This window comes from Pseudorasbora parva, chromosome 2, assembly GCF_024679245.1.
Source record: "Pseudorasbora parva isolate DD20220531a chromosome 2, ASM2467924v1, whole genome shotgun sequence".
Classification (NCBI taxonomy): domain Eukaryota; kingdom Metazoa; phylum Chordata; class Actinopteri; order Cypriniformes; family Gobionidae; genus Pseudorasbora; species Pseudorasbora parva.
Window position 1 is genome coordinate 42711960 of NC_090173.1, and position 144179 is coordinate 42856138.

General features: G+C 38.4%; 1 protein-coding gene across 1 annotated transcript; it reads left to right on the plus strand.

The window, feature by feature from the left end:
* The first annotated feature begins 7963 nt into the window (after positions 1-7963).
* Positions 7964-92038, plus strand: baiap3 (BAI1 associated protein 3). The gene is made up of 34 exons (XM_067420585.1): positions 7964-8263; positions 25618-25779; positions 59159-59246; positions 65998-66075; positions 66180-66287; positions 68727-68786; positions 69333-69399; positions 71839-72052; positions 72149-72193; positions 72278-72355; positions 72491-72596; positions 72689-72796; positions 74436-74528; positions 74613-74716; positions 74926-75043; positions 76597-76721; positions 77108-77198; positions 78467-78523; positions 78688-78785; positions 79235-79286; positions 79404-79555; positions 80243-80366; positions 82680-82823; positions 82973-83071; positions 83357-83572; positions 85506-85574; positions 85684-85763; positions 85953-86061; positions 87431-87502; positions 87583-87666; positions 88328-88448; positions 89760-89883; positions 89972-90177; positions 91287-92038. The coding sequence occupies exons 2-34, from the start codon at positions 25631-25633 to the stop codon at positions 91388-91390; spliced, it is 3543 nt and encodes a 1180-aa protein (XP_067276686.1). The 5' UTR covers positions 7964-8263; positions 25618-25630; the 3' UTR covers positions 91391-92038.
* Positions 92039-144179: the final 52141 nt, after the last annotated feature.

Genomic DNA, 144179 nt, shown 5'->3' on the forward strand with positions numbered 1-144179 from the left:
GTGTCTGTTTGTATGGCGCACTACTCAGTAGAAATACATTTTGACGTACTATTCTTGGTTAACATGATATAAATATTAAAAATCAAGCAGAGAGCACATGACACAAGTTTCCCAACATTATTCTTATATTATGAAACAAAGAAACATGTTATGCCGACGCATTGCATAATTGAAAGGCGAGTGCGCATGCATTTATATAGGCTACTGTGAACCCACCGGTAAAATGATGTTCGTTCAAATCCAGCTCAGACATGACATAAATCTGTAGCTTACTATACTTGTTGTAGCCATTAAACAATGTTTTTTTTTCTTCATGTTTAAATATTATAATATTATTTTTAGATTTCATCTGATTATGATAGGCTATAAGTGCAAAGATGCGAGTGGGTCAGAAATGATTTTGGTGGTTATATTTAGTTTAATATTAAGTTTTGTTTTGTAAAAAGCCTTTCTTTCGTTTTGTACAAATTGTCGCTTAATTTTAATAAAGGGTTATTCGGTTAATTGCATGTATTTAATTAATAAGAAATAAATAAGTAGACTAGGTCGCGGAAGCCATCGCTTTCATCATGAACCGAAGCGCGTCTCAAACTGAAACTCAGCAGGCTTGCCTCACAGACATGAGGAATATGTAGGCCTAGCCTAATATGTGTAGAAACGAAAAGATTTAAATAAGCACATGGTGCAGTGTTCAGAACTCACGGTAAACAACCAGCTTGATACAGATGATCACGGCGATGGGCATGAGCGGGATGTTAAAGTTTAAGGGATTTTTTTTTTTTTTTTACCTTCTACTGAATATGATCGGGTGCCAGCATTTTAAACAGCACTTATTCACACACGTAATTTTGTGAATAAGTAATTTTGTCGTTTTCTCTAATGATTTCAAAAACATCTTGTAGTGCTTACCTGCTTGTAGTTATCAGTAGCTATACTGTTATATTCTATTATATGATTTTGTCATTTCACACGGTGGCCAATTTAAATGTTACCAACTAAATGAGATATACTGAGTTTATAATTAAATTTATTAATTGCGTTTAATTATTGCATCTAAAGATTTTTCACGTGAATAAAGGCAAATAGATTTGCACACTTTGTTTAATCACTGGTCTAGTCTGTTAAACTTGTCAGAAGTTCTCGTTTCTAATCTGCCCTCGTGGTCTATTTTTTCTCTCATCAAAACCGAATACCATCAGTGGTTTTACATCAAGAGCAGGAACAGTTTTTGTGCGTTTTGTTTCGCGATCTGACCGGAACAAACAGAAAGTCTCTGCAACGGCGTTAAGCGTTAGATTAAAGCGCTCGTCTGTGTGAAGACTGCATGAGCCGCGTTTGCTGCATTGAACTGCATTGTTTGTATTAGTTAGGTTAATCCGTGAAGCAAGATGTTTTAAAAAAAGTGGTAGGGACATGTCCCACCTGTCCCACCCGCAAATTACGCCTATAAGTTAAAAAATTGGTTGATTGACGCCAATCGGACGTTCATGTTTTTTTTTCCGTCTATTTGAAAGTTCGGCTAATAAACATGGTCATTTTTTTTTAAGTTACATAAACTGCTTTCAGGAGTTTTTGACCGGCATATCATCAAAATGTCCGGCACCATTTTTTTCTAGCGGAAACTCTGGGATCAACGTGACGGTGAGTAATGAATGACAGGATTTTCAGTTTTGGGTGACCTACCCTTTAAGTGGGGCGTTTTCCCACTCTATATTAAAGACATAAATGGGAGATTATTTATAATAAACATGCTGAAACAAAAAAAATCTATACATTAAGATAATGGTGCACAATCAAAATTAAAGATGCTAACGCATAAGAAAGATAACGCATCCTCTGGTGTTATTGATGTCTACCGGAAGTTAAGTTTGGGCCACAAAAGCGCGCATGCGCAGTAGCGTTTGTTTATGTTGTTACCGTTGAAACCGTCTATAGAAAAAAAGTACATTTAAGTTAATTCTTCATCTCTGATTTTTGTTTTTATTTGAAATAAGACTACTCTGATATTATTTTAATCTGTTATTTAACAGTTATATAGTAATATATAGTATTAGTTATTTAATCCTGATCTAACAGCAGAAGACAGGAGCCGGGGGTTAAATTCAGTTGCACAGATGGGGCATGACAGAGACTATAAACTATGATATTGTATTCTTATGAATTCTTTTGAGAGACCATGGGGAAAAAAGTGAATAAAGACTGAGAGTCAATGTTCATAAATACTTATTATTATTATTATTATTAATTAACTATGTTGTGTAGATGTGTTTTGAGGTGTATTTATTGTCAAACTCAAAAAGGTGTTTATTTTTAAAGATGAAAAAATATCATAATTTTATTTGAAAAAGTGAAAAATTGTAGGCTATATATCGACAAAATATTTGAATTTGTCTTTATTTATTTATTTATTTATTTATTTATTTATTTATTTATTCATTTATTTATTTTTAATTGAAATTGAAATTTCCAACCAATTTCACCCCCACCAGAACTCCTTTTGGCGCATACATTCAGCGCACTCATACAATTGATATGCATTCACATGTGATCGTGTTGGTAATCCAGCGCCGTTATGGAGGAAACAGGCAACAGAGACTGGTTAATTACAATTGAATTACCTCTAAATGTTGAATTTTACTTATAATAATTGTTAAACAATCTTAAATGTAGGCTATATATATATATATATATATATATATATATATATATATATATATATATATATATATATATATATATATATATAAGTATAAAAATATACTATAGCCTACTGAAAAATATGATAATATAAAGGAATTATCACGCAACTCGTAGTTGTGTGAAGTATTTTAAAGAAATTTAGAGAATTTACATTAATCCGTAAATATTAATTACCTATACGCCTATGAAGTAAATAAATAAACAAAAAAGATAGTAAAAATGAAAAACACAAAAACGATTTGCTATGCAAATTAAACCCAACATCTGTTCTGTCCTACCTTTGTTTTTAACCCAGTTTATTTTTTTTAGTTATTGAGGCTTGTGTTTGTGATGTCGGGGTTCACAAAATCTGTTAAAGTTCTTTCTGTCTTACCTTAAAGAAATGAAAACCTGCTTCTGCTGCAGAGCAGTCAAAAAATGTAATTGCAATTATTTCACCCAGCTGTGACTATAAGTGTGATCTCTTTATTTTTTATTGTAAACTTTAGCTCTTTTTTTTCTCTCTCTCTCTGAGGTGGAAAAGGCTTCTTCAAGAACTTTCTAGCTGATGTTGTTCAAAGAGGCTCCATCATGATCACTTGGGACGTCACTGAAGAACACAAAAGGGGACGTTTGTGGGATGACGATTCGACCCATGAAAGCTTTGAGTGCAAGTGATGAGGGAAGCTTGAAAGAAATATTTCCATTTGATCCTTTCAAACTGTGATGTATTTTAATACAAAACAGTACGCAGCACCACAAGTGGGCTGGTGGAACCTCTAGAGCTTCAAAGGAGCCATCAATTGCGACGGCTGGCTATTTATAAAGTGCAGGCCCTAATTCTCCATGTTACAAGCACTCAGCGTTTGCAGGAACAAAAAACAGTAGCATCCTGTTTAAATCTAATTCCCTCTGAACCAACCACTTAGCACGCACTCGAAAAGAAAGCAACCTGCATGCGGTAGTCCAGTGGAGCTCATTACATGGGTTATTGCTCAATAACATTACTCTTAATTATGTTTTTCACGACTTTTAACGTTCTATTTGTCGTGGGAAATATGTTTCAGTGCTAATGCATCTATAAATGACTAAATTGGGCATGTAGCCACTCAGCAGTGGAGCCAAATGTATCATAATAGAATGAGCTATAGGGTGTGACAAGTTTTTCTGTGCTTTAGCAGTTTTTTTCCCCCCTTTAACACACTATGCTAGTAAGGTACACATATAAAGTGTGCTTGTTACAGAAAAAAAACTGCATTACAGCTACAGCTATTTTAGTAACACTGTATTTTGATGTTACACTTTAGACATTCTACTTAATAAGTCCAACTAGCTATCAACTAACTAAGTGTTAGTAGACTGTCTGCAATATTAACCCAAACCCAACCTAATGACAGGAAGTTGACATGTAGCTGTAAAGTTAATGTGTCTAAAGTGGACTATCAAAATAATGTGATCATTTTTTAACCATCATAATACAGACAAACCAAAATGTATTCAGACACCTTCAAACATTTCTCACAATTTATTCGCTATAAGTTTAGAAGAAAAAAATATGACAAGAACTCAGACTGTGTCAGAAAAAAAAAAATCATCTTGATAATGTCAGATAACTTTGATAGAAATCAACCAATCAGCTGTGAGCTGTTCAATTTAAGTACACTATTATATAATACCAATTTAGGTCAACCGATCACCAAGCAATGCTTCATTTTGTTTAGTCTGTGGTATAAAAGGTCATTATACATTTACCATGAATTTTGTCTTATGTAATAATAATGTACACTGTTAGAAATTATATGTTCAATAAATTATGACAACATGGGTTTTTACACTGTTTTATCTCATCAAGATAAGTTAAGAAATGTTATACAACATGCAGCTCATTTTTTTAAAGTCAGTTTAACACAATTTAATTTGAAATGACAAACACCCAAGTTAATTGTGCCTAAAAAGTTCAGGCTGTAACTTTTTTTTTTTTTTTACAGTGTAGTTTTATTTATAGAGTGTCTTTCCCAAGCTGTACAAGGAAACAATGCACATAGCATCAAACATAGGCATCATTATAATAGGCCTGCATACATATCCACATCCAACAATAAACAGAGGAGGGTTGGAAATAGATTTTTTGTTTTGTTTGTAGCTTCTATCTAACTGCTTGTTCAAAACAGTAACATGGCTGTACTTTAATTGTTTATCATTGAAAAGCTGTGATTTTAAAACCTATAAGAATTTTGATGCTGATAATCCTAATCTATTCCACCATTCAAGCCAGGTACTACGATTTCAGCACAGTTGGGAAATCAACTAAAGTAAATAACCGTTGGATACAGCATCCCCACCTTCTTGTTTGCAGGCAAAGCCATTTAGAGCGCCTTCCAGCCATTTAGAAATCCTTTGCTGAGAAGAGATGCCCGGCTGGTGCTTTGTTTTATTGGCTCTGCTAAAGAATAATTTCAGTACTGAGAGGCACCTCACCCCAGCAGCTACGTAATTAATGTGTCCGAGCCTATTTATAGTAGCGAGGAAAGGCAGTGGAGACGTGGGTGGTAGATGGGTGAGGGGTGCGGATGGTGGTGAGGTATAAGGAACGAGCCGGAGGGGTGGTGGTGGTGTGTGTGTTGGGGGGTGGGGGGGGTGGCACTCTTTACGTTGCCTCTCGGTCCTTAGTCGTGAAATCTGAGACTCTTCTATGTGAATGACAAATAGTCAAACGCTCTAAGACAGCGTCTGGTGTAGCAAAGAAATACACAAATTGAATAAAGCCTGAAAACATCAGATCTTTAGAGGATTTTCAGATTCCCACTTTTACCTCTTCTGCTCACACACACACACACACACACACACACACACACACACACACACACACACACACACACACACACACACACACACACACACACACGTTGGTCTATGTGGTTTACAGGGACTCTCCATAGGCGTAATGGTTTTTATACCGTACAAACCGTATTTTCTATCCCCTTACACTGCCCCTGCCCCTAAACCTACCCATCACAGGAAACATTCTGCATTTTTACTTTCTCAAAAAAACATCATTTAGTATGTTTTTAAGGCCATTTGAATTATGAGGACATTTGATATGTCCTCATAAACCACATTTATAGTGTAATACCAGTGTAATACCCATGTAGTTATACAAATTTGTGTCCTCATAAACCACATAAACAGGCTCACACACACACACACACACACACACACACACACACACACACACACACACACACACACACACACACACACACAGTGTTTCCATGTTTTATGGGGACTTTCCACAGGTTTAATGGTTTTTATACTGTACAAACCATATTTTCTATCCCCTTACACTGCCCCTGTCCCTAAACTTACCCATCACACGAAACATTCTGCATTTTTACTTTCTCAAAAATAAAAAATAAACTCATCCTGTATGATTTATAAGCATTGTGAAAAATAGGGACATGGCCAATGTCCTCATATTTCACCCTCTCCTTGTAATACCTGTCATACCCATGTCATTATACACATTTGTGTCCAAAAGGTTCTTTATAAAAGAAAAGGGTTCTTTAGATTATGAAAAGGTTCATCACACAAGCAAAGCGCTTAACAGGTCTTTGGGGTCACTCGTAAAAAATAAAGGTTCCAAGGTTTTTTTTTTTTTTACAACAATACAACAGAAGAACCATTTTGGTTTCCCAAAATAACAAAATATATTTTTTCTTAGTGTGAAGAACATTTCATAATTCTAAAGAATCATTTTCCGCTTTAAAGAAACTTTTGTTGAATGGAAATGTTCCAGATGTTGAACAGAACCATCAATGCCAACAAAGAACCGTTATTCATATGGCATTGCTCTGAAAACTTTATTTTTACAAGTCTAAATATTAATTTTGTGTCAAATGTTTGTTTCTCCTAAAACGGATGATTAGAAATAAAACAGACAATTGTTGACATGGTAAGAGCAAAGAGCTATAAAATGAATTTGGTTAGCATAGCTCAGAACATTTCGATTAGAAGAAATTGACATTTGAGTTCAGCTGGAGAGCTGATGTCTGATGATTAGCATCTTAACAAATCAGAGCAGAGTTTGGGACATTGTTTTTAAAGGAGATGTGTTCAGGTCTTTTTCCGAGGATAAAAAATGAGTAGAAGATTACACTAATGTCTCTATTCCCTCTCCATTGAATCTGATTGCTGTAGGAGAAACAACTGAGATATCAAGGAGGTCTTTGACCCCTGGTCTTCTCCACAAAAATGCCGATAACTGAATCGCCTGGGGTTCTGCTCGAGTCTAAAAGCTCCTGTGTGAGACTTTAAACAAAATGAACAACTGGCATTTGACAAAGATTGCGTTTTAATTTCCTATTTTTACTTGCTGGATTAGTCTGTTGAGTGTGACATTGATGTTGACACTAATCTATAGGTTATCTAATTTAGTTTCCCATGTTGAATCAATAACCAGCCAGCCTATATATTAATCAATCAAAAGTGGGCCATTTTGAAATAACACCCAATTTACAGCCTGTCACGTGTGCACATTTAAATGAAACCTGGAGACGAAACTAAAGAATAAGAAACAAGTGAAGGTGATTTTCCTCTTCGTCCTGTGCTTTCTTCCCTTGCTCCGAGCCCTAAAAACATCATGTTTCATCATATTCTCACACACATGGGCATGATCACAAGGCTCTCACACGTTTGGTCTGTGACAGTATGAGTCACCGCACTGTTTGGGAGCTCGGGTCCATGCTTCTGTTTTACTCATACTAATAAACGTCTCAGATACTGTCTGCAGGGTAGCACCTCCTCCTACTGGTTTGTCTAATTGGAACAAAATAGAGGAGACCTACATAAATGCCAAGTCTTGGCTGTGGCTTTCTCTCTGTGAGCTTTGAAAAACAAGGTTTTATGGAGGTTTTGTGAAATTTGCCTTAGTTATGCAATGGCACAGTATGCAAACCCCACAGTTAAGGGCGAGTCAATTATTGGGCTGATTTATTAAATTGTAGGCTGTCCAAATTGTGATATTCATCTGTTTGGCAGGCAACAATCAAGCAACCATTAAAGAGAATCTATTATTTTCTAGGCTTTAAAAAAAATAAGCAGCTGACTTGCTCTACAAACATTCACACTTTCTGTACGTTTTTACCTGCTGTTTATGGTTTTGTATATAGGACTCTGATGAGCATTTCTTTTATTTCATGTTATAGTACCTTCTCTACACATACAGATGAAATGGGCTTTTGTTCTGTAATGGTATAAAAGACGGCAAAGCTGTCCTTTCTTGGCAAAGCGGCTGACAGCCCCTCAGCAACAGCTCGAGGCATGCAAAGTAGTCTTGCACTTCCCTTTACCATATACGGATTATGCCGGTGCGCACGAAAGCAGACGGAAACGTCTAGGAGAAATTAAAACGTTTTCCTGTCATCAGATGAGGACAAATTAACGTATATTGCTTAACAATAACATCTCCCGTCTTAAAGAGATATACCACCAACCAGTTGCGTAGATTTCGATGGGAGAAGAAAAGTCTGAGAGGCACAGAAACAGTCGCGCGCGCATCGCACAGCAGTGAATGAGAAATCCACAGGTGAGGTGCATTTATTATGGATTCATACCTGCATTGTATACTGCCTGTATCATAGCCATTCATTTAAAATGGGGAATTATAGTCTAATAAGCATCAGCGTGAAGTGTTACTAGCTTATTCTAGATTTTCTGTGAGTACAAGTCAGTGTATTGCTTTATAGCCTACCTACCTTACGTTGTTACTGGATTTCTCTATTAAACTAAATCACATTATTTGTATTTTAGTTTGCCTGGTGGCTTTTTGTGAGTTTGAATTGCGTTTTAGTTGTGTAAAGAATTTGTTTTAAGATTTTTCAACATTTTATATAGGTTGCATCCTTTTTTTGTGTGTGTGTGTGTGCTGTGTTCAGATCTGTGTAGTTCAACACCTGTAGCTGGCTCTCAACAGATGCGATAGTATAGAAGTAGATATCACAGAGCTCTCTTTTTTGTCTAGTTTTACTGAGAATAAAAAAAAAAAATTACCTGAACAGAAACTCCACCATCATTTAGCTTCTGTCATATGCATGCAAAGAGCAGTCATTACACCAAAGTAGACTTCGTGATCATGTTTTTTTTTTTTTTTTTTGGTGTGTTAGTTGATGCAGTGTTTCATATCATGTTTAAATGTCAAGATTGTAAAATATAATCATTTAAATGGTATAAAAGCATTTTTTGTTGTTGTCCAAATTAGACATTTTAAATGTGTGTGGGTTTCAGCTTCTAAGTAGAAATAATGCAGTACCAATTGAAAGATGTTTGTCTTAGAGTGCCAATAAAAATTAGTACCTTTAACAATTTTCATTTAAATGCGTATTTTGTTTTACCCCTCAGTAATGTGATGGTGCAATGATGCACAAGGGAGTTTGTTTCCAAGACAACAACACATATAGACAGAAGATAAGGTTGACAACCCAAGAAGCAAATTAGAAATCAATTGTATACCATTCATTTAAATACAGTGCAAAAACTGTTCAGTTCAATGCAAAACAAAACTATTTGTTTTTATGCAAATTAAATGCCAAATTTGACCTAAACAACTTAAAGGGATAGTTCACCAAAAAATAAAAAAATAGCCCATGATTTACTCACCCTCAAACCATATGACAACCTCTTTTCAGAAGAATATCAGAGTTATATTAAAAATGTCCTGACTAATCAAAGCTTTATACTGTTAGAGAATGGCAGCCCACAATTTGAAGCCCGAAAAAAGTGCATCCATCCCTCATAAATATACTCCACACAGCTCCTGGGGGTGAATACATGTCTTCTGAAGTTAATTGATGGGTTTTTGTAAGAAAAATATTCATATTTAACACATGATAAAGTAAAATATCTATTTAACTTAAGCAGTAAAAGTAACGCCTCTTGCAGTTCAAAACGCTGTGACCGACATCATCATCAGGCCTTTTTCCATAATTTGAATACAGAAGGCGTTGTGCCGGAAGCTAGATATTTTACTTTAATATATGTTATATATGGATATTTTTCTTACAAAAACCCATCAATTCACTTTAGAAGGTCTAAATTAACCCACCAGAGCCACATGGATTACTTTTATAATCAATGGATTCCCTTTTTTGGGCTTCAAATTTTGGGCTGAGTTTATTCTTAAAAGTGTTAAAAATAACAACATTGATGATCTTAGTGAAATGAATTAGAGTCGAAAAATGATTTAGATAGATTAAAATGCAGATTTTATATGATTTTAATAAAGGTTTATCTTTTGTATTTTTGTAAACTAATAAATGGTAAAGAATACAGAAATATCGTATACAAGATTGAGGTATCAAGATGGAAAATACTTCTTTTTCTTTTTCCATAAAGAAGCAAGCGCTCACACATGAGCTTGTCCCAGTGTAATTGAATGTGAAAGCTCGGGCAGACTTCCCTTTGGTCTCTGATTGACAGTTTAAATCTGTGCTGTTCTTAATGGGGGCTTGAGCAGACGTGTGAGCAGAGCTTCCTGCCACAGGTGAAAGACAGCTCTCTCCATTCTCTCATCTGTCTTTCAGTGAGTTGCTGTGAACGTCTCAGTACAGCTAAAGAAAGACGAGTAATTGTTTTACTTTTTTGTAGCGAATATGTATTTTAACGTGCTGCAGTCAGATGCAGTTTTGGCGTTTAAGTGCTCCTTTGATTTGAAGTTAAACTGTATTTTATTAGAGCTGTTGGCTTGTAAAAGTCTATCCACTTTTTTCTATCCCTCTCTAAAATCATGATAGCTCATCATCATTTACCCTTTATTTTACCCAATAATCAGCTGCTCCACTTTAGAGTAACAGCTTACTGCCTAATTTAAAAAGGCCTCTTAGAATTTGCTGCTGATTTAAAAATATATTCCAGTCTTATTCTAACAGTGGCCTGTTAAAACCATTGGAAATGTACCTTGTGATGCTTATTTCATATGATTTTATGCTGTGAATTGGACTGCATAGCCTGACAACTGGAACATTTTTGTATTAAATTGTATTGGTTCATCCCTAAAAACTATCATGTCATTCCAAATCTATAATTGCTGCAGATTCTTCACTTCCTTATGATGAGAATTCATAGCAATATTTGATTATCCTGATAATGTCCAATAAAATGCACAATACACCCAATTGTTCGCAGTCTATTCCATAAAGCTTTGTGTGAAGAACAAACTGAAATTTAAGTAATTACCGGTATTCTCAAAGAGTCAGTGGCGTTAAATCCGAGAACCACAAAACTATAGTTTTGAAGTATAGTTCATATTTTATGTTTGGAGATTAACAGCGGTCAAACTTTTTATTCTAATAAAGAAATAGTCATACAGGTTTAGAATGACATGAGGGTTAAAAAATATTTTTTTTTTGGCTGATGGACTATCTTTTTAAAGGAAAGAGTTTAACAGTTGAGTTTTATCGTTTTTGAATCCATTCAGCCGATCTCTGTATCTGGCGGTAGCACTTTTAGCATAGCTTAGCATACATCATTGAATTGGATTAGAACATTAGCATTACTCTCAAAATTGACCAAAGACTTTATTTTTTCAAAGATAATATTTTTCCTATTAAAACTTGACTTCTGTAGTTACATTGTGTACTAAGTCCAACGGAAAATGAAAAGTTTCGATTTTTAGGCCGATATAGATATAAACTATTCTCTCATTCCTGGTATTACGCAGCGCCTGAAAGTAGTTCTCAGATAGGTAACTTCCAATGCGACCGACACTAAGTTTGTGTAGTTGCAGAAAATGCTTGCAGAGTTGCTGCCGGCAAATTATGTAATGGATTTACTGTGTGATTAGCCATGGTCCTGTGTGTCGTGAAGGACTGTGATAGTAAGTCAAAGGTGTATTCTACCATCGTGTTTCACAGAATACCAACGAAGAACAAGGAACGAAAGAATCAGTGGTTATGATCTAAAAAAATAAAAATGTTTTGGTTGGTCTTAGTACACAATGTAAACTATAGAAGTGTAAAGTTTTATATAGGAAAAATATTGAAAGTCATTGGTCATTTTTTTAGCGCGATGCTAATGGTCTAATTCAATTCAATGATGTATGCTAAGCTAAGCTAAAAGTGCTACGGCCAGATACCGAGATCAGCTGATTCTACTGTTTAACTCTAAGGGACTTGGAAAATGAGCCTATTTTTTAAAATGTGGAGTGTTCCTTTAACACTCCATAACAAATTTCTTGAAGAAAGCCTGTTAAACTAGCCTGACAAGCCAGACCCACATCAAGATGTTTGGTCTGGAAACTCACCATAGACAGGGCTCAATCTGAGGGGCGGGATAAACGGTTGTCTTTCAATCTCCCTCTGCATGCGATAGGATAGGGCTACACCAACCAGAGCAACGAAGGTGAAGCAGAGCTCGCTGGCTGATTAAACATTCACCGTATCCGGTCGGCAAAACTCTGAACACATCTTCCCTTTTTAAGAATGACTTCAGTGCCATTCTTTGTTCTTTTCTCAGAGGAAAGCTTAACTCCAAGTCTTCCAGAGTCACGGTCAAAGCTGATTCGAAAGACCGCCGTTCGCCAGTTTCTGTGTTTACTAGAAGCACGCAAACGCAACTCGGCCATCGTCATTATGGCCCCGCCCGCCGACTCTATACACGATGTGATTGGGCTGTCCAGATTTTGAGGAACACAGCTCAGAAGGGTATTGAGAGTTCCTAGACGACACTTGCGGGCAAATTAAATTTGCTGCCTCTAGGGTGCGTCTAGATTTCTAGGCTACTGTTAAACTGCTCTTTAACTCTTTCCCTGCCAACTTTTTTTTTTTTTTTTTTTTTTTTTTGCCAGCCGCCAGGGTTTTTGACTATTTTCACCAAAATGTAATAGTTCATAGAATATTTTGTTTTGTGAATATCTGAGTGGCAATATATCAAAAGAAAGAACTGACCCTCTTCTTAAAAAAAATAAAAAATTGCATCCATTTTTTATCAGCACTTGAATGGGTAAGTTTCATAAAAAAAGCTATATTTTGAACTAAAAGCTGAGAAAATCACGTTTTTGTGAAAGACTTTTTCCAGATTAGATTCAGAGCAATGATCAAACACAGATGGAGGAGATTGAGTCAATCAACACTCCTAATGCTTGCACAGTCCTGTAACTCAACCTGGGTCCACATTTCATTTACTAACATTAGGCAATTTTGATATCATATGATGTTTAATGAGAGTTCGGTTCGTTTGGATGATGGGAACGAACTTCCGAACTCGGATGCGCACCCTTGAACCGTATCCGTGTCCGCTTAAAAAGGTGGTCTGGGGTTCGGTTCATGTGAACTTCAGTATGGTTCGTTGCTGATGTGAACACAATCGTGAAAATAAACCACTATTAATGATATATGATTTGATGAAAATGTGTTTTGTGAGTGTTTCACTCATTTACCTGACGAGCATTACTGACATACTACAAGCAGAGAGCTGTAGATCTCATTTCTGCTCGTCTTCGGCGTTTTTTTAAACAAAAATATAAGTGACAGGGAGCAGTGCAATGCATTTCGTAGTCTTCACACTCGCCATCGTTACTAAACAACGGGGTAAACAGCTGCTGCTTTGATGATGCAAACCCCGGTTCGGACCCAAATAATATAATATGAACACTGTCCAGCGGGGGCAGGGGGAGAGGTTGGAGCAATAGAACTCGGGTTTTGTCCAGGCAATCGAACCAAGTATGAAAGCACCCTTAGTTAATGACCTATCAGCCTGTGCCATCTAGAGTTTCATGACAGAACTGTTTAATTAGACAATGGTGGACATTTTTTCAAGATATAACATAGTCTTGGAAAATGATGACATCTTGGGCAAATACTAGACTAACTATACTGATTTTCAAGACAGTTGGACAAAAGGTTTCATAGCCATTTACAAATAGATACAAATGAAATATTGTGTAATAAAATAAAAAATAAAAAAAATTAAAAGGTAATATTTTACAAAAAAATGTCAGTCCTTATGCTTATGCTTTAAGGGTCATGAAACCCATAGACAGTAAAAGAAATGGACAGAGCTATCCCATTGACTTCAACGGCAGAAAAATGAGGCCAATCAGAGGCACTCACTTCCTGATGGCTGAGCGAACTGCGCAGGCTCAGACTGAGCTTGACGACGTAGTTGTGACGTGAGCAACCTGTTGGACAGCTGTAGGTCTTCTAGTAGTTGTGGAAAGTGAAATCTGAATCACGTTGTTTAAATATTTTCTCCCGTTGCTTTTGGCTCACTATGGGCTTCTCCCCATTCTTCCCCCTTGACTTTATCAGACTTTATGTCTCCACGTCCCCCTGACTGTCTCATAGACAGAACAAGATTGCCTCTGAGCGTCTCCTCAGGTCTATACGGTAATTTCTCAACTGTACGACAGAGTCGCGTTGGTTATGACGCAATCGTTAGCCTATTTTTACAAAAACAGCTTCTGTGGGGCGATAGTAAGATACAAGGTAATGGAGCCTTTTATGCATTGTCGTGTTTCTTTATAAATAAACAATAGACAAATGGAGTCTTTAAACGCCTCAGATGTAAAGTTATTCACTGTCAAAGGGACTCAAAAATTAATGGGAGTCAATGGGATGCTAACAGCAGGTGATGGCTTGGTTAGCAATGGCCGCCCCTATGGGTGGAACGCTTTCTGAGTGCTAGATTACCCTCTTGATAAAACCCCCTGTTTAGCACAAAGACTGTAACAAAATATGGACGTAGTGTCCGTGACATCACCCATAGGTTTCCGATAAGCCGTTCTGAAGCTTAAAGTAGGGGCGAGCTGGGCGTTGCCATCTTGAGAGTGAGTCATCGCGTGTCACTCCCTCATAACAGAAGATGGGCAAATAGGCGGGATGTGCGCGGAGCTGAGGTGACGCAATGACTATAGACGGCAGATAAATGGCTATCCACTTGTAACCACGCCCTTAATTATGCAGAACTTTAAGGCTTTCTATAACGTAAACGAATGAGTTATAAAAAAAATTCACCCCCCTCACAGTTGTCATGAAGATCAAAATTAGTCTTATAGGCTAAAACCACAATTTGCACCAGGCTGTAACCATGTTTTTTTCTGCTTTAAAGTTGAGAGTTTTAACATGGGGCCCAATGAGATTCTGCTCCCTTCTGGAGCCTGTCCCTAGTGGCCAGTTGAGGAATTACAGTTTACATTACTTCCGTATTGGCTTCAAGAGAGATCGCGGGAGGTTGCCGTTTGGTTTAGCAGCAGTCAGTTCTCAGCAGTTTTGAAAAATGCTATAAGAGTGGGCGTGGTTTAGCTGTGGAGAAGAAGGGGGTGAGGGGAGAGTGACAGCACAACAACTGCATTTCGCTCTCATTAAAAACAACAAAGCTTCCCACAAATGTATACTGCAAATTACCATTAAGTTACACGCAACACAATATACACATGGATTTGTAAGCTCACCGTTACACATATTATATATAATAGACTTATTTTATAACACACTTTTCATTATGAAGAATCTCAAAGTGCAACAATGGAAAAAGAGATTTTTTTTTCCAAAAATGAATAAAATGTAAAAATAAAGACTAATACAAACAATCAACACATAAGCCTTTCTGTACAGAAAAGTCTTCAGTTCAGCTTTAAACTTTAAACTGAATATATATATCCTGTAAAAGCTTCACAATTAAATGCATAGCAATTTGCAATTTGTTCTCTGCATCAAAAAAATCAAAAATATAAATGAACACGCTGTTGTATAACTTTGATAACTTTTTGTGGAGCTTGATATGCCATTTGGTTGGTGAAGAGTGGTTCATAGTGTGTTTGAATCGCTTTCGCGTTGTAGTCTCAGGATCTATTGAAGAGAACATAGGTAACAGAAACACTCATACAATGCAGAAAAATTGGATTAATGGATCTCGTTTTCGATTCATTAATGCATCTCTCACTTACTATGCAATCTCACTGTTAAGAAACAGTCAGAGGAATATGCCTGATGTCATGACATGACGCATATCAATGCGTGATGTCATGATTAATTAAATTGTTAGTTCACCCAAAAATGAAATATATGTAATAAACTCCTCTCCCTAATGTCGTTCCACACTCGTAAGACCGCCGTTCATTTTCAGACACAGTTTAAGATATTTTATATGCAGTCCGAGAGTGTATGGAAGTGTATGCACTCTATACTGTCCATGTCCAGAAAGGGAATAAAAACATCATCAGAGTAGTCCATATGTGACATCAGTTAATTAGAATCTCTTGAAGCACTGAAAATACATTTTGGTCCAAAAATAACAAAAACTATGACTTTATTCAGCATTGTCTTCTCTTCTGGGTTTGTTTTCAAACCTCAAATAAAGTAGCCTAGAAATCTAGACGCGCCCTAGCGGCAGCAAATTTAATCTGCCCGCAAGTGTCATCTGGGAACTCTCAATACCCTTTTGAGCTGTATTTGCCTAACTCTTGCCGGGCCAATCACATCGTGTATAGAGTCGGTGGGTGGGGCCATAATGACGGCAGCCGAGTTGTGTTTGCGTGCTTCTAGTAAACACAGAAACTGGGGAACGGCGGCAGTCTTTCGAATCAGCTTTGCCGCGACTCTGGAAGACTTGGAGTTAAGCTTTTCTCTGAGAAAAGAACAAAGAACGACACTGAAGTCATTCTTAAAAAGGGAAGATGTGTTCGGAGTTTAGCCGACCGGATACGGTGAATGTTTAATCTGTCAACATGCTCTGTTTCACCTTCGTTGCTCTGGTTGGTTGTAGCGCTATCCTATCGCATGCAGAGGGAGTTTGAAAGACAACCGTTTATCCCGCCCCTCGGATTGAGCCCTGTCTATGGTGAGTTTCCAGACTAAACATCTTGATGGTGGTCTGGCTTGTCGGTCTACAAATAAAGATTAAAATGGTTATGAATCAGCATATTGATTCATGATTCAGATCACCAATGTCAAGTGATTTCAGCAGTTTGACACGCGATCCGGATCATGAATTCATTTTTGGGTGAACTAACTCTTTAAACACATGCTTTCATGAATAAAGCAACATGACTTCTCATAGGAGAAAAACACGTATAGTCTCATGAATAATTATGAGACACCGATGAGTCATTGTCGCGCTATAGTTCGAGAAAACGTCACAGCCTACGATGCCATAAAGTAGAATTTAAACCAGGAAGTTGAAAAAAGCAAAAAGCTTTAAAATGAACTATTTTTCTCCCGGATTCAACACTAGACGGTATCAATGTCTTCCATGATGTTCAACACACATACTTGTGTTAAAATCTCAGGAATTTTGGTTTAGTGTTTCATGACCCTTTAAGAATATTGAAGTGTTACCTCAGCAACAATGTCAAACTCTATTGAAATCAATTCTGTGCGTCGTCTCCTATGCACAGTGCTATTTGTGTCGCTGCCTATAGCTAAAGACAAGGACTCAAACATATTGATTGATTTAAGATGATGGCTAGTTTACAGCAAGAAGTCGAAGATCGCAGTGCAGGTCGTCTGCTGAAGTTCATCTAGAGAGCAGACGTGTGAGATGACAGCATGATGTTTGTTGACATGTCAAGAATCAGCTGTCCCGTTTGTATGTGATCAAAATCTTGTGAGAATGTATTGGAGAATATATCCTTGTGGAGAAGGTCCAGGGAGAACAAAAGTCTCAGTCGTAATTGAAGCACCTAATCAGGAAACACTTGTATACACCACCATGTCAGGAGTCTTTTAGTGCCCGCAGGGAGACAATTTCAGTCTTGCAGTGTTCTTGTAGCACTTTGGTGGAGAGTTTTTAAAATCATTTGTGGTGCCATGATGGTTATAGTATGCTGCCTTAGAGGCAAGTTTCCAATGTAGGCAACAAAGTAGCTCACTAGGTTTAGGAATAGGGCTAATATTTATATCCAGTTACACAACACACGTCTTTACCTATACCTCCTGATTTATGGATAGTTATGCATGGTAGCATAACTTATATAATACAGAAGATGAATAATGATTGGTTGGATATATAGTTCACGAGTTCACACTTACATCAATTAAATAGAGTAAAGATTATGCGTATTTGGCATGCTGTCCAGGGGAGGGCTCCGGGCTCTGATTTTTGCCCGAACCCAGAGTATCCACAACTTTCCCGAACTCTGACCTTTCCCATGATCACTATGGCAACGTAGAACACGCCGGTAACGAACTTCCGGTTTACATTGGTCTGTACTGTTATCAGCTAAACGCTTGGTTGTATTATCAGGATTCAGGAGTAGACTTTTACAACAACGCTTCAGGCAAAATGATCACATGTCCCAGATGGTCGCATGGATCTGACTATCTTACTAATATCTGTAGTATTAAGCGATTCACCTGAGTTATGCGGTGCACACATTTTGCCACTGTGTGGTAGGCCAGCTTGGCTGTTCCTATGATCCACGCAAGAGTTACCTTCCGTCAATGCGCCTGTAAATCGATTTTATTTTATTATAAATAAAGGTTTATTTGTTTCTAGTTATTTATTTTGTTAGATATTTCCACTTAATTATTATTTTCATAATTTTATTTTCCCGCGACTCGCACACAATGTGCGTCTCAATCGGCTCCCTAGTTCAGTTGTCAGGGCACTGATCAGGGAGTCAGCCCATTGACTTATGCCCTGATCAGTGCCCTGACTAGTGAACTAGGGAGCCGATTGAGACGCAGGGAATATCTTGCCGCCCGCATCCGCATTCACCCATCAAATATTATCCCGCGTCGCACTCAGTTGTGCTGGGTCCCGCTGGAGTGCAGGTCTATATTTGGAAGGTAACGCTGAGAGGTCTTGATACACATTAAATCTGTAAATTATTGAAAACAATAAACATACCCCTTGCAAAAAAGTATACAGTTGTACTGCAGTATTTTAAATAGGTTAAACTAATATATTATATAAACTAAATAATTAAATTAATTGTTAATTTCTATTACAATATATACTTAAATTAAGTTCGTCCGTCTATTTTCATGTTGATTAAAAAAAAAGTCTACTGACAATGTCTGACATGATTTCAACAATTACAAATATTAAAATATAAATATTACTTCTACATCACAATTCTTGAGTTTATTTGAAGCTCGTTGTGCATTGAATGGAGTGCGTAGGGTGTAGAAACATGTCAAACGGGTCCGTTTATGTTGCATGGTTTATGGAAGCAAGTAGGTTTCGGAGGTGTGAGACTCTCAGGCGCTCGGCGGCGCTCAGCGCTCATTAACCCCGGCGAGAGCAGCCTTAACTCGGCTCGTCCTTCTGACGACTGCCGCTGCCTGGCAGAAGCCCCTCCCGTGACGCAAATTTGCGTCCGTTGTGTAGTGAATGAAGCGAATAGAGGCAAAATGTTCACGCGTCCAAGTTTGCGCGAATTGCGCTATTTATTCGCGTCACTCTCGTCTGGTGTGAACGCAGAATAACTGTTACGTGTGCTAGACCGGAACTGAGATACCGTCAACCGGAAGTATCGAGTGTCATGGCGACGCCCAGTAAGACTTGCAGGAAAGTTGTGGATAAGTTTATTAAATTGAAGTGAGGAGATGGGGTGGTGGAGGGATGCTAAAATAAAAATGTTCAACGAGAGGAGGTAAATCTGTTGTATAAATACATCTCTTATCATTGCTTAGATTGATTAGCTTACCATGCGCCACTTGTGTTTAATTGGGTTTAAAGATCTGACGTGCTCTCCTTGTTAATTAGGTTTGATTATCTGACGGCTCCGTTGTTTAATTATCTGTATGTGCTCCTCCCGAAATTAGTTAATAAAACTTCACTTAGTGAATGATGTGACATTGGAGCCTTCTAGGTACAGCTATGCTAAGAGTTCCACATGGTGAGTGTAAACGCATGTAAACATCTCAAATTCATCTTGGACAGAAACAGGACTGTAGCTATTCTTATTTAGTTTCATTTCAGAGAGAGCAATAAGTCTTAGAGTCAGATCGATCCCAATTGTGAAGCGTCTCTGTGGTACTATGCTTCATGTTAACGTTGATCAACACTGCAGATTGGCTCTGTGAAAATGGCCTAGTGGGGAATAAGCTGGCATAGATCCCCTGATTGCCCCATACACCTTTATCACAGCCTGGAGGATTATTGGTCTTATCGGCTCCTAGATCGTAATGATATGATCTCCGGTTCCTCCCCAGTGCTACCTGCCCTGAATTACTGTCTCCTAATCTTTTTTTGGGACCCCCACAGCCCAGCAGTAGTAAGTATCATTCGCAACGAACAAGGTATATGTTCCTTCTGTTCTTTTTGTCAATTTGCAATATGTTTATTGTATAAATCAGTGGTGTGCAGGAATGCTCTGTAATGAGGCAAAGTCCTCACAGTTTTTTTCTTTTTTTTTTCTTCATAGATCAAATTTGAAATCATGTCCCAGTTCCACTTAATGTTGTCACTTTTTCCCTGGTTAAATAAACTACATCAAAAAACTGAAACAAAATATAAGTCTCTCTCTGTAACCTCTGTAATTCTAAAGTACATCTCAAGTTAGTGATTTTACAGATTTTATTTTTTATTCCAAAATAATAACTAAAGACAGTAACAATATAAAAGTGTATATTACTTGTGAACTAATGTTCAGCTTTTTTTTTTAATAGTTAACTTATTTTTATCAGTCATCTAGCTTGGTAAACACTTGTTTCAGACACAAAGATATAACTTTCATTTTCCCAAGCTGATCGCTCACTAAATAAACCCCACAGTCATCATGTTGTCAGGCCAATTCAAGTTTCATTTTGACATGACATAAAGTGGTGATATCCAAGTGGGTGAGTTGTTTACTTAGCCACTTTTTAATTAGTCCTCTCATTTATGCCAACATTTCGTTTAACCAGACTGATTTGCAAAAAACAAACAAAAAATAAATAAAAACAAGAGGCTGGATTTATCGCATGAAACAATCAGAGAGATGGAGGCATTGCTTGTTTCATATGATTTCTCCCTATTCATTTTCAGTACCCTCCACCAAACCCACCGCACGCCTTAGGGTGTCTTGTCAGTGTTGCCAAGTCCAGTGGGCAGTTACTAGCATGACATGGTCATACTCAATTCTAGTCAGAATATGAGTCTGAAACTGCTCCATTGGGCTGTGATTATGAGGCGTGTTTCAACCGAACCAGGAAAGACCTCAATTGGATAGACCTACAACCTACAAGCGACTATTATGTGATATATATAGACCCATGAGTGCGAATTTTAGCAGGCAACCTTGCTAAAAGCAGGCAACCTTGCCCCCCCCCAAGCTCTCCGTTTAGGATTCGAGCAAATATAATCCAAGCCCCTTTGATGACGTGCATGATTACGTTACTGTTGATCATCTGTCCGTCATCGTCTAAAGCCCACCCTGATGATTTCATTGGTCCGAACAGTTTCTGTTCGGAGATAATCACTCCTCTAAGGTTGTGGGTTGTGGGTGGGGCTGAGTTTGGCTGGCATCCAGGCTAGATATTTTGAGGATGCACTACTTCTCTTGCCTCCTTGGAGAAAGGGCTGTTGTCTTCCATTTTGCCAAATAGTTTGTAAAACTTCAACTCCCATAATGCACTAGGTATGTTGTTGTCCTTGGCCACTCCCACCAGTAGGTTATGGATATGCTTAGCAGAGTCAAATACCAAACTGCTTTAGTAGGAAATACCCCTTAGCAAACTTATAGTCATAATTGGTGTTGACGTATTGTTCCCAGGTGCAATAATTCAAAGAGTAAACGTTTAGTGCAAATTATTTACTTGCGGTTTCCAGTGAAGGACCCAGTAGGCAGTGGCTAAAGGCAAAGAATTGTAAAAATGAGAGAGTGCCATGACCGAAAATCTGAAAAACCTCCATGTTTGTAGTCAACATTTCAAATTAGATGACTACGAATACAACGTTTTATGCCAAATGGACTCAGGGTATTCCACAAACACACACAAATAAAGATGACACGTTTGGGGAAAGAATTGTGGACCTGGTTTGATTGGATTCATTTCTGGATATATACACAGTTAAAATATTAAATAGATGAGTATATCATTTTATTATTGAAGTGAAAAAATGGGCACCCTCACAGGTAACCTTTTACCCCACCATTCAGAGCTTCATAATGAGAAGGACACTTGACATTTCTCCAATTTATGAAAGACTAGAGACACGGTTACGGGCCGTCTCTCAGTGCTTATCAAGAAAGACTTCATTCATTGTGTGAGAAGAGAGCAGTGATTGCATCAATGACAATCACAGGGCCTGCCATCATAAATGATTATGAAAACAGTGTTCCTGCTGGATTAGTGGGCAGAGAGTTATAGAATAAATAGAAAATATATCAAAGATCTTGCAGATGTTCCCACCACATTTATGTTGAAATAGCTCAAAAGTAATGCAATACAGAAATGTATTTGCTATCTGATGACACCAGAAGCATGCAACATGGTCTATTTAGTGAGTCATATATGTCCAGCAGAGGCTCACATCTCACATAATACATACTGACCTGGAAAACCTCATTGTAGTCTGAAAGGTCTTCCTTGGATGGCATATCTTGTCAGAAAGAATTTGCCACAGATAAATGAAGCTTGAGGAATAGGCACTGGCGAGATTTGTGTTTCAGACTGGCGAAAGCATTATACAGCAGCCCGGTCTCATTTCGCTCGACAAAGATCAGAAGGTTAACGCACCTCTATGAATGAGAATGAAAATCCATATGACAAAGGAGCCGTTCAGGCTTTGTATACGAATGAGAGTGGGAATCTATGGAAACAAAGATTATGAAATCAATAAAACAATTTGGTAGCAATTGGCAAATTGAAATCAATACATTTAAAGCTAAGGAGAGAAGCATATCAGCAATATTGCTTATCAGCTGGGGGCGCTCTTAACTTTTACTAGTGAGTTTAGGAATAGAAGATTAGAATTTCCCCCCACAATTCTCTGGTCGCTGTTGCCAGCTTTAATGCCCCAACAAAAGATAATATAAGCAAAACAAGAGCGTGATTTCGCAGCTTTTGTTGAATCCTGTGTACCTGCATTGGTGGTTCCTTGTGCTCCACCGTTACCATAGAGACCCCTCTGTCCCCAGCGGAGACGGCTTTGACTGCCAGGCTTACCGTCTCTCTATTGAGCAGCAGTGTCATTCACGTGGCCCAAGAGCTTTTGCGAAGGACAGAGGCTCAGCAGGGACGACCTGGTGAGAAGGAGCCGATGTTCCTGCTCTCGGCTATGGCAACGCTCCCTTAGCAGCTGTTGTCTTGTGTTTGGTAGCATGTCAGTTCTCGCCTTTCATGGGAGCTGATGCCTGAGACGGAGTGACATTCAATTCAGGTGACGGAGTGCGTAATTGAAATGAGTTCACCTGGGAAGCAGCTGCTCGGTGGTCTGGTGCTAATTGCCACCAGTAAGAGCTGAGAATTCAGGTGAATGCACTGCGGTCCCCTTCAATGCACATAACACTCGATTCCAGCACAGCGACTGGTGGAATCTGCGCTGTGGAGGGAGTTGAGAAAGGTGCTGGGAGTCAGATAGACTACTTTGCGTTGTCTCGTCTTTTGACATTTCTTAATGCCCTTCTGGTCAGATTAAAGGAGGGCAAAAAGCAAACACATCCTTTCCTTGTGTCTTGCAGGATTAATCAAGCTGAGAGAAACCAGATCAAAGGCTGGAATACAGTACACTATATACCACATTTGCCCTAATTTGAAGTCTGGACAAGTTGAAGTTAGTTATTGAAAGTCAGAGCCAGTTTGTAGATTTGTGACATATATTTATTTATTTATTTTATTTTTTTACAGAAAATCATGTGTATGATGGGACAACAACTCTAAATTTGTAGTTTTTATACTATAATTCCATACAGTCAGAGGATTTAAAAACATGTTTGATAATTTGAGCTGGTTTTAGAACACTTCTTATAGTACAGATGACATAGCTAAAAGGTTCATATCTGTTCCGATTTTAAAAGTGCACAAAAATCCCTCTAAGGCCTCGTCCACACGAAGCCAGAGCTTTCCCAATCCAATTCCACCCCCCCCCCCCCCCCCGTTTCAAGAAATATCTGCGTCCACACGAGATTACCGAAACTGACTAAAAACAATGTAGTTTGCATGCCAGGCCAGTGTGTGGCGCTGTAATTCTGCCATAGAAATAAACTAAAAATGAGAGTTGTGGCTAGAAGGGGAATAGCAGTGGTCTGAGGTGAGGCAAAACCTGACAATAAAATAACAATAAAAACATTTGCTACTTAACGGATGTGTTTTTTTTAATGCCTACCTAACCCTAACCCAAATCATACCCTTACAATAATGCAGATACGTTAATTAAATGACGTGATATTGATGTGCGCATGCCCAGTGCCCGTAGTTGTATCCCTTAACTCTTCACCGTGCTGGACGTAGTGTGATGACATCACTGTTTCAGAAAATATACGGATTCGCTGTACACACGAAAACGGAAGATGGCCGTTTTTAGATTTATCCACTTTGGGACCCGGTTTCAAAAAACATCGGATTCATGCTGCCAAAATGCCGGATCCGTGTGGACGAAACGCTGATACGGTACAAAATTTATACGTATACAGCTAAACACATCTCTGTGTGGACGGGGCATAAAATAAGACAAAAGACCAGTCTGACCAGGATGGGATACCAGCAACCATCTTAGGCCCAGTCAGGTGATAATGCCACTGGAGGGCCACTCTCCTGCAAAGTTTAGCTCCTACCCCAAATAAACACACCGGAACCAGCTAATCAAGGTATTCAGGAATATGTACGAAGGTGGTCCGCCAGGAGCAGGATTGAAATTTTTTAGGCTAAAATGTGTTTTTTTAATTTTTTTACTTCCAGCTGGGTTGGATTCAAAACAACCCTGCAAATGGCCTGAACTAGCTAAATTGGTAATCAGTTTAAATGACCAGTTTGTTGCATCATATTAACCTGTACAAGGTGTTTGAGGCACCATCATACTGTTTTGGCTTGTCATATTCAAGACGTAGTCAAGCTGCAATAATCAGCATATAGTATGTTGCAATATAAACTGGTCCAAACTGGTCTATGGTTTAAAATATGGTTCGAAATCTTCCAAAAAAAAGTATCCTTACACCAAAACCTGACAATACGATGTAGTATGAAGTAATGCAACAGGGACACGCTGGATTTCCAAGTAAACATAGAGTCATTACATAGAAAACAACTGATATGACAGTGGGCTTCAGAACTCCTCCTCGTAACATTTAGAGATTTGACAAAGGCAAACTGTCATGAGCTGAAAGAACTGTTTGTACATTTGCATTTGACATCTCAATCAAAATTATTCTCCTTCGTTCATTCTGTCAGTCTCTCACGTTGCTTACAGTTTCCCCCGCCCCCTTTGATTCTTTCTCTGAATAGAGCCGTTGCTTTCCCCAAAGATGTGATTGAATGTGGTTCACTAGTTAATCATATACCAAGCGAGTCTTTATCCAGAAGTGGCTTTTCTCCACTCTCAGGCTCCTCAGGTTAAGGGGCCTAGAGTTTAAGCCTGTGGATCCAGTTACAACAGAATTAAGAGCCTCTGCCGAACTCTCATAGTCTCCATCTGCACCACATCTGAGCTGACAGGTGAAAAATTTGTTGCCGTCTTGACATGGAGAGTAATTGCAGGCTTCGCTTCTCACACAGATGACCGCTTTCTGTGGCTGAAGACAAATGGGCCTGACACGTATGTCAATTAACACTGGACAGCAGCCGCATGCGCCCTATGCAAAGTGTGTTTATAACTGGATTACGAGAGGGAGGAATGATGCCTGTAATTACTCATCGTGCCTGTTGTGAGCATAGCCAATGCTAGGCCCGAGAGGTGGACCCTGGGTTAATTGTTTCCCCGCTCACGCCTTTCTGAGAAGTGCTCTCTGATAATGTCCCCATTCTGTCACCTTTTACACCTCTCCCACGGCGTAGCTGATGCAGTCTGTGGTATTTTTTGCAGACAGTGAACGAGCATGTCGACACTGCTGGATCTGAAGAGCAGTGTGCTCAGGCAGGTGCAGAGGAGCCAGTCCCTGAGGACCAGGAGGGAGCCACCGGCCAGTACCAACGCTGGAGGGAGTCCCCCAGCGCTCGCACGACGCTCTGGCACCATCGTACACAGGCGAGTTTGTAACATGAGAGCGCATTCTTCAAAGCTAAAGCTCCTGTTAAAAAACTAAAAGGCTTTTAAAACTTGACACAGCTTTACACACTTCTTTGTAATTTACTTTAGAATGTAAAAAGTGAAGTGGAATTGAGCCTAGGATAGAAAACCACTGCTTTAATACACCAATACAAAGATATATTTTTTTCTAAAAAAAGAGAATAGTTCTAATCTCAAAAGAACATTAATTAAATTCATTTTGTATATAGCTTTTTACAACATACAGTTCCAAAGCAGCTTCACAACTAATATTGCCTTACAAACCTTGAAGAAAGCAACTGAATATGTTAAAGTAAATAGGGAAGAAAGCCTGGAAAGATCCAAGATTGTGAAAACCCACCTCTTCACACTGGCGCATGCGTACAACATTGGCAACACATTTATACAAAGCATACATGTACAGATTGGAATTAAAACAAATGTTATACAATCTAATAACACAACACAACATATAGTAACTATTATATTATATTATATTATATTATATTATATTATATTATATTATATTATATTATATTATATTATATTATATTATATTATATTATATTATATTATATTATATTATTCAATTAAATTATAACTCACAAATAACCAGCCAGGCTTTTGAAGAGCATACACATTTTATAATTGCAAGCAACAGAAAAGTATTGTTTGTTGATTCATTTACTTTCCCAACCAGCATTTAGATACTGAGGAAGTGGCTGCAGTTTATAAAAATGTCTTTGTGGTTTTCATCCATGATCATCCTGTCAAGTGTGGATTTACCTGGTGTGTAAAAAAAGGCGATTCAAAAAGGATGAGCACTTCAAAATATCCTACCTTAAAAAATACGGTCTCAAAAAATACAGGAAAGAAATTGCAACCATAAAGTTCAATTTCATAGTTGCTTAACCATTATTTTTTTTGTTTGTGTGTGTGTGTTAGAGATGAAAGTGTTAGTTCACCCAAAAAGAAAAAAAATTCTGTCTTTAATTACTTACCCTCATGTCATTCCAAACCTTTAAGACTTTCGTTCCTCTTTGAAACACAAATAATGATCTTTTTGATGAAATCTAAGAGCTTTCAGTCCTATCTATTGACAGCTATGCAACTTTGGCACTTAAAAAAGTTAATAAAGAGACTGTAAAACGAATCCATATGAATTGAGCGGTTTAGACCAAATTTTCTGAAGTGACTCAATTGCTTTAAATGATGAACAGATTTAATTTGGTTTATATTCACATTTAAACAGTGAAAACAACAACAACAACAACAACAACAACAACAACAACAAAACAGAAGCTCAACCAATCCTTCTTGACTCAAAAGAACAATCCTCATTGGTTCTTGCAGAAGCTCAAACGTGATGCGTAATATGGGAATTAACCTCATTGGTTTTTGAGAAAGCTCAAACGTGATTCGTAACACGAGAATGAACCTCATTGGTTCTCACAGAAGCTCAAAAGTGCTGCGTAACGTAAGAATGAACCTCATTGGTTGTTGAGGAAGCTCAAATGTGCTGCGTAACGTGAGAATGAACCTCATTGGTTGTTGAGGAAGCTCAAACGTGCTACGTAACGTGAGAATGAACCTCATTGGTTGTTGAGGAAGCTCAAACGTGATGCGTAACGTGAGAATGAACCTCATTGGTTCTTGAGGAAGCTCAAACGGGATTCGTATCAAGAGAATGAACCTCATTGGTTCTTGTGGAAGCTCAAACATGATGGGTAACACAAGAGAACGAACCTCATTGGTTCTTGTGGAAGCTCAAATGTGATGCGTAATTACGAGAATGAACCACATTGGTTCTTGGAGAAACTGAAACGTGATGCGTAATGCGAGAATAAACGTCATTGGTTCTTACAGAAGCTCAAACGTGATGCGTAATGCGAGAATGAACCTCATTGGTTATTGCAGAATCTCAAACGTGATGCGTAATGCGAGAATGAACCTCATTGGTTATTGCAGAAGCTCCAATGTGATGCGTAATGCGAGAATTAACCTCATTGGTTCTTGAGGACAATCAAATGTGATGCATAACACGAATATGGACCTCATTGGTTCTTACAGAAGCTCCAATATGATGCGTAATGCAAGAATGAACCTCATTGGTTATTGAAGAAACTCCAATGTGATGCGTAATGCGAGAATGAACCTCATTGGTTATTGCAGAAGCTCCAGTGTGATGCGTAATGCGAGAATTAACCTCATTGGTTCTTGAGGACAATCAAATGTGATGCATAACACGAATATGGACCTCATTGGTTCTTACAGAAGCTCCAATATGATGCGTAATGCAAGAATGAACCTCATTGGTTATTGCAGAAACTCCAATGTGATGCGTAATGCGAGAATGAACCTCATTGGTTATTGCAGAAACTCCAATGTGATGCGTAATGCGAGAATGAACCTCATTGGTTATTGCAGAAGCTCCAATGTGATGCGTAATGCGAGAATTAACCTCATTGGTTATTGCAGAAGCTCCAATGCTTCCTTTTACCATAACTGATCTATGAGTTGAATGTTTATATTTGTGTACATGCCTAATTTAAAAATTTTTAATCACATAAAGCGAACATGTCTCTTTAGAAAAACGAACTGGTCCTTCAAATCAACACAAACTGAGGCTATTTTTCCATGTTCTTAATGTTTAGAGTTTTATATTGATCTATTCACTTCCCTCAGATCTTAACAGATGGTGGGATGTCTGATGTCCATGAAGAGGCTAGTGACTCATTTAGCTCTTGAACGCCTACTATCATTTATAGTACTTTTATGCTTTGAGAATGACTCGATCTCGACACCCCTATCACATTTCAAATTTAGTGGTGTTAATAATTCAGAACAAGAAGGCCTTTGTGTGGATCATGCAACAATTACCTTTCTGGCTCAGTGCAGTCACACAAGGCTCTTTCTTATCCACTCAGGCCAGGATTTTTTTAAGATAATTTCCAGGCAGCAAAGATAAAAGTGGTTTGGTCTCTGTGGTTAGACCAGAACGATAATGCAAGTCAGTTTGATCCTTACGAAAAGACAAAGAACATCCTAATACCAGAGGCTATAAATATAACACGTCTAAAATGTTTTCCAGCACTTCTCCTCCATTACTACAAGAACAGAACATTTTCTACCCTATCTGCACATGTTTACCGCTCTAAATACCCGTAGACATCACTTTGAGCTAGGAGTGGGCGATCTGACGTTTTGATATTTGGAAGACTTTTCAAGTGAATAGTAGAGATTGTGATCTTTTATGTCCTCATTATAATGTTAAACTACAGCAAAGACATCCTACTATATTTGGCTGTGCTGACAACACGGCCTCACTCCTATTATTCACATATTGATGCTTGGTCAGGACCCCTCGGCGTCAATATTTTACTGTACAGGTCGTTTTCTGACGCACTGGGTACTCCATTTGATTTCAGTTGTTTGCCCAATGCGTCAGATCAAGACACATTTAATTCCTTGCATTTGTAAAAGCAGACTACTTAATAGGCTACTTTTATATATTGGAGCAACTAACCCAACTCACACCCTCAATCTACTCTTCTCAACAATATAAAACACGTAACAGGTTTCCCTTTCTGAGCACTTCTCAGAAAAGCATGAGCAACAAAAAAAAGTACAGTCACTGTTATTTATTGCAAAACTGACCAAAACAATATACAAGTAACTCATGTTGCATTTTAAGTCCTCTGAGTCTGAAGTCATACGATATCTTAAAGCAGCACTAGGTAACTTTTCAACCTTCATAATATATTTTCAAGACTCTTGTGATGATAAATCGACTTACAATAGGTTGAATGACACGTCTGCCATAGCCTGATGGGGTCTGTATCGTTTTTAATCGTACTTTTAAACTTCGGGTTTCGGGTAGTAACCCGAGAACAAAAAGAACTACAAAATTCGACTGCTTTACGGCATATACGTCACTTCCACCAACACACACACTTCCTTAAATTCGGACGTGCGAGCCCAACTTTGTTCGTTGGATAATAGTCATGTCCGAAGCAGCAGAGACAAATAAGAAAGAAAAGGTTTTGTTGGAGGAAAGCAATAAGAGGAAATGAAAAATGATGGGATTAAAGGCAGGACGAGGATCAACATTGGACCAGGGTTTGCTCGTCGGCGTGAGCTGAAGGAGGCGTGCCCGACCGATGCTGTCCTGCTTGTTATGGTGATTACCTACCACTCAAACATTGAATTGAAGTATCATATAGATTCTGTAAAACGGTAACCAATAGACTACTATAATGACGCTGGCTTGTAAACGTGACCATCGTGATTATTTGGCGTTTGAAAAAAATAAAAGCCATGAAATTATATTCATATGACATGCTGAAACATCTGCCACTGACTGTAACGTTACCTGGGATGAAGACATTTCACACGCGACGCCAGAAGAACTCCTCTTGCAGTTTTCAGGGGAACTGTTAGTGCTGTACCGACCCGCGGGGCGCTTTTATGAAGTTATTTGGCCCGCACCGCACCACTGTATATATTTTTACAACCCGCCGCGCACCCGCGACCATTAAATAGACATACGGGGTCCGCGGGTTATGGGATGGCATCCCCTGTTGTAGGATGACAGCTCTTACGACAGTAGTTGAGGACATTATTTTTTCCAAACTGTAGGGGGACCCCGAGAGCAAAAGTAGCCAAGTGGGGCTTTAATGTAAAGAACAGAGTTGATCTTAATGTTTTAATCACTGAAATTATCCTACCCGCCGCTCAGTGAACACACACACACACTCTGATCGGTCAGTAATATCTCATTCAAATGATATATACGACTCTTTAGCATGATGCGATCGGTCATGAGACACACGAGAGCCAATGCTGTCAAAGCTGACATTATGTTTCCTCGGTGGCAATTTTTGAAATGTGTTCATGATCATCGGCAGATAGACTTCTGATCTCTTTTAGGCATTTTCTTTACTCAAATCAATTGTTTGGCCTCAGAACACTTGGAATATTTATACTTTTTGAATAAATTGTGCATGCAGTCCTATCTGCCTGTTATATCCTGTGTTTTATATCATATAATACACAAATGGGTAGGCTTCGGGATTGGGTTGGGTAACGTTTTTAAAATTACCTTTGTCTCAATAAAACTGAACGAAACTTTATAAAACTGAACTCAACTTTTTCAGAAACTATCAAAAATATGCCATTACAAAAGAAGAAAAACACATTGAAAATGAAAAAAATGAACTCAGTCGAAAAAATGTAACAGGATATTCAGTATGCTTTATTTTTTGTGAATGTTTTTCAAAGATTTGTTTTCGCAAATCGCGGATGGTGAATGCAATGCCAAAGATTTCGCTTACGTTTCTCAGTTTTTCGTTTGCTCTTTTGACACAAACCTCTCGTGTGGGCGGGCTTAACAGTGATCTACTTTGATTGAATAAAGAGTTTTTGATGGACAGCTAGGTCCTCTCTGACCTGTGCATATTGGAAGGATCTCGCTGTGCTTTGTATTAGGCTAGTTCGTGAAGATGAGCTCTCAGGAGAGACATGGAGCGGCGGCGGCTTCATCTTCATCATCTTCTTCACCCGCTTGTTCTTCAATAAGTTTGTGTTAGGCTATTGAAGTAACCAATAATATCGATAAAAGTTGTATCCATGTACAGTGTGCAAAAGTTTGTTGCGGGTTATTGATATAGGCGTAATTTGCGGGTGGGACATTTCCCCACCACTTTTTGAAACATTGAAACATCTTGTTGCACGGATGAACCTAACTAATACAAACAAAACATCTCTGGTTAACTAGAAGAGCATCATTTCATTAGTTTGTTATATAAGAGGTGATCTGGCGGCCATTGTCGCTGTTATCAGTGGCTCGTGCATGTGAGAGGCTTTCTCCGGTGATTGATTTGTTCCGGTGAAATCATGAAATAAAATGCATAAAAAAAAATCGTCCCTGCTCTTGATATACAACCAATGATGATAAACATGAGGTTTATATTAGCTAATAAATGAACTATTTAATAGATTTTTGGACATCTTAACCCCCCCCCCACACACACACACACACACACACACACACACACACTCTCACACTCACACACACACTCACATATCCCACCCACTTTTTAAAACAAAGTTACGCCACTGTTGATATACATAAAACGTTTTTTAAATAATTCATGTGTCAAATTAAGCCAGAACTGTTGCACACTGTATGGATACAACTTGTAGGCCTATCAATATTATTGGTTACTTCAATAACACAAACTTATTGCTGCCTTGAAGAAGCGGGTGAAGAATGATGAAGATGAAGCCGCCGCCACTCCATATGTCTCTCCTGAGAGCTCATCTTTACAAAGTAATACATTACAAAGCACCGCAAGATCCTTCCAATATGCGCAGGTCAGAGAGGACCTGTCCATCAAAAGCTCTTTATCCAATCAGAGTAGATCACTGTTAAGCCCACCCCCACAAGAGGTTTGTGTCAAAAGAGCAAACGAAAAACTGAGACACGTAAGCGATAACAATGTGACAATGTGAAGAGATAATTTTTTCTTTTTTCCCAAATCACAAACAGGACCATACATAAAAATCCTTAAAATCAATAATTTATTCTATTAGGCAAACTCTATTAGATATTCTGGTCAACTATGTTATGGACAAAATAAGTATTTGTTCATAGCTTGGAAAAATACCAACAATTTAAGTACGCACCTGACTGACAGATTATATATCCACTTACCAAAATCAAATAAAAATATAATCATTAACACTTCTACCTCAATATTTTGAGGTATAATATCTCTCTATTTTCACAAAAATGGTCATAACATTTTCTCAAGCAAGTCAAATTTGTATATGTTGTTTTGGAATAAAAAAGGGGGGGGGGGGGGGTGAAATGCTGTTTCATGCATACTGAGCTTTTTACACTGTTAAAGACTTGGATTCCCATCCTAAACATAGACAAAGTTTCAAAAACTAATGTTGGACGTTTGATGGAGAATTTCTGTATCAAAAACAGATTTTTTTTTTTTTCGGTTTCTCACAAGTTTCGGCGAGTTTTTTTCGAGTATGGGTCTACTTGACGTTAATAGATCGGAAGGTCCCTGTATGGGCCGTACGGGCTCTTCTCCCGGTAGGGTGCGCGCGCGCGTGACTTGAGCGAGAGAGGAAATGCACGGCCGTAAACACTCTCTCAGGTGCAGATCCAGTCCTCCGTGAAGACTTATGTGGTGCGCCGCGCTCCAATTTATTCCTATGGGTGACGTCGAGCGACTTCAACACTTCAGCACAGCATTCCGGGAAGGCAGCGCTGCATTTGAACTGATTTGAACGCAGAAATGACAGGAAGCTTCACAACATCGCTTCAGTCGCGTCTCAAAGTGGATTTACACGCCACTGCTGTCACAGGACTTCACCAAATCATACCAAAGAAGTGTTTTTTTGAGGAGCGGTCCCAGCGATAAAGGTTCGGTCCTGCTTTGGAAGCAGCCAGTGAGTAAAACTGCTTCAAATGTCTCTGCTGTTGTCGCGTGAGTAAACATCAGTAAACGACACGATCGCGTGCTTCGTCATTCAAATGAGCTAACGGTTACTCCATTGTTGTTCTATATAACGTTACACTAGTCTGAATCTGACGTGCAAAACCGTTTTGCTTGCTACTGCTAAGGTCTAGTCGCATACAATAGTCCATAAACCGAATCATGTCCTCATACACTGCGAGTAAAGACACACAAATGTGGAGAGGCCACTAAATACAGTACATACCACAGAGACGGACGTCCTGATGTTGCCGTTTCTCCTGTTCAATTTATTTATGCCTCAGATTTGATTCTGGATCATATCTGTATTAGCTGAGATCGATAGCCATGAGTTTCTCCACGCTTGAGGACGTCACCGCTTTGCTCTCGTCATTCTTTAGCTCCGCCCACACGATACGCCTCCAGCCGCTCGGTTTTTTCCGGAAAGACTCGGTACAGCCCATATTTCTTTTCTAAATATAATAAAACTAAAGACTTTTCGGAGATATGAAGGATACAATACTACTCTATAGGTACTCAAGATTGACATGAGATTGACTAAAACTGAGTGTTTCACCCCCCCTTTAATGTATTCTTAAAGTATTCTTAAAGTAAGTATAAAGTATTCTTAAAGTATTCTTAAAGTAAGTATAAAGTATTCTTAAAGTATTCTTAAAGTATTCTTTGGCCTTAAGGGCTATCCCTCATCAGCCCCTGGTTAACTTGTGTATAAATACCCCAGTGTTTGCTCATGTTTAGGTCTAGTCTTGTCTTGTCTTTTGATGGCTGTTTTGTGTTTTGTTCTGTCTGGTTCATGGTTTCTGTTATCTGCTTTTGGATTCTCTCGCTTTGCTTCTCTGAGTTTCACCACACTTAAAAGTTTGCTACTGTCCACTATGTTAACTTTTCTGGGTAACAGAGTTGACTGTAACTTAGTTGATTTTTTTTTTTTTTAGCATTTTGGACTTATACTCAACATTAAAGAGCCCAGATCCACTGAGATGTATGTTTAGAAATATATTTTTATAAACATAAATATTTAGCAAAATTTTGGTGGTAAAATTTGCAGCAGTAATACTTATGTAACGTTGTGGACAGTCAATTAATCCACTCTTGACACAGGCTTGCTTTTTAAACTAATATTATGGAAAAGAGAGAGGACCCAACTTTTAGTCTTTCATCCCTCTGCTTCATGATGAAATTACATCACACTATGCAAATTATGTGAGATTGGGACAATCCATTTCTTTTTGAAGGGGGTTTTCCTATAGTGGGTAACTTAATTGCAGTGGTTTTTCGGACACACATAAAATAAGGTATATCAGAATAAACGCTTATCTTTTCTGAAGAGCACAACCTAATTTCTTGATTATCTAATCTAAGTGAAGGTAAAACTATAAAATGTAATGTATGTTTGAGATCATTTCATGCTTAAATGAAGAGTAGAATGAGCAACTTTACAAAATCGGTCAGCTGAAAACTAGGGTTCTATGTGAGATGATCCAAATTTTTGAACAAAAGATATGGGTTTTTCCACATGTAGTAGTGGGACTGGGAAAAATAAAATTTTGTACTATGAAAATAAACTCTTGGGGTTTATATTTATGGAAAAATATATAAAAAATATACATCACGGATATGAGATGTCCCTCATGTCCATTCATGATTATTGAATGACCCCTAAACTGAACATCCAATTCAGTCAAATCATGTAACATGACCGTCGTAAAATGCAGTCTACTGCGGGACATGCTTTGTTTTAAAAATAGTTATGAAAAGCGCATTAAACAAAAATAGACTGATCCCCGCACACTTTGTGTGTTTACAGCAAGTGAAGTATGGGGTTTCAAGTGCATCCCATAATTGGTCAAATATACACAAAAATATATACACATAAAGACAGTCAGTTATGTCATATGCGAATAAACAGCTGGGAAAGAAATCAGATGCATGTCATTATATTAGATCCCAACACATTCTCAGACCCAACTCGTCACATATGGACGCTTGACCAGGACCCCTTGTCGTCACTTTTCAACGAACTGGGCGTACCTTTATCATCAATTTTCGACGCGCTGGGTGCTCCATTCATTTCAATGAGAAACCTTTGGCGTCATACACAGACGCACTGGGAATGGGAATATTATCGTCATGGTGAAAATTATTTTTTGATTTATTTATTGAAATTATTTATTGGTTTATAATTTTGCCATTGAGATGTTGGGGTGTGCTTCGCAATTAAATCAGCAAGCATAATTTCATTTACATTTATTTTATTTACGCTATTTAGACACATTTTAACATGTAACCCAACCCCATCCCATCCCTAAACCTACCCATTCGTGTGAACATGATATAAAACACTAGCCTGACGTGGTCATACTCAATTCTAGTCAGAATATGCTCCATTGGGCTGTGATTATGGGGCGTGTTTCAACCGAACTAGGAAAGACATCAACTGGACAGACCTACAACCAATCAGAGCAACGAAGGGACGCATAACGTTACTTGTCAAATGTCAACAGAGCTCAACTGCACTGTGATGCCAAGTCCGCGTTTTTTCCGCGGGTTCTTTTCTATGTCTGCGGGTTGAAGCGACTATTATGTGATATATAGACCCTGGAGTGCTAATTTTAGCAGGCAACCTTGCCACAATAACGTATGTTTTACCCCCCAAACGCCATTTTTTCACCGGAGAACCCCCCTAGTAGTTGCCACGTTTTGTTGTAAAAACTTGGCAACCCTGTCTGCACGCGCGCTGAAATCAGGCTGGAATACACGATCTTTGCCAGAGTTGTAAAATAATGTAATGATACACAGCGTACTTACCCAACATGATCATCATTTCTGAGAGAAATTGTGATGGTGAATGCATATACAAACAAGCTCTCCGTTTAGGATTCAAACAAATATAATCCAAGCCCCTTTGATGACGTGCATGATTACGTTACAGTTTATCATCTGTCCGTCATCGTCTAAAGCCCGCCCTTGATGATTTCATTGGTCCGAACAGTTTCTGTTCGGGGATAATCACTCCTCTATGGAGCAAGGCCAGACCGAATTGTCCGACCTAAAAATTTTGTGGGCGGGGCTAAGTTTGGCTGGCATCCAGGCTAATATGGATGGTAAATGGACTGCATTTATATAGTGCTTTTATCCAAAGCGCTTTACATTTTTGCCTCACATTCACCCATTCATACACCGACGGCGATGTCAGCCATGTAAGACGCCATCCAGCTCGTCGGAAGCAGCTGGGGTTAGGTGTCTTGCTCATGGACACTTCGACACTTGGTAAGGTGGAACCGGGGATTGAACCACCAACCTTCTGGTTTGTAGACAACCTACATGAACCACTGAGCCACTGCCGCCCCGGTAATAAAACACAGGATATAACATACGACTGCATCCACGAGTTATTCAAAAAAGTTAAATAATCCAAGTTTTCCAAAGCCAAACGATTGATGTGCATGAAGAAAATCCCCAAAAGCGATCAGCATCTCCATCCACCGAAGATCATGAACAAACACATCAAATTTCAAATATTCCCGCCCCTTACTTCAGATTTCATAGTGAAATTGCATTGGCTCTCGTATGTCTTGTGACCAATTGCATCATTACGTCAGCATTGATTGTAAAATGTTCTTGGCTCTCCTGTGTCTTGTGACCGATTGCGTCATGTTTAAGAGTCTTTTGAATTATTTGAATGAGATATGAATGAGTTCATTCACGGGGCAGCGGGATCATCATTTCAGCGATTAAAACATCAAGATCAACTCTGTTCTTCACATGAAGATATCGTATGACTTCAGAAGACTTGGAATGCAACATGAGCTAATACTTTTATACCGTTTTGGTCAGATTTTGCAATAAATACTTGTGACTGTACATTTATTTGCCTGGTATGTGTTTTATATTGTTAAGATGGGTAGGTTTAGGGTAGGAGTTGGGTTAGTTGCTCCAAATATATAAAAGTAGCCTTTAAATATTAATAAAATCATGTCTGCTTTTACAAACGTAAAGAATTAAATGCGTCTGTGTATGACGCCAAAGGTTTCTCATTGAAATGAATGGAGCACCCAGCGTGACAAAAATTGACGATAAAGGTACGCCCAGTTCGTTGAAAAGTGACGACAAGGAGTCCTGGTCAAGCGTCCATATGTGACGAGTTGGGTCTGAGAATGTGTTGTAGATCCATGCATTCAGTCTTAAAGCCTAATGAAAATATCCGCTGCTCTCTGTGTCATTAATGTTAAACGAAAGACAATATCGCTCAATGCTCTTGACTGAATAAATGTAGAAGCTTTAATAAGATACTAATATATATTTTGATACAGTGAAGACCGTGCTGTGTTTTAACTTAGGGTTAAATTGTTAAATTATCCGAATATATAAAAGTCATCCAGTCTGGATATTCTCGATAGTACATCTTAAAATTGGGAAGATCGTGATTCAGAATGTGGTTGTTTGTTATAAGATTGTGATATGAAATTTTGGGAAGATCGCCCAGCCCCCATTTGTGTCCTGAGTCACATGACCATTCAATGCTATATGAAGTTAAGTCCACAAACATGTATGCAGTCAATGGATACACTGCTGTAGGTAAACAAAGTTGATTGTTTTTCATCTGTCCTCTCTGTCTGTTTTGATTCCTTTTTGACTGATTTCAAAGCCAAACGTAATGATGGGCATATGAACCTTGAAGTTTCTATAGCAACCAAACACGGCTGTTTATCGCAGCTGCTCCGAAAATATGAGCTGCTTTATTTTTAATGACTGCACCTCTTCGGTCTCGGAGGGAAAACACCTGTTACGTGCAGAACTGAACTAAATCATTGTTTTGCATTTGATTTGATGTACCCTTCTTTGCTAATATTATTTATACATTACGTGAGGGTGATTGGTTTCATTGCTGGCCAGATGTATCTAGCAGAGTTCAATAAACACAGTCCATCCATTGTTTTCCTAACTAGCAGCTGGACTAAACAGGATTCAGTCAGCATCAAATGAGACTGCGCAGTGCGTTGCCTCGAGCTATAGGACTGCCATCATTAGCTTTGCAGGAAGCTGTTTGTCTCCTTCATTAACACCAAAGAGAAGAAATACCTGTAACCCAGATACTCACTCATTAATATTATGCAAATGATGCAAAGCTGTGCAGGGTGTCCGTTCCTTATTCACATCACAGGTGGCCCTGAATACAGCCTCTGAAGATCTATGGCAACGTTTGAAAAACGATTAGGTGGAATAAGATCCAAATGTCAGACACAGATGCTTGAGAGAGTTTTATTTGACTATATTCAAAAAGCCTCTTTTATAAGATTTCTGAGCTGTACTGTTACCTGTTGCTTATGTTTATGTAAATAATGTAATGCAATTGTGCTTATATTATACATACAAATTGTAAAATATATAAATAATTTGGCATTATTTAGATAATTTTTATATCAAAACTATATTTAAGCGCTGTACATCCTTTTAGCAACACCAGAAAACCCAAATGGCTGCATAATACAATACAAATGGCATAATAAAATATTGTTATATTGGTTAAATCAGACAGTTTGTTCAGACAGTTTTTTTTCTCGGTAGTACCTAATCACACACACTAATGTGAGTTGATCATTACAGCTCATTTTATTCTGCATTGTCAAGCCAACCGCAGACCGCAGCTCACCACAACATAGAGAGGGCAATTTATCATTATTTTAAAAAGAGGAGGAGGTTGGGGTTTCTCTACCATACCCCTTTTATTGAATCACATCATCACATGTGTTTCATGACGAAATGTTAATGTTTTTGTTCTTCTATATAAGTGAGTATGTCCTTCATGTTTGCTCTGAAGCATGACCAAAATACAAATGTTTTGCTTTGGGTATGGTTACCGTTAACAAAGTGGCACTCTACAAAGTAACACGTTACTGTAATTCCACTACTTTTTCTGGTAACGAGCACATCACTTTTAAAAAAATCAAATAACACAATTACAATTACTGAAATGTAATGAGTTTGTTACTCTTTTTTGTTAATAAAGAACGCTTTTAGACAAGCTCATTCTCGCTGTAAAAACAAAAACAAAACAAAAATGTCTCCAATTGAAAAATGTATATTAACTGATCACATCTAAATTTTTCAGTTGGCCGAACTGAAATTCTGTGAATTGATGCAATTAAATTCACAGAAATTCAATTCAGCCAACTGAAAAATTTAGATGATCAGTCACATGAAAATTTTCAATTGGAGACCTGAATTTTTTTTACAGTGTAATAACGTTGCCACTGTGGAGACGCCAAACAAAGCCAAAATACTTTGTACACATTCAGAAAACAGTGGCTAAGCTTTAGTTACAACCCTGTTCCTAAATATTCGACTGTGTGCTGCACAATTTCTAGCACTTGGGAGAGCACAGATTAGTTGTACGTCTTTGTAGTTTCTGCTATGATAAATGCAAACTTACCAATCTGATACCTTCTGGTCCAGTCGCGCTGGCAACATTGATCGATCATCCGGATCAGATTCAGGCTCGAATTAATAAGGTAGAGCCGACATTAGCTTCTGTCAATATTGCTTTGCTTTGGGAGCTGACGGTCCAACTATGTTAAGTAGCGTGACATTTCTGTCATATGCATTAGGTATTCGGGCCAATAACAATGCACTGGATCGCTGACCAATCAGAACACACCGCGCTGAGCTCATTTCAGACCGATGAGCTTTGAGAGATGAGACTTGTTAGCTTATTTAAATGTTTGTTGAGAATCGAATCTCTTATCTCTCTTTAGCTTTGCCTTTTGAGGCATGTTTGTTAAACCATTTTGTTAAGCTTTTGTTAAATCACATATTCAGTTATATGCAGCACCTCAGTGCACCTTTGTTTTCTTTTTTAATTAGTGTTAATACCGTAGGCCAATCACTTTTATTTCATTGGGCATATTGTGGTAAAAATGACTAAGACAGTTGCTGTTTTGTTTCAATTATTAAAAGGGACTTTTGTACAAGTGCTTAATTTGAAGGCCTGTTGCCCTGTTGATTAAATGAGTCTAAAAATTATGTTTGTGTTTGACTGTTCAGTACTATTTATATTGACATTTAAAAAAGCAGACAAAAAGTGTTTTGCTCAAAGATGCTATAGCTCAATATTAGTTTTTTAGGCTTTTTTTCTCTCTCCTTAATTGTGTGCTAGTGTCAGGTTTAAAGTACAAAGATGGCAAAGACGAAGGCAGGTTAAGAGTTTTCAAGATAGTAACATGGTTTATTCACACACACACACACACACACACACACACACACACACACACACACACACACACACACACACACACACACACACACACACACACATGTTTGTTTTTGTGAATTGTGGGGACATTCCATAGGCGTAATGGTTTTTATACTGTACAAACCATATTGTCTATCCCCTTACACTGCCCCTGCCCCTAAACCTACCCATCACAGGAGACATTCTGCATTTTTACTTTTTCAAAAAAACTCCTCCTGTGTGATTTATAAGCATTTTGAAAAGTGGGGACATGGGGTAATGTCCTGAAATGTCACCATTTTCTGTAATACCTGTGTCATACACATGTTATTATACACATTTTTGTCCTGATATGTCACAAAAACAAGCACACACACACACACACACATCCATACACGTCTATATTACCAAGAGGGGACTATCACTCTACACTATCCAAGAGGGGACCTGTGTTTCTAGTCATTTTGAAGAAACAAAAATCACATACAAAATTTTCTTTTAAGGTCCTTATTCATAATATAACTTCAAATAAGCATTTTTTTATTTTTTTAAAAATATGCCAAGAGGGGACCTGAGCGATGTCTACCTATCCAACAGGGGACCTCCATAGACTCTAATGGAGCTGTGTGCGTTTGTGTGTGACCGATGTCTACCTATCCAACAGGGGACCTCCATTAGTCTGCAGTGGAGCTGTGTGTGAATGTGAAGTGAGCTGGCAGTCAAGTCTGTCTTCATTTTATATATATATATATATATATATGCATTTGGCATATATATATGCCATCTCCACCATTACATGTCTTTACAAATAAATAACATAAATGCAGTTAAGCTTCGTACAGACTATATAATGTGTCAAGTAATAATATGTCTTTTTATAATAACTGTGTTCTTTTGAATGTACTGAGAAGTATTTATTTGTAACCTAAAATATACTTTAATACTTTAATTTATTTTTAAATAGATTTATTACACAGTCGCAATAAAGTTACAAGATGTAACATCAAGTAACACACTACACTTAGTTAGTCCACAAGTCTTCTTGTGCTTTAGTATGTTAGTCAACACATTAAAATAAGTTAACTTGTTTACACAGGCATCTGGTATCACAATAGGCACACACACACACACACACAAACACAATATACCTTAGACATAATACCTAATACATTACAGAAAAGTCATTTCTTTAAGAAATTCATTCTCTGTTGTGTCTTCATAATTACAGTATATGATCAGTCCACATCTCTCATTTAAGATTATTGTCAGGTACACCAATGTATTTACATTATTGAATATTACAGGTCATTATTGAATAGTGATTACGTTACACACACACTGACTCAGGTCCCCTGTTAGATAGTAAATCACGATGCCTGTGTGTTTGCTGTGACATTTCTTATCATCACAAACACACTGTAAAGATTTAGAGTTTTTACAGCAATACCTGAGTTTAAAGGGTTAAATCAAGCAGAAATAGCTCTCTAATGTATTAATTGCAGGTCATTATTGAATAGTGAATATGTTACACACACACACACTGACTCAGGTCCCCTGTTAGATAGTAAATCACGACACCTGTGTGTTTGCTGTGACATTTCTTATCATCACAAACACACTGTAAAGATTTAGAGTTTTTACAGCAATACCTGAGTTTAAAGGGTTAAATCAAGCAGAAATAGCTCTCTGATGTATTAAATGCAGGTCATTATTGAATAGTGATTACGTTACACACACACTGACTCAGGTCCCCTGTTAGATAGTAAATCACGACGCCTGTGTGTTTGCTGTGACATTTCTTATCATCACAAACACACTGTAAAGATTTAGAGTTTTTACAGCAATAACTGAGTTTAAAGGGTTAAAACAAGCAGAAATAGCTCTCTAATGTATTAATTGCAGGTCATTATTGAATAGTGAATATGTTACACACACACACTGACTCAGGTCCCCTGTAAGATAGTAAATCATGATGCCTGTGTGTTTGCTGTGACATTTCTTATCATCACAAACACACTGTAAAGATTTAGAGTTTTTACAGCAATACCTGAGTTTAAAGGGTTAAATCAAGCAGAAATAGCTCTCTAATGTATTAATTGCCGGTCATTATTGAATAGTGAATATGTTACACACACACTGACTCAGGTCCCCTGTTAGATAGTAAATCACGACGCCTGTGTGTTTGCTGTGACATTTCTTATCATCACAAACACACTGTAAAGATTTAGAGTTTTTACAGCAATACCTGAGTTTAAAGGGTTAAATCAAGCAGAAATAGCTCTCTAATGTATTAATTGCCGGTCATTATTGAATAGTGACTACGTTACACACACACTCACTCAGGTCCCCTGTTAGATAGTAAATCACGATGCCTGTGTGTTTGCTGTGACATTTCTTATCATCACAAACACACTGTAAAGATTTAGAGTTTTTACAGCAATACCTGAGTTTAAAGGGTTAAATCAAGCAGAAATAGCTCTCTAATGTATTAATTGCAGGTCATTATTGAATAGTGAATATGTTACACACACACACACTGACTCAGGTCCCCTGTTAGATAGTAAATCACGACGCCTGTGTGTTTGCTGTGACATTTCTTATCATCACAAACACACTGTAAAGATTTAGAGTTTTTACAGCAATAACTGAGTTTAAAGGGTTAAATCAAGCAGAAATAGCTCTCTAATGTATTAATTGCCGGTCATTATTGAATAGTGAATATGTTACACACACACTGACTCAGGTCCCCTGTTAGATAGTAAATCACGACGCCTGTGTGTTTGCTGTGACATTTCTTATCATCACAAACACACTGTCAAGATTTAGAGTTTTTACAGCAATACCTGAGCTTAAAGGGTTAAATCAAGCAGAGATAGCTCTCTAATGTATTAAATGCAGGTAATTATTGAATAGTGACTACGTTACACACACACTGACTCAGGTCCCCTGTTAGATAGTAAATCACGACGCCTGTGTGTTTGCTGTGACATTTCTTGCTGTCATAAACACACTGCAAAGATTTAGAGTTTTTACAGCAATAGCTGAGTTTAAAGAGTTAAATCAAGCAGAGATAGCTCTCTAATGTATTCATGGCAGGTCATTATTGAATAGTGATTGTTACACACACACTGACTCAGGTCCCCTGTTAGATAGTAAATCACGACGCCTGTGTGTTTGCTGTGACATTTCTTATCATCACAAACACACTGTAAAGATTTAGAGTTTTTACAGCAATAACTGAGTTTAAAGGGTTAAATCAAGCAGAAATAGCTCTCTGATGTATTAATTGCAGGTCATTATTGAATAGTGATTACGTTACACACACACACTGACTCAGGTCCCCTGTTAGATAGTAAATCACGACGCCTGTGTGTTTGCTGTGACATTTCTTATAATCACAAACACACTGCAAAGATTTAGAGTTTTTACAGCAATAACTGAGTTTAAAGGGTTAAATCAAGCAGAAATAGCTCTCTGATGTATTAATTGCAGGTCATTATTGAATAGTGATTACGTTACACACACACACTGACTCAGGTCCCCTGTTAGATAGTAAATCACGACGCCTGTGTGTTTGCTGTGACATTTCTTATCATCATAAACACACTGCAAAGATTTAGAGTTTTTACAGCAATAACTGAGTTTAAAGGGTTAAATCAAGCAGAAATAGCTCTCTGATGTATTAATTTCAGGTCATTATTGAATAGTGATTACAATACACACACACACACTGACTCAGGTCCCCTGTTAGATAGTAAATCACGACGCCTGTGTGTTTGCTGTGACATTTCTTATCATCACAAACACACTGCAAAGATTTAGAGTTTTTACAGCAATATCTGAGTTTAAAGGGTTAAATCAAGCAGAAATAGCTCTCTAATGTATTAATTGCAGGTCATTATTGAATAGTGATTATGTTACACACACACTCACTCAGGTCCCCTGTTAGATAGTAAATCACGACGCCTGTGTGTTTGCTGTGACATTTCTTATCATCACAAACACACTGCAAAGATTTAGAGTTTTAACAGCAATAACTGAGTTTAAAGGGTTAAATCAAGCAGAAATAGCTCTCTAATGTATTAATTGCAGGTCATTATTGAATAGTGAATATGTTACACACACACTGACTCAGGTCCCCTGTTAGATAGTAAATCACGACGCCTGTGTGTTTGCTGTGACATTTCTTATCATCACAAACACACTGTAAAGATTTAGAGTTTTTACAGCAATACCTGAGTTTAAAGGGTTAAATCAAGCAGAAATAGCTCTCTAATGTATTAAATGCAGGTCATTTTTGAATAGTGATTACGTTACACACACACTGACTCAGGTCCCCTGTTAGATAGTAAATCACGACGCCTGTGTGTTTCTCTCCTCAACCCCCACAACCCCCCACTCACAATTTACATTTCAATAAGGGAGACTTGAAAAACCAGTTTGTGAACCACAGGCCAATAGAGCTCAATATACCAATGTGGCAGAACCCTTCTCAAATAAACTAGAGAAGATGCTGGGATTTGCCCTGCCAAATTAAACTAAATTACATTTTTTACAATCGCTAGGCCACATTTCTCAATACTTTGGTCATTTTCAAAATCCTTCACACAGTTCTCCAAACCAACTTTCTGCTTCACATCAGTTATTTCACATTCAAAATCCACAAAAACCAACAAAACACTTAATTCATGTCTCAAATCAAGTGCCAATGATCCACAGTTTAGCTTGCACAGACTGAAGTTGTGATCACTGTGTGAAGAGTTGAAAAAGTTGAAAAAGTGTGTTTATTATTGAGAAATGTTTTGTAAAAGAACATTTTATATCACAACTTAACTGTGGATCAACATTGCTTTAGCAAAAAATGCATTCAATGGCAACATCTTTCAATTTACCTGAAATCTTTTCTCACTTTGACACAAACACAATCAAATCTTTGTTCTACAGGCCAATTCGCACATCCTTACATGCTGTTTTCAAAAGTGTTAAACTTATGGACAAAACAATAACATAATACAAAACTGAATGAGACAGCAATTTACAACATGTATACAGTAATATTGTAATGCAATTTATACTGCTAAAAAAATCAAACACTATCAAAGCAACTTTGATGAAACTGAACACCAACACAAGTGTTAGGCCATTACCATCCATTCAAAAGAGGAAACTTAGGAATAATGTTGTACTGTACTGTAAGCATGCAGTGAATTATAAGCAGCAGAGAGTGTCATTCTAGTTTTGTAAAGACATTTTAATTGTATAATGTTCCTGATGTTAGTGTTGGATAAACCTGTGCCGTGCTCTGGAAGAATGAGTTGATTTGTAAATGTAAAATTAACTGCTGTGAAGCTGAAAGTTGGTTAGCAAATTTATAAACTCCTCACTCAGTTCTCCTAAATATTGGGAAATATGTCCTAGCGATTGTAATTTCATTTCATCATGTAATTTCAATTTATTTTTGGCAGTGTATTTGGTCTAGGACACAGGTAACAGTAGTGAGCTTCTTTGTATCACCTGTGAGAGTCTTCATTCATTGAAATGTAAATTACTGGTGGGGGGTTGAGCAGCAAACTCAACACACACACTATTCTCTATTCCAATTTCAAGAGCACATCTAAACCACTAGCCCAAACACATTACAAGTGAAAGCACAAATAAATACAAGAGATATGATACACATGAAATAAACAGTGCTTTTCAGGACGGTCTGTCAGTAGTTGTAATATAACACTGTATTGTCCTCACTGTAAAAAAATAAAATAATTAAAAAAAAAAAAAAAAAAAAATATATATATATATATATATATATATTTTTTTTTTTTTTTTATAAGTTAATAATTTTAAAGTTACTTTTTCTCAAAGTGTATGTTCACTTAACTGAACCTACTATGACATAAGCAACTATGTTTACTGGGATACTTCCTATTTTTTTAAAAATAATTTTGTATTAATTTTAGCATTTTAGTTTAGCATTCGTGGACTGTCAGAGATACAGCTTTTGGGGCGTGTGCTTCAGGTGTTCACGCATATAGCACGTGAGTAATGAAGAGCCTTCTGAAGCAAACTGGCACGTTTGTGTAAGAACAATGTCCATATTTTAAACTTTATAGACTAAACAAACTATTTTTATTGAAAGAAATTGTGTTTTAGTGTTATTATGAAAAGAGTAACCCCTGACGCTAAGTTTTGTTTAGCTCTATCTTCTCTCTTCTGCGTTTGTCAGTGCACATACGTCAAGGATTCATTGGTGAAGAAGGGTTACTCTTTAACGTAAAACTCCGGTGAGAAATGACCCTCGGGGTAATTAACAGACGGTGGTTACCGAGTAGATCGTTCTCTGGGATGCGTTTTCATGGAAATCAAGTGTAAAGAGTTTTATCTCTAAAAACAGATTTGAGTGACGAACGCTGTGCTAAGTGATGAACTGTGACTTGGAATCTCTTATGGGCCGTTGTTTCCGGAAGAAAGCACTGAACGCAGTAGAGAAAAAAAGAAAAAAAAGTCCATGTAATTAGATTTCACAAACTTAATTCCTATCGATCAGCTCACTTAGCACAGCGTTCGTGGCTCGACTAGTCGAGACTGTTTTCCAAGATGGCTGCAGTCTGTAAACGTGTAATGTACTGTCTTTATAAAGTATCTTTTTATTAAACCGTTTGTACTCTAACAAGTTCTCAATGCTGCGGTTTGCATGTAGGGATCCTCATTATGCTGCCTTGTTAGTGGTATTAACTAGCGATTTAATTTCACTTATTCCATGCCCCATAGACAAACATTATAAGCTAATCTGTGTTTAGAGATAAAACTCTTTAAATTCGATTTTCATGAAACCGCATCCCAGAGAACGATCTACTCGATAACCATCTGTTAATTACCCCTAGGGTCATTTCTCACCGGAGTTGTCCTTTAAGCGCAATGTGATTCGTGTGGCACTGAAAACCGAAAGCTAGTATTTTAGTCTATGGATCAGTTACTGTGTGGATCAGTTATATGATGGTTAGATGCACTTTTATGGACCGACAAGGCACTGGCATTTTAAAGCTGGGAAGAGCCAGAACTTTTTTAATATAAATTTAAATAACTCAGATTTTATTCATTTGAAAAAAGAATGTCATATACACTTGGGATGACTTGAGGGTGAGTAAATCATGGGCTAATTTTCATTTGTAGGTGAACTAACTGCTGTAAACTGGGCCCACAAACACAGTAGATCCACACAACCCCCCACACAATTTACATTTTAATAATAATAAATAAGGGAAGACTTGAAAACCTAGGGCCCTATAATTTCCGCGATCACGGAATCGCGGACGGAATCGCGGAATTGGCATATTAACGCGGAATCTGCATATTAACGCGGAATCTGGTGTTAACGCAGATTTCCCCGGAATTTTACATATTTGTAATGAAATTCTGTGTCGTGTGGGTGGAGAACGTATGTCTGAGGAAAGTGCAGACCGGGGGAAGCAAATCTTCGCGACACAACCCCTCCCGTCATTTCAGCTCGCCCTTCAAAACAATGAAAGTATGGCGAAGTTGGTCTCCACGGCTCTGCTTTCGGCAGCGAAAAAGTTAAAAAACTCGACGCTAACGGCGGTTTCACACTGCACGCGCAGGCGGCGCAGAAGCTTTCCGTATGGAGAGCGGGAGCCGCGGCTCGTGTATTGCACAGACAGACAAATATTGTCCATTCTGTCAGATTTTCCGGTGTTCTGCTCGACCCCTGTCATCTCGTGCTTTGATTTATAATGTGCACATTAGGCAGCAATGCATATCTGCTGCAAATGCGACCGTTTTCCCCTCTGTTAGTCTGTTCCAAACATGCATTTAACATGCTCTATATGGGTAGTTTACATGATAAGTAACCTTAAAGTTAAAATGAAGCATCTAGTTTTAATCATTTAAAGGGGCCTTTGAAGTTGGGGAAAAAAACTTCTGGCAGTGTTGTGTTTTCGTGTATTTTTATTTTTCACAGCTCTGGATATCATAATGGTGATTGTTAAACACACAGAACAATTCACTACATGATTTCATGGTGCAATGTTTTTTTTTATGTTAATTTTCAAATTTAAATGTTTTACTTAATAGTACTTAAGAGTACTGTAAAATATGATTCTTATGATTTTTTTTTTTTTAGTTCTTTTTAAAAAAAAATTACTTGAAAGAAAAAGCTAATGGAGCACTTTCATTTTAACTTATATAAACTATTATAATTTATTTTACCGGAAAGTTTAAAGCTAATAACCATTAATATTTGAAGTATTTGAAGTGCAGTGTTATGTCAAATATCATATTTGTCCTAAAAAGTAAATGTGATGTTTGTTACCTCGATAAATTTAAGGTCATTCCTATTTTTTGTTTTATGTTGTATTATATTAACATTAAAAGCAAACTCTTTTTTCACCAAAATTACAGTAAAGGGTAAAAAAACTGAATTACCAAACATTTTAACGGAAAAAAAGGAATCTGCAAAAATTAAAACGGAAAAAACGGAATTTGGGAAAAAATAAAACGGATTTTATAGGGCCCTAAAAACCCAGTTTGTGAACCAAAGGCCAACCTAGAGGAAAGGAAAATCAAACCTGAGATCTCCTTCTCAACTCACATCTTTCTTCTAGACAGAAATGAGATCAAGTGAACATCAAATTGAGACATAAGGCTAAGTCTCCTGCTTCTCACATGTTTATCCTGAGACAAAAAATGACATTCTCTCATGTTTATCTCCTCTAAAGTTTCATAAGAGATCTCAACAACATCACACACTGTGCTCTGATTTGTCTCCTTGGCTAGAGAGACTGGATTGCTCATATGTGTCTCCTCTAAAGTTTCATAAGAGATCTCAACAACATCACACACTGTGCTCTGATTTGTCTCCTTGGCTAGAGAGACTGTATTGCTCATATGTGTCTCCTCTAAAGTTTCAGAAGGGATCTCAACAGTATCGCATGCTGTGCTCAGACTCTTCTCTTCAGCTAGATACTCTGGAACTCTCACTTTTGTCACCTCTAAAAAGTTTCATAAAAGATCTCAATAACATCACACACTGTGCTCAGAATATTCTCCTTAGTCAAAGTCTCTGGCACTCTCAAATTTGTCAAACAAATGTTGGTCACTTTTTCAAAACTCTTCACAGAGTGATCACAACTTCAGTCTGTGCAAGCTAAACTGTGGATCATTGGCACTTGATTTGAGACATGAATTAAGTGTTTTGTTAGTTTTTGTGGATTTTGAATGTGAAATAACTGATGTGAAGCAGAAAGTTGGTTTGGAGAACAAGTTTCGAAAATGACCAAAGTATTGAGAAACGTGGCCTAGCGATTGTAAAAACTGTAATTTAGTTTAATTTGGCAGGGCAAATCCCAGCATCTTCTCTAGTTTATTTGAGAAGGGTTCTGCCACATTGGTATATTGAGCTCTATTGGCCTGTGGTTCACAAACTGGTTTTTCAAGTCTCCCTTATTGAAATGTAAATTGTGAGTGGGGGGTTGTGGGGGTTGAGGAGAGAAACACACAGGCGTCATGATTTACTATCTAACAGGGGACCTGAGTCAGTGTGTGTGTAACGTAATCACTATTCAAAAATGACCTGCATTTAATACATTAGAGAGCTATTTCTGCTTGATTTAACCCTTTAAACTCAGGTATTGCTGTAAAAACTCTAAATCTTTACAGTGTGTTTGTGATGATAAGAAATGTCACAGCAAACACACAGGCGTCGTGATTTACTATCTAACAGGGGACCTGAGTGAGTGTGTGTGTAACATAATCACTATTCAATAATGACCTGCAATTAATACATTAGAGAGCTATTTCTGCTTGATTTAACCCTTTAAACTCAGATATTGCTGTAAAAACTCTAAATCTTTGCAGTGTGTTTGTGATGATAAGAAATGTCACAGCAAACACACAGGCGTCGTGATTTACTATCTAACAGGGGACCTGAGTCAGTGTGTGTGTAACATATTCACTATTCAATAATGACCTGCAATTAATACATCAGAGAGCTATTTCTGCTTGATTTAACCCTTTAAACTCAGTTATTGCTGTAAAAACTCTAAATCTTTGCAGTGTGTTTGTGATTATAAGAAATGTCACAGCAAACACACAGGCATCGTGATTTACTATCTAACAGGGGACCTGAGTCAGTGTGTGTGTGTAACGTAATCACTATTCAATAATGACCTGCAATTAATACATCAGAGAGCTATCTCTGCTTGATTTAACCCTTTAAACTCAGGTATTGCTGTAAAAACTCTAAATCTTTGCAGTGTGTTTGTGATGATAAGAAATGTCACAGCAAACACACAGGCGTCGTGATTTACTATCTAACAGGGGACCTGCATCATTTTGTTAAACATAAATAAATCAAAAGTGGTTAGTTTAAAAAGCTCATAAATGTATAAGGTGGTAAGATGGGCCTTTTATATGGGCCAAAAGTCACACATTATTTTTACAAATACTTGGCTAAAATAAAATGTTTTTAATAATGTCTATGTTAACACTTGTTTAAAAGAACTTTAGATGCAAAGTTTGTCCCATTTACCGTACTTTTTTTTAATATAAATAAAATAATGAATTATTTTTCAATAATTATAGGCCACTGTCATTAAAATGTTATATATATATATATATATACACAGAAACAAAAAATGTTTACAAAAGCATTGAATGAGATCCCTTAATAATTTAATAAAGTTTTACGGTCTCTCCACGGCCATGATGGATGGTATTTACTATATTTATTTGTAGAAACTGAAGACACACACATTTTGATGGCAGATGTATTTCTAATTACATCCTGGTTGTTTAGATTTTTTAATCGTTTTTTCTTGGATCCTGTAGTATTTAATTTTAATGTAATGCAAAGTTTGAAACTAGTCAGGGTATTTAGTAAAGAGATATAATCTATATAATGTTTGTTCCTTTAGTAAGCAGCCTGTTAAACAGCAGCTCTAGAGTCAGAGGACAGCAGGCCATTCAAACAATAGAGGAGTGTGTGTGTGTGAACGACGTGTGTTTAAGGGCTATTACAGTTCCTGCTCCAGCCTACAGGGGAGCTGCTGAGCATGGCCTTAAACACTCACACACTCTTAGGTCCCCTCTTGGTCAAAATTTTTAAAAATTCACCAGAGTGTTGTTTCTTGATTTTAACATGATTTAAACACACACACCTGTAGGTCCTTACTTGGTCAAACATTTAAAAAATCACCAGAGCATTTCTTTAGTTTTTACTTCATTTTCACATGATTTAATGCATGACCAACAGGGGACTTGAAAAATGTCCCCTCTTGGCTCAGAGGTCCCCTGTTGGTGAGTGTGTAACGACGCCAAGGTCCCCTGTTAGATAGGTAGACAAGTACACACACACACACACACACACACACACACACACACACACACACACACACACACACACACACACACACACACACACACACACACACACACACACACACACACACACACACACACATATATATAAACATTCATTTTTTTCAGTGTTTTAGTTGTGCAGCTTTGTGTTTTGTCTGTGGCAGACCAATTACCACATATTGTCTGATGCTAATACTGCACACTCTTTGTGAAAGCTAATCAAATAAACTGAGAAATTACAGCCTGGAATGTGACAAACTACAAATTACTATTTTAAATTCTTATTCATCTATAAGAATGAAGACTATTACGAAGATTATGTCTACTTGATATACAGTAATCATTTGGTTGTGAGGAACACACCAGTATAGGAGTCTCAATGTGTAGCTAGGCTGTGACAGACATTTAAATGACCTGGTTAAGAAAAAGATCTTGTATTATGATGCGCCCACAGTACACTGTGAAAAATATGAGGAATACGGCTGATTGGTGACAGCATTAGAAATTAGCGTAATCACATGCAGTACGACCTGAAGGGCCCGTTTGGAATCAGAGGTAATGAGCTCCATCCAGAATTTTATTTCCTGTTGTGTGGGTGAGCATTACTTTTATCTTCTGTATGAACTCTGCAAAATGATTTGTCTCTAAATGTCTTCCTAACCAAATAATTATTATTGCATGCTTAACATTTAATTTGGCTGGCACCATCTGAATTATAAGTCCCATGCTGTATTTTTTGTTCCAAGACTTTGAAGTTAAGTCCACGGGAAGATCTTGCATTCAAATGCTTGTATGTGATATGTCAGTAAATTATTTACTTTTACTTTTTTCCTTTTTTTTTTGTTTTTTTTTTTTGTTGCTCTCCAGTACAACCAGTGAAGCCTAAATAATGAAAATAAACAATATTGCTAAAATAATAAAAAGCTTGGAAAATCACGGAGATGTCTGTTTCCTAGCAACATGAATGTGGACAGCCAAATAAACTTTGTGTGTCTGTGTGTGTGTGTGTGTGTGTGTGTGTGTGTGTGTGTGTGTGTGTGTGTGTGTGTGTGTGTGTGTGTGTGTTTGTGTGTGTGTGTGTGTGTGTCACTTGTATTCGTATAAATCACAGAAGTTGTAATAATCCATGCCTCCCATGCAATCACTTTTCAAGTAATAACAGCACAGGCAGGTTTAAAAGCTTTGATTGGAGATTTAAAGCCAAGCACAGACACAAAAGTGTTTATGACTTTTAAGCGTCAACCTTATTGGTCTCCAGCAACACCCAGCGTACAATATTATAGCTCAGAGGTCAGTGTTTATTATTTCAGGATAAGTTCTGAAATGGTTTCAGATTTTTATCTCAAAATTTAAACGAGGTAGTTTTTGACAATGGCACACAGCAAGAGTATATGTACAGAGCATCTGGAGCGTATTCACATCACTTCACATTTTGTAATGCTACAGCCGTAATTCAAAAATGGATTAAATTCATTATTAAGTATTCACAGCCTTTGCAATGGCACTCAAAATGTAGCTCAGGTATATCCTGTTTTCACTGATCATCCTTGAGATGTTTCTACAACTTGATTGGAGTCCACCTGTGGTAAATTAAGTTGATTAGACTTGATTTGGAAAAGCAAACACTAGTGCTGCGTCCCAATTCGCCTACTTATACTACCTCCTAAAAGTATGTATTCTTTTTGTGTGTATAGCAGAAAAGTATGCAAGCTTCGGAACATACTACTTCGCCATCTTTGACGGACTCTGTCGCTTAGTTATGTGCATCCCGTCACTGCTTAACTGCCCTGACAATCATCGTCAGATTCATCACAGTTCAAATCCTCCACATTCAGATTAATCTCCTACCGTAATGCAGAGACTCTAATCAAATCCTCGTCCAGCCCGCAATGGGTTGTGGGCAATATCAGCCGTTAGAGTGCCCATCGATCCATACTTCGAATTTGGACCGAAAATAGTAAACCATCCGGGTATCTTTGAAATATTCTTTTCAACATACTATGATTTGGGACATACTAATTCTTGTTTCGAATACTATTTAGGATGGATAGTGTGCGAATTGGGACGCAGGATCGATATAAGGTCCGACAGTTAACAGTGCATGTCAGAAGTTTTTTTTTTTTTTTTTAAGCCAGGGCGCTTGCTGTAGTGGCATAAGGTCTTAATATAGTGGGTAAGGATGCTGAGTGGGTAGTAGTTAGAGTCTCTGGAACAAGTTCACAGTATGTGGCGGAAATGCGCAAAATCGACGTGAATCGCCAAAAAAAGGGAAGAAGAAGAACTAAGGCCCTGTTCAAAATGGCACACTTCATGTGCACTTTCGGTCTTGTGGACTTACAATGGCCATTGTGTGCGCGTGTCTGTTAAGTCCACAAGACCGTAGAGTGTCCCATTCGTCATTTAAGCTTAAAGAAAGGTGCTCATGCTTTGGAACCACCAGGACTCTTCCTAGAGCTGGTCGCCCGGCAAAACGAAGGGCCTTAGTCAAGGAAGTGACCAAGAACCCGATGTTCACTCTGACAGAGATCCAGCATTTCTCTGGGGAGAAAGGAGAACCTTCCAGAAGAACAACCATCTCTGCAGCACTCCACTGATCAGGGCTGTAGGATAGAGTGGCCAGATGGAAGCCACTCCTCCGTGAAAGGCACATGACAGTCTGCCTGGATTTTTCCAAAAGACACCTAAAGGACTCTCAGACCATGAGAAACAGAATTATTTGGCCTGAATGGTGTCATGTCTGGAGGAAATCAGGCACCGCTCATCACCTGGCAAATGCATCCCTGCAGTGAAGCATGATGGTGGCAGCATTATGTTGAGGGGAGGTTTTTCACTGGCAGGAACTGGGAGACTAGTCAGGATCAAGGGAAAGATGAATGTAGTAATGTACAGAGACATCCTTGATAAAAACCTGCTCCAGAGTGCTATGGATCTGTGGGGACTGTGGAGAAGGTTCACCTTACAACCGGACAACGACCCCAAGCACACAGCCAAGACAATAAAAGAGTGACTACCGAACAACTCTGTGAATGTCCTAGCCAGAGCGTATACTTGAACCTGATTGAACATCTCTGGAGAGATCTGAAAATGACTGTGCACCGATGCTCCCCGATCCAAGCTGATGGAGCTTGAGAGGTCCTGCAAAGAATGGGAGATACTGCCCAAAAATAGGTGTGCCAAGCGCATCATACTCAAAAAACAAACATGAGGCTGTAATTGGGCCAAAGGTGCTTCAACAATGTATTGAGCAAATAATTTTTTGAATGAATTAATTATTTATTCTTTTTTTTTTTAAATAAATATTTGCAAAGATTTCTAATTAACTAACTTCTTTCAAGTTGCCATTATGGGGGATTGTTTGTAGAATTTTGAAGAACATAATGAATTTAATCCATTTTGGATTAATCAGGTTGTAACAACACAATGTGGAAAAATACTTTCCAGAGGCACTGTAACTCTACTCGACCCTCTCCGGCCAACATTCAAATGGACATTTCTGGGAAGGGAGGTGGATACGCTAACAAGGAAGCTAAAGAACATAGCCTCTAGCATCAGTCGCTAGTGCACCTCTTGAGGCCGGGGCTGGCGAGTATTGTTTAGCAACACAGTTCTTACTAGCTGGCCTCCGTTACACACACTCCCCTAAACCTCATGGCCATCCGGGTCACGGCACCAATGCAACCCGGTTCTAGTCACACCACAAACCACGTGTCTCTCGAATGGGTGGTGTGCATGCCAACAAGGCCGCTAAAGGCCGCAGCCTCTAAGTGCACTTCTTGAGGCCAGGGGAGTGAGTTTTAACTTCACAGCTCCGACTAGCTGACCTCCATTACATACTGTATAGCCAAAAAAAGTATGTAACTTGAAATCTGCAATCTGGAAATGGGACCAATGTTTTCTGAGCCCATCGCCTAAACTGTAAATGTCATTGGAGCTGGTTCACACCTGTTGATGCAGCGGTGCACAGACTGATCCTGTCTGACTTGAAGCAGTGCATGCCGATTCGAAATTTTGTCTGACTAGATGACTCTGCCGTTACACCAATGACAACGATCTTCTCAGCTGATGCTCACAAATGTGTTCTTATAACAGTTAACTCTTTTCCTGTAACCTTAATGTCATATTGTTTTGTTTTTCTAAATAAAACCTGATTTATATAAACCCCCTTTTGTTTAAGATATTTTGAGCTTTATTCCTGTACATATGGCACTGTATTAAACTTTACAAAAATTATTGAATGAAAAGCATTCCGTTGCTTTATGAAAACATCTGAAACCTCTTTGTATTTGATATCTAATCCACTTCATCTGTGATAAAGTATGAAAACACTGCACAGATGTCACCATGGGAATGTTGAAAATTCGTGTCTCTATTTTTGCCGAAGTCAAACACAATTTTGTTGTTCTGATGGCAGCAAAAGAACAGGGAAAAACATAATACTTTCACATTTTTGAGACCCTCCAAAAGAATTAGCACTGGTAAAACATCTACAAAAATAAAATATTTAGTCACTGTAGAAGTGTTCATTTTAAATGTCCATTAGTGGAGAAAGCTGTTTTAGGACAAAATGGCATAGTTACGACATCTAAAATGGAAAAATTGCAACACTTCTGTAAAACACGCATGACGTTTCGGCCATTGTATAACCAATGTAGAAGTGTTATTATGTACAAAAGGGGGAAAAACTTTGTATTTGTGCAGTGTGTGCATGTCAAAAAATTAATTCTGATTTGAAGCTTGTGACTGAACAAGCGTGATGTGTACATCAACCTGGTCACTTTTTTTTGGCGTTCAGGTAAACACTACATTCAGATTCATCAATTGGAATGAATTCAGTCTGATTGAAACAAAAGTTTTGCATATAAACATAGCCAATGTCTTCTATGAGGAACAACTGAGAGAATAAAACTAATCTCTAAATCTCATTTGCGATTTTCTTTCTTTCTCGCGAGTAAGAACAAAACGGTCTAGACAGACCTAGATTTTTCAGACAATGATATAATGTGTGGCCTCATTTAGTGAATATTTATATGGATGTAGGCGAACTCAAAGTGTCATCCCTAATTCATCTCCTGAGGGAATCCCAGGAGCGCTCTGTTGGATATCTGGGGGCACAGGTATCTAATGCTCACCTGCTGTGATGCTGTTGATAAAAAAATAAAAAAATAAATGGTCTGGAGTGCTGTGGGCTGGATAAATAATGAGAGACGGGAGGGCTGGAGCTCAGCGAGGGGTCTGACAGCTGTATGGTCATGCTAATGCATTCCCTGCTCATTCCTCCACACTCTGCTGAAGTCAGGCAGGGCAGAGCAGGAGAGATGGACGATATTCCCTAGGTGCTGCGCTCTGCCAACCAATCCCGCATTGAACGGCTATCATCACCATGACGACCGGGGGTTGGGAAATTAGCAAGTGGCAGGGGTCCAGGAGTTCACCCCGCTTCTCCTCCTCCCCAGATCGCCTCACGATAATATAAATGAAGTTGGACATTGTGTAAAAGTCTTGATTGGAAGACACGAGTGTATACTTGCTGCCCTAACGACGTTTAAGCAGTGAATGCGGTAGTGATTCTAATGAAGGCGGAAAATGTGTCCATCATCATCTTATCTCCATGGAGGCCATTTCTCGGGGACGCGCTTCAAGCTGTTGATTTTCAGGCTTGTCAGAGGGATGGGGAGGCCTGTCACCTCAATCCCCAGTGAGCGCAGGCGTTCTGTAGATAAACTCAAAGCAACAAGGTCCACAGCAAGTTCTGAAATCTGCTGTCAGTGTTTCCCAGCATGTTTGTTTGTCTCGCTTGGCTGAGACACATCTGCTTTGCGATCCCATTCTTTTAAATGTGTAAAGTAACGGATCACCTGCCTCGCTGAAACGACTGGCATTCATTTCCATTATGTACCCGGCTGGTTATAGCTGGTTTGGTACCGGTTGACTTGTGGAGCATCAAAGCAATATTCACCAAAGAAATGTGTCTGGAGAAGCTGTTTGATCAAGGTTAAGTCGCCTGGTGAGAGCAATCCAGCAAAGGTTTAGCAATTAGGGGCGTGCAGAAAATACATTATTTGTGCAAGTGTCTGTTGCAACCTGATCTCATGAGAAAATATGACTATTTTTCGAGGTGGGAATTTTGTGGTGACGGTTGAAGGCTGGGATCAATTTGTCTCGGGAGATAATGGAACGCTTTTACATTTTTAGAAAAAAGTAAGGTTACTGTATGTAAGAAATATATTTCAATGAATCATAAAATGGCCCTGAAATGTCACGACATTAAGAAATCATGGTAATTTCAAACACTTATATCACTAACAACAGTAGTCTGGCCAGGATATTGTCATTTAAAAGTTGTTTTTGCAGCCCTCAGCTGATGTTGATGTTGACATGTGTTGTGTTTTGGCCTGAAGCTCCACCCTCCACCTATCGACCAATCACGAAGTCAGTAGTGTTTCAGCATCCGGGTTGCCAGCTCTGCTCTAGTTACCACAGCAGCAGCCACAAACGTTCCTGCTGATCCTGGTCCTATCTGGCAACCTCCAGTCAGGGGGAGGGGGAGAGGGGATACACCGCTCTACTGTCATTTGAAAGTGATTGCAGTACCACTTTTGGCCACAATCTTACATACACTTCCTTTAAGTTAGTCCACCCATGAACAAATTGTATGAAAACATGAAAATATGATAAATTATTTATACGAATTTGCCAAAATGTATAAATTGCCATGAGAGAGTGTTGATCTATTGCAATGACAAAATGATCTGTTTCTGTATTCAGATAGAATAGACTGTTGGCGGAGCTTAATTAGGAAGTTCATCAACTTTAATAAAAGGTTAATTCTTTGCTGTATTTCATAGTTTCATAAAATGTAGAATTCATAAAACTATTCCCTTTTGTATTTGTATTATCCTCATCCTGTCACATGTCACCACCGCTCTCAGTTTCAGTCTAAATTTGATGATTTGACAGTTTATTACCACTTCTCCATTTATCTGTTTTCAAGTAATTGCATGTCAGCCCAAAACAAGCATTTGCTGGATGCCTGTCAAAGATCTTGTGTTGCTCATCTTATCTTATTACTGTGAATGAGCAGCACTCCAGAGGTCCAGATGAGCTTTCGGCATATATGTGATACTGATTACAGTGAAACAGAGCCGGGGGAAGGGAAACTCTTTGTGAAGCCACATTGTGTAATTAAATGTAAACATGAGTGAAATGTTTCGCAACTGAACAGATCCATCTCTATTTCCAGGGTTGCCAGGGGAAACGGAGATTTCTTTGACCGCATGAATAAAATCCTCCAGAAACAGGACAGTCTGCTGTCTGCCGGCCAAATGGAGGTAACCACACTCTTCAAAAGATTGCATCCCTGCTTTTACCAGGGTGTATCCCTGTCATCACATTCCCCTGTGTGCTCAGTCTGAAGAACCAGGCCATATTAAAGTAGTTCTCTCCTGAACATTGCTGTGGGATTCAGCGATCGCAGAAACTCCCCCTCCCTCTTATAAGAGGGAGACAACATCAGAGTTAATGTCCTTGAATTAGATGTTTATTGAAGAGTGTTACTCATCGCCCACTGTTCTAGCAGTATATGTTAAAAAGGACAGCAATCAATACTGGCTGAGACTTTGCCTTCAAGTGGTTCTTGATGATCAAAATGTCATTATGACTTTTAATGGCTATTGCATACTCACTATTGAAGCATCTTACAGAAATATGTAGTCCTGACGATATAATCACACAATTAATTTATGAAGCTTCATTGAAGAAAGTAATCTAATATTTATCTTTGTGGATGGAATCTTTGATTTATCACTCAAAAAGAATGACTTGTTGAATTTACTTATATGTGGTGAGTGGTTGCACACAACTATATTGAGCAATTTTTACAAAAAGCTATTTAGTTATATGGAACAAAGAAAATTCAAGTAAAGCTGGCACAATTTCTTTGCGTAAATACAAACCATTTGAATTTGTCTCTGTTACATAATATTTGTGCCGTTTACTTAATGATGTTATGTTAAATTTATAAAAGTTTATTATGGAAGGTGTACACTGTTATCAATTTAATTTTCCCTTAAAAAATGTAAATAACAACAAGCATATTTTTAAAAATAAAATGCAAAATTAACTTATTGGACAAACTGAAAATATTTAATTGAGAGCAGGAATTCCATCCAATGAATTTATAAGTGCCCACAGCCTAAACACAGGCACATAATGGTAACCACAGAATTACAGAAACTCCTCTAAATGTCCAACTGAACATTAAACACTAACATAAACTAATAATATCTTTCCCTTTACTGAAAAACACATAAAATAACAGTTTAATCCATGCATTTTCTCTTCTAGCGCAGTCCCTTGCAAAGCATGCTGGGAACTACAGATCCACTGCCCAGTTAGTTATGTCAACACAAATATTTCATGTAGATTTAAGGCAAATTAATTGAGTAAACTTCAGTTTTAAATATATTAGGCTGATTGAACACATATCTAATTTCAACACAACTTAATTTAATTAAGTAAAGTAAACATCATTTAAATGTGTCTTATCTATGACGGGCCTGAATCATTTTTTTTTTTTTTTTTAGTATTATCCTCCTCTAGCCCTTTAATGCATGAATTAGTGAATCACCACATATTTTTATACCCATTTTTTAGTTTTTTTGTAAATCAGTCACTGTTTGTAATTAAATAGGCAAATGCTTCATAGAGTGTATGATCGGATCATTATTGCAGTGTTTATTATGTCTCTAGCATGACAATGTCAAGATTCATCGGCACGTCCAGAACTTTACTTCATTTAGTCCAGTCCAGACCTTAAGTTCATTGAAAGTCTTTGGGCTGGAGGAGACTTTACAGAATGCTGGACTCTTGCATTGTCAATACAAATCTTGAACAAAAATAGATGCACAGTAGCAGTGTAGCATTCTGCATTGTTCTTAGGAAAATCCAGCCGTTGAGATTTTTTGTCCTGTCTTGCTTGATCTGCTTACTTCAGGTCATGCCACAACATTTCATTCGGATAAAGGTCAGGACATTGACTTGACAATATTTCAGAAAATTTCTCTGGCTGCTCCTCTCCGTTATTGATTTACTTGTGTGTTTAGCCTCATTAACATTGCAATGCACAACCTACACTCTGTTATCCATCAACTCGTGGATGGATTTCATGACATTCACTAGTGTATTTTTCTGTATAAATCAAGTCAGGTTTCGTGCCATTCTTCTCATTAGTCCAGCTGTAAGAAAAAAACAAACAAATATAATTCCACCAGAACTTTACTGCGACAATGGCAATGGTACAAGGAAATGTCATGTTATAATAGTAATAAATGTCAACTTACCTAATTGACAGGAATAAGTAAGAAATGCAAAGTGACAAGCAGTGCAGCATAAAATACAATGCCTATCAAGATTAAATACAAAGAAGACCTATAGTTATATTCTACTGTTTCCACAGGGAAGATATACAATTAGGATTCATTATGCCCACAAATACTGCAAGCTATCCAGTTCTTAGGCTGTAAATCATGATACTCCCACCACCATATGGCACGTCTGCTATGAGGGTCTGATGTCTGAATTCACCATTTTGCTGTGGGCGAAAATATCCTTCCCATTTATGCTATAAAGATCAAGTTTTATCTTGTCACCCTGGCACACGTGTCTGGATCTTTCTTGTGGTCTTTAACAAAGCTGAAATGTGCAGCACTGTTCTTTTTGGCGAGCAGTGAATCCCTTGAATGACTTCCCACGCGCACATCTCTCGCTCAGTGTTTTCCTTACTGTGGAGTGGATTCATGAACTCTGACAGCAGTTAGTTCTAGAGTTATTGTTAGCAAATTGTTGGCTGATTTTCTTACTTTTTTGTTTATGATCAAGTGACACACAGGACGTTGAAGTAAAAAAGCACATTCGTTTTCTCCATAAGGGAAAAGATTTTTATGAAAACATAAACTGTTAAATACATACCTTCTGTTGATAGAGGGTATGCTTCTGTTGAAGCTGTCAGTTCACATCATTTCAAATTATTTGATATCCATGTTTAACAGCAGTGTAAGCAGTGTAAACTAGGATTGGAAATAAATTTCCACCAATCAGAGAATTGCAGTAAGAAAAGTTTAACCAAATTGACAACTCTGTGGTATGTTGTTTCTATTCAAGCAATTTAAATCAATACAATTCTGGAAAAAATTAAGAGACCAATCTCTCAATGTTACTGTAAGTGGTCTCTTAATTTTTTTCCAGAGCTGTTGTTTTATATTTCGTTTTTAGGGCTTTCAAGCGATTCAAATTTTGAATCCAATGAATTACACAATGTGGCGATTAATTCATCTATTTAATTGCAAATTAATCACATTTAATTTGGTTGCAAAATTAGCCCCTAAAGATCATCTAAAGTCATTGTGTTAAATGAGAAAAACAAATAGACATTATGAACCAAGGAATCAGGCTGTCTGTGCTCAAACTTGGCATCATCAAACCACACCTTTGTTTTGAATAGGTGCCCTCTAGCGGACGGAACAGTTACATAGTGTAGCTTTAAGTAAAGCTCTTTTTATGAATGGGTCATTGAATCATTGGTTCACCTAAACATATCTTCCCTTTTTAAGAATGACTTCAGTGCCGTTCTTTGTTCTTTTCTCAGAGAAAAGCTTAACTCCAAGTCTTCCAGAGTCACGGTCAAAGCTGATTTGAAAGACCGCCGTTCGCCAGCTTCTGTGTTTACTAGAAGCACACAAACACAACTCGGCCATCGTTATGTTAAGCCTCGTCCACCGACTCTATACACGATGTGATTGGCCCTGACCAGAGTTTGGCGTTTCCAGTTCAGAAGTGTATTGACGACACTCGCTGTAAAATAGATTTGCTGCCGCTAGGGTGCGTCTAAATTTTTAGGCTAACAAGATTGTGAAGTACAACACAATATAAATGTTTTAGTTATTGAACTGCTGTAGTTAATTTCACATTTGCACTTGTGCTATACGGGACTGTAATGGCAAAATAATTAACTCCATCGCTTTACTGAATAAGAGAAAAATATTAGCCAATTATCTTTATAAAGGTTTATTTCTTGCAAGAAAGAGCCACAGTCAACACAGTCATCATCAGTGCCTGCATCGAGTGTGAACTGAAGACATAACAGAAGTCACAATCTCTTATACCCCCATTGTCAAAACAATCCCTCTCAGTACTTACCACACATGGTAAGAGTGTTAAACATAGCACAGAAGTGTCCTGTATGGCAGAGACACATATTAGCTCCTGTATGAATACAAACACACTCTAAATAATCAATATTTTTCATCAGTGATTATCATTTTTCCACAACAGGACAAAAACAGCTCTCATAATATTGCTATATCATGAAATCATGACATGAATATGAGATTTTTTTTTTGTACCTTGACATTCTATTCTACGGGCTCCCCCATGCAGTGAGTTTCATTTTCACCAATCAACTGCATAATATATAAGATGAACTACAGTTGAGGTCAGAGTTATTAGCCCCCTTGGTAAATATGATCAAAGATGGCTCTAAAAATAAATCTGCATTGTTTATCTTTTTTATATTTCATTCAGAAAAATCACAAAAATCAAACCTTTCATTGAAGTAAATGAATTGAAAGTGGTAGGAAATCACATTACGAAATGTTTTTTTTTTCTTCCTCCAAAAGGCATTGGATACAATTATTGGCACCCCTAGAATTTTGTATGAATAAAATATATCTGAAGTATATTCTCATTAATATTTAAAAATATTTAGCACACCAGGGTGACTAGTAGCATGAAATTGTCCAGTTATTGTTCCACAGGAGTTTAAATATGAGGTAATCATCCATCACAATGAGTAAAACCAAAAAATATAGTTCAAATGTTTAGAAAAAGATTGTTGAACTTCTCATAATAGAAGTTGGGTGTAAGAAAATAGCTAAAGCATAAATAATAATAATAATATAAAAAAAAAAAACATCCGGGAAATAATTAAGATATTCCAACCAACTAAAGATGTTGTGAACCTGCCTGGAAGAGGAAAGGTGTCTATATTGTCCTAATGCACGGTGAGAAGGATATTTGAGAGGTCAAAGACTGTCCAGTGATCACAGATGGAGAATCGCAGCGATTAGTTCAGTTTTGGGGACAGAATGACCAAAACCCCTACATCACCACATGTTGTTTGTGTTTGGGGTTTCAAGAAAAATCCTTCTCACCCATTCAGAAACAAACTCCAGCCTATTCTGTTGTCAGACACGACCTGGAACTTCAAAAGGGTCCAGCTTCTAAGGTCAGGTGAAACAACAAATAAGAGCTTTTTGGCTGCAAATGGATTTGATGCTAACAGGGATAAAAATTACTCCATGGCCACGGTTAAAAATGCTGGATCTGCAAAATTCTTGGCCTATTTTTGCTAGAGGTAAAGTTCAGATACATAGATCAGATAGTTCAGATACATAGCATCATGGCTTCTAGTAAACACCAGCTGATATAAAATTGAAACCTGACCGCCTTATAATGGGCTGCTTCCATGAGGACAATGACTAAAACAAACATCAAAATCAACACAAAAATGAGTCACTGAGCACAAAATGAAGCTTCTGCCATGGCCATCCATCACCTGACCTGAACCCTATAGAGAATGAGTGGTGTGAACTGAAGAGAAGAAGCACCATGGAGCTGGGAGTCTGAAGGATCTGGAGAGATTGAGTATGGAGGAATGATCACTGATCTTGTCAGGTGTTCTCCAAACTCCTCAGGCAATTTAGGAGAAGACTCAGGAGTGTTATCTTGGTAAAAGGGTGTTGAAAAAAGTATTGAATAAAAGAGTGATAATAAATATGTGTTTTGCAGAAAAACATTTATTTTATGAAGAGATTTTTCCCCACATTTTCAATTCTTCTACTTCGATGAAAGGTATATTTAGTGAAAAGATCCAAAGGATTGAAAATGCAGTTTTTTTTTTTTACAAGTTTCATTGTTCTTATTTACCAAGGGGGCCAATCATTCTGTCCAGAACTGTACATATAGGTCTGATGCATTAAATACGTTAATAATTTTAACACTTTTTTTTTCTTCTCAGAACGAATTACTTAAATTAACACATTAAATTGACAGCCCTATTTTTTTCTTTATTTGTGTCATTTGCAAATGTTTCATGTGATTGTAGTTCTTTCTCTCATTAAAGGCGTTAAATACACATTCTTGTACCATTTTGTTTTGTTTTTTAAAAAAAAACATTTTTTGCTTAAAATCAGAGTTTCTAATGTTGATTTACCTCATAACTGGTTGGTTTGGTTAATTGTATTTAGCTCTTTAATGAAGACTTTATTAATAATCACATTGGGAATAATGATTAGGAAAATACTTGGACAAATGAATAGGATAAAACTGAATGGCACTCTATTCAGAGAAATTCAACAGGTCATGCCATCCTGGGAAATGACATTTTTTTTCCACCCTGGTTCATTTATTTGTTAAATATAAATTAAGTGTAATCTACTGTATCTGTTTGTCAAGGCCTAAAACCATTGGTTTGTCTGGAAGCTACCATAAGGGATTACAATAATAAACCATGGTAGAGAAACAAATAAAAAAATAAAAAATACATGTTTTATCTGATCACTTTATAAAGCACTTACTAAGCCTGTTTTCTTTTCATTTTTAAAAAAAATTCAGATTCTCCCTGAAACTCCTGATGGCTGATTGTCAAGTCATTGATTAGAACATTTGACTCAAATCACTCCCCTCTGAGAACTGATTGTAGAAACGTAAATGATGTTCATTGACAAAAGTGTGAGTTTATCACTGCTCTATTGTCGAGATTCCCTTTATCTATTAACATACCCAAGGTAAAAGCTCATATTTTGGATCAAATTATCCATTTCTCACAGGGGATAATTCTGAAGAGCTCATAAACTCTCTGCTCGCTAGCTCATTGCTCTCAGTCGGTGAAGCCTTTGAATCTGCATGGTTACCGAATTGCTTTATGCTCATTGTTACGTGCAATTAATGATCTCCTCACTCTTCACTGATCACCTCGCCTGTCGTCTTTGTTTCTAATGGTTGTCCGTCCTCATGCATTTACAGGAGGAGAGCAGCTGTGCTCCTCCACCCCCAGAGTGCAAAGACCAGGCCTTTGTTCCAGAAAGGGCCACCAGGGATGAAGTGAGTATCCTGGTCATCCTTTCAAAACGCAATGATTCAGATGATTCCTTCTTGTGGTACATTACTGTTTTTCTGCCATGGTAAAATAAATCATTCTGTTTTAGCTGGATTTGTTGTATGAGGAGGCCATCTACACCGTGGTCAATCGGGTTGGGGTGCCATCGCCAGAATATGTTACCAGCGAAGGGGACATTTTCAACTACATGCAGAAGGTGCAACACTGTTATTTTCTTAAGAAATCGCATAGTACACGATTCTGGATTTATTAAACACAAATATCACGATGTGTGTTGTTTCTCATGGCGCTCCAAATCCACCAAGACCTAAATAAATATCATGCTCTGATTGATTTCTAAATAGAAATGAAATGGACAGAAATATTTGTTTTATCTTTTGTTTTCAAAGTGCTTGTGTTCCTGAAGAAAGACTAGTCCTTGAAGGGATTGTGGGGGAACGAAGGGTTGTGTTTGGGTGGTGGTGGTGGTGAGGGGGGTTTGTTTACTTTGACTTGGTTTTATGAGTTGGAGCAGATGCTCTTGTCTCAGACATGATTAAACATCAAAGCTCGTGCCCAATGGGGATTGATGTTCGGTGCTTATATTACAACTATGAAACCCCTGTCACTCCAGAGGAGCCGGATTCCATTCTGAGACCTCTAACACAGAGGTGTAGCAGGTCTTGCGTTTGAAGTGTCTGATCTATAATGTTTTATCTTCAAAAAAGAAGAAGAAACTGACACAGCCTGCAGCTTTGATTACCATCATTTCCATGAAAGGCAAAAACCCCTTTACCAAGAATAATGGTCGTCGGCACTCATAAGCTTTTAATTACCCTTTAAAGTATAAAAATTTGAAGCTTATGTAAACAGTTTTCTATGCAATGTTTTCGAAAGTTGTTTAAGTCTTATAAAGCAATTACTTGGACTCCAAATTTTATGTTTTTACAGAGAAAAGTAATACACTATATGTTAGTCTTTCTACACAAGTTTCCAACTGAGTAGCCATATAAGAACAAACTTTTAAACAACTTCTTGTTGATTTTTTTTTTACAATAAAAAAAAAAAAGATTTCATTGCATGCATATATAATATTGTTACATGTATGCCTGTCTTGTCTGTCCACACGAACATGGGTATCTTCAAAACCGCAGCTTTTTTCTACGCGGTTTGGCTGTTCGTCCACACGCAAACGCTGTATCCGGTTACTGAAACCAGACTTTTTTGAAAACTCCGGCCAGGTTGAAGATTTTTAGAAACTCTGGTTACAGCGTCGTCGTGTAGATGGTGAAACCGGAGATTTCGGCTTTTTAAGTCGAAGTACGCTCCGTTCTCTCCTTTGTTTGACGTCAGATTTTCCACGTTATCTCCTTTTGATTTACATGAGTCGAGTCTATGCGGTGGACTCTACTAACAGCGCTTATCACATGTAGAGCCTACAGATACATTTTCAGTTATTTCACTGTATTGCAGAACAAAGGTGCCAGAATGCAGTAATACAAAATAGTAAAGCAAGTTTGTGAAGCTATTACAGTCCACTTCGGCCCTGCACCATACCTGTCACTGAGTCCAAAGTAAAGGAACTTGTAGAAGGGTTTCACTTGAGCCCATGGCATCCCTCAGTCAGTGCAATGTGTATCGGTTCCGTGGATGGGAGCCATGTGAAAATCAGGCAGCCAATCATAGCGTAGTTTTGCATTCTCATGTGGAAATTTTTTTTTTTTCAAACCGTGCTTGTGTGGACACGATTGTTTTTTAAAACGGAGGAGGAAAATAAAATAAAACTAATAAAAATACCCGTGTACGTGTGGACTAGGCCTAAGATTGTGTTTCTCCCCAGTTCAGTTAATTAGTCTTGTCAGTCACCTGTGCCTTGTCCTTCACCTGCACCTCGTTTTTCCTCATTTGCCCTGTATGTAAACCCTCAGTTTGCTCTCAGTGTTTGTCGGTTCTCCTTTGTATGTTGTGTTTTGTGCATCCCTGAGTTTCCTGATTAAAATACCTGTTTCCTGTTCTCCTTCGTCTCTGTGAGCTTATCTACAACACACGATTTGTAACATATATACTATAATTATCTCATACAGTACTTGTCTACTTTTTTCTTAAACATTTAAGAACAGTTTAATAAGCCTATAGAAATGTTTTTTTTTTTTTTTTTAAATGAGACTCCCTTGAAATAAAACATATATACAACATATATTATATATACATAACTCTCAAAACCGGAGGTTTGGGGGTCATTCATATTTTATGCCAACCAGGGCTGAAGTTATTTGATCCAAAGTACAGCAATACTGTGAAATATTACTGCAGTTTAAAATAAATGTTTTTGTTGTAATGATGTCAAAGCTTTAGTCTTCAATGTCACAAGATCTTTCAGAAATGATTATAATATGATCTGATTTGCTTCTTAAGTAACATGTTTTATTATCATCATGTTTTAAAACAGTTGTGCTGCTGAATATTTTTTGGTGGAAACAATTTTTTAGGATTATTTGATTAATAGAAAGTTCAAAAGAACAGCAATTATTTGATCCTCTATAACAATGTAAAAGTACTTAAGCACCACATACTTGTGAACGTGTCTGTCACTGCATTTATTAATAATATTTTTTTTCAAGAAACTATTATTTCCCCTGATCACTCTTTCGCTCAGGTCTTTGATATGGGTCAAGAGGAGCATGACATCATCCTCCAGAGAGTCAGAGAATCAAAGGTGAGGGTTTTTTTCTGATACTACATGACTCTCTTCTTCTCAACATTTTGTTCTGACAACCAAAGCATATGCTGCTGCCACCTTTATTTCAAGTGTCAACTTCTTATTTCTTTATAGAGAGATTTGTTTCTCCTTTCATATATGTAGATAGAGAGCCTCTCTTATTAAACAGATGTAAAATCAATAAAAGAAACTATTTAAAAAGTTGTATCTTTTGACTAAAACTTTGAAAGGTCACTGTGAAATCTTGGAATAGAACAGAAAAATGTTGTGCCAATTGAATGTGCATCACAGTGATTCAAGCCTTCAGTCTCCCACTGCCTGTGTCATACATAATATACTCACATCTTTCATCTAAAAAAAGAAAACATCCATTGACTTCTTTGCTCTCAAATAGCTTTGGCACTAAAGCACGGCATGCCTGCATTTATTTTTCTGTGCACTCACTCAAGGTGCCGCCACCATGTCGAACAGCAAATGAAACATGTTCAGTTTTTATTACTGCTGTAGTGCTTTCTAATCCATGTCTGAAATGTTCTTTTGTAGAAAGCCAGCTTTTCCCTCAGGGTCTCTGTAATGAAAGGCAAAAATCTCATGGCGAAAGATGCCAATGGTAAGATGTTTTAGCCTTTGGTTTATTGTTTGTGTGCTTGTTTTACCTCTAATATCATTTCTTTTTGATGTAGTTTTTTTTGGTTTTGTTTTTAAGTTTCCAGAACAGCAAGACAAAACATTCACATCCAGACATAATACCTACATTCCTTAGAAAATCTTAACAATTTATTTATTTTACATAAAGCATTATAGAAATTGTATTCGTTTTAGACAATATTTTGTCTGTAAGGTTTTTGGTAACACTTAGGAACAGACTGTCCACCAAACAACAACAACAACAACAACAACAAAAACACTTAAAGGGGTACTTCAGCGCTGGGAAGATGAATCTATTTTTAAACTGGGTCATTAATGTAGTAGAAATTTTAAATTATTTTTTAATTTGGTGCTTTCTAGACCGAATTTTTCTGAGAAAAGACAGAAAGGGTATTTTTGTCTCATGGGGATGAAAGACAACAATTCCCAGAATGCTTTGCTGCCCTACTTCAGGAATTTGAATACTCATTTGATCATTTGAATATACTCCAGGGTTTCTACTGATACAAAGCCATATGCTAATCGCTGAAGTAACCCTTTAATAGGTCGGTGTTTCAGGCACCTTATTACGATTAACGTTTGAAAGTCATGCGCCCTCTAGCTGGTGTAAAAATAATGACAGTGTCCTGTTACATCCGTCATCATGAAATGACGAATGACAGTTGTTACCAATCAAAATGCATGTTCATTTAAATGCAGTGACTTTTTAACGACCAATTATTTCATATTTACCGCTACACCCACTCCGTGATTTATAGTGGACTTTATGAGCACATGCGTTCCCTGGGATCGAACATGTTATATTTTTCAATGATCTATCAATTGAGCTATGCAAAACCCAATATATGATGCAAATAAAAGGAAATAAAGCATTAAAATGAAAGTGTCCTGTCGTCGATAGGGGCGCGACTTTAGTAAACGCTCCTATGGGTCGTATTTAATGAATTCAATTGCAAGAGTCCTGTTGTCGATAGGGGTGCAACTTTAGTAAACGCTCCTGTGGGTCATATTAAAGGGAAGTGACAAACGGCCTATATAGGAATATTGGTTGGAAGACATACTGTCCCTTCGTTAATGAAAAACTTCACAGGAACAAATGAGTAACAGTATTAACATTCTAGTAACTACACGAAACTCTGTTTAACTTTTAGTAATAATAGCGCTCAGTTGAATGTGGTAGTTTACTATTAGCTAATCAATAATTACTACTTTTTTTCATAACACCCAGAGGACTACTGAGAACTACTGTATACAGGTTCATAATTAACATGAATAATGCATAATATATCATTAATTCTAAAGTAAAGAGAATAATAAGCAAATAGTGAATCAAGTGTTATTGCATCCTTCTTAAGGAATTGCTAATTATTTGGATCAGTATTCCAAAATGAAAATAAATTTGTAGTAATTACTGAAATAATTGTAAGATTTATGTAAGACTTAGGCCTAAGTAATTACTAGTGGGTTATCATGGCCTTTACTTTAGAATACTGGTCCAAATAACTAGTAATTCCTTGATTTATGTAGTAACCCCTTACGAAACAAAAATATATTGTAGTATATTGGAAAATATCATGCAATACATTAGGCAATATATTCACATATATGGGATTTTATATTTATATTTTCCAATATATTGCAATATATTGAAAGCGGCAATCATTTGTATATTTTGCAATATATTACATGAATATATTATATATTTTATATACCATCAATATATTATTCCATATATTTACAATATATTAAAATATATTTCAAGTAATATATTGGTAAATATATTTTCCTTTCGTAAGGGACATGTGAGTCATTACTATACTAAAACCTTACAACATCCTCAAAACTGTACCATAACTTCAGTCATTATTAGAGATATTAGGTTTTTACTTTAGAATACTGATCCAAATAATCAGTAGATCCCTCTAAAGGATTTAGTAACACTTGAGTCATTACTAGTGGGTTTCCATGATTTTCACTTTCGAATTAATTATAAATGATGCATTATTCACATTAATTATGAACCTGAACATAGTAATTCATAGTAGAAGGGAGAAATGAAAAAGTATGATTAGCTAATAGTAAAGTACCACATTCAACTAAGCACTATTACTTATTAATGAATTAATTAGTTAATTGATTCGTTTCTTGTTAGTTAATAGTAGTTACTAGAGTGTTATTACTGCATTACTCACTTGTTCCTGTGTTAGTCATTAATGATGGAACAGTATTCTAAAGTGTTACCAGTTTGTTCTTATTTTAAAAAGCCAAAATTTACACCACATAAATGCTCTAATCATTTTCAGCAAAACCGACTGAAAAACATGTGTTTAACTGTTTAACTATTTTTCTTGACCGTCATTGAATAAATTAGCCTTTTTTTTGCCTCTGTCACACCGGGTAGGCTACAGTGACCCCTACTGCATGCTGGGAATTCTCTTGGGACAATCACCCAAAGACACAGAAGAGAAGAAAGAGAGGAAGTTCAGTTTTCGCAAGAGACGGGAAAAGTTAGAGAAACGCTCCAGTGTTAAGGAGGTGTTGGCGGGAAGGGATATCCAAGTGACCGAAGTCAAACCAGAGACTCTTAACCCAGTGTGGAATGAACACTTCGTTTTGTGAGAATCTTACTGTTAGAATTGAAAATATATTATTAGATGATCTGTAATTATGACTTATAATGGAAGTGGGACAAATGTGCTTGCTTTCCACAGTGACATTGATGATGTTCACAATGATCTTCTCCATCTGGACATATGGTAAGATGATTCAACAGATGTCCTTCAGTACGAGAACAGTCATCTCTGTTTTTCTCACTGAAAAGTTGTTATTTTCCACCCTAGGGATCATGATGACGATGTTTCTGTTGCGGAAGCCTGTAAAAAGCTGAATGAAATCAGTGGATTTAGAGGAATGGGCAGGTAGATCCCACAACAACTGTCTGTTCTTTTAAAGCTAATGAGCCTAAGAAAAAGAAAATCTGACACATTCTCTGCAAAAAACTTGTTGAAATGCATGCCAAATGTATGACTCAAACTGTTGCATCGTGATATTAGATATTTCAAGCAAATTGCCAAATCCGTGAGGTCTAACGGGGCCACTGCATCAGGAAGTGAGGAGAATGCTGATGATTTCCTAGGTTGCATCAACATCCCATTGAATGTAAGCTCTAATTCTGCACACTCAAGTTATTACACCAGCAAGGCAACTTATCGAGTTTGTCTACTTTTGTGCCACTTTTTGTCTTTTACTAGGAGATTCCGGTTGTTGGTTATGATAAATGGTTTAAGTTGGAGCCCAGATCCAGCGCATCAAAAGTTCAGGGAGAATGCCACCTGATTCTTCGCCTCTTCACCACTCAGGTACTGCTGCTCATCTGAAATCTATAGCACGCATTAAAAGGATGGTTCATCCTGAAAAATGTAAATGTTATTATCATTTATTCACCCTCATGTAGACTATATTGCCAAATGTTTTGGAGGGACACCCCTCCAAATCATTGAATTCAGATGTTCCAATCACTTCCACAGGTGTATAAAATCAAGCACATCAGCATGCAGACACTTCTACAAACATTTGTGAAAGAATTGGTTGCTCTCAGGAGCTCAGTAAATTCAAGCATGGTATCGTGATAGGTACACACCTGTTTAATAAGTCCATTTGTGAAATTTCCTCACTACTAAATATTCCACAGTCAACTTTTATTGGTATTATAACAAAGTGGAAGCATTTTGGAACAACAGCAACTCATCCACAAAGTGGTAGGCGACGCAAAGTCACACAGCGGGGTCAGCACATGCTAAGGCGCACATTGCACAGAAGTCACCAGCATTCTGCAGTGTCAATAGTTACAGACTTTCAAACCTCAAGTGGCCTTCTGATTAGCTCAAGAACAGAGTAGAGAGCTTCATTGAATGGGTTTCCATGGCCAAGCAGCTGCATCCAAGCCTTACATCACCAAGTGTTAAACGCAAAGCTTCGGATGCAGTGGTGTAAAGGTCACTGACTCTAGAGCAGTGGAGATGTTTTCTCTGGAGTGAAGAATCATACTTTTCACTCTGGCAATCCGATGGACGAGTCTGGGTTTGGCAGTTTGCCAGAAAAACGGTACTTGCCTGATTGCAAAGTGCCAAGTGTAAAGTTTGCTTGAGGGGGGATTATGATGTGGTGTTGTTTTTGTATATAATAAGTCTTGGCCCAAAAGGAAATCATTGTGTAAGCATACCAAGACATTATGGAAAACTTCATGCTCCCAATTTTGTAGTAACATTTTAGGGATGGCCCCTTCCTATTCCAATATGACTGCTCACCAGTGCACAGAGCAAGGTCCATAAAGACAAGGATGAGTGAGTTTGGTGTGGAGAAACTTGACTGGCCTCAACCCGATAGAAAGCTTTTGGGATGAATTGAGTGGAGACTGCAAGCCAGGCCTTCTTGTCCAACATCAGTGCATGACTTCACAAATGGGCTTCTAAAATAATGACCAAAAATTCCCATACACACACTCCTGCTGAATTGCTGCAAAGGGTGGACCAACTCCATATTTAACCCTACGGATGTAAAGGCAGGCATCCAAAAACCTTTGGCAATATAGTGTATTTGAATTACTGCATAGATTCTATTTTTCTGTGGAAAATGTTTAGAAATGAATGCTTTTATTCAGCAAGAATGCATCAAATTAATCAAAAGTGACAATAAATTAAGTTAAATAAAAGTTACAGGAGATTTCTAGTCAGCCCATTAGAATCCATCCTGCGCTTAGAATAAACAGACCGCTATCATTCGCTGATGTGGATGGTCATATATAGTTACAGTTATCTATAGTTATTATTCTTGGTGAGAAGTGTGAATGGGTCTTTACTGATCCCAAACTTTTGAATGGTAGTGAATATTCTAATCCATGTGGGTTTGGAATGACAGGATGGTGAGTAAAGGACAGAATTTTCTAACTCCTGTTTATCTTTATAATATGTATTCATCACTGTTTGTTCTGCTCAATAGAGAGACACATCACTGAGTAAAATGGCCTCCAATGTAACCATTCACAAGAAGATGTTGAGTCAGATTCTGGACTATGAACATAATCAAATTAAGGTTGCACTTTTTTTGTATTACATTGCCTAGCATTCATCTGCATCAAGCTTAGGTCCTGTCATAAATAATCCATTTTAATTGCAGAAAGAGCCTTATAACTGGAATGGACAAGTGTGTGCGGCTGCCTGGACTGTGCTGTCCCATCATGCAGTGCAGGCTGACCTGTCCCCTTTGCAGCAAGCCATCATGTGCGTATTAAACATCAAACCTGTAGTGAGATCATAGCTCGCCACGCAGTCGGCGTGTTTATTGACAGAATGAGCTCAACAGCATGAAAACAGCAAATGCTTATAACACCAAGACCCATGATAATCGCTTCATGCTTCAGCTACACATGCCTGCCAACAGTGAGACTGACACTAGTGTGTAAAACGGATGTTTTTGCATGTGTTTGCAGCCGTTGGCAGTGTTACAGCAGCCATCACCGCTCTCAGAGGATGAGCTACGCTCTGCTTCTCAGGCTGCTGAAAACCGTGGAGGCAGAGTGGGAGGATACTGCTGTGCAGAGGGAGCTGGTGGGTCTTTACAACAGCTCGCTGACCCTGAATGTCTGGCGAAAATCTACCTGCCGTAACACAGTGTCTGGAGATCACTCTAGCGCACTTTCAAATTTTACACATTAGGGGTGACTTCATTCCGCTGCAAAAAAAAAGCATGTTCTTAACCAGGATTTTTATCCACCATTTTCCAGTAAAATGCAAACATTTGCAAACAAGACACATTTACTTGAGAAATGTGCATGATATTAGGATTTGTCGTCTGAGAATATTAAAAGATAATACTGTTCCTATATTTTAAAGGGATAGTTCACCCAAAAATAAAATAATATTTTATATATATAAAATATTTGAAGATTATTGCTAACCAAACAGTAAATGGACCCCTCTGACTTCCATAGTAGGAAAAAATACTGTGACAATTTTTTTCAGAAGAAAGAAATTCAGACAGCTTGAGGGTGAGTAAATGATGATAGAATTAAAATTTTGGGGTAAAATATTCCTTTAAGTGTAAATTAAAAGGCTAAATTTTGCTTAAATATATGTTGCTTTAGAGATATTTAGATATTTTTCTGCAAAAACAGTAAAACCGAACAAGTTTTTGGGTTAAAAAAAAAGAAAAAAGCATGAGGTCGTGACTTTAAAGTTAAAAGAAAAATTTAAAACGTCTTTTATTTTAAGTGTTTTAGAATGCTGTGTTGTGTGAAATGCCTCAAATATAATATAAAATATAAAAAATATATAAATTATAAAATATATAAAATATAAAAGGTGTGCAGCTCAATGGTCAACAGTGTCCATTAAGTGCATGTTTAAAACAATGGAAAATCAGCACAGTCGAATCTAAAAATGACCTGTGTGAAAAGTGCTAAGAGAGATATTTTTTTCCACTTTTGTCACTTTTGCTCCCAGTATTTCAGTTTAAAAACCTGCATCTTTACCACCCACAATCCCCTTTTAATCAGGTGCAATATGCCATGAATATTTATATAAAGTCGCTATGTAACATAATTAGCAACATTTGTTTTCTTCGGTTGTTAATTGGATTGAGGCAGATCTGAATGCGAGTTTGCAGTCGATTGTAAAAATGGGGTGGAGTTAAATTAAGTGAAATTTTGATTGAAAAAAGAGGTCAAAAAAAGAAAAAGAAAGAAAAAATATTTTCTCACAATAAGATCACATATCTATAAAATATATAGGGTTCATTTTCATTTCATGTCGACTTGCAAAACAATCTTTTCATCACAAACAAGGCTACTTCCTATGTAAACGAGGCTTATTATACTCATTGTTATTTGTCTGGTGCATTTCACATTGTGCTCATGAAAAGTGCCACATTCCCCACAAACTTGCACTCAGAATCGAAGAGTCGCACTGTGCAAATTGCATTCAATTGTGTCATTCCTTTAGTAAATCAGGTACTGAAACAACACGGTGAGCGTGCGCAAACTGCAAATAAAAGCTTCTATGAGCAAGTGTAATTAATTCTTTATGAATTCCCCTCTAAGGCTTTAATTTGGAGCTAATTCTTTTCGTCTGGGTCCATTCTTGTAATGTGTTTCTGAGTGCAGGAGAGTCTCTTGGCAGAGAGCTTCAGACTTTACTGTGATTACTGCCTGTCTCAAATGAAGAGTATGCGCCAAGTATTCCCCTGCAACAATTCTGCTGCCATCATACGCTGTGAGCTTATGCTGAGGTAAACTTATACCCACACACACGCACTCAGGCTGCAAAGAATCGTGAGCTCGTAGACCGGCATTCGTACGGTCGATTTTCTGGCCGAAGGACCAAAATAAATCCATTTCAATTCAGATATTTCTGCCATCAATTGCAGCAGCTGTGTCTGCGAGCTCATGGTGGTCTGCCCTTTCAAACTCCTCTGGGTAGATCAGTATTGGGTAGCGGGACACACAAAAAAATACATATCCTGTGGGGTTTTCTAATGTTGCTACTACAATGTAGTACAGTACTCTGGGATCAGAGACATACCAACACACAAACACATGCACAATGCTTGCAGTTTCCAGATAGTGTCTTTGAAACTGTTTTTTGGATCAATATCTTTGTGTATGTGTGCTTTAGGAGCATTGGTCACATGCAGTCAATGGCAGCCTTTACAGCAGTGTGTTCAAACCGCAATGAACTGCACTTGGAAATAGCAACAGTTATAAAGGTAATTAGATATTCCAGACCAACAGTAAGACATACAGTGGTCCCGAAAGGTATTTGGACACTTAAGCCACAATTAATCCTGTTTAAATGTCTTTACTATTTTTAATAAATGCTGTTCTTTCAAACAAAAAAACCTTAATAATGGTTTCCACAAAAAAACATAAAAAAAAAAAAACATGGAGCAGTGTCCGAAGCCTGGAAAATGCTGCCTTCAGAGGACACATTTTAAGGCAGGAAGGCATCAAGCAGCGTCCGAAATCTCTAATGTTTGCTTCACTTCCTGTCACCTGAGAGACCTTCATCTGATCGATTTTTAAAGGCACCATTCATGTATCCTTCGCTGCCTTTGATATCCCACAATCCTGTGCTTTCCATTCAGTGACAGTTGAGCTGGGGAAAAAATATGGCATCCGAAAGTTGCGTTTGCTGGTCAGTTTGTGTGTAAAGGGATGTTTTTTACCATTATTTTCCACTTCTGATATCATTTCTAGCGTGAAATTACTACTGTAGTAATTAAATGTTTGTTTAGTTCTCACCAAAGCTTGCTCTATTTTTCTGTAGATCATCAAACTGTTTCACTGCCTTAGAAGTCAGTTAGAAATGAGTTTCTTAAGGTGCCTTCGTGCACAAATCGCTGCCTTACAAGTCATTGTCTGATAAGGCAGCGAGGCAACGAGCTGTCTATAGGTTTTCAGACGCAGTAAATGATTTCTTAAGGATCATGTGACACTGAAGGCTGAAGTAATGATGCTGAAAATTCAGCTTTGATCACAGGAACTAATTACATTAACATAGAAAACAGTTATTTTATATTATAAAGATATTTCACAATATTACTGTATGTTTGTTTAAATGAATGCAGGCCAAAATGTAAAAAAAACAAAAAAACAAAAAACATTTTGGTTTGTGTGACATAGTAAATGTGATAAAGTCCATGTGATGTGATGTGGTAAATCTAGCACACTTTTGTGAACTGGAGAGGAACTGACTCATCTTAAGACCAGATGGTTAAAGGTCATTGCAAAAATGGCAGAGAAAAATAAACGATAATTCTGAGAAAAGCTCAAGCGGATATTGTATATCTAATGCAGTGACATTTAGAAATTTCGACAGTATGTGTCCAAATATTTTTGGGGCCACTACATGCAGTTATTGATTATCTGTTTACTGTGAAATATCACCTGGAGCATATTTTATTGTATTATGGATGCATTGATATATTTTTACTATTTTTAATTTTTTTGTTTTTTTGCTCGTTCCTGAATTTAGAAAGGCACTGTAGAGTGGTATGAAGGAATAATATCAAACATTAAACCAGAAGAAGGAGTAAGTATTAATTTTATAACAATTGCAATTTGTTAGCTGGAAAATAAAATGGTCACCTAGTTTCAATGGACCTCTATATTACATCATATATTACCCAGCATATAATCTCTTTAGGCATTAGGTGTTTCTGTGAGCTGACTTATTTGTTTTCTGCATTCCTACAGACTTTAGAGGAGCAGCTGAGGCGGTTGGTAGTGGTGGTGGATGCAGTATGTGAGGATGTGCAGAGAGGACAAAATGTCTACAACAAGCTTTATTATAGGTATTGTAGCATGTAAAGATGACATATAATTTTAGAATTGCAAAAAAAAAATAATGACAGGTTTTTTCAAACAGGTTTCCAGAACACACACCCATGTCTTCCATTGGTCAATCAAACAGATAGTCCTGTCCTAAACTCAGGCCTTTGGTATAGAGTCAGTGTTTTTGGATTGGACTGGTCGGGATGCTAAGATAAACAGAAAAATATTTGAATTGCCCGTCCTTGGCTTTTCTTATTTTAAAACTTTGGACAATCAACCTACAAAAAGCTTATTTATTGCTGTATCTCCAAATTGAGCTGAGAGAAGACTTTAACAGTTAAAACATGATTTTAACAGTGAAAAAAAGGCACAATTCAGCTTTACTGAGATTGGTTGGGACACACCAACATTAAAATAGAGCATTAAAAAACAATCCATTAAATACATGTTTTTGTGTCTTGTCTTTCAGCTCTGTGAAGGTTGATTTCTTCAGCATCTCCTACCGGCAGTTAGAGAAGCTTGTAAGAGCACCCCTGGGAATGCTCAAAACATTCTCAGTTAAAAATAAGTCTTGCCTCAAAAAACAGAAGCAGAGTGATCGAGGGAGCCGAGTGATAGATGTTGTGCTGTGTCTCTAGGTGGCAGATGACGTAAATGTGGCAATGGAGCGAGTGTGTGGGAACCTGGAACAGGAGAGTTTTCATTTCACCCAAACCATGGGAGAGACCCTATTTGAACTCTACATGTGCATGAAGTCCCTCAAACGCTTCAGGGAGTACCTGCCTATCAAGTTAGTCATTGGGTTGCCCTTTATCCATCTGCATGAGAGCTAATTCATTGTCTAGACTATTATGTAAAGAGTGACTCACATGGAGAGAGAAAGAGAGAGAGATTGAATGTACAGTCAAAAAATGTATTCAGACACCAGATATATTTTAAACTATAGTTTGTTTATGTAAATGAGGATAGCAGGTAAACTGCAACATATTACACCCCAAAATAATTCATACAGCAAAAGTATCAAAAGTACAAAAAGTAAAAGAGAACCAACATTTTTCAGACTCTGATCTGACCATGTTTTGCTGAAGGTTTTTTTTTACACCACAGACTGAACAAAACAAAGCATTGCTTGGTGATTGGTTGACCTAAATTGCTGTTATATAATTGTGTACTTCAAGTTGATTGGTTAATTTTAAGCCATTACATACTTTTCTATCAGATATTTGACAATATCAAGATGAGTTTGTTCTGACACAGTTTAACTCTAAGTTCTTGCCATATTTTATTGCCTAGCGTATAAACTTGTGATAATGTGAGCAAATGTTGAAGATGTCTGAATACATTTTGGTTTGACTGTACATGAGGTTTGATAGATTAATGGTTTTACCCAAAATTGAAGAGGTTATCCACCTTTCAGTATGAGTATAGCCGACTCATAAATGGTGATTCACATTTCTTGGTGGTCATTTCTTTTCAGAGACACTAAGATGTTGGCTCTAACTGGATTTCACAACTGGTTCAAGACCTCTATTCACAAATGGCTGCAGATTGTACATGAAAGATCCACCGACAGGATTCGCAAAGCTGTGGAAATGGATCAGGTGAGCTGGGCCCTGGGGGCCAAATCAAGGACAAAACATTAGCATTATAGCATACAATCACCTAAAGGATTATTTGAAACACCATTCTAATACTGTGCAGCCCATATTGATAGGATACCATTTTGCAGTTGATGGAGATTTGTGGGATGCACATCCAGGGCACGAAGCTCCCGTTCCACCACACCCCAAGATGCTCTATTGGGTTGAGATCTGGTGACAGTGGGGACCATTTTAGTACAGTGAACTCATTGTCATGTTCAAGAAACCAATTTGAAATGATTTGAGCTTCGTGACATGGTACATTATCCTGCTGGAAGTAGCCATCAGAGGATGGGTACATGGTGGTCATAAAGGGATGGACATGGTCAGAAACAATGCTCAGGTAGGCCTTAGCATTTAAACAATGCCCAATTGGCACTAAGGGGCCTAAAGTGTGCCACATCCCCCACACCATTACACCACCACCACCAGCCTGCACAGTGGTAGCAAGGCATGATGTATCCATGTCCTCATTCTGTTTACACCAAATTCTGACTCTACCATCTGAATGACTCAACAGAAATCGAGACTCATCAGACCAAGCAACATTTTTCCAGTCTTTAACTTTTCAATTTTGGTGTGCTCATGCAAATTGTAGCCTCTTTTCCCTATTTGTAGTGGAGATAAGTGGTACCTGGTGGGGTCTTCTGCTGTTGTAGCCCATCCGCCTCAAGGTTGTGCGTGTTGTGGCTTCACAAATGCTTTGCTGCATACCTCAGTTGTAACGAGTGGTTATTTCAGTCAAAGTTGCTCTTCTATCAGCTTGAATCAGTCGGCCCATTTTCCTCTGACCTCTAGCATCAACAAGGCATTTTCTCCCACAGGACTGCCGCATACTGGATGTTTTTTCCTTTTCACACCATTCTTTGTAAACCCTAGAAATGGTTGTGTGTGAAAATCCCAGTAACTGAGCAGATTGTGAAATACTCAGACAGGCCCGTCTGGCACCAACAACCATGACACGCTCAAAATTGCTTAAATCGCCATTATTTCCCATTCTGACATTCAATTTGGAGTTCAGGAGATTTGACCATGAACACACCCCTAAATGCACTGAAGCAACTGCCATGTGATTGGTTGGATTAGATAATTGCATCAATGAGATATTGACCAGGTGTTCCTAATAATCCTTTAGGTGAGTGTATATTGTAGCTATCAATACAATACACAACCAACCAATACACATTTTTTTTAATGGTAATCTCAGAAAGAATAGCATGAAATACCAGCAGATTAACTGGCCTGTCCCTTCAGAAAAATAAGGATTTCTCAAACATTGATTTAATATATACATGCAAGCACTTTACATGCTACATAAGATACACTGTCTGTTTGCAATGTAATATTACAGAATCTAATTGAGGACCTGTTGTCAAATGTTGTCAATTCCAGTCCACTTTTTTCCCCTGGTGTATTTTGGGGTGCACAATAATGTGGAACCTGTGCTTTAGATAGATTCAATGAATGGCGTTTGCAATTCTGCAAGCGAATTGTCTGAGAGGAATAAGTAATGAAAGATGAGGCATGGGGTGACATGATGACAAGCAGACATGTGCAATAGTTTCCATCCATGTCAGTGAGTCATTGTAAAACCCATGTCTACTTTAAAGAGAGCATGTCCATTTCTGGTGAATTTGATTGGATTTGATTTACTTCAAACCAATTTCCCCTTAGAAATTGCTTGTACATTTTTTACAAATAATTACATTTAATTAAATAGAAAGACTGAAATAGTTTTTCTGGTAAAATGCATCCCAATAATATTTCTTTAAAGCTTTCAATTAAAAATATGTAGTGTGTCATTCTCTCCAGCATTCTATGCTTTTGAGATAAGCTTCAACCTGTAATTTTAAGAAAATATAATTATTTGTAGAAACGTGGCCCTAGATGATTTATTGGTCTATTGCTATGAAGAACTATACAATCAGTTCCTATTGAAATAAAGGCACCACAAATGACAGCTTTCTTGATTTTAGCCTCTTTGAGTAAGAAACATTGGTTACACTAAATTTTAGGTGTCAGTGTATTTATGTAGTGAGTAATATTAATTAACAACTTGTACTTACTAAGGTTAGGATTAGGGTTTGATTAAGGGTTAAATGCTGTAATTCTGCATAATGCACTGTTGTTACTATAGTAAGTGCATTCAACATGTAACAAGGACACTGTAAAATAAACTGTTGTCAAAAATTGAAGCTAACATAACCCTATTGAGAGTGTGTTAGCGAGGAAGTGCTGGCTGCATAGCTTGATATGTGTATTTTAATGGTACAGCTGGAGCCAACTCAGAGTCACACCAAACACAGCTCCTCAGCGGTGGAAGTTACAACATGCTTCAGCCAAGTGCGGGATTTCTGGGCCCAGCTGGCATGGCCTGATTCAGCGGGAGCCTTCATTTTCATCACACGCCTGACTGACGTGAGCACCACTTATATCTAAGTTTTATATTCATAAGCATATAGTTTAAGCGGCGGTCAAAAACACTGATATAAAAACGCATGTTCATAATGGAAAGGAAAATTGATGGTTTCACTCACATAATGCAATTCACTCTTGATTTCTGGTAGAATTTCTGCAGCGAGGCGGTGTGTTACGCCGAGCTGATCAAGCGCAAGATTGAGAGGGGCCAGCTGGGACGAGACCACAACAAGAGTTTCATCGTGCAGGTACCGCTTCTAGGCGAGAGAGGGTTGGCTTTCATTACGAGCGAAGTAAATGTCAGCGTTGAGTGCTTCTCCTTGACAACACTGACGTCTCAGTGGTGCGCCTGTGTCATAGTGTTTCTGACCTCGTTAGCGCCCCTTTTTCATTTTGCACTATATGCTCTTCCCCCCCCTCCGCCCCATTTAGACCTCCTTATTTTCTTCCTTTTTGTTCTTTCCACTTTTTACCTCTCCTTTCCTCATTTCCAATCTCCCTTCCTCCTCTTCCTGGCTGCTGCTTTGGCACAGGTTTGTGTCGCTCTGAATAGCACAGAGCATGTGCGTGTTTACCTGGGAGGTCTGCCGCGGGAGCTGGACTGGCGGGGGGTAGAACAGGCCATGGAGGAGTCGTGCGGCTTGGAAGGGAAGGAGCAGGTCAACAAGTCCCTGAATGGGCAGCTCTACAACGCTGATATCGACCTGCAGAGGGAGGCCAAGCGCCTAATCACACATCTTACTGATAGGGTAATGGCATACATCGAAGTGCTAAGAGACAGGATTACATCAACAGCTTCAGTGTTTTAAGTATGGTGACGTAGCAATGTTTATGCTAATGCATAGTGCACACAATTTTTTTTCTTCTGAAAAACAGATTTCTGCAAACAGCCAATTTTCCGTTATTTATGAAAAAACGCATCCAGGCCAAAATCAGAATTTTCCAGGTTTCCGCGTTTTCGCTGCTAGACGCTAGTGGGCGCTATAACGCAATTTCTGAATTAGACAGTCTTTCACAAAAATGGGATTTTCTAAGCTTTTTGTTCAAAATGTTGTTTTTTAAAAAACTTACCCATATTTAAGTGTTGATAAAAAATGAATGCAAGAAGTTAGAGTAAAACTTTTTTATTAAAATTTTTTATATTCTTTTGTTATATTAATGCTTAGATATTAATAACAAAATATCCTATGCGTTATTAAATTTAGGTGAAAATGGTCAAAAACCCTGACAGTGGCTGGCAACTTTTTTTTTAAACGCTGGCGGGGAAAGAGTTAAAGGGTTAGTTCACATAAAAATTCAAATTCTGTCATTAATTACTCACCCTCATGTTGTTCCCAACCCGTAAGAACTTTGTTCATCTTTGGAACACAAATTAAGATATTTTTGATGAAATTGGAGAGCTCTCCAACCCGTTCATAGACTGCAAATAATTAACACTTTCAAGGCCAAGAAAGGCATCATTAAAAATAGTCCATGTGACTCCAGTGGTTCAGTCTTCATTTTATGAAGCGTCAAGAATACTTTGTGTGCGTAAAAAACAAACAGAATTTTTTTTACAATTTTTTTCATTTCTGTGTCAGTCTCATATGCTGTTGACGTAGTAAATACTGTGCAGTGCTTCCGAATTACATCAGAGCAATGTCAGAATGCAGTCTTACCATTTGCTGATGCTGTTCATGTGAGCACCACGACATGGCGTAGGTCTTTTTTTGCGCAAAAAAAAAAATTCTCGTTGCTTCATAACATTAAGGTTAAACCCCTGGAGTCAAATGGAATATTTTAACAATGGTTTTACTACCTTTCTGGGCCTTGAAATTGGTAATTAAATGTAAAATAGCTGTCTATGGAGGGGTCAGAGAGCTCTCAGATTTCATCAAAAATATCTTAAGTTGTGGTTTGAAGATGAACGAAAGTCTTACAGGTTTGGTTCAAAAATATGGTTTGAACATGGTTCAAAAATATAGAGCAGTCGTCAATGACGTCATGCAGGTGAATAACTTTTAATGGTTTGAAATTGAATTAATATCAGAGTACTGCTGTAAATACTAATCATGGCATCTGAGGACTGCTTAAATAATTTGTTCTCCATTGTTTTGCTTTCCCTGCTGAAAGATCCAGAATTGCTGCTCACCAGCATAAGGCATGTTTGGCATGCTAGGATCAGCTGGTCACCAACATGGGAAGTGGAAATGATGGTGGACCAGCTACACCAGCTCAATTTAGCTTGAGAACAGCATGACTATGCTGGTAAACCAGCTATACCAGGGGCCAGTTGCATAAACTTAGCCTCTATGTTTATCTTAAGAGCTAGTCTTACCAGCTAGCACTCCAAATAGACCAATCTATTATGTTACCAACTGGTCTAATGACCATTAACATTTAATGCAATATTTATTTAACATAAGCATGATTTATTTAGGTCTACATCACACTAACAATAAACTATGCTTCTAACTAAAGATTGAGAGCTTTGCTGTGCTGTTTTCGAAACCTTGTTGGCACTATTTCTGGTTCAACTAATTTGTTAAACAATGTTATTAACGACCAAACTTGACTATAGTTATCTATCAATGCTTTTGGGAAAAGCCCCCCTGTATTGGTTCATTTTGCACAATTTCTCCACAGACTGGCTGAGTAATAAGTCACACTTGAGTAAATCACATAAATCTTTGTCCTACACAGATGCTTTCTGAACTCAGGAGATGCATTCAGCACATCAGCCTATCTCCAGACTCTATTAACAACGATGAGGCAAGTATGAATGAAAGGAGAACGAACATTTAATTGTTTCATGTTAGCATAATTTGGCTATGGTCTAATGTGTTTTTCAACACGTGGTGTCTCTGATGAACTGCTCCAGGCTGTGGCTCCTTTGATGAAGTACCTAGATGACACTCTAGTCATCCTCAATGAGTCATTGGTTAAAGAGAATCTAACAAGGTAATTTCATCATTTAGTGAAGAGAGCATCCTAAGGGGGCCATGCTCTAGCGATAACAGTAATGACACATAGATTTACCATTGAAAGCATTTCCAAGTAAATTGGGCACTGTAAAGTATTAATTGATTGCATGGGTAAGGAGGTCACTGTGTCCGTGAGCATGATCGTTCTGGTTGTTGTGTACCCCAGGGTTCTGCAGTGTCTATGGGAGCTGCTCCTACGGATGATCCTGGACACTGTGGCGGAAAACAGGGGTGTCCAGGTTGAATTCTACTCACGGTTCCAGTACACTGTAGAGGTCAGTACGGATGAGTCACAATGAGTAACACCAAAGTTCCTTTCAAGGAAAAACAGTTCACATGGCAGCCATGCGCAATGCCTCTGGGCAGCTATTTTTCTCATGCAAGACCAACTCCTGTATAATTGAATGGGAAATACAGAAGTATCTATAACAACTTGCCAAACTCACGTTTAGCATATTTCGGCAATATACTGAAATCAGCAATAAAATCTGACACAGACTGTTTAATATCTGATATTTCTTATGCTCAAAAATGGTTAAAAACGAAATACTTCGGGTTGGTCTAGCCAATGCAAATGTGATCTCCCAAGAGCACATTTCAGTACACCAGAACTGGAGCTTCTAACGGCAGCTACAGTGACTCAGTTAGTTAGCCAGTTGGCCACTGGCTCTTTTATTTGGAAGGCAGTACGTATTGTGACATATTGCTTGTTGTAGTTTTTCCCATTCATATTAAAATGAGTGAATCATCCTGGTGTTTATATAGTCTTTGCTATCCATGGGTGTCGGAACCATTGTATGTGGGTGGGACAAGACCCACCCATTTTTAAAGACCAGTGATATTGGACCCACTCACTTTTACTGTCTATAATTCTGTTCACCCACCCCTAACCCATAAACACGTTATTATTAAACACACGTTAGACGTTTTATTTCCACTTTTATAATGTTTTCCTAATTTTTATTGAAAATAAATGCCTTTCTGATCTGATATGTGATAGGACAAGGGAGTAGAGCGAGTTCAGCAAAAGGCGGATTCAAACCTCGGGTCAATTTACGTAAAAACGTTGGCATACCTTACCCCTGCACTATTATTACTGTGAATGTTTTGGTAATTTTTGTAATTTTGATCTGGCCCAACCAGACATTTAGTAAATGATATCTGAATATTTTACTATCTACTCCAGTAAAAAATTCCCACCCACCCACTTTTTTTTGCTTCCGACACCCATGTTGGTATCACATCCAAAGCTATTGTCAAATTCCTTATGCCCATTTCCCTAGATAAGTTGCTGGTGCTATCCCTGGAAGCATTCTATGTGTTCCCTCTTATGAAAAGGTGGTTCTAGGCCAAATACATTTGCTACACACTGTGATCTCAGACCACCATTAACACTTAAATGCCTGAAAACCCTAATCGGGAAAGTTAAAGTGCCCTTTTCAGTCATATTACAGTGCCCAGTGGAATGCAAATTTTTACAGAGGGGAAACCGACTCAACCTTACTTTCATCACTTTTGCTTTTATTCTCGTGCACTGACTCGTTCGTTAAACTGAAAAACCAATCAGAGCTTTCTCTCAGACCGATGGCTAACCATTGGCATGGTATGTCCCAGGCTTAAAAAAACCAGTTCTTTTTCACGCAGACGCTGGTGCGGTTCTTCCACGCTGATGGAGAAGGACTGCTCATGGAAGACCTTAAGAGTGGAGATTATAAGGTATTGCCACCTTTAACCAATGTGGCTGGCCAAATGAATCAAGCATGGCTTCATCTTCCTTTCCTCTTCCTTCACGCTAGGGCCTGGACGAGGAGCTGCGTCTGAACAAATGCTCCTCATTTGAGCTGATCGAACAGTATTTCCTGGAGAAAATCTCCCAGCAGGTGGGTAGGAGTCTTGCTGGGCCACCACATCTTTTAGCTGCAGCCCTGCAGAGAGAGGATGTGTTGATTAGGAGCTAAGACATCACAAATACTATTCCTTCCTCTGATGATTAAAAGTTCATCAGTCATTTCCTCTTTGACTAAGCGTTTGACTAAGCCTTTGCACCCTGTAAGATTTCGCACTCTCTGACTGTGTCTCAAATCCTGCTAAGCTGACTTGCTGTCTACTTCCTATTGGGACAGATGTCTACACAACTAGCATGTTATAAAACCGAACCTCATAAATGTCTGATCTGAACAGACAGCAACTTTAACAGCAACATTACAAAGCTAACTTGTGCTAACTTTTTCAGTGTTGAATAAAATATAATTGTGCCTTCAAATTTTCTGACGCGAGCAGCATTTTCTGGCAAGCTTAACTTCATCAACAGTACAGAAAATGCAAGTTAATTTTTTAAATGCAGGTTAATCTTCATGCCAATGTGGTTTCACCCCCAAAAATCTATATCACTAGCTTTTAAGATAAAACCTATTGCAAATATTTTTGATAAAATCAACTGTAGAGTCTCAGCATTGGCTAATGTGTTATTAGTTCTAAACTAGATGCCAATTCTATATGTATTACTAGAGTGTAATGTTTAAATGCACATTTGCTTTACAGAGAATCTTAAAGCACAGTCGCTTTGGTCGTATCAGTGTGAAGTGTTACTATGATGCACCTGAGCAAAGACTTACTGTGGAGATACTGCATGCAGCTGATCTCATTGCCCTGGATGCTAATGGTAAACCTCAATTACATCAATGTGGAAGCCCTACACACACACATACACAGACACATTTTTTATGGGGACCTTTCATAGACAACATTTGTTTTTATATTGCACAAACTGTATATTTTATTCCCTAACCCTTAACCTAAATATACACAACTTTCTGCACTTTTCAAAAATGTATTATCTAATTTGATTTTTAAGCTGTTTTCCTTACTCAATGCTCAATTTTGGAACCAACTTTGTTTACACTGTAAAAGCATCCATTAAGCTAGAAGGCATGGAGTGTGTGTCCATTTGTATGCAGATGATGCTCAAATCTGCCTTTAAAGCATTATGACAAGAAAGGTTCAGAAACTTTTCCTTGCACGTTTAGCTGACATATTAGATCTTCGATCTTGGATGTCCTTAAACTTTTTACACTTTAACAAGTAAAATGGAAACTACAGTTCAGTTAAGTTAAAAGTTCAGTTAAAACTTCTGTCTAGAGTAAAGTCATTCATATCCTTTAAAGATACACTACATAGCTTCATCTTATCTAGTCTCAGTCTCTATGTCATGGCTTCAAATGGTTCAAAATGCTGCAGCCTGATTTTTAACTGGGGTTCATAAAGGAAAACATTACTCCAATTTAAATGACTCTTAACTGGTTGCCAGTGTGTTATAGTTACATTTAAAATATTGCTTTTTGTTTTTAAATCCATAAATGGTCTGGCGCCTTCTTATTTGTCTAAACTTGAATATGGCAGTTATATACTTTGAGTCCACAAGCAATAATACTCTGTCCCATCCAAGATCAAGATCGAGAGGTGAATGTGCATTTGCAGTTGCTGGATCTAGGCTATGGAATAGTCTACCTTTATCTCGGAAATCCTTACCTTCTGTGCATGAGTTTAAACTTAAGTTAAAGGCATATCTTTTTAACTGAGCATTTAACTCATCTTAAACTGTGCGTTTATTTTACTTATGTGGTTTTATATATATGCAGACACTGGTATTTCCTTACAAATAAGTTGTGGCCTAATGGTTAGAGAGTCAGACGTTTAACCCCAATGCTGTGGGTTCAAGTCTCAGTACTGGCAGGATATGTAGGTGGGGGAAGAAATGAACAGCACTCTCTTCCACCGTCATTACCCACAACTGAGGTGCCCTTGAGCAAGGCACCTAACTCCGAAAGTGTGTGTGTGTGCACTTGGATGGGTGGAATGCAGAGCACAAATTCTGAGTATGGGACACCATACTTGACTACACATCACTTTCATATAATTACTTGCTTACATTTTCTGTTGGTTATTTGATTTGTCCCGATTCCTGCTTTCCTAGGCCTCAGCGACCCATTTGTCATCGTGGAGCTGTGTCCTCACCATCTGTTCCCAATGGCTCGGAGTCAGCGTACCCAAGTGAAGCTCAAAACCCTGCATCCAGTTTTTGACGAGCTTTTTTACTTGTGAGTACCAAAACTGCTCACCTGAACACTCGCTACTATAAGTCCCAGCATCTCAAACAGCCCTTTGATCCCATTTGCTTCATCACAGCCATGTCAGCCCTGAGCAGTACAGACACAGGTGTGCCTGTCTGACCTTCACTGTGATGGACTATGATTGGTTGTCCACTAATGATTTCGCTGGTGAGGCTGTGGCCCCATTGAGTGACTTCTGCTGGCCGGGCAGGCCGAGTGCCACACCTGCTGGAAAGACCCTTCAACCCGTCATCCTACACTTGTCCCGTCAAAAACCAAGCGGTATGCTAATCTCTTATTTACTCTCTAATCTCTTATAACTCGATTTATCCACCAACCCATGACATTTCTCCTTAAGACTAGACAGAATCATGGGTACTCAACTCTGTTCCTGGAGACCTATGGAACCTTCCTGTAGAGTTTAGATCTTGCGCTGCTCTTTCCTGCCTGGAATGTTCTAGCAACTCTGAAGACCTTACCTGGATCAGATATGTTTGTTTAGGTTTGAAGGTTATGTTATACCTTCAAGTCCTTCTAGTAAAATGCCAACCCACAAGTCCACAATTGCGTTGTAATTACAGCAGTCGTTGGACAATTTCACATTTCTTTCTCATTCTTAATTCCTGACTGACACAGGAAGCTTTTCTGCTACTGCAATAAACATAGACCACAAAATGCCAAATTGCTGCGTAATTGGTGCTTTTCTATGTACTTTGCCTTTCTTTTACAGCTTTTTGCCTCGCAAACCTATCAGCTTTAAGCCAGCAAAATGGTTGCACTTTATTTTACAGTATGTGCACTTACAGTGTACTTATGTAAGTAAGTACTGAGTCATTTAAGGTAAATACAGGGGTTAAGCTATAGGAGTAGGTTCAGGGTTAGTATCTAATTATTACCCAGTTATTGTAATTACTATTGCCACATACACAAACTATACAGTTGGCATTAACAATTACGTCCTATTAAAGTCAAAACAGATTGTTTCTACAATTATTCTTGAAATATCACACCCTTAAAGAAAATCGCAAGTTTGCATGAATATCTTTGTAAATACAGTCTATTTGACATGGCATAGTATAAACAGTATAAGTGATTTATAGACTTTTTTAGGAACATCATTGAGCCTTATGGAACAATGCGGAGTTTTACTGTAAAAATGTCAAGACTACTGATTGTTTCAAGATTTTAGAGAGCAAAGGAAGTGGTATACTGGTAAGATGTCACTGTATTGTTTCGTTGTTTTGTCAGCATTGCTTGGTGTTTAGTATCTGTTGCAGCCTGTCCTCTCAAAAAGATTTCCAATTACATGTGTCATTCCCTATCGAGAGGTCTGCCACCTTAACATTATTGTTGCGTCTGGTCTGATGGATTCATTTCTTGTTTTGATACAGAGAAGCCTATCATGAAGATGCTGGAGGCGAGAACGGGAGACAAAGAGGCTCAAGAGTTTGTGCGAAAGCTGAAAGAGATTGAGAAGTCAATGGAGGAAGAGTAATGTGTCCCCTATTGTGCACGTATTCCTGATGGTGGTCTTTTTTACTCGTTGTACTGTTTACTCTTTAAATGCAAACTCTTTTAAATGTATTTTTCACTGTTGTCCAGAAGAAGAAAAAAAGCGTGATCATGTTTAAAGATCAGTATTTTATCACTGTTCGGCACTCAATGTGTGCTGTGTTTTGATGTTGAAGCCCTCTGATGGAGCTTATTGTTCATAGAATTGTACGGATTTAGTAGTAACAAGGTCTATTTTGAAAGAAACATTTCGCAATTGAATTGAATTCAAATGCTTATCTGAACTATAAATTATGACTTGAACTTTGAAATAATTCAATTTTACTTTAGGATTTTCAAAAATACTAAAGAGACAGAATTGAATTTTAACTGTAAATGCCGCAGTTTTTCTAGGCCACGTACACACTGCAGACAAATTCACATTTCAAAATCAGTATTTTTGATAAGCACCTTTATGTAAAATATTTAAAGAATATATGTATGTTTTCTTGACTCACAGGAAAATGTTTGACATTTACAGGAAGAAAAAAAATATTTGTGCACATACACAAGGTTACTAAACTTCTTACCCCTTATTTTTACTTTAAAATAGTTTCCATAAAATACATTTTGTCAGATTTATACTTACTAATATATATATATATATATATATATATATATATATATATATATATATATATATATATATATATATATATATATATATATATATATATATATATATATATATATATATATATATATATATATATATATGTGTGTTGTTGAAAGATGTCTCTTATGTTTACAGTAAAACAGAAATATTGCAAATTTTAAATAGTTGTTTTCTTTTTAATATATATTTATCTTACTGACTCCCAGTTGCTGAAATTAATTAGGTCAAAAATCTGTTTAACCTTAAAAAGGTTAATCAGCAGTGTCTGAAATGCTCTCAAATTTGTCCTTACACCAAGACCTCAATGTCATTTTCATTTGGCCTTTAACATTTCCCCAAGCAATTTGAGATGGAAAATGTTGGCATTTCTGTTTTTGTTTTACAGCCAAACCGTTGCTATGGTTATCACCATGTCAAGAGTGACTCCTGTATTCTCTACACAATGAAGGCATTCACTGCCACATTTAAAGGCAGCTGTCATTCCCCAAACTTTGCAGTGCGTATGTGGCCTATACGTGTAGCAAGAAAGGCAACAGAGTTTTGATTACTTTTTCCATGTAATCATACAGCAGACCCGATACGATAATGTTACCTTATTAAGTGTTCTCTGTTCGCTCTTATCAAGGAAAATACTTACAGAAAAGTCCTTTATCTTAAACTGTGAATGTTCAGTATTTGTCCTTGATTCACACTGGATTGTGTTGAGATTTTATCGTAACATTTCTGTGAGATGTCGTCTTTCCTAAAGAATGTATTTGTTTATGCCAAGTGGTTCTTCAATTTACGGGTTTAGTGTTAAGATGGTTCTCTTCTCTTGTATTTTCTCTGCCAAATTATTCGTTTTTTTGCCAGAAAATGATTAGGTTTACAATCGCGAAGGCTTTTCACCACCACGTCTTGAATGTCTTGCTACTTTTGCGACAGAAGCAGGTACAGTATCTGGGAGTTTATTGGCTTTATGAACACTTCTATCACATTTTCACCCCATCTGTACATTATGAATAGCTCTCAGTAGGCCACTTCCTGTTCAGCTTTTATAACTTCAGCCGTTTTCTCAACAGCATCTATCCTCTTCTGTCCTTTACACTTCTCTTGCGCTATTCACCTCCTGGTGAGTGAAAACCACCAGAAATGAGCCACTCGCAAACAAATGAAGGCCAAAGCCTGCTGAAAGATAGCACAACACCTGGCAACACTGATATAACTGCTCCACATGAAACATGCTCAAGAATGTGATACTGTCAGCAACTCTCTGTCTCTTTTGTGACTCCAGTTATGGTGTATATGGTGTGTGTATGTGTGTGTGCATGCACGTGTGTGGCTGCGTGCACTTTGAAATCAATAAAGAGATAATGATTAGAAAATGGCGTGTTTATAATTAAACAAGTTGAATAGGAGAGACCTGTTTTCCGCAGATGGTGTCATGACATCTCATCTCCCAACTGCAGAGCTGTCTTCAGCCTCATTATCACCGCATGCTTTCAAATCCTCACTGATACTGATCCTCACGAGTTATTCCAGGTACTTGACAAATAATACAAAATAACCTCATCTGCTATAGAATACATTAAAGTGTTAGTTCACACAAAAATGACAAATCTGTCATCATGCTGTTCGTCACCTGTAAGACCTCTGGTCATCCTCAGAACACAAATGAAGATATTTTTCTTGAAATACGGCCGATCTTAAAACAAAGCTTTGAACCGTTATGAATCAGTGCATCGATGAATTATTCGGATCACCAATGTCACGTGATATCAGCAGTTTGCCGGTTTGAGACGCGATCGGAAACATCACTCAGTATGCTGATTCATGACAGTCCAAAGCTTTGTTTTTAAATTGGCCATCACTATATGTCACTATTTTGTTTTTTGTTTTGTTTTTTTGTGCACAAAAACTATTCTTCTTGCTTCATAAAATGATTGTAGAGTCACTGTAGAAAGATGGGCTTTGTAACGACGTCTTTAGTGCGTTTCATAGGTCTTGAGAGAGGAAATGACATTGGTGTCTTTCGGATTTCAACAAAATATCTTAATTTGTGTTCCGAAGATGAACAAAGGTCTTACGGGTGTCGAATGACATGAGGGTATTTAATTAATGTTCATGTTTGGGGTAGGCTATACTACCTTTAACATCCCTGATTTCACAGATGAGACTTAAAGGAGATATATTATGCCTCTTTTCACACGATATAATATAAATCTCTGTTATCCCCAGAATGTGTCTGTGAAGTTTCAGCTCAAATTTTCCCCAGATCATATAAGCTTGTCAAATGTTCCCCCATAAAGTGGTGTGGGTGTGTCGTCACTATAGGCCAACCAGCAGCATTGCATTGGTTCTCTTGACTAAAACCCAATAGTATTTCCCCACAGTCTTTTGGATTATTATTAAAACAAGCTCTGTAATCAACATAAGTTTATGATACTTAAACATTTTATCAATCAAGATAATTATCACAGATGAACACAACTTTTAGATTTTTAAGCCTAAATGCAGTTGCCAGAAGTAAAGGATAAAAGTAGGTCATAAACGGACTACACCGCCAAACGACTTTAAAGGACAACTCCAGTGAGAAATGAACCTAGGGGTAATTAACAGATGTTTACAGAGTAGATCGTTCTCTGGGATGCATTTTCATGGAAATCAAATGTAAAGAGTTTTATCTTTAAAAACAGATTAGCTTATAACACTAGTCTATGGGGCACACAGTAGTTAATACCACTAACAAGGCTCAAAATAGCCTCACGCTAACACGGTAGCATAATGAGGGTCCCTACATGCAAACCGAAGCATTGAGAACTTTGTAAGAGTACAAACAGTACTATAAACAATCTCATATAGTCCGTTGTTTCCGGAAGAAAACACTGAACACAACAGAGAAAATAAATAAATAAAACTAAAAATGTCCATGTTATTACATTTCACAAACTTAATTCCTATCGACCAGCTCACTTAGAACAGCGCTCGTGGATCGATTAGTCGAGGCTGTTTTCCGAGATGGTGCCTGTCCGTGAACGCGTAAGGCACTATGTTTATAAATTATCTTCTTATTAAACTGTTTGTACACTTACAAAGTTCTCAATGCTTCGGTTTGCATGTAGGGACCCTCATTATGCTACCGTGTTAGTGTGAGGCTATTTTGAGCCTTGTTAGTGGTATTAACTAGCGATTTAATTTTACCACCCTATGTCTTTGCCCCATAGACTAGCGCTATAAACTAATCTGTTTTTAAAGATAAAACTCTTTACATTCGATTTTCATGAAAACGCATCCCAGAGAATGATCTACTTGGTAACCATCTGTTAATTACCCCTAGGTTCATTTCTCACCGGAGTTGTCCTTTAACAAAAACATCAACTTCTTCTGTCACTTAAACTTCCGACAACTCTTTCAGTTTTTTATCTCAAAATATTTAAAAAAAAACTTTATAAGAAAACGATTAGGCTATAAGCATAAAGCGGACTGAGTTTATCTGTTCGGCATGATGACGTTGAATCTCCTCGAGCCTCTGCAGTCTCATTTAGCCACTTGTTGGCAACAAGTTGTTTTTCAAGACACATTACCGCTTCAAAAATCGTCATAGAATAAAACAGGTCTTGAGCTTGTACACCAAATAGGCTACCTTATTTCAGCCGTATTACAAATTCCCATTCAATAAACCCATCAACTTCAGGACGAGGGAACTGAAAGTGCGTTTTTTCTACAAAGTGATGTCATGCCTGCACTTCTCTATTTAGGTACGAGCAAATGCAAATAAGCTGCTGCTCCCTGCCCCCTTCCAGCAGGGCAACAAAACGAATTTCACTCAGCTAAAATGTCAAAAATAACCAATCGAGTAGCGCAGCCTTGCATGTTTGAACTGATGGAGAATACTCAAGAAGAGGTTGCAATTTGGACCCACTTTTTATTAGGCGGCCTTAACTACTAGGTCTATGTACTAACATTTGTATTAATAATTGAATGCAATGCACTTATAGTGTACATAAATGTTTTTACATTGCACTTACCTAAAAAAAAACCTGCATTACTATCTATCTATCTATCTATCTATCTATCTATCTATCTATCTATCTATCTATCTATCTATCTATCTATCTATCTATCTATCTATCTATCTATCTATCTATCTATCTATCTATCTATCTATCTATCTGTCTGTCTGTCTGTCTGTCTGTCTGTCTGTCTGTCTGTCTGTCTGTCTGTCTGTCTGTCTGTCTGTCTGCCTGTATTCATCAGATCTCTCTCTAATGAAGGCTGTTTTTATGAGGATGCAATGGTTCCTCCCAAGAGAAAATGTGTTACAGTAAAACACTGAGGGAGGGAGTCACCACCAGGTGTCCCCACAGATTTCAGTATTACTATCTTTAGTTCCTTGACCGGACACTAGAGGGCGTATTAAGAGGAGAGATGGGTCATTCAATTGTAGACTTAAAGTAAAAGGTCAGTTATTATGAAACCCTCAATCGTTACTAACTGGCAGTGCTCTTTAAAGGACAAATAACAGTATCATAAAAGGGCAAAATGCCCACTGAAAGAAGAGGGAAGCTAATCTGTGTTGCATTGCAGCATCATAATTATGAGCACAGACCAGACACCTACTTATTACCTCCAGTTATTATACATAGTTATTATACTTATGAGTTATCATTCAAAAACAGCATTGCAACATCGCCTCACATTGTTTACAATGTATCATTAGAGAGCTAAAACTAGATGCCATGTTTTAATACTGCTTTGACTTTAAGGGTGTATTGTGAAACCTATTTGCACAGTTTTCCCTCTTTGTTTTGATCTGACATCTTTAACAATACAGTGCTTAAATGCATTTCATCTGATTGATGTGAGTAAACCTCACAAACATGTATATATATATATATATATATATATATATATATATATATATATATATATATATATATATATATATATATATATATATATATATATATATATATAATATACGCACATAATCCTTATCAGAATTCCCCCCAAAAATATGGACAGCTTAAATTGTAAAATATTTATATCATGGTAGAATGCTACCGTATAGTATGTACCGTAATTCAGACATCACGTGTATTCAAATGATATTTGACCAGGTTCCACTTTTTTTTACCTTTTTTTATGCGTCCTCACCAACATTACTCCACTGTTGTGCTTAGGGATTCATGTGTGCTGGAAACTGACCTGAAAGGTCTACTTTTGTAGCATTCTTCTCCACACGTTTGTGTTCTGGCAGGGTCTCATAAAGCCAGCTATGGGCTGTTGAGCTCAAAGCGGCTCCTGCTGATGATCAGGCTCCGAACTAAGGTGTGTGGGCCTGACTGGAACTAACATGACATTTACTGACTCTTTACTTACTGACACTATTCTATATGGTCACTTTCACTGCAAGTCATGTCACCTTTATGTACATAGCACTTCATACAATACAGAATGTTTCAAAGCAGCTTTACAGTGATAAATGGAAAATGATTCAGTGATGCAAACTGTGAGTTCATTTCGCCTGTACAGCAGCTCTAAAATAAAAGCGTCATTGTTCAGCTGAAGTCAGTTCAGTGTTGATTCAGTTCTGTTGTAAAAATCAGCTCTTATTAAATTAGTTCATTTAATTTATAAAGCATTTATGCAGAAAACAGGCCAAATGGCAGCATCCATAATGTAGCCTCATAGGCTAGGGATTTGGAAAACTCTACATTGGGAGCAACTCAAAACAATCTGCATGGGAGACTTGGCTTGCAATTAACACCCTAACCCTGACTGATCAATACTATAACATGACAATATAATTAAGTGCACTTATTTTCCACAAGGGAGCTTATTGCAGTGCATTGTGAGATTGTCTACGCTAGAAAGAATGTATGCGGTGGTTCCTTTAAATTCTGCCTCTTTGCAGCCAACTAAGATTTGGAAAAGAGCAACTGATTTCTGCTCTTGCTTGCTAGCTGACTCACTCGTTCCCCGAAAGCGCTTGTTCACTCACGTTCATTCAGATGTTCTGAGAGGATATAAACGAAATCCCCTGATGTCATGTGCAGGAACTGTTATATCCTTATGAACATTACATCACATTATTAACACATAACAGGCCTAGCCGTGTCTGGTGATGGGGGGAAGGATAATTGCATTTCCATTCCACTTGTCACACATGTTAGTCATGACGGACATCTCCTTACATATGGTCCTCATCCTGCCTGAACTTCCTGGATGTAGTGTTTTTAAAGGAGACAGATGCAAAGGGCCCTTGTAACTCCCCTCAGCACTCGCTCTGGGGTGGTGTAGACTCTGTCCTGGATGAGGATCTCTCTGTGGGGGAATGAGGCCCTTTTAAGTGCATATGTGAGGGCCACATGGTGTTTGGGACACTTTCTGCAGAGTAGGAGCTCCTTCCCGAAACGTCAGGGCCAACTAATAAAGAGCAGAGAGTAGATGCGGAGAGAAGTGCATACCCAGTGTCATTCTTATATAAATTTTACATAGAATGACTGATGAGAAGCAGAGAACGAGAGTGTGTTGGATAATATGGAATGTGCTGATAGGAACGCCCACGCCCCGCTGAACATCCTGAATTATTATACATGCACTGCTGCGTCTTCAAAAACACGAGTTCATTCTCTAAACTACCACATTTTGGTAATCAGCACTTTTTGGTTTAGTTTCGACTCATTTGTAAAGTTTGATTTCATCCCTTAAGGGACTATTCTGAGTTGAATAGCCTACAACGGAAGCAATCGACGCTAAGGATTAGCACAGAAAATAACTTCATCGCTCAGTTTGATAATGAAAATCCATGTTCTTGGTTTTCATGTGGCTATTGCTGTTTCGAAATCATAACATTTAAAGATTAGTTTTAGAATGTGTTAGCATTGATGTGATCGAATCCACAAAGCACTGTCTACATCAAGCAAACTTCATTAAAATTACATTAGGTAGTGTATAACCAGAAGTCCTGTGCCCTTGAAGGGCACTTTAGGAAGGGGATGCCATTTGTAGGAATGTTTTAAAACTAAATTGACCAACTGAATACCTTGGCAAAGGGCTCTTCATCCAGTCTATTAGCAAAGGGTATGTGATGGTTACTTCAAGTAATATACTGTAGGTTAGTTTCATAGAAAAATGTAAACCATGTTATCAAAACACTGGTTAAAATAAGAATACTAGCAAACTACTATTAGCATAATATTAATTCCATAGAAAAGTGTAAACGGTGTCGGGTTAAATTTAAAATAGCATACTACTCTTAACATACAACTCATTAAAAGGGTAAACTATGGAGCTAACGAGCATTGTTCAAAACACTATTCTTAATTTCATATTAAAGTGTAAACTATGGCACTATCAAAATATTTTGCACATCCAAAATCCCATACTTCTTTTGTAGCATGAGCAGGGTGAATTCAGGTTGATTGGGGTACTTTTTCTGAGTCATCTCAATAGCAAAAATTAACGTTACTTTATAACCGCTAAAATGAATGTCGAATATAGTTTGAATAACTGTGATATGAGTAGAATCACTACATCCATCATTATGTGTTACTTACCAGCATCCACTGTCGTATCCCTCAATACACAAATCCTTCCCTGTGGCTTCATGGGATAGTAAAGTATCCAATAGATGCTCATTTCAAAATCTCACTAGACGTTTTACTTTTCACAGTTTTAAAAAAATATATCAGTATTTTTGGTATGTTTTTTAAGAGACAGAGCCTGTGAGAAAGAGAGAGAGGAATGCTGGCAGAGATCTGTGTTATGGGGTGGGCCTATGTTTGGATCTGGCTCTGTCAAGTACGTTTAACAGCGCTCTGATCTCACATCCCTTATCTGTTCTCACACAGCCCTAATCCCACAGAAATGTAGCAGTAAAGAGTTTCATCAATAGCCAGCCAACTCCCTGCAGCTCCGCCGCATAGTTACACCTGCACGTTCTTCTGCTTCACCTGAGCAGCCCGCACCTCAGGATTAGTAATGATATCAGAGGGGATATGTTTCCATGTGAGATTTATGCATGCTGGGCTGTCATTAACAGCAGGGTTAGCTTAACTTCTCTCATGTTAAAACATGTTATCTAGAAGCCAAACTCCTCTCTCTGGGAACTTCCAGGTTTCCAGCAAGTCTAAGCAAATGCCTTCAAAGGCACAGAAAACTGATCCACTCTTAGAACAGAAGGTTTTGCAAAGTTCACCGAATATAGACAGAATGGAAGCGATCATACTATCCAATGAAAGTCATACTAACAACTGAAAAGTTTTTGGCAAACTGTTCTACAAAAAAAAAGTTGTGTAAAATCTTTTGCTTTGTTACGACAGCACATAATTAGAATCCCACAGATAAAGGTTGGAAAGCGGCACCTGTTGAAAGGACCTTTGGCAGAAGGACACAGGTGGGCTGCAGATTGGAAGTGGCGTCAGTGTAATTAAGCAGTTCAGAAAGGATGGTTGGGAGAGCTAGGGTGAGGATAGACTGACACAGAGACTCCTTTGTGGCTGCCAGAGCTCCTGTCAAAAGGAGCAGAATGATTTTGGACAGCTCGCCCTTGAGGAATGCAGCTGTACCGGCAATGGAGGCTTCGTTCAACCATTCCACCGTCCCTGTCCCTCTCAGACATCTGAATTCACAGAGTCATCTCTGCTGAAGTGAAGGAAAGTACAGCGAGTGTGCAAAATGCAGAAGGAAGGTATAGGTTGCTATTTTAACTACGGCATGTTAGGAAGTAAAATTGTTAAGCAACACAGGGTTTCATGGGACATGTGAATTAGCAACAACATGGAGAAAACTAGTCCCACTGGACAAACAGAAATAGATCTTCATCAGTAGATAAGGATGTAAAATCCAACCATGCGTTTTCCAAACCACTTGTCTGATGTAGGGGTCGCAAGGATGCTATAGTATTTCAGGTCATAGGAGGGAAGCACTAAGTAGGTGGGAAAAACATGTAGAGTATCCAGTTCACCTGTTCAGGCAAACCCACAGGGAGAACAATATAAGGCTTTGCTGGAACTCAAACTAGGTACTTTGTTTTGAGTGTGATTTTATATGTGAATTTTTTTTATTTTATTTTTCAATTCGCTATTTTAACCATTTAGGATTTATTATTTCTTACTTTTACAATTATTTTCAGTGTCAACTTTGAATTTTACAATGAGTTTTCCTGAGGTTTTTTTTTATTTCATGGCTTTTTATGACACTTGCTCATGAAACCAGGGGCATAGTATTATACACCGATCAAACATTATGACCAGGTGAATTGAATAACAATGATTATCTCTTGATCACGGCACCTGTTATTGGGAGGGATATATTAGGCAGCAAGTGAACATTTTGTCCTCAAAGTTGATGTGTTAGAAGCAGGGAAAATGGATGAGCGTGAGTTTGACAAAGGCCAAATTGTGATCTCCAAAACTGCAGCTCTTGTGAGGTGTTTCCAGTCTGTCTAAATCCAAAGTGCTCCAAATAAGGAACCAAACTGGCGACGGGATCATGGGTGGCCAAGGCACATTGATGCACATGGGGAGCGAAGGCTGGCCTGCATGGTCTGATCAAACAGACAAATTACTGTAGCTCATATTGCTCAAGAAGTTAATGCTGGTTCTGATAGATTTGTTCTGGTTCTCAGTTTGTTGTGTATGGGGCTGCATAGCTGTAGACCAGTCAGATTGCCCATGCTGATCCCCGTCCACCGCCGAAAGCACCAACAGTGGGCACGTGAGCATCAGAACTGGACAACAGAGCAATGGAAGAAGGTGGCCTGGTCTGATGAATCACATTTTCTTTTACATGGCACCAGGATGCACTATGGGAAGAAGGCAAGCCGGCAGAAGCAGTGTGAAACCAGGTCCTGCCATTTACGTGGATGTTACTTTGACACGTACAACCTACCTCAACACTGTTGCAGACCATCTAAACCCCAAACCATTCCCTGGTGGCTGTGGCCTCTTTCAGTAGGATAATGTGCCCTGCCACAAAGCATGTGGCACAAATGGTTCAGGAATGGTTTGAGGAGCACAACAGGAAGTTTGAGGTGTCGTTTGGCCTCCTAATTCCCTATCTCAATCCAATCGAGCATCTGTGGGATGTGCTGAACAAACAAGTATGATCCATTGAGGCCCCACCTCGCAACTTACAGGACTTAAAGGATCTGCTGTTAACATCTTGGTGCCAGATACAACAGCACACCTTCAGGAGCCAATGCCTTGATGGGTCAGGGCTGTTTTGGCAGCAAAAGGGGATCAATACAATATTAGGTGTACATACCTGTTAATAAATGTCCTTGATTTAATATTAATCGTAATACATAATGCTTAATATTTTTTTTTACCAATAAAGTCATTTAGAATCAGAACAAACGATGACAGATGTACAACTTATTGTTGCTTTTGATCTTATCGGTTCAAATGTTTGCCAGTTGTTTAAGATTCTGTTTGATTCATTTGGACAGTTTACTCGCACACTGAATCATTTCAAGTTGTTTCGAAAACAAAACAATAATAACAGGTTACTTTATAAGACAGAAGAAAAAGCACAAGATGAAGTGGATATCTACAATCTATTACGAAACAAGTCTTTTATCGTTTGCCAATGACAAAGCAGCTCTTTATTGCAGGGCCGCTTTTAAACGACTCTTCACTGCAGGCGAAGACAATTAACTTTAAACTCCAGGACGAAATGTACAATATGTAACATAACGACCCATTAAACACTGTGCTTTACAGTAACCTCAAGTTATAAACAGTCAACAGAACTCATGATGAGAGTTATAAAGAGCAGCTGACACCACAAAAGACCTTCAGGGTTGGGAAGTGGGAACAAGTTGATCCTGAATATAGGCATTACATTGTATGCATTAAGCTAGGGGCATTTCTATATGTGGCCTCACTAGAAGGAGTTTACATATATGAAGAGCCATTTGCAAACATAATGCTAAGAGACTTGCTTTTTCGAGCATTTCTGGAATGTTGTGTCCAGAAATATACTGGCAGGGAATCATATGAGACTAATCTGATTTCTTTCCCTTGTCCTTGTGGTTCTGCTGTTGATATTGTTTTCAGAAACAGAATGGCGTTAAGCCAGTGTTGTAGAGAGGAGCCAAGCAGTCCTTACGTTTCGTAGTCTCATGGGCCTTAAGCTTGTGCAATTAATTAAGTTGGCTCTTTTCCGTCAGTGCAATCGAATTACATCAGATTGGTGGACTCATTTGTTTTCCCTGCCCTCAGCCAAATTTGGGCCCCGCTTGCAATTTTGTGTGGATAAAAGCATAAAGGCCCAACAAAAGCAGGGGATGGTCGGGGAGTGACGTCAACCCACTTTGGGAGCATTTTCTGAATCCTGAGATGTTCATTTGGGGAGCGTTCTAATGCGGTGGATGTTTGTTCTTTTGGGTGGAGCGGAGGGGGAACTGCAGAGTACCCATTATTGTGGTGAGGCTGGGCCACATCAACCCTCTGTTTATGCCTACAGCTCTGCATACTGAGACATTCTGCCTCCTTTTTCTGCAGTCTCCTCACACGCACATCACTGCTTCAGTGAGCAAACCTCACACACTCGCCCTCAAATGACAGCAAGTGGACCAGAACTTTCCTATTAACTTCCTATTGGAAGGAAAGTTCACCCAAATATAAAAGACATTCTGTCATCATTTACTTGCCCTCATGTTGTTCTAAACCTGGATGACTTTCTTTCTTCTGTTTTTACCTGCAGTAATAAAGGAAGTTTTCAGCCTTCACAAAATATTGCAAAAGTAGTATAAAGTAATTCATTCGACTTCATGTGCTAAATTGCAAGCGTTATGAATATATGGTCTTGGTGTCTTTTGAGTCTAGCCTTGAGTACTGTACAACTGTTCAAGATCAACCAGTACAATTCTTCAAAACTACATTTTTTTTAGTTTCACTGAAGAAATAAAGGTTTGGTGAAGCATGTGGGTGAGTAAAGGATAGAGTACATTGTAGGTTAACTAATCCTTCAATGTTACACCCAAAGATTCTGATTAGCTACTTTTTTATCATAACATTGAATCTGATAAAGTTTCTCATAATAAATTTAGATAAGGAATTCCTTCAACAGCAATAGTTAAGGCAGCATAACTTGAGCAATATAGCTGTACTTTGAAAATAATAGCCTATAAAAAAAGACTTCAGGGCATATTTGAACTTGTCTATAATTTAAACACATCCTATTAGTTTTTCTTCTAGGCTTTCAATCAAGGGTAAGCAAAAAAGCACAGGCTTACTCAGCACAAGGTTTAATTGAATGTGAAGGACCACCGCACTTGTGTTTGCTTATGTGTTCCTCTAATACCATCAGAGGCTACACAGAAGTACACCCCCGCCCACCCTCATCAAGATTCAGTGACACCGCACTGCAGTAATCTATACTTCATTTCCTATCATGTCTTTCAAAAGCTGGGCATTTGCCGGTCAAGTGGTCAGGTGTCGAGCCAAAGTGTCCACGGCTCCTTCCCTTTGATGTCTTTCATGATCAGTGAAGTAACAAAGACCATGGTAGCCATGACCACCAGCAGAGAAAGAAAAAGAATGACCCTGGTTGCCATGAATGCAGTCTCTTGGTTCACTTGAAGGTCACTGGAACTTCTCAGTGCTCCACTAATGCACAACTTGGCACATTCAATTTATTCATCAAGCTGTATGAACCGACACTTAGACCATTAGCATTTCAAAGCCTCCAAAGCTTCTTCATAGCTTGATAACAAGCACGATAGACCTTTATCACAGAATAATTCAGACACATAAACCAAGGGAATTAGTTCCAGGCCTATATGAATGAATGATTTGTCATTGAGCTGAGGTTTTACATGAAGCAGCTTACAGTTTACTCATAACAGACAGTTTCTAGAGCAAACTGAGGTGTATTGTCGTGCTCAAGGGCGCAGTGGATGAACACTCTTTTCAATCATTCACACTGATTATCAGACTTGGCCTTGTGCTTCAGAAAGTACAACTGCTGAATACCTATGTTGTTTAGTGAAGCACTGGGGGCAGTGAAACAACTGAACAAAGACATGTGGTTCATCATGACATGTGACTCAGATGGTGGCGATATTCTGCACAATGGCCTTGATCTTCTTATCCGACCTGTTGTGAACTACAATACACAACACAATACAGTTTTAATAATAATAATTATAATAATAATAATAATAATATATTTTATTTGTAAAGCCCTTTTCATAGTTAAAAACAATCCCAAAGTGCTAATGAACTTTGTCACATTCTGAAGAGCCCCTAGGGTTACATAGTGGCTTATATAGTAAGAAGCCTGATGCGATTAAACAACACAAAAGTTTCATAATGTCAATGATCATTGCAAATAGTAATTTCACTTTGTGCACATTTTTAAATAGAACTAAATCAATGCTTCAATACACTGACAGGTTTTTAAAAAAGTGACTATTGTGTATGCTTTGTACGTGAAACGTGAAAATGATCTCAACTTCAATGTTTCTACAACAATAGGTTGTAGTCAAAATAAAAGTTCAACTAACACCTCATTTATTTATAGTTATAATGCAATAATAATTAAAACAATTCTGCATCCAAGCCTTATATTTCCAATTACAGCATTGGATACAGTGGTGTAAAGCATGCTGCCATCAGACTTTAGAGCAGTGGAGATGTGTTCTCTGTAATGGCGACTCATGCTTCTCTGTCTGGGTCTCTGATGGACAAGACTAGCCGGTTACCAGGAGAACTTACTTGTCTGACTGCATTGTGCCAAGTGTAAAGGTTGGTGGAGGGGGTATTATGGTGTTTTTTTTTTCAGGGGTTGTGCTTGGCCCCTTTTTCTAGAGAAAGGAACTCTTAAAGCTTCAAGACATTTTGGACAATTTCATCCTCCCAACTTTGTGGGAACAGTTTGGCGATGGCCCCTTCCTGTTCCAAAATTACTGTGCAACAGTGCAAAAAGCAAGGTCCATAAAGACAAGGATGAGCGAATTTGGTGTGGAGAAACTTGACTGGCCTGCACAGAGTCCTGACTTCAACCCGACAGAAAACTTTTGGGATGAATTAGCGTGGAGACCTCGAGACAGGCCTTTTCATCTAAAATCAGTGCCTGATCTTACAAAAGCACTTCTAGAAGAAGGGTCAAAAATTCCCATGGACCTTGTGGAAAGCCTTCCAATAAGAGTTGGACGAAGGGTGAAGCCACTAGAAGGGTGGACCAACTTCATATTAAACCCTATGGATTAAGAATGGGATGTCATTAAAATTATGTGAATGTAAAGGCAGGCGTCCTAAAACTTTTGGCAAAAAAGTGTAGTTAAGCAAAATGACTCGTGTAATGAGTGCAATATTACGCGAGTGCTGTTTTTGTCCCATATAGCACACATTCAAATATAATATTGATTTTATACAACAGTTCAATAAATATGAAGTTAATATTTCCATGTTAATATACAAAATCATTAAAGTTATTGTTCACCCAAAATTATTTGCTCACCTTCATGGCCGTTAAAACCTAAAAAGTTTGTGTAATAATAATAATTTTTAAAAAAGCTACTTGTTGGTGTTTTTCTCATTTAACACACAAATGACTTTTGGGAGTAATTTCTCTGACACATTTAATGTGCGATTAATTTGGGATTAATGAATTGCCACATCATGTAATTGATTTTATTTAAAACTTAAATCAGCCGATAGTCCTAAACATTTGTTGAATATTTAATTGAATTCTTTATTAAGATTATTTATTAAACTAATACACATAAAATGAAAGTTTAAATTAAAAGATTTAATTTATGTATAGTTATCCTGCAAAATAATAATAACAATAAAATAAACATGTATTAACTGGAAAAGAGGCAAGTGTATGTGAGGGATATTCACATTTACATATGACACTTTTATCCAAAGCGACTTACAAAAAGGGGAGAGCAATAGAAGCAACGAAACAAACAGGGCCAACAACCTGCAAGAGCTGTAAGAAGTCTCAGTTAATCGAGCACAGTACACAAACATTTTTTTTAAAGACAATCCGAACATTTTATTGTATAGTTAAGTACTAGTCTTTATTGGTCAGGTGCAATTGGAAAAGATGTGTCTTAAGATGTTTTTTTTTTTAAATGGCTACAGACTCGGCTGCACAAATTGAGATCGGCAGGTCATTCCACCAGGTAGGAACGGTCCAAGAAAATGTCCGTGAGAGCGATTTCATGCCTCTTGAACCACGAAGCGCTGTTCACTCAGAACACAAGCTTCTGGAGGGTGTGTAAGTCTGAACAAGCGAGTCTAGGTATATTGGTGCAGAGCCAGTGGCTGCTTTGTAGGCGAGAAACAGTGCCTTGAATTTGATGCGAGCGGCCATTGGCAGCCAGTGCAGTCTGATGAAGAGAGGCGTGACATGCGCTCTCTTCGGTTCGTTAAAGACCACTCTCGCCGCTGCATTCTGGATCAGCTGCAAGGGTTTAACAGTGCATGCTGGAAGGCCAAGATAAGATATCTTATCTATCCATTTTCAGAACCCCTTGTCCTTTTTAGGTCTCCAGGCCAAGGGCAAGAAAACACCCTGGATTGATGACCAGGGCTATTGATGACCACACACTTTAACAGTGATTTCACATCTACAGTGCAATTACACAGTACAATGGGTGGATCAGAGTAGGCAGAATTTGCATGAGAACCTCTATAAATCAAAGTGCTAACGATGTGTTTATTGGGATATTTGTCAAGGACAGCCAACATATCAGGTCTGAATAACATCAGGTTAAACTACTATCCTACGACTTCATTAAAAGTGCCATAAAATGTCCCCCCGTGTGAGGCGCAGGCTCAGAAAAGCTATCGTTCTTCTTTCCTTCTGACCTCTATAGCTTCTGGTCAGCCAGTTGCTGAGGAACTGTGGGAATGCTTGTAGGGAGACTTCCCACTTGGGACATTAGAGTGTGAGAAACACAAATTCCTCAAGGGTTGCTGGTCATGAGGGCGTGTGGGTACAGTGTTCTTGTATACCAGAGCTGCATAGTCAGGATATCAGCAACTCTCTCAGGCCCTGTGTGTCGAAACCACACAGAAAGAGTCCATGTTGCCCTCACCATCACTAAAAAACACAATGGCCCCTAAACCACCCACTGCCATTGTCCCCAAACAGCCTGAGGCAGGCAATGTGGCCTATAGTCACTACAGGAGGTGAGCACGTGGAGTGTTTTGATGGGTGCTGAGCAGCTGTTAAAATGTTATCGTAACGTTTTTTTTCAAAATGCGCAGAAACAATGTTTCAACAACATGTGGCACTGTCTCAACTGTTCCTCCTCCCCTGTGAACTTGACTGAGAATGTGTTTTTCTCTTTAACTCTTATGTCTCTTTATTGTTCCTTCTGAAGTATGACATGTAATGGATGAAATTCATTTGCAGTGGTGTTTGTTAAAGCAAGCATTGCTATTGAAATTGGATTATCCAAAACCCCTAAATCTCTTCCAAGCGGGCCACGGCCGGCCAAACGAACAGAGCCAGGGCACGGAACGGAGCGCTCACATTTGTCAAACGAACCAGGCTTTCGGGGTCAAACACGTTTGGGCACGGTTCAGAGCGCCTAGTGTGATTACACCCTTACACTGCAGGTATTGATTCCTAGTTCCGATTTGTTGACCAGCTTACAACCTATATCCGATATCTGCATTTACACTACTTACCTATACACCCAAGGTAGATATACTAGCCCAGAAAAGCTTTGGCCGAAAAAGTAAGTAAAAACGCTGTGATGAAATGATAATACAAACTTTTGCTTTCTGTACCATCTTTAAAGGTCAAAAAAACATAAATTTGAGCAGGGTCGGCGTTTGCTATAGGCGAGGTAGACGGTTGCCTAGGGCGACAATTGTGTTGGGGGCGCGAGTGCGCTCTAGTGCCGGTCATTTACTCACTTCCCATTAAGTATAGAACCGGAACAAGCGAAATACAACATAATGTTTATTAAACATGATCATCATAGGCCACAAGTTTAATACTTATCAATCTGATTATTAGATTGAAATGATGGTGATTATTGATTATTGGTTCAGGCATTAGGTTAGGCAAGTGCAAAACCCGCAGATGCACACAAAGGGACGGAAAAAGAGAAATCAATATTATCAACTAATATGATTTTTTTAAAATAATGTCACTCTCTCACTTGCTAGTTTTCTACGTATTACAAACACAACTTCACTGACAATAATCTACAATAACCTACATGGAAGTAATTTAAATATCAAAAGTCCAGTACATTATAAATGTGGATAATATGCATGCTAGTTGAAAAGTACAAATGCTCTCTACATGGGCGTCGGAAGCAAATAAAAAGTGGGCCCTCTCTGTTTTTTTGTTTGTTTATTTATTTATTTATTTTTTTACTAGAGTAACGTAGATGACGCAAATGGATCAGAGTTTTGAAGAATCCGCCTTTTGCCACACTCCCTCTATTCCCTGTTCCCATCACATATCAGATCAGAAAGGCATTTATTATCAATAAAATTTGAGAAAATATTAGAAAAGTGGAAATAAAGCATCTAACGTGTTTAATAATACGTTTCTCGGTTAGGAGTAGGTAAACAGACATGTGCTGAATTAGAGACGATAAAAGTGACGGGGTTGGGGGGTGCAAAACTCCATCTCGCCTATGGCAACCAAAGAGCTAGAGCCGGCCCTGGAGTTGAGCCTTCGTCCTCCATTGCGCCACTGAAAATAGTCATGTGATCATGGTTGGTGTCCAACTGACGTCACGAGTTGACATCATGCCAGTGTCAATTTTTCAATGATATACGACTGGCATTGGCAGGGGAATATATGATCTTTCCACATCCAATTCATATCAGATTTATTTCCACATATGAATGAGGCCTGAAACCGATCAAAGCATATTGGAATCCATGTGCTTTTTTTCCAACATGTTTGCGGGTTATATCCGAGTTGTGCCACATAGGAGGAAAAAAAAAATGGAACTGGGTCACCTGAACCATATAATGTTAATGCGTCCAAAATGTTACATAGATACAGAAAACCCCTGATATGAGCCCCCTTACAAAGCTCGCCCTCTCTTTGGCGCTGCTTTGGCATGGTAATTCTCTGTAAAACTGCAGGGAAAATTATGACTCTTTCAACTCTCAAAGCTCTGTCATTTACTTTCATTGCATGCTTAAAGGGATCTTATTTCACTCCTGTAATGTGCCCTTGCTGACAAACAGGAGCTTTAGCAAACAGTTTTCTTTAACAGACCTGTTTACGCACTGCCATCTATCAAGAACAGGAGCCTTGTCAAAAAGGCAGCTCTCTGTGAAATTAACACAAGAACTTTGAGTAATCTACTATTAATAGCAAATACAGATCGGGTACATTTCACTGGGCGAGATTATTCAAATACATTGCCTCTACATTGTCACTTCATCCATCATGTTCAGACACACTCAAGGTTATGCTAACAGCTCTGTCCTCACGTCCTTTTAACATCCAGCAACCACAGACTTGGTTAAACTCTAGTCCCTCGAGTATCCACTGCCCTGCCGAGTTTAGTTGCAACCCTAATCAAACACATCAGTTCATCAAGCTCTTCAGGATTGCTTAAAAACACACAAGCAGGCATGCTGAATTAGGTTGGAAATAAACTTTGTAGGACAGTAGGTGCCTTGTAGCCAGACCTTTGCCTTACAAAGGCTGCATCCGAAACCACATACCTCCCTATACAGTAGGAGAAAAACAGTATTTGACAAAAGAAGTATGTCGAAATTCACATAAAAGAGTAGGCAATGAGTCCTCGTACGACCTATACTTCTTCTGGTGAGATTCTAAAGTGGATAATGGACCCTTTACTATCCCATGAGGCAACGGATTTCTAAAAGGCAGTGAAGCCACACAACTGACAATGGTAGGTCACATGATAATGATAACATGGCAAATGTAGTACTTCCAGATTGCATTCATACTACACACATTTATAGAATGTACTTTTTAGCAGTCATAGAGTAATTACTCATTCAAAATAAGAACCTACTCAAGACAGTATGTGATTTCGGACGCAGCCAACATCTGGGCTCTATAGCCACTGCAATCAGCCAAGTATCATGGAAATTTTAAGCACGGCTTTGTTCCCTGACGGACCGTTAAAGTTTGTCGCACACTAGGCTACCAGAAAACTTGTAGAAGTCAGCCAAGCAGATTCAGACTTTTGACTTCAGTGTTTCCAGTTTTGTGTGGCAAATGTATCAGACGTTCAGCGAATGGAGTGTGGGCGGTTAAAGGGTTAGTTCGCCCAAAAATCAAATTTATGTGATTAATGACTCTCCCTAATGTTGTTCCACACCCATAAGACCTCCATTCATCTTCGGAACACATTTTAAGATATTTTATATTTAGTCCAAGAGCTTTTCTGTTCCTCCAATGAAAGTGTATGCACATTATACTGTCCATGTCCAGAAAGGGAATAAAAACATCATTAAATTAGTCCATATGTGACATCAGTTAAGCTCCTTTCACACTGCACGTCGGACCCGCAATATTCCCGGAACATTGCCGGGTCGCCTTCTGTGTGAAAGCAACCACGTCCCGGAATTGATTACCCGAATTGAACCCGGGTCGGGGACCTAGTAACATTGCGGGGTTCGATCCGGGACGAGCGCTGTGTGAACAAAAGCCGAAACTAATGCCGCAACGTGTACGTAGTTATCGTGCGACTCCTAGAGCTTGTTTTTTCACTAATACAACCCTGCAGTGCCAGAAGAGCTAGTCGGTGTTTTAAACGCAGAGAGTGTTCGTATACAAAAGAAATTAATTAAACAAGCAGAAATCAAAAAAGCAAAAAAGTCGAGACCACGGAGCTCCTTACTATCCGCGCTGAAGCTGAGATCGCTCGCCATTATACGTCACATCCGTATGTCACGTGTCAACTCGACCCGGGACCGTTAAGCGTTGTGTGTGAAAGCGCACATATTACGGCATTTCACTGGCTGTGTGAATGGACAATGTTACGAACTTTTAAAGGTCTAGGGTCAGCACGTAACATTTAAATATTAAAATACATTTAGTGGAGCGGGCAGCAGAAGAGACCAGACACAGAAATTGATAAGGCCAATTGATTTATTGTTACTTAAAGCCGAAGCCACTAATCCATATGTGAGTGCGCTATATTACAATGCATTTAAGGCAATAAAAAGAAGAAATACAATAAACTAATGGGGAAAAGGAACGTGGTGGCGCCAAATTAAAGAAAAGAATAAAACAGAAATAGTTCCTAAACTAAATTCCCCAAAACCCTTTAACCTTCCTAACCAAAGAAAAATGTGAAAAGAAAAAACGAAATCTTCGGCGTATCCGACGCCATAACTAAACCTACACTAAATAAGAACAAAGAAATACAAAGAGGGCGCTCACCGCTTACCTGATGTGTTTAACATTTGATAACTGCGGGCAAGATGTATATCGCGCGACCTGCTTACCTGTTCTCTATTTCCCCAGAAAGTAGGCTACTGAGTTACTCTTAACTCTCAACTCTCAACATCTCACAGGACAACTCAAGTGTGAAGTTTAACACAAGATAACGAAGGATTCACAATAACAAACTCCAACTGAAACACCTGACACACACACGCACTGCCTAATCAGGACACGCTCGAAGACTTTATCCACCAGGGCGGCACTTGATTGGCTGCAGAGACGGCACCTTGATGAAGAGTGACAGTCGCTTCCTCCAATCAGCAGAGACCTGAGAGCAAGACAGCACAACCAGAGAGAAGAAAGGCAGACAATACATCTAATATACTCGCAGCCCGTAACACTCCCACCCATAAAAACAAACTATATATGAAATTACATATATATGTTGTTTCATCCGATAACATAGCACAATTACACCCTAGAGAGGGCATCAGCGAACACGTTCTCCGCACCTCTCTTGTGCTTTATTACCAAATGGTAACTCTGTACGATCAGGGACCAACGCATTAAGCGTTGATTCTGATTGTACATACGCGACAAAAATACCAGAGGGTTGTGATCCGTAAATACAATAACTGGACAGTTAGACCCAACATACACATCGAAATATTGAAGAGCCATAAGCAGTGCTAGTGTCTCCTTCTCAATCATCGAGTAGTTAATTTGATGTTTGTTGAACTTACGCGAAAAGTAGCAGACAGGATGGTCGATCCCATCCGCATCCTCCTGCAAAAGCACGGCTCCAGCACCAACCGCACTGGCATCCACCTCCAGTTTAAACTCAGAAGCAAGGTTAGGAGCCATCAAGACAGGAGCGCTACACAAAAGAGTTTTGATCGAAGTAAACGCATGCTGACAATCGTCAGACCACTGAAACTGACAGTATGGACTCAAGAGCGATGTTAAAGGTTCCGCAATAATAGAAAAATTCTTACAGAAGCTACGATAATAGCCAGCCATACCCAAAAATCTGCGAAGTTCTCGCCGGGTAGTTGGAGTCGGAAATTCAGCTATGGCTGTCACTTTCGCTTCTAACGGGCGCACTTGACCTTGACCCACTTCTTTACCGAGATAGGTAATAGTTGCTTGGGCAAACTCACATTTGACCAAATTCAAGGTCAGAGAAGCGTTAGCAAGACGCTCAAATACAGTCCGTAACAGAGATACATGTTCTGACCAGTCAGTAGAATACACTACTAAATCGTCCAAATAAGCATTACAGTTTGGTACCCCAGAAAGCACGATGTTAATAAGTCGCTGAAAAGTAGCGGGAGCGTTGCGCATTCCGAAGGCCATAACGGAGTATTGTAAAAACCTGTCAGGAGTCACAAAAGCTGAGATCTCGGAGGCACGGGAGGTAAGAGGCACTTGCCAATATCCCTTTAGTAGATCTAATTTACTGACATAACGAGCAGAACCAAGATTGTCCACGCAATCCTCCATGCGCGGCAGAGGAAAACAGTCTGGAATGGTAACTGCATTTACCTTCCGATAGTCAGTACAAAATCGGGCGGTGCCATCACTCTTCGGGACTAACAGGCATGGTGAACTCCAAGGACTACAACTGAACTTAGCAAGTCCGTGCTTCAGCAGATACTCAACCTCGTCTCGCATGACCGCTCTCTTCGTGACGTTTACACGGTACGCATGTTGTTTTAACGGAGTAGCATCACCCACATTAATATCATGCTGCAGAACTGAAGTGCGAGAAGGAACATCATTAAACAGAAAAGGGAACTCGTTAATCAGATCCATAATATCACCCCGTTGTTCTTCACATAAATGTTGTAAGTGAGATGGTAATGCACTTAATACCTCAGAATTCTTGAGTCTAGCACATTGTTGATAGGCATGATGGGTCCCTATACCATCATCCTCAGCATCAACATCACCAGTAGCAGTCACTTCACCACAGGCTGTAGCTACGGTAGATGGAACAGGAGCTGGGACATCAGCTGCAGCGGAAATTTCCATTTGAGGAGATTCCCTGCGATGATATGCTTTTAACATGTTCACATGGCACACACGAGACTTTCTTTTTCTGTCAGGGGTACAAACCACATAATCGGTGTCACTCAACTTCCTCGACACCTCGTAAGGGCCCGAAAAACGTGCAGATAAAGCAGAACCAACGACCGGGAGTAACACCAACACCTGATCTCCTTCTTGAAAATAGCGCTGTACAGCTTTACGATCAAACTGACATTTCATATTTTTCTGAGCAATAGTCAATGAATCTCTCGCCATAGAACAAGCTTTATGTAAGCGCTCACGGAATTTACTGACATAATCCAATACATTCATTTTAGAACTGGAATCGAAGGACAGAATATTTTCTTTGAGCATTTTTAAAGGACCTCGGACGGTATGTCCGAACACAAGCTCAGCGGGACTAAATCCAAGGCTTTCCTGTACAGCCTCTCTAGCCGCAAACAAAACCAACGGTACACCCTCGTCCCAGTCTTTACCTGTATCCATGCAGTACTTCCTGAGCATCGCTTTCAACGTTTGATGGAAACGTTCGAGCGCACCTTGGCTCTCTGGATGGTAAGCGCTCGCAATTCTGTGAGAAATATTCAGGGTGGTTAAAACTTGTGAAAAGAGTTTAGAGAGAAAATTAGTGCCTTGATCAGTTTGCACAATCTTCGGTAAACCAAATGTTGAAAAAAATCTCACAAGTGCTTTAGTGACCACCGGTGCAGTAATCTTTCTCAGCGGAATTGCCTCACGGAAACGCGTAGCACTACACATGATCGTTAAAAGAAATTGATTACCATTTCTAGTTTTAGGTAAAGGACCCAGGCAATCAACGATTACATGCTCAAACGGTTCTCCTACCACTGGAATAGGGACGAGTGGCGCAGAAGGAATTACCTGGTTCGGTTTGCCCATAATCTGACAAGTGTGACAGGTGCGGCAAAAATGAGCAACGTCAGCTTTCAGGCGAGGCCAAAAGAAATGCCTCAAAATCCGATTATATGTTTTCTTGATTCCTAAATGTCCAGATAGATCATAATCATGCGCTAAGGACAAAACTTGCTGACGATAACACGAAGGAATGACAATTTGGTACACCACACTCCATTCCGAATCATCCTTAACGTCGGGACACCACTTACGCATCAATAGTCCATTTTCAACGAAGTAAGCAGATTTTCTCTGTTGTGCTTCCTCCAAGGAAACAACCGCAGAGAAACATTTCTGCAAAGTCAAATCTGCAGTCTGTGACGAAATAATTTTCTCACGCGTCACAGGCAACTTCAAACAGTGCGAACGGACAGGAGAAGATTCAACAGCCTTATTTTCCACCGGCGGCAAAACATCATCGGTAAATATAGGTGCAATAAAAGACGACGACAAATCAAACACATCTTTCTTACGAGCCTGAGCTCGGGTAACAGCGCAAACCGGAAAGATTTCAGGGTACATCTCGGATAACTCATCGGCCTGACCTAACACAGGGTTATCAAAAACCTCCAACACGGGAAAAACCTTCCCACCAGCCAGATCATTGCCGAGAATAAATTCTACCCCTTTCACAGGCAAACATTCACGAACACCTACTTTCACAAACCCAGTACATAACTCAGATTGCAAATGCACATAATGTAATGGAACTGTGACGAGACCCATCTCTATACCCTGTACCAACACATTACTGCCGCAAAAGGTCTGCTCAGTGAACGGCAATACACCTGCAACTACAAAGGATTGAGTAGTACCAGTGTCACGGAGCATTTTAATTCTCACCTGTTCTGTAGGCCTACCTGAAATGGAAATAAACCCTTCCATCAGGAACGGTTCATAACTAGAATCTGGTTTATCACACTCAACATTGTCATCAATAGCCTTTACAAAACCAACGCTCTTGGTCGCAGATCCCTGATGCTTTCGTTTAAGTACAGCACAGTCGGCAATTAAATGACCAGGCTTATGGCAATAAAAACATTCTCGATCTTCCTTTGACTTCGAAATCGGAACACTTGTTTTCGGTCGTGACTGGTTAGGCAGAGGAACAGACATGATTTTATCAGAACGAACGGTGGTAAATACGTTCTTATGTGTCAGCGCGAATTCATCTGCAAAGACAGAAGCTTGAGGCAAAGAAGTCACCTTTTGCTCATTTAAATACACAACAATACGTTCGGGAATACAGTTCTTAAATTCTTCTAAAAGAATAAGTTCTCGTAGTGTCTTAAAATCAGTGACTTTATTAGACACGCACCACTTGTCAAATAGAACGCCTTTCTCTCTGGCGAATTCAACGAACGATTGACTAAAGTTCTTTTTGTGGCCTCTAAACCGCTGCCTATAAGCTTCAGGCACTAGCTCATAAGCACGCAGGATTCCAGCTTTCATCATGTCATATTTTAAACTATCTTCTAAGGATAGAGTTGCACACACCTCCTGAGCCTTACCAGTTAACTTACACTGCAGAAGTAAGGGCCATACTTCCCTAGACCAATTTAATGCAGTTGCAATACGCTCAAACACACCAAAATATGAATCAACTTCTGCTTCGCGAAATTGCGGTACGAGAGAGATGTGCCTACTTATATCAAAGGTGTTTACTGCTGACCCAGCCCCCGACGGAGCACTAGCAGTTGCTACTGATGGAACTACTGAGACAGGTGCATTTTTAGCTGCATTCAATTCAAGTTCACGCAGTTTAACCTGCTTTTCCGCATCAATTTCTAGCCTGCGAACTTCAAGGCGTAAATTCATCTCAGCCCGACGATTCTCTGCGCGGTCGTGCGCTTCCATTTGGACACGCGCCAAACGAACTTTCAACTGGGCATCACCTCCAGACCTAACAAAGATCGGGGAAAAAGGTTCAAAGGGCGGCAGAACAGCTTTGGTCTCAGAATCCTCCACCTCAGCTGTTTCACCCTGCTCCTCATCACCAGACATACTTAAATGAGTATCGGCGCCAAGTGAATCTTCCTCTGCTCCAGCAGGCAAAGCCAAAACACCTAGTTCCACTAACCTTTGCAATATAATGCTCTTTATATCTCTCTTCAGCTGTTGTTTCGTAACCGAAATTTTATAATGAGCAGCGACACACAACAAATCATCTTTTCTACACTTGTTAAGCTGCGCAACAGACGGTGCTTCAACAAAACTCTCTATATCAAAATCAGCCATGGCCACACCGAACCAAACATTACCACCTAATCAACCAGTCACGCCCCACAAGCAAAGTCAATGGTCAATCTACTTCCCACTCCAGCAATATATTTAATATCACGGGAAATATTATCCCGGACGAGCCCCCATTAAATGTTACGAACTTTTAAAGGTCTAGGGTCAGCACGTAACATTTAAATATTAAAATACATTTAGTGGAGCGGGCAGCAGAAGAGACCAGACACAGAAATTGATAAGGCCAATTGATTTATTGTTACTTAAAGCCGAAGCCACTAATCCATATGTGAGTGCGCTATATTACAATGCATTTAAGGCAATAAAAAGAAGAAATACAATAAACTAATGGGGAAAAGGAACGTGGTGGCGCCAAATTAAAGAAAAGAATAAAACAGAAATAGTTCCTAAACTAAATTCCCCAAAACCCTTTAACCTTCCTAACCAAAGAAAAATGTGAAAAGAAAAACCGAAATCTTCGGCGTATCCGACGCCATAACTAAACCTACACTAAATAAGAACAAAGAAATACAAAGAGGGCGCTCACCGCTTACCTGATGTGTTTAACATTTGATAACTGCGGGCAAGATGTATATCGCGCGACCTGCTTACCTGTTCTCTATTTCCCCAGAAAGTAGGCTACTGAGTTACTCTTAACTCTCAACTCTCAACATCTCACAGGACAACTCAAGTGTGAAGTTTAACACAAGATAACGAAGGATTCACAATAACAAACTCCAACTGAAACACCTGACACACACACGCACTGCCTAACCAGGACACGCTCGAAGACTTTATCCACCAGGGCGGCACTTGATTGGCTGCAGAGACGGCACCTTGATGAAGAGTGACAGTCGCTTCCTCCAATCAGCAGAGACCTGAGAGCAAGACAGCACAACCAGAGAGAAGAAAGGCAGACAATACATCTAATATACTCGCAGCCCGTAACAGACAACATCTAGTGGCCCGGGAACAAATGCCGGGTCGCATTATCCGTGTATTTGCCGGAATCGCAGTGTGAAAGGGACTTTTGTTCATTAGAATCTCTTGAAACATCAAAAATACATTTTGGTCCAAAAATAACAACAACCACGACTTTATTCAGCATTGTTATCTTCTGCGTTTGTTTTCAATCCGCAAACAAATATTAGAACCTTTGTTATGAAGTTATGAATCAGCGTATTGATTCATGATTCGGATCACCAACTGTCATGTGATTTCAGCAGTTTGGTAGTTTGACACGTGACCCGAAATCATGAATCGATACGCTGATTCAGAACCGTTCAAATCTTTGTTTGGGGATTGAAAACAAACACGGAAGAGAAGACAATGCTGAATAAAGTCGAAGTTTTTGTTATTTTTGGACCAAAATGTATTTTCGATGCTTCAAGAGATTCTAACTAACCCATAGATGTCACATATGGACTGCTTTGATGATGTTTTTTATTACCTTTCTGGTCCCTCTGGAAAGGGACAGTATACTGTGCATACGTTTTCAATGGAGAGACAGAATCTCTCAGACTAAATATAAAATATCTTAAACTGTGTTCTAAAGATGAACTGAGGTCTTACGGATGACATATTTATTTATTTATTTATTTATTTATTTATTTATTTATTTATTTATTTATTTATTTATTTATTTATTTTTTATTTTTTATTTTTTTTTGGGGGGGGGGGGGGGGGGACGTCGCTGAGGATAAGATGTTTCACTAACGAAAGAAAGTCTCACTGCAGCCTTAAAGAGGAATCTGTCAGCTCCAGCTGAGGCTACTCCTGATGTAACCTTTGTTAAACCTGGGATCCTGACAAGCACACATGAAAATAACATGTATGTGTGGAGGTTTGGTTCTAATCAAAGGGGAGATGTTTGCGTGGTGAGTACCGCCTGCGGAAGATGAAGCCCAGCTGGGAGAGCAACTAAATCCAGATGCCTTTTAATTGATAACACCAGCCTGCACTGTCCCGTTGCTCTTATAGCTGCCAGGAGGTACATCAGCATCTGGATCCAAATGGTCTTTTTTGTTTCTTCCTTTTTTTTTACCCCTGCTCTGCTCCTCCTGGTTCCATTGCTCTCTTTCATTACTGCACATCTTTGTAAACAGCAATTAATTATCCAGACACATTTTTCGATGAATCTGGAGGAACCAACAATGTATATTAACTATAAAGTCCAAAAGACACAAATTTAGAAATTCACATTTTTCTGACAAATTAATTTCAGCACAAATAACTTTTTTATCCTTATTTATTTATTTATTTATTTATTTATTTATGTATTTATTTATTTATTTATTTATTTATTTAAATTGTTTTGTATTAATGACAGCAACATTAGAAATGAGATATTTGCAATTTTCTCATTTTAAACAAAATGTTTACAGTACAAATTATTTTTTTGTGTGTTCTTCATTTTGCATTAATGCCTAATGAAAATATAAATATATATTAGTTTAATTTTAATCAATAAAATAATTATAAATTGTTTATTAATTGTTTTTTATAATTGTTTTTATTTTATTTTTTATTTTTTAAATTTTATTTTATTACTTTTTTATTTATTATTATTATTTTTTTATTTTTTTTTTATTTTTTTTTGTGAGCTAACATGATTTTTAAAGTGGTCTCCTACTTTTGAACCCCTCTATTAGATGGTGTAATATGGCAAACAATATCGAACAATTAAACGGAAAATAAACGGAAAATAGTGTGTAATTAACTGTTTTTATTCCTCAAAGTGTGACTTTTAGATGAGGAATTCCCAGCAGGGCTGATTCACCCAATGGGAAATGTTACGGAAAAACACATTAGATTGTCTGTTTCTCTGGAATTACACCATGAAAAAGCAGGCCGCAGGCTAAAAGCTTTCCAGGAAAGGAAAAAGTGCCAAGGTCTGCCTCCATGGTTTATTTGCTTTCCCTGGAACAGAGGTGCAATGACATCTCTGACATACTTTACAGCAGATTACAACCACAAACTGTCTCATACACACACAAATGCACATAAGCAGATGATTTCACTGACACACAGTATTGCTCATTAATCAGTTCTGCTTTGGCAAAGTACAACTCGCTAGCGGCTGATGTCTGCCAAAAGCTCAAAGAGAAAGCAGAAGCAAAAATGCTGCTTTGGCTCATTGCACGACTGCTTCTTTTTAATTGTCTTAACCATGCAGCCGTTTTAGGGGAGAGCCATCAAGGAAGTTTATGAGCATAAAGATGCAACAAGCTCAGGATGGTGTACATAAATATGACAAATATGAAACCAGAGGTTTGTACTAAAATGACTTGCTTGAAACACTATGCACGCTGGGCTTGCATAAGAAGCAGATATTATACAATAAAGGTCATACATGACTCAGAGCTGCTATAAGACTGTATTCATTACATGTAATCATGCAGTTATTTGTGCGAGCTCTGGATACGTTCCAGCAGTAAGCGCTGCCGCATATGCTGCCAAAACGTTATGCATCACTTGGCGAGGAATCTTTTAACAAAATGATTTAATTTTCCCCCCGCTTGCCATAAACAATAATGATGTCCACATTCGGATTAAGTTCACAATGCAGAGACGGACAAAAAAAGCATGCTTTGGGATTTTTTGAGTACAACGAAGAAAAATTATTTGCAGAGGCTTCAAAATGTCTTTGAAGGTCTGTTGTCCGCCCTTCAATTTAGTTGACAAAAACAGAAAGTTCCACCTTGCATGCTACACTCATATGAAGCAGTTTCATGGTCAGAGCGCACAGCATATTTAATATGACACAAACAGAAATGATGGAAGTACAGTCTGTTCGATACTTTAGCTATTGTGTACTTGGATGTCAATCACGCAGCCCACAAAACATTATCAAAGGCAATTCCAGAGAGGGGGAAAATGTACAGTCAATGTTTCATTGGAGGAATGATTGAAACTGAATATTGAAGCAACTGTTCTTACATCCCTCACAGCTTTCCTTTTGTTCACATCTAATGAAATAAGGGTTTACTCTGAAGGCTTATGAAGAAAACATTGTTTCTCCGAAAAAAATACAAATTCAGGATTCAAATACAAACACTGTGAGACTGATTCCATGAGCAGAGTCCTTTGTGTGAACATAATGAAAAGCGACATCAACTTTATTACTGACTCTGTATTTTGATATTCCTCTTTAGACATTCTATTAGCTGTAAGTAACTTTGCAACTACATGTGAACTAACTCTCATTAGAGTATAGCAGACTTTCTGCTTGATATCTGTTTTACGACTTTATTTTGATGCTAACCAACATATATTTATGGACTATAAGTAATTTTGTAACTACATGTCAACTTATTCTACTAACCTGAACCCAACAGTATAACTAATACTCGAAGGAGATTTAGTTGAAATGTAGTTGATGCTCAAAAAAATTGGTTTGAGTAGAGCCAACTCAAATTAAACAAATTAGTTCAATCAAATAAACTTTTGAGTATTTAAAACTTTTTTTTCTTTTGAGTTCACAAAACTGACACATCTTAAGTAATCAGTATTTTAACCGTTTTGAGTTTTATGAATTTATTTATTTTATTTTATATTTTATTTTAGACAAACTTAAAGTGAACTTAAACTATAGCTGGGATTTATTTTTCCCAGTATGCTATGCCATGACTTTTAAAAGGGAGAGTAAAGGCTAAATTAAGTGTTATATAATTACAGTATTATTTTGTGCCAAATTAATATTAAGTGGGAGATTTAGTAATGTTTTGTATTGCTATTTAAGAAGAGTTTCTGCTATGCAGGGTTTTAGGTGTGAGTGCGTGTGTGCGTGCATGTGCGTGTGTGTGTGTGTGTGTGTGTGTGTGTGTGTGTGTGTGTGTGTGTGTGTGTGTGTGTGTGTGTGTGTGTGTGTGTGTGTGTGGATCATGAGCTTGGTTTGAGTTTTATATTGCTGTACTCACTGAGCAAGTGCTATGCTATGCTATCAAAGCATTTACTGAATTAGCTAAATCTAGCCAAGCTTACACTATTTAACTATTTACTAAAACTATTTAAGTTGCGAGAACATGATCATTTTAAGTAATATGTATGAATTAGTTTACTCAAATATTTCAACTGATTTCCTTTTATTTTCTTTTTCTTTCTTTTTTTGCCAACATATTCAGGTATATTCTTGAATTCCTATCGAATTCTTCCAGGGTGCCCTGACGGCCCTTATGTTTTTTTTCACAAACTTTCAGTATTTGAACACTTTAAAGACAAGGAAATTCCTTTATTTAGTTTTTTTTTTTTCAGCAAAATATGTAAATTGTTGCACAAAAGGCAAGTTCACAATGCATCCTGGTTAGAAATGTTGTCCACATTTGCTTGGCACCACTGCTGCAATTATTACATGTGCAACTAAAGAACTGTAAGAGCACGATGAGAACAGTTGTCTGGCTACAACCATAGCCAACAATTAATGGAGGAGAGGCTTCACAAACCTGAATGTAAGAGGAAATATCTTATTTAATAAATCAGCATCCCATCGCCTAATCTTCAACATATTTGCTCTTAAACAATAATTTTACACCGAAAAAAGATGTTTTATAAGAGAAGTCACAGACAATGCAATACAATTCAGTTTATGGCTCTTCTCATTCATTTCTATGGAATCCGCAAAGGTTTTTGAAAAAACGGTAAAAAAAAAAAACACGTTTTTTGGCCGTCACACAACTCTAAATGAAATTCAATGTCATCAAAGCTGTAATGCAATTGGTTATCAATGCTCATGTGAGCCAAGTTAGCCGTTGTACTTTCTCCAATGGCAGAGTGACAGACCCTTGTATATATCTGCTGCAGTTGCCCCAATTCAGCTGTACTAGCTTTGATGACGACACAGCTGTTTCACTATTGTCCAGATTCACCAAAGACAATGATGTTTGTTTGAACATTCAGCTTATAAATTCATGGAGGCTTATGTTGAACTTTATACATATGATGTTTTGCTGTACAACGTACACTGCACACAGTCACATCCCAAACTGTCTTATCTAGTTACTTTTTAAAAACATGTTTTCAAAAAGGAAAATAACTGCTTCAATATTCATGTTTTAACTGTTTTTATAGGGGTTACCAGTTTAAGAACCAGGATCAATAGTGAAAAATGAAGACCAAGAGTCAGGAGTGCAATTCATTTAAGATTCTTTGTTTTGTTTTGTTTTTTACTGAAGAATAGTTTGCAGTTTCATCAGCAGAAGCCTCACAATGATTTCGTAGGCCACACTCTCTCTCTCACCGTCTCGCCCCGCCTATGGTACATTCAATTATCCCAATAGTTATACTTTTTTCAAGGTCTCTCCACGTCATTACTGCAATGTGGAGGATTCTGATTGGCTCAGATAAACTGCACATTCATGGTAAATTTCCACACATGTCAGTTAATCTGATTCACGTTTCCATAGACGTGTCACTTGTTGACGCTTTCACCCCGGAAGTAGGCCCAGTGACCTTCCAGATCTGGAACAGGCGCCATCTTGCCCAGAACAACAAGTCCACCCATCTCTTAGGATGTCCATTTTTAATCTCAACACTGATCTGTAACGTCAGAATATTACACACATACACAGATACACAGTCTCTCCAAGGTTGGAGTTGATCGGGCTCCAGTTCTAACTAGAAAGCTTCCCAAAACATACTGATAACATGTGCTTTCTCTCAGTGAGAGGTACAGACAATAGTACAGGCAATATATATCTTGACTCTTTAGTGTTTCAGTAAAAGGAAATATAAAATATAATAAATTCAATGAAAGACAAATCCATATTTCATATCTGGAAGCCGGGCTATAGTGACACTGTTTCTGCATTCCTGGCATATTAGGGGTGTGTGATACCCCCAAAATATAAATACACAACAACTTGTTGCTATCAAGTGTTTGGTGACACATCACACATCTCTAGGCCAGACCATCAGTCACTCCTCAGACACACTTTAGAAAACAAGAAACAATCAGGGGTTCTCTTAAGCAAAATTATAACTGGAAAAAATCAGGAAAATTATTCAAATAATATAGGAAGATAAATACCGATTAAGGCTTTGATTATGGATTTAATTAGGATATTTACTGGTATATTGAAGGACCAGTGGATTCCAGAATCCTTCCTTTCACTATGGCTGTGTGTTATTTACACTGTAGAACAAAACATCAATGTATAGTCGAGTTATGTTTACCACAGGCTTTATTTTACACATAAATTGAAAACTCCCATCATAAACCCCAGGAAATGCTTGAAGAAACCAGAGGTGATTTAATCTTCCGGGTTCTGACGCCATACCTGCACCACTTTAAAACTGGGCTGTGCACATGATTTGAGCTTTGAAAACAAAAGTCCACAGATGGACATTTGTTAGTAAGAAAGCACTGAACGTGGGTTTTTCCTTCAACTGTGCACGAGACAAAGTTAAGTATACTCAGTGCTTTACAATTTTAACTTTTCAATTCCAAACTGATATATAAGCACTATAAGCAACATGCACTTGATGATTTTGTAAATAGTTTAACCAGGAAAATGTCCAATGAGCCTGGGTTGGTTGTAGACTAAACGTTGTTCCAAACACAACAAACGCCTGGACACACGTGACAAATAAAATATTTTGATTAATTAAACATGTTTAAGATCATTTAGATGGAATCAAAGTCAAAATCTGTGCCCGTTATACATTACGCAATTTTTCAGCAGCTAGCATTAGCTCATCCAGACTGTAAATTGTAGCGTAAATCGGGGGGCAAAAACAGGCATTCCAGCCTTTATTTTGGACAGTGTGAGACAGTTTTTCTCTGGAATAAAATCTTAGATTAACCTGGGGGGGGGGAAGTTCAGCTTCACTCTAGCTGTTACAAGTAAATAATGACCAAGATAATGTTTGACTCATGTGAATACTTCTCCAACCACTGGCACTGTCTTTTATGAATGTCTTTAAATGTTGCTAGTGGCCTATAGGGATTGTGGGAAAGGCAACTATGCCAGTGCTTGCCAGAACACTATTCCAGAGCGTCCCTGGTGGGTGGTCCTCCCTGCCCAGGGGGAAAACTCCTATTAATGATTGAATATGTGGCCTTTAATCAAATCCCCTTCCTGAGTGGATCCAATTAGGTGCAGGAGATCACTGCCTTCTGCAATCTAATAAACAGCATGCATCCTGCACTCTGGCATCACTGCAGTGCTGTCCAATGTAGGCCACAAATATGGCAGGGCACACAAAGAGCTCCTTGTGTGGTGCCGAGAGGAATGCTAAACTTACTGTGTCTGTTTTCAGAGCTTGTTCTTATCTGATGCGGTGTGAGAAGAGGTTCAGGCCGTGCTATTGTTCCAGCTCTAAAACAGGCTGACGGTGCAGGGTTGAAAGGGGACAGTTTGGCTCCAGGGATGAGTGCGCACTGCTGCCTCAATGTACCGTGATAGAGTATCACACACAGCCAGACTGATGGCAAGTCTCAAAACACATTGCGGTGCAAAGAAACTAAAAATCACTGAGGGGTTATGCAAGGGAGTATATAAGTGTAAGCATCTACTAGTGCATACTATTCGTTTTCAGTTAGATAATATATGTATTATATGTATTTTTCATGTCAGGACAGTAGGTGATTTTAATTTTTAAATAATTCGTTTTCACAGATTCATGTTTTTGTAGTTTACGCCGAGACGACAACTATATTGGTATGTAAATGAATGCCCAAAACATATAAAGGTTTTCTGATTTTAATCGAAACTGTGTTATTAAAACAGCCCCTATGATTCATCAGCATACAACATATCACCCCATCACGTCTTCAACTAGTTGAATGACATCAGTCATCATGTGACGTGCATGATATACATAACAACAAGATTTACACGGCTCTTAGAGCTATAGCGCAGCACTAGTAAACTAAAGCATGCAATCGGTGAGACAGTAAAGACTGCAAAAATTAAACACTGTAATATCAAGAAACAGGGATGTATAGTCGTTGCAAGATATCAGCAGCATTAAAACTGTTAGCAGCTCAGAATGTTCTGACATTTTTCAGAGGTTAGAGTGCAGACAAAAGCAAAACTCTCAAGTCACTTTCTTGGCAGCGATGGGTGTGATGAGAGGAGGGAAAAACAGAGACTCCCTGAATGATCCTCTCCCTCTTTATGGGCCCCACCTCAACGGTGACCTCACAGCAATCTCTATCTTTTGGTGGAGTTTACAGAAAACTTGAGTGGTTGTCAGGAATCTTTTTTTTTTTTTCATTTTTACATTTTTTTTTACATTTGCCCAAACCCATTTCTCAATACTTAAGTTGCAAAATTCATCACAGTTTAACATCTTCCAGGGTGGCAAAGCAGGAAATTGCACATTAAAATGCACTAAAACTATAACAACACAATTCATACATCTTTCAAATTAACTCATTCTTCCATATCCAACATACACACTTTGTCACTCACAAAGCAATGAGATAAAAGACACTAACAACAGGTTGCATTACACAATGTTTTCTTTTGTAAAAAGAATGCCACTCTCTGTTCAGAATTCACTGCAGTACATGCCATATGGTCCATATTTTAGCCCTTTTGTATAGACGGAGAAACTAACCTCTGTGTTCAGCTATATCTAAATGTTTTAATTGATAGCACTTTTCAATTTCAATATAGTATTACTGTAGCAAATTTCTGTCTTATTCAGTTTTGTATTATGTTACAGATTTAAAAAAAAAAAAGAGTATGTAAATGCGAAGTTGACCTATAGGTACACAGTTTGGGCGGTGCTTGTTTTGCGTGAGAAAACAATGCAGTTTGAAAGATGAAGTTATTAAATATATTTTGTGCCAAAGATGTATAAGCAAAGTACAGCATTGACTAGCAGCACTAATGAACTTTACTTAATGAACTGATGTTGCTGTCAACCATAAAAATACTACTGTGGCTATACTAATACAGAGGGAGTAAAAGTCTGATTGGGCGTTAGTCCAAATTCATAAAGCTCATAATTCAGAGCTTCAACCCTCCTTTTATAAAACATGTTATGCACATGGACGGCAGCCAATTCTGCAAACTCATCATGAAATCAGCCTGTTTCCCCCCCAAAAAAAGACAAGGTTTTGGGCTAATCCCTACAGAGAGTGAACAGCGCAGCTAACAAAACTCTTTTATGGACTGAGGGTTAAGCCATCTGCTAGTTTGTTTGTTCCTGAGGGACAAGCTGAGTGGATAATCCAGCTCTAGGCAGTATGAAGCACATACGTGTGTGTGTGTGTGTGAGTGAGTGAGTGTGTGTGTGTGTGTGTGTGTGTGTGTGTGTGTGTGTGTGTGTGTGTGTGTGTGTGTGTGTGTGTGTGTGTGTGTGTGTGTGTGTGTGTGTGTGTGTGTGTGTGTGTGTGTGTGTGTGTGTGTGTGTGTGTGTGTGTGTGTGTGTGTGTGTGTGTGTGTGTGTGTGTGTATCGGTGGGAACTTTAACCTGAATGCACACTGACTCATTGGGACTTATGTCATCATGGGGACCTAAATTGAGGAAACAAGCTTATAAATCATACACAATGAGTTTATTTATTTTTTTTTTTTTTTTTAAACGCAGAAAGTTTTTTTTTCTTGGGTAGGTTTAGGGATAGTGCTAGTGTAAGGGGATACAGTTCCATTTATAAAACCATTATAAAAACCACTACGTCTACGAGTCCCCACAAAGATAGCGAACCAGACATTTTGGTTGTTTTAGGGTTAATCTGCCTTTGTTATTTTTTGCTTTATATTTAAACAATGAAATTCTATAGTACAGTATGTCTGTAAGTAGATCATACTTAGTAAATGTGTGTGTAGGTCTGTGTGTGAGGGTTTGGGGAAGAGCCAATCTTTACTGATATTGACAGCTCTCTTTGAACACACCCACCAAAATAACAAAAGAGATTAGCAGGACTTCAGTCTAGAAGAGGCCCACACAAGGGCTTCAGCACATACAGGCCACACAGCATGAGGACGACCTGATCACAAAACACACGTCTGACCAAACTGTCAAACTTCCACAGGATTAAGTAAGATTAGGGTAAAATCTTAGGCGTGACCTCTCTTTGTTCAGCAGATTTAAAATCAACATACTATATTTGAAAAGCGCTTCTTTGAAAATATGGTTGACATTTGATCAAGTTCCAGGCCCCGTCCACACGAAGCCAGAGCTTTCCCACTTCGATCTTTTTTTTTTCCTCGTTTCAAGAAATATCTGCGTCCACATGAGATTACCGAAACCGATTAAAAACAATGTAGTTTGCATGCCAGGCCAGTGTGTGGCGCTGTAATTCTGCTACAGAAATACACTAATAACGGAGAAGAAGAGCTGTGGCTAGCAGGGCTATAGCAGTGGTAGGAGGTGAGGCAAAATTTCACAATAAAATAACAATAAATACATTTGCTACTTAATAGATTTGTTTTATTAATGCCTACACCTACCCCAACCCTAAACCTACACTTACAATAATGCAGATACGTCAATTCAATGACGCGATATTGATGTGCGCATGCCCTGTGCCCGTAGTTGTATCCCTTAACTCTTCACCGTGCTGGACGTAGTGTGATGACATCACCGTTTCAGAAAATATACGGATTCGCTGTACACACGAAAACGAAAGATGGTCGTTTTCAGATTTATCCACTTTGGGACCCGGTTATCAAAAAATATCGGATTCGTGCTGCCAAAATGCCGGATCCGTGTGGAAGAAACGCTGATACGGTACAAAATTTATACGTATACAGCTAAACGCATCTCTGTGTGGACAGGGCCCCAGATTCACATGATGTGCTTTGGAGCAATTCTACAACAGCCCATATAAAGGGTCATTAAAGGGTCAGTTAACTAAAAATCCCAATGTTGATCAAAACTTGCATGGTTATTTCTTTGCAAAATGTCCAAGATTATATCCAATATTATAAAAATAAAAACACATCACCATAAAAGCTGTCTCTGAAAAAATTTGGAGAATAACAATGAAATTATTTAAATCTAAAAAATAAAAAAAATCTGATGTTTGTTTTATCGATTGACAGCACTAATATATATATATATATATATTATATATATATATATATATATATATATATATATATATATATATATATATATATATATATATATATATATATATATATATATATATATATCAATTTTGTGAATTTTTTTCAACACTGTAAATGTCTCAATTGAGCATTTTTTATTTGTATTCGGTCCATTTCACTGTGGATTTCGATTTGGCTTTGCATACATACACATTTATGACATGGATTCAACAGTAATGTAACAACATGTAAGTAAACGTGTTTATTCTAATGCCTGATTTGTGATCAGTGATTATGTAATGATTTATGTACAGTCAGATGTTCTTTGTGTCAGTAAATCTAACCAGTAACTAAACAGTCAACTTCACATTGTTTCTCTAAGTATGAAAATAATCAGTTTAAACTGTGATGCCATTATTGGCGTGCCTTGTTGACAAGTGCTATCCACACTAGGTCTGCCTAACAATGCCTATTTATGAAAAACAAGATTAAGAAAATTAGTCAGTGGCATAGTCAGTAAAGCTTAAGGCTTAAATATCTTGGTTTTGACATGACTGACACAGGTTCAAGTTTGTATCTGCCTTTTGCAGAGCTTCTCTCTTTTCTATCACATCACATCTGAAAGGCATTTCCTTTCAATAAAAATTAAGAAAATGTTTTACATAAAAAGTACCTAACTAAATGTTTAATAATTTATTGGATAGGGTGTAATGGTTTTGGGTTTTTTTCATGTTCATGTTCATGCTTCATGTCTTTTATTTAAAAGTTTTTTCACAGTCATGTTTTCGCTCTTGTTCATGTTTCCTGGTTTTGTCTGCATAGCTCGCAAACTTGCGGGCTCAGCTGAAGTGTGCTTCGAGGTATTTGTTAAATACACAGATGTTTCAGAGACATTTTCATTTATGCATTGCTTAATGCAGTTTGTTTGTAAAAGAATAACGTTCAACATATAAGCCTACACTATCAATGAAGTGGGGTCTACGTTTTTATCAGTTTTATTTGTATAAACATTTAACATTACGACTACATGAAAAGAAGTTTTACCTTTATAAAAAAAGCTGATTTATTAGCATTAGCACAGAATGCACCATGCAGCTGTTTGTATCTTTGACTAAACCTGTACTTCTGCATCTTACCTTCAGTGGACTATCATTCACACATATTGCCAACCACTTCTTTTGCATGGTGTAAATAGAATATAGGCCTATCACTATTTTCCCTTAGAAGGCTATTTCACTTAGTAAATAACCTTTACAACTCTTTGATCTTAGTGTAAGTATCATCTATCGCTAAGAATGTTATTTTTACCTAGTGGAAATTAAATATTTAGTTGCTATTTACACTTGGCACTTGGTGCAAATTAACCGCTGCCTACAATTATTTATAGAAAGCGATTAAAGAAAGTTCACTTTGCGATCGCTGGAGCTGTCAATCAAACAGTGATGGTATCAGTGATATGGAAAACTCCCGTACTAACCAACGGATCTCTTATTTACGTCATGTTTGCACTGTTATTTATGATGAACGCATTTGTCAACATGTCTGATCGGCTACAAAGCTCATCACTGCAACATTTCATCATGACACAGTCTAGATATAATGCCATAGATCGAAATATAATGCTATAATCAACAAGGTTGATTATAAATCAAGGTTATTTAACCTTGACAGCAGTGCTGAAATTTCCCCATATAGAGTTCCACATGTAAAACTTTATAAAGAAATCTAATATTAACACTGTAAGACTTCAATATTTGTACACAAAGATGTTAGCCAATCACAGGAGTGGGTGTTTACACTGAAGCCTCACAGCAGACACACCCCTTAAAGGGGTGGTTGCATGCAATTTCACTTTTTTAACTTTAGATGTTGCTGCTTGAGCATAAAGTTACAGCACCGAAAGTTCAATGCAAACCGAGATATTGTCTTTTAAAGTTATGGCAGTTTATTGCCTAAAGGGCTGGTTTGGACTACAACGAGTTTCTTCCCGGGTTGGTGACATCATAAACCCTTAGTAGTCTCCGCAGTGACTTCTGCCCGTAATGGTAAGGGGTGTGGCGTTTCACTTCAGCCAATAAAAATACATGAAACTACATTTGGCCATCTAACCAATCTAAGACCATTGTGTTTTACAGAGGGATGGGCTTCATAGAAGCAGGAAGCAAACGAGTCGTTCAAAGGACAGTGGAGACAGCGGTGTGGAATAAAGGTAAAATATAAGAAAAATAGGGCATTTAAAAAAAAGAAGTATTAAGACGTTATACTGCGCCCCATAAACACAACCAAGCCTAGAAAAAAACACGGAACCACCCCTTTAAAACAGAGCATTCAAATCAGAGGGCTAGAATCAGGGTAGGAAAAATGCCTTTTATTTCTAACTTATTAAAAAATTTGATGTAAAAAAAAATGCTAACATTAAAAGTGCATCCCAGAAAACATTAAAAAAAAACAATAGAACAATGCAGTTCATAAACCCTTTGAAAAATTGCAGGTTCTGTGAAAGAAGTACATCTCTGACATCACATGTTGCATCAGAATACGGCTTTATTAAAGCTGCTGTCCGTAACTTTTTTTATGTTCAAGATTTACAAAAATTATATAATGAGAATGTACAACATGAATACCATTTTCCAAACCGTGTTTTTGTCTTACCCTGATTCATTATGGTACACTTATAATAAGTATTTATATTGGGACTATTTCAGGCCAGACTGGTAGGTACCGCTGCGGAGGAGCAAAGTATCTGCGTGATCCGCCATATACATAAACAGAGAGAAGTAGCTCCGGCTGCAATGTTCTTCCACAAGGCGCATGCAGTTCTGTTTATTAACCACTAGAGTGCAAAAAAGTTACGGACTGCAGCTTTAAGTATATGATAATAAATTAATTTTAAAAAATTAATAATAATAAAAATGTAATAATTGTCATTAATGAAAAGTGAAGTGAACTCCCCATGGTAACAAAAATAAATTAATATTTTTTTAAATATATACATTTTTTTAAATTGTAATATTGCACAATGCTGGTTTTACTTTTTTTATTATTAAAGGGGGGGGGGGGGGGTGAAACACTCCCAGTAAACAACAGTACCTATAGAGTATTATTGCATCCTTCATATCTCCGAAAAGTCTTTAGTTTTATTATATTTATAAAAGAAATATAGGCTGTACCGAGTCTTTTTTTCTGGAAAAAAGCGAACGCCTGGAGGTGTATCGAGTGGGCGGAGCTAAAGAGTGACAAGCGCGCAAAGCGATGACATCCTCAAGCGTGGAGAAACCCATCGCTATCGAGCTCAGCTAATAGATATATAATCCAAAATCATTCGGAGGCTGAAATAAATTGAACAGGAGAAACAGCAACAGCAGGACGTCCGTCTCTACGGCCCATACAAGGACCTTCTAGTAACGTCAAGCCGAGCCATACTCGAAAAAAACTCCGAAACTTGTGAGAAACCGGAAGGAGTATTTTTGATACAGAAATACTCCATCAAACGCCCAACATTAGTTTTTGAAACTTTGTCTATGTTTAGGATGGGAATCCAAGTCTTTAACAGTGTAAAAAGCTCAGTATGCATGAAACAGCATTCCCCCCAGCCCCCCCCCCCCCCCCCCCCCCCCCCCTTAAATAAATGTACACATTTAAATAAAACAACACATGAATCTAAGCATATACTTTCTTAAATACCTTGTATATCTTTGGGCTGGACACTTTGATCGTTAAACCCACAAAAAACAAATCAACTTTCTCACTTTTGCTATATCTTTTGAAGAATGCCATCTGATCTCAAAAAGTACAGGTCAATCCAAAAAGTCAGAGCAGCCTTGAGCAAGCAACGGAGCGGATGCCAGAAGACAGCGCTGTTGCAAGCCACTGAATTTATGAGGAGGCATTTTCCTGCAGTTCTGTCTGGATTCTTCAAAGCAGCTGCTGCCAAACAGAGCGTGTCTTGTGTTCTGATGTGTACCTGGTTTATACAGAACCACAGAAAACCCTGATCGCTTTACTGCACTAAAAAAATATTTATAGCCACAGTATCTTAAAAGTCTTCCTGATCCTCCTCCTCTTTCCCAATTTCAGATTCATGTGTAAAGACTTAAAAGAATGTATTATTTATAACCTTATATCTGCAGAAAAGTAAAATTCAACATGCAAAAAAAAAAAAAAAACCCGAGTCCATACGGGACTGTATCAAAGGTGACTTGTTTGCAGTTTTTCCACCATGTCTACTTCCTCAGAGTTTTGCATTGACCCATATCACACTAATGGCTTTGAGCTAGACTATGTAAACACATTTTATACCCAAACATGATATGTGAGAAGACTGAAGCATATGGAAGTTTCCCTGCTTTCGGGTACCATGCTAATGGGTAATAAATGTTGGTTATTTAACTGCACTCTTTTTGGTGCACCGCAATCTGCAAGCAAGTTAATACAGAAGCAGGTCCCACATAAAAATCCCACTGATGTGTTTGATCTGGTGAGACGCAGAGGGCGGTAATGGTGACACTCTGTGTATAAACAAACGATAGGGAAATCTATATGACGTAGATGTGTTTCTGTAACCCTGAGAGCTGTGATTTCCTAATCTAGGAAAATAAAGAGTTATTCTTGGGAAGTCGGCCTGTAACTGATGGTACTGAGGAAGAATGTGTTGCGTTGGCATTCCAGGAAGCAACACGTTTGAATGAACGGCCAGATGTGTGTGGCTAGAATATTCTGAATTTCTTTGTTGTTGCTCTGAAGCATAACCATGGTGTAAAAAAAAATGATGTATGTCAGAGACAGTCTTATCTGATTGATGCTGAGGGTGGAATATTTCTACGATAAACATCACGCCTTAAAAATCTGCTCCGATGGTGTACAGCGTGCAGATGCTCAAACGCCTGCGTGCCGTGTTGGAGCCAAAGGTTGCCTTCAGTGCGGTTTGGGCCAGTGAGCAGAACAGTGTTAGTCTTATCTGATTGAGGGGCCCCATGCCAGCTCGGGGCCGGTTTAGCTTGTGGAGCTGGGCGGGAGGGAGGGGTTCAATTTCTGCTCCATTAAGATTGCATGCAGGAGGCCTAATGCCACCCCATAGTGAGGGGGCTTCACTTCCAAACAGCTTTTAAGAGCCTTTCATCTCGGATCACCCGGTGCAACACAAACACACAAGAGACTCGGATACCCAAGTACACTTAGACGGCGGTTCAGATCAATGACAAACTAAAACAATGACAATCTTTAATATCTTTATACTGGAAGCAGACTAAAGGTATGATATCAGCAGGACTGAACATAAATGGGGCAGTGTCACAAAGGAAAGCGATTCAGTCTGGTGGGAGTTCGGGGAAAAGGGGCGAGAGCAAAGTTACCGATGTCTTTTATACCATGCCAGGGTGGCTCTTCCATTACCGGTGGATGAGTTCAGGCCTAACAGAGACACGCATTTAAAGCTAATGGTGGTTAAAACTGGATATGTACAGTGGTAGAGCTTGGAAATGAAATCCATTTCTACCTAAAGCCAGAACACAAGCACTCTAAAGCCTAAAGTCTTTGGGGGTTATGCAATGAACCTTCTCAGGCAAAAGAACAAAGGAGCATGCAAATGTTTTCACAGTGTTGGTTCACTTCAGCCCTAAGCACCCCGTGACATTATAATACCACTGATCAGTCTGTGAACACACTCCGGAGAATGAGCAAATGCACAGCAGAGACTATAACCAGTAAATGTATGCTCCCTTTACAGCCGATACAGCCAGTTGCACATGACTGGTGCACCACTCCTTTCCTCCATATGTGAACCTACCAGCTAAATGAAACAACATTTATACATGCTGAAACGGGCTTTTAAACCTTGCAAATAGATACTGGTGCTACTATTATAATAGCACGGTAGTAGGGCTGCACGCTATTTTGAAATGATTGAAATATTGCAATATGCTTATCACAACGGCTTGCCATAACAGCATCGTTTTAATAAGCTGATATAAAAATATTAGAAGAAAGATTTTAGGTCGATGCAGACAACAGAGAATAACAACACATGACTGTTACATATGTGACATGCGTAATGCTAAACTAATTGCATATTTATTTATCACATTTCACAATTTTCTTCAGTATTGTAAGGCCGCATGTGATAGTTTACAGTACTAAAGGAATACAATGGGAACAGAAGTATTTGTTTATATAATATGATTGCATGGCAAAATATATGCTCGTTTTTAAACAGACTGCTCAAATATTTTGCCCTGCATTTCAATTTTACTATGTCAGGCTAGTTAAACAAACACAATAATTGTTAATGCAGGGACTAACCAACCATATAGATTTGTTAAAAAAATGTATATGATTAATAAAATATTTTTTATTGTATTATATACTGTATGTTTTATACATTTTATATATTTTCAGTTATATTTGTTATAAAATATATTAGATTTTTAAGAGCTGCAAATCAGGGAAAGGTGAATGCTGCATCCCCTAATTAATATTCATGAGCCAGGCATGTCCCACACTTTCCGAAATCATTTACACTGCAGGTTAGGTCATGTTCCATAAAAAGTTACTCATATTCCTGTATTCCAAGTTTATATAATGTAAGGACTTCGCTTTGAGGTTTTTATATTTGCCCTCTTGCTGCTCATGTTTTTAGATTTCAATGTAGCATACCATGATTTCGTAAGCTGCTGGGAAAATCAATATGGAGTACCTGTTGAGATACTCCTGTTAAGGGTCGCCTTTGTCACAGCAACCAACCAAGCCTCCAATTTACCGAGATAAATCACCACCCGCACACTGAGAGTAAATGGCCCTCTAGTCAAAGCTCATGGATTGAATTCACTTAATTTCACTATTTTTTTGCTTTTTACAGGCTGCGTTCAGGCAAGCCAAAGGCATTGACTGTTTCAGTATCTCATATGCTTTACCAAGGCGTCTATGTTTAAGGGAAAAAAAACCTTCAAGACTGATGTGCAACATTTTTTCCTTTCTTTTTTATTTCATTTTTTCTATTCTACGCAACAATTCTGCAATGGTTTCTTAAGAAGGATGTGGTCAGTTTATGTCATCCTTGGTTTTACATCAGAGACGCGTGACAACAGAGGGACACTTCCTTCCAAAAAAGCAATTTATCAGTCTCAAACATTACAATGCTAACCACAAAAAGTGTACAGGAAAACAAAAGCAAAAAATGTTCCTTGACTGTTGCATTAAGAGACAACAAAAGCTGGACAAAAAAGTCCACATTGCCCATATGCAAACATCAACAACAAGAGTTAAAACATAGTAAAGTTTTTAAACTGATGGGGTCAAATGCACTAGTTGAGCAGTATATGAAGCAGAGACACCCTGCTTCATATAGAGACACCCAAAAATGATAATTGAGTTTAGACTTTTTCACATGTAAACATTGATCAATGAACATGAACAAATGCTCAGCCTAACCTGCTTGTCACACTATAACATACCTCATTGGTTCTTGCTAAAACTCAAACGTGCTGAGAAACACACGAGAATGAACCTCATTGGTTTTTGCTAAACCTCAAATGTGCTGCGCGTAACACACGCACGAGAATGAATCTCATTGGTTCTTATAGAAGCTCAAATGTGCCGCGTAACACATGAGTATGAATCTCATTGGTTCTTATAGAAGCTCAAATGTGCCGCGTAACACACGCACGAGAATGAATCTCATTGGTTCTTATAGAAGCTCAAATGTGCCGCGTAACACACGCACGAGAATGAATCTCATTGGTTCTTATAGAAGCTCAAATGTGCCGCGTAACACATGAGTATGAATCTCATTGGTTCTTATAGAAGCTCAAATGTGCCGCGTAACACACGAGAATGAATCTCATTGGTTCTTATAGAAGCTCAAATGTGCTGCGTAACACATGAGAATGAATCTCATTGGTTCTTATAGAAGCTCAAATGTGCCGCGTAACACATGAGAATGAATCTCATAGGTTCTTATAGAAGCTCAAATGTGCCACGTAACACATGAGAATGAATCTCATTGGTTCTTATAGAAGCTCAAATGTACCACGTAACACATGAGAATGAATCTCATTGGTTCTTATAGAAGCTCAAATGTGCTGCGTAACACATGAGAATGAATCTCATTGGTTCTTATAGAAGCTCAAATGTGCCGCGTAACACATGAGAATGAATCTCATAGGTTCTTATAGAAGCTCAAATGTGCCGCGTAACACATGAGAATGAATCTCATTGGTTCTTATAGAAGCTCAAATGTGCCGCGTAACACACGAGAATGAATCTCATTGGTTCTTATAGAAGCTCAAATGTGCCGTGTAACACACGAGAATGAATCTCATTGGTTCTTATAGAAGCTCAAACGTGCCACGTAACACATGAGAATGAATCTCATTGGTTCTTATAAAAGCTCAAATGTGCCGCGTAACACACGAGAATGAATCTCATTGGTTCTTATAGAAGCTCAAATGTGCCGTGTAACACACGAGAATGAATCTCATTGGTTCTTATAGAAGCTCAAATGTGCCGCGTAACACACGAGAATGAATCTCATTGGTTCTTATAGAAGCTCAAATGTGCCGCGTAACACATGAGAATGAATCTCATTGGTTCTTATAGAAGCTCAAATGTGCTGCGTAACACATGAGAATGAATCTCATTGGTTCTTATAGAAGCTCAAATGTGCCGCGTAACACATGAGAATGAATCTCATAGGTTCTTATAGAAGCTCAAATGTGCCGCGTAACACATAGAAATGAATCTCATTGGTTCTTATAGAAGCTCAAATGTGCCGCGTAACACATGAGAATGAATCTCATAGGTTCTTATAGAAGCTCAAATGTGCCGCGTAACACACGAGAATGAATCTCATTGGTTCTTATAGAAGCTCAAATGTGCCGCGTAACACACGAGAATGAATCTCATTGGTTCTTATAGAAGCTCAAATGTGCCGCGTAACACACGAGAATGAATCTCATTGGTTCTTATAGAAGCTCAAACGTGCCCCGTAACACACGAGAATGAATCTCATTGGTTCTTATAGAAGCTCAAACGTGCCACGTAACACACGAGAATGAATCTCATTGGTTCTTATAAAAGCTCAAATGTGCCGCGTAACACACGAGAATGAATCTCATTGGTTCTTATAGAAGCTCAAATGTGCCGCGTAACACACGAGAATGAATCTCATTGGTTCTTATAGAAGCTCAAATGTGCCGCGTAACACACGAGAATGAATCTCATTGGTTCTTATAGAAGCTCAAATGTGCCGCGTAACACACGAGAATGAATCTCATTGGTTCTTATAGAAGCTCAAATGTGCTGCGTAACACATGAGAATGAATCTCATTGGTTCTTATAGAAGCTCAAATGTGCCGCGTAACACATGAGAATGAATCTCATAGGTTCTTATAGAAGCTCAAATGTGCCACGTAACACATGAGAATGAATCTCATTGGTTCTTATAGAAGCTCAAATGTACCACGTAACACATGAGAATGAATCTCATTGGTTCTTATAGAAGCTCAAATGTGCTGCGTAACACATGAGAATGAATCTCATTGGTTCTTATAGAAGCTCAAATGTGCCGCGTAACACATGAGAATGAATCTCATAGGTTCTTATAGAAGCTCAAATGTGCCGCGTAACACACGAGAATGAATCTCATTGGTTCTTATAGAAGCTCAAATGTGCCGTGTAACACACGAGAATGAATCTCATTGGTTCTTATAGAAGCTCAAACGTGCCACGTAACACATGAGAATGAATCTCATTGGTTCTTATAAAAGCTCAAATGTGCCGCGTAACACACGAGAATGAATCTCATTGGTTCTTATAGAAGCTCAAATGTGCCGTGTAACACACGAGAATGAATCTCATTGGTTCTTATAGAAGCTCAAATGTGCCGCGTAACACACGAGAATGAATCTCATTGGTTCTTATAGAAGCTCAAATGTGCCGCGTAACACATGAGAATGAATCTCATTGGTTCTTATAGAAGCTCAAATGTGCTGCGTAACACATGAGAATGAATCTCATTGGTTCTTATAGAAGCTCAAATGTGCCGCGTAACACATGAGAATGAATCTCATAGGTTCTTATAGAAGCTCAAATGTGCCGCGTAACACATGAGAATGAATCTCATTGGTTCTTATAGAAGCTCAAATGTGCTGCGTAACACATGAGAATGAATCTCATTGGTTCTTATAGAAGCTCAAATGTGCCGCGTAACACGAGAATGAATCTCATAGGTTCTTATAGAAGCTCAAATGTGCCGCGTAACACACGAGAATGAATCTCATTGGTTCTTATAGAAGCTCAAATGTGCCGCGTAACACACGAGAATGAATCTCATTGGTTCTTATAGAAGCTCAAATGTGCCGCGTAACACACGAGAATGAATCTCATTGGTTCTTATAGAAGCTCAAACGTGCCCCGTAACACACGAGAATGAATCTCATTGGTTCTTATAGAAGCTCAAACGTGCCACGTAACACACGAGAATGAATCTCATTGGTTCTTATAAAAGCTCAAATGTGCCGCGTAACACACGAGAATGAATCTCATTGGTTCTTATAGAAGCTCAAATGTGCCGCGTAACACACGAGAATGAATCTCATTGGTTCTTATAGAAGCTCAAATGTGCCGCGTAACACACGAGAATGAATCTCATTGGTTCTTATAGAAGCTCAAATGTGCCGCGTAACACACGAGAATGAATCTCATTGGTTCTTATAGAAGCTCAAACGTGCCGCGTAACACACGAGAATGAATCTCATTGGTTCTTATAGAAGCTCAAACGTGCCGCGTAACACATGAGAATGAATCTCATTGGTTCTTATAGAAGCTCAAATGTGCCGCGTAACACATGAGAATGAATCTCATTGGTTCTTATAGAAGCTAAAACGTGCCGCGTAACACATGAGAGTGAATCTCATTGGTTGTTATAGAAGCTCAAATGTGCCGCGTAACACACGAGAATGAATCTCATTGGTTCTTATAGAAGCTCAAATGTGCCGCGTAACACACGAGAATGAATCTCATTGGTTCTTATAGAAGCTCAAATGTGCCGCGTAACACACGAGAATGAATCTCATTGGTTCTTATAGAAGCTCAAATGTGCCGCGTAACACACGAGAATGAATCTCATTGGTTCTTATAGAAGCTCAAACGTGCCGCGTAACACACGAGAATGAATCTCATTGGTTCTTATAGAAGCTCAAACGTGCCGCGTAACACATGAGAATGAATCTCATTGGTTCTTATAGAAGCTCAAATGTGCCGCGTAACACATGAGAATGAATCTCATTGGTTCTTATAGAAGCTCAAACGTGCCGCGTAACACATGAGAGTGAATCTCATTGGTTCTTATAGAAGCTCAAACGTGCCGCGTAACACATGAGAATGAATCTCATTGGTTCTTATAGAACCTCAAATGTGCCGCGTAACACACGAGAATGAATCTCATTGGTTCTTATAGAAGCTCAAATGTGCCGCGTAACACACGAGAATGAATCTCATTGGTTCTTATAGAAGCTCAAATGTGCCGCGTAACACACGAGAATGTATCTCATTGGTTCTTATAGAAGCTCAAATGTGCTGCGTAACACATGACAATGAAACTCATTGGCTCAAACGTGCTGCATAACACAAGAGAATTAACTTCACTGGTTCTTGCTAAAGCTCAAATATGCTGCCTAACACGAGAATGAACCACATTAGTTCTTGCAAAAACTTAAATGTGACGTGTAATACACGAGAATGATTGGCCAGAGGCTAAGGACTACAGCCAGCAGAGGGAGCCATTTCCGCATGTTTTCAACTCGTGCATGGGGGATGGGAGATTGCACTCACAGCTCGCAGCCGCAGCCGCAGCCTCAGGCATTCATTGAAACGGTGCGGCCGGCGAAGCAAATTAAGTGTTTCAACTTCTCAAATTAATTCCAATGAAAGTTATCTTCCAAAGGCATGAACTGAAAACCCGCCAGACTGCACAAGCGCTGAGAACTACTGCCTCGTGAGTGCAGTCACGTTTACCTCAGCTCTCATCATGACAGCTCATCATGGGGCGGCAGTGGCTCAGTGGTTCATGTAGGTTGTCTACAAACCAGAAGGTTGGTGGTTCAATCCCCGGTTCCACCTTACCAAGTGTCGAGGTGTCCATGAGCAAGACACCTAACCCCAGCTGCTCCCGACGAGCTGGATGGCGCCTTACATGGCTGACACCGCCGTCGGTGTATGAATGGGTGAATGTGAGGCAAAAATGTAAAGCTTTGGATAAAAGCGCTATATAAATGCAGTCCATATAAATGCAGTCCATTCAGCTCATCACGAATGTATGTAATCTGACTCCTGCAGCATTTATGCCGTGTGACATTCCCTCAACGGCTAAATCACATATTGAACAGACACTTGTAGTATATTGTAGTATCTGTTCTCTAACTGTACTGATTTTATGAAGATGAACGCGGTGGTGGGAAAGTTAAAGTGATTCAGTAGCGGTGGCTTTGGGAGTGGTCTCGCAGGGCAGCGAAGCATTCTGGGAATTGTTGTCTTGCATCACCATGAGACAAAAATACATTTTCTGTCTTTTCTCAGTCTAGAAAGCACCAAATTCAAAAATAATTTCACATTTCCTACAACATTAATGACCCAGTTTAAATACAGATTCATCTTCCCAGTGCTAAAATACCCCTTTAAACGTGCTGCATAACACTAGAATTAACCTCATTGGTTCTTGCTAAAGATCAAATGTGCTGAGTAAAGGTGCAGATCCACTTGTCTGTGCAACACTTCTGCGCTGCGCTCCACTTTATTCCTATGGGTGACGTCAAGCGACTTTAACCCACCTGCATCTTGGATTCATTTTTTCACAGAATTTGTCCCAAAGAATACTTGCATCTTTTCTGAGAAAGACATGTGATTGTGTCTTATCGGTCCACGGACACTTTAATGTGTTTTGGCTGTTCATTTACACGTGTAGTCAAATTTACTGCCGTTCTGTTTATGTTAGCCATTTCAGAAGGAATCCATGTGAACAGGAATTTTGCCTGTGCAAGAGATTTCTATACAGTTTTTGTGAAGAGTTCAATTTGATCATGCAAATTTGCCACATTGATCAACAGAGCTGCTTGGTTTGAAAGTAGTTCTGTGTGAGTTCTGTCTAGACTATTGACAATAGATAATGGACTTTTTTTGCTCGTGATTTTTTGCCATAATCTTCCTAATGCGAACGCACCTTTAGGAGGCATTTTGCATTTCTTATCTCTGAAGATTGTCTGGAAAAAGCACAGTCATGCGACTCATTCGCAGCTCCCAGATATGGTGGTGGATTTACAGTACATTTTGACGTGTGATATCAATGCCCAAAGACACCAATAAAACAAACAATAGATATGTTCAGTGCATCCAGCTTCCTGAGGAGAGACTACCCATCACAGGACAGTCTTGTGAGGAGTTGTTCGGCATGATGAAAATCACTGCTCTTCTTGGCTCTAGCGCGCATGCACTTGCATCAGCTGATTGAACTGAGCTCAGGCAGTGTCCTATATCTAGATGAAAGTCACAACGCATTATAAACAGTAATTATTTGCAATTTGAAACCTAGGCCCCAATTTGAAACCTAGTGAAATGCTGTTTCATGCATACTGAGCTTTTTACACTGTTAAAGACTTGGATTCCCATCTTAAACATAGACAAAGTTTCAGACAAAAACTTGGACGTTTGATGGAGTATTTCTGTGTCAAAAATACTCCTTCCGGTTTCTCACAAGTTTCTGAGAGTTTTTTTTGAGTATGGGTCCGCTTGACGTCGATAGAGCGGAAGGTCCTTGTATGGGCCGTACGGGCTCTTCTCCCGGTAGGGTGCGCGCGAGCGTCACTAGAGCGAGAGAGGAAATGCACGCCCATAAACACTCTCTCAGGTGTAGATCCAGTCGTCCGTGAACACTTCTGTCACGCCGCGCTCCACTTTATTCCTATGAGTGACATCAAGCGACTGAAACGCTTCAGCACAGCTTTCTGGGAAGGCAGCGCTGCATTTGAACCGATTTGAACGCAGAAATGACGGGAAGCTTCACAACATCGCTTCAGTCGCGTCTCAAATATGGATCTCCACGGTCACTGCTGTCACAGGACTTCACCAAATCATACCAAAGAAGTGTGCTTTTGACGGAGCGGTCCCAGCGATAAAGGTTCGGTCCTGCTTTGTAAACAGACTGTGAGTAAAACTGCTTCAAATGTCTGTTGTTGGCTATCGTTGCATGAGTAAACATCAGTAAACGACACGATCATGTATAACGTTAGTTAATTTATCAATGGAGCATGCGATCTATGGTGTGTGTTTAAATACATTTGTTTAGCGGACCACTATAGGTGTCAAGTTGTTTATTGTAAAACCACCAAAACCTAGCGTTCTCACAAAGTTTGCTTCGTCATTCAAATACGCTAACGGTTACTCCATTGCTGTTCTCTGTATAACGTTACACTAGTCTGACGTGCAAAACCGTTTTGCTTGCTACTGCTAAGGTTTAGTCGCATATAATAGTCCATAAACCGAATCATGTCCTCATAAACTGCGAGTAA

What these genes read in the sequence shown, in the direction of transcription:
- baiap3 (XM_067420585.1), top strand. Translation starts at nt 25,631, where the DNA reads ATGTCGACACTGCTGGATCTGAAGAGCAGTGTGCTCAGGCAGGTGCAG. An exon ending in ACATTAAACCAGAAGAAGGA is followed by an intron (nt 78,524 to 78,687) that starts GTAAGTATTAAT and finishes GCATTCCTACAG; the next exon opens with ACTTTAGAGGAGCAGCTGAG. An exon ending in TTTGACGAGCTTTTTTACTT is followed by an intron (nt 89,884 to 89,971) that starts GTGAGTACCAAA and finishes GCTTCATCACAG; the next exon opens with CCATGTCAGCCCTGAGCAGT.